Here is a 144,179-nt window from a genome sequence, read left to right as displayed (position 1 = left end):
CGGTAAAGTAGAGGAGCTTGTGCTCCACCTTGTGGTTGTTCTTTGTCAAAGAGTGGACGGTGTGGCCATTCACCTATTTCATGAGGGCCTCCCCCAGATGTGACAATTATGTGGGGTGGCGGGCATACTCTTCAAATCTTCCTCCAGCCAAGCTCTTTATCATGAGGGTGGGGTGGTGGTGGACCTCCAAGGAGGAGTAGGTGCCAATCATGGTGGAGAAAGGGTGTGAGAACGTGAAAGCTCAAGAGAAAAAATTTCAAGAGTTTGGCTATAAGGAGAGATGAAAATGAGGAAATGAGTGGTGGGACCCATATTTATACTTTTCTAGAAGGACACACTCGTGGCATCTGGGATGGTACGAGCGTGGCATCCTCAGGGAACAAGCGTGGCATCTCGGGTTGGATTTGGTACGAGTGTGATAGGTGTTGGAATGGGCGTACCAAGCTGGGGCCGAGAAGGAAACGATTGTGGCATTTTGAACAACATTTGGTGTGGCTGTGGCAAATTTGGAATGCCGTGGTGGCAGGGCACTTTGTGGGTTGGTACAGCCGTTGGCAAATTTGGAAAATGGCCAGGGCAAATCTGAAGAGCTAAAGAGTGTGGCCATGGAAAATGGAAAATTCTAAGGGTACAGTCGTGGCATATTTGGTACGACCGTGGCACTCCATCAAAAAAAAAAATTTTGGGAGAGTACCCTGAATCAAGTTTTGTACACATGGACTATGCTACACCAGCACCCCATTGTGAGTTTTGTACTGACAGCATGCCCAATTCACCAAAGTTAGGAGTTGGTTCCAATTGGGTGATGGTGCGGTGGGGACATCCGCGATTGATGTGGGGATGTAGAGGCTGACGAGGGAGTACCTGAAAACTGAAGAGGTTGACATAAGCTTGAGAGTACACCGGGGATAATGGGTGGAGGAGTTGCTGATGTTAAGGGTATATCATTGGTAATATTTATTGGTGGCGGCGCGGCAGATTGGGGGTTAGAATGTCATTGTAAAGCTTTTACTTTCCTTTGTCTTGGGCAGTCTTTGCGAGACGGAGGCCACCTTGGGTTTCCATTGATGAAAGGTCAGTGACTACTAAGGGACACAAGCTGGGAGTTGGGGTTGGGGTGATTTGGGGATCCAAATATGTCGATTGTCCTTGTAGAAGTGTTGGGCTTACAGTAGAGGTTTGGGAATCCATTTGAAGGTTGGTTGTCTGCATGGCCAAGGGTTTGGTTGAGGATAGGAATGCCGTGTAGAGCGTTTGGATCGGCATCCACCATCTTGCACCCTATAGGCTTGTGGTTGGCGAATTGGTTGCCTGTGAGGGGGTGAGAAGCTTTGTGTGCTAGTGGATGAGGGTGGTATTTGGATCGTGGGGAAATCCCCACTATATATGTTCCCTCATAAAAACCATGTGCAGTTAGGAGCTTCTTAGGCAGCACCGAAGTCGAAGAAGGCATGATAGTATAGTTAGAAGTGTTAATGCAATTAGTTCTCGGTGGGGTGGATCGGCAGTTTGTGTGATTGGGGGGATGTTGGAGTGGGATTCTGCCGAGCGTCATGGTGGGGAGGGTGTGAGAGGTAATCATGTGGTTGAAAGTGTGAGCGGCCTCTTCTTGATTGGGATAGATTTGTGGGGGTGTGAAGGTGGAATGATGGTGGGGGGTGTAAGAGTGTAATGATGGAGAGAGAAAGAAAGAAAGTGCACTCAAGGGAGTACCACAATAGCCACAGAAGCATAGAGCTCCAAGAAAATATGATTTGATTAGTCAAAAGTGATTCCTGCCCCTAGTTACAATATTCACTTATATACTTGTCCACCTTTTCACACTCATTAATGTTGGGCCTCATACTTGCCCGGCCATATCCATGCCTATGAGCCTCTCCTTATGTACAAAACTCAAGCCCCTTTCATTGCAAACCATCCCCACCCAAAGGTTTCGTCCTCAAAACCATGTATGGAGTAATGTATGTGCTATATGAATTCTTCTTGACTTCCCTCATGAATGTGGAAGTACATTTGTTGCAATTCAGCTAAGTGCCGCCATTTATCCCATGAAGATGGGTGTCATAACAATAGTGTCTCAAATAGATTTCGAGCCACTTGTTCACCCTCTTAGTTTGGACATCCGTTTGCGGATGATAGGCTGTACTTGGAGTGAGTGTAGTCCCCATGGAATCAAAGACACACTTCCAAAAATGGCTCATGAACTTGACATGCCTATCACTCACCACTTGCTTTGGCATTCCATGCAACCTAAACACATGCTCCATAAATTGTTGAGCCACCATAGAAGTTGTATATTACACCTTTGTGAGTATGAAATGATCCACCTTTGTTAGTCTATCCACTACCACATAGATGCTATTCCACCCTTGCTTAGTAGTGGGCAGCTCGGTAATGAAATCCGTGGCTATGTGGGTCCACTTTCCTTTGGGAATAGGCAATGGTTGAAACAATCCTCCCCACAATTGATTTGGATCCTTGTTTTGTTAGCAAGGCAAACACTTTTGCACATAGTCATGCACATCCTTCCAAAGTCCTCTCCAAAAGAAACTCTTATGTATCTTATCATAGGTCTTGAACACTCGCAAATGACCCACCATTGGTGAAGAGTGCATCTCTTGTAGGATTTTCAGCTTGAAGGATGAGTGAGGAACCAAATAGACCTTTCCTTTGTCCAAAGCAACCCATTGCGCATCTCAAAATGTAGATATTCATCACATAACCCTTGCTGTAATTTTTGAAACATTGGACCAGCTATGTCATCCACCAAATACTCCTCTTGTATCTCATGAATCCAATCATAATGCACCTCCGAAATAGCATGTATAGTGCAATCCCACATCCTAGAAAGTCATCCGCCTCCACAACATTATCCTTTCCCGCCGTGTAAGAGATCTCGAAATCATAATTTTGCAAGGTAGCAAGCCATCTTTTTTGCTTGGGAGAAAGGTTTTGTTGGGTGAGAAAAAACCAATTCCTCTCACTTGCATCAGCCCGTATAGTAAAAGACTTAGAAAAATCAAGACAAACCAATATTGGAGATGAAATGAGTGCTTGCTTGAGCTCTTGAAAGCTCTTATCAGCCCACTACATCCCAAAAAAAAAATGCTTCCTTCTTAAGCCTATCGGTAAGTGGGGCTGCCATGTGAGCATAATGGCATATGAACCTCTAGTAAAAGGATGATAATCCCAAAAATCCCCTTAATTGAGTAGTGTTGGACGGTGTAGGCCACTCTTTCACATATTGTAACTTCTCGGGATCCATCTTAATACCATCATTGCTCACAATGTGACCCAAGTATTCCACTTCTTGTCACATAAAGGTGCACTTGCGTTGCTTGGCAAACAACTTGTGCTCTCTCAATACCTTCAACACTTGCTCCACATGATCAAGTGCTCTTCCCTTGACTTGATATACACAAGTATGTCATCAAAGAAGACCAAAACTGATTTGTAGAGGAATGGCTTCAAGACTTTATTCATGAGAGCTTGAAATGTGGCCAAGTCATTTGATAATCCAAAAGGCATAACCATGAATTGAAATAACCCTATTCAGTCTAGAATGCCGTCTTAAACTCATCACCATCTTTCATCCTTATTTGATGATACCCGAACTTGAGATCTATCTTGGAGAAGTATTTTGCTTCTTTCAATTCATTAAGTAAATCATCAATCCTTGGAATGGGATATCAATTCTTTATAGTGATCTTGTTGAGATCCTTATAAATCGATGCACATTCTATAAGATCCATCCTTCTTCTTCACCAACAAAACCGGTGAGGTGAAAAGTGATTGGCTTGGTTGTATGAATCCCATTTCCAAAAGCTCTTACACTTGTTTTGCCACCTCTTCCCACTCAACCTTCGAAAGCCTATAAGGAGGATTATTGACTGGTTTTGCATCCTTCTCAAGCTCTATGGCATGATCAACTTATCTAGTAGGTGGCAAACATTTGGGTGCTTCAAACACATCTTTGTACTCTTGCAACAACGCATCCATCTCTTTATCGTATATTTGCAGCCCATTGTCCTCTTCTTGATGATGACGAGTGAGTTGTAGCATGTAAACAAGGCACAAACTCTTCAACTCTCTCTTCATTTGCTTCATGGACACCAAGGTTAAAGCATGGCTGCAAATTCCATCCAAGAATAGATCTTTGCCTTCATGCATAAACCACATTTTCATGCGCTTCAAATCCATTGAGAACCTACCCAAAGTGTGCAACCAATCACATCCAAGCACCACATCAATGGGACCCATATCAAGCACAATCAAATGGGCATCATAGGCATATTCAAAAGATAAAGAAATCCTTCTTGCAACCCAACTCTTGCTCAGCTTATGCTGTCCATTTGCAAACTCCACTTTTAGAGGTTCATCATCTCTATTAGGCATAGTTTGAAAGAATTTATTGATTTAGAGTTCACAAAACTATGTGTGCTCCCCAAATCAACAAGTATATGAATGGATCTGCCCCCAATCTTCCCCACAAGTGTCAAAGTGTTTAAACCTTTGCATCTCACTCTTTAGCTTCTTGTGAAATGGCAGAAAGCATGGCTATCCTTTCTTTTGTTTCAACTTCTACCCAATCCTCTCCACCCAGATCAAAAGGAAACTCTTGAGAAGAGTCAAGAGTAGGCTCTTCTATCACCTCATATACACAAACTTGAAATTCAGCCTCATCCACATAATCCAATGGTGCCTCTTCATCTTCAACCACCTCGAAGGTCATGTTAGCTCTCACCTCCTTTGCCTTGCAAACCTTTTTATGATTGGGACTCCATTTCTCATTGCAAAGGAAGCAAACCCCTTACTTCCTCTTCTCCTCCATCTCCGCTTAACAATTGCTTAATCACTTTGCCTTGAAGGAAAGAAGATTTAGCATCACTCTTTGAGAGGAGGTTTAGCCATAGAACCACTCCATTTCACATTCCTTGGCTGTCCATACACATTAGGATACCGTTGTATGGGAGTAGAAGTTGGAGATGAAGCTTGCACGAGGTACATATAAGGTGTTGAAGAGGTAGAAGTTGGCCATTTTACTGCATTTGGGCTGAAAGTAGATGGCTTAGTTGATCCCACATTCCATCTATTTGTAACATTCCCCTTATACTTAGATTCAAAGACCTCTGCATAATACATGAGTTTGAGGTCTTTGAGCCTTCACATCAACTCCAAGTGAGGATTGCAATCCATGTATGTACTCCATTTTGTTATACTCATTTATTCCTCCTACAACATGGAAAGCTTCCTAAATTGGTTGCTATATTCCTTGGACGGAACTTCCCTTTTGCTCCAAGTCGTACCATTGTCCCACCAATTGAGCCTGTTCCAATGGAGATGTGAAGTTTCGAAACATGGCATCTTTGAATGCCTCCCAAGTGTCAAAATGCAAACCCTCATGTTGAGTAAACCGCCACCATGAATAGGCATAGTCTTCCAAATGCAACACGGCAAATTGTACTTTGTCTTCTTCCTCTCACAGGGATACAATGCAAAGTACATCTCTATCTTGCTAGTCCATTCCTCCAATTCCTCGGTGGTTGTGTTCACCCCTTTGAACTTGGGAAGTGTAATCTTGTCTTTCACATCTTTGGCTCTTAGTGATTCCAATGTAGAATGACCATGGGTATTGTGCGGTATATCCGATCTCCCACTAACATTGTAGACATCTCTTGAAAGAGCCTTCCATGGGATCCAAAACTATGGGCTGCTTTCCAAACCTAGAACCCTGAACATGCCCACTTTGATGGTCTTGAAGGCATATTTGACTTTCCTTTCATACCACCAAGATTCCCATGTGGATTTGGTGTATGATCAAACCTGTCCACACCCCTTTGTACACCTAAAATCCGGTCTTCAGAGTTGCAAACCTTTCATCCAATTTTTCCACCATTTGATGCATCAACTTGGCATTCTCATTGCCTTGATGCACAATCTCACTACTAATGTAGAGCACCTCTTTTTGGACATCCCTTTGAGCATCCTTGATTGCATCAGTGAGAGCAATACTTACCATATCCAAAGTAATGTTCCCCAATGAGATTTGATCATGTCCATTAGTATGCACCGGCATTCCTTCATTCACTATTTGTCCACTAATATCATAAAAAGGTATCTTGTTGTGCATAGCCCTTGAACTTTGCCCATGTTCAACAATGGAATGTGGATTCTCACCCAATGGAGCATCACCCACATGTACCATGTCATCACGAACCACTTCATTGGCATCATCATGAGCTTGGTTGTCTTCACGGGCACTTGTGCTTGAGATCTCGATAGCCTTCCCCGATTTCCCATGCTACCAAGTGGTTAATATAGCAAACGGCAACCAACTTGGGAGTTATTACCTCTCTGTTTTGACTTTTAGCTGAAAGTCAACTATGTGAGGTTGACCATCCAAACGGTAAAACGAAATTGGAAACTTGTTGGCTCATTTGGAAGCTCTTAGGTAGTGCTCTTAGGCTATGTAAACACCTTTAATTCAGTCCACACTGTTTTTGACTGAATTAGGGTTTTCAACCTCACAGAACGCTTTGCACCCTGAGATGGTGTCCAAATCAACCACTTGATTGCTTGTTAGGTTTACCTTAATACGCTCTTTTAAGGCTTGTAAAGACCCTTTATAGATCTTGAACGGATTGGGACTCAATTGCACTTTTGTACCCACTACATATAGTGTAGGAAAATCACAAAAAATTTGCCATAGTCTTCCCACAATTTGGTCCAAATCTCAATCAAAATCCATAAACACTTGCCCAATATCCAATCATGATATAATGCCCCAAGTGAACTATCAAAAGCATATACTTGCTCATAAAACTCTTATGCTTTGACCACTATCAAGTATCCATGGCATGCCTAATCAAAAGTGACAATTGGCTTCCATAGCCTCGGCATGCTTGCAATATAGTCGAGTGTGTGTCGTCGAAGAAGCGCTTTATGCTTGCCGATCTCCCGGCCAAGCCTTCCCACCCTCGTACATAGTCCAATTCTAGGCACAAGTTGGGACCAAGTCTTCACACCCGGGAGGGAGCATGGCAACTCTCCTTGTAGTGAGTGCTTTTGGTAAAGCAGCAAGGAAGACTCGAATTGAAGTGAGAGTACAAGTGAGATGTATGTGGATGTAGCTTCAAAAAGATAAGGTAGGAGCACTTACAGTGTGTTTAGTATGACTCATACTATTTTCATTTCATCATTACAAAGAGCATGTACTCATGCTTTCCCCCAATCATCCAAAGTAGCTCCGTTACACCAATCACCACAAAAACAACAAGGAAGACTCGAATTGAAGTGAGAGTACAAGTGAGGTGTATGTGGATGTAGCTTCAAAAAGATAAGGTAGGAGCACTTACAGTGTGTTTAGCATGACTCATGCTATTTTCATTTCATCATTACAAAGAGCATGTACTCATGCTTTCTCCCAATCATCCAAAGTAGCTCCGTTACACCAATCACCACAAAAACAACATCCACAAAGTATCCAACATCATGTGAATCATAAGGTAAATAATTCAAAATTCAAGAAAATTTCCAGCATTCCATATTTCTTAATCAAGAAATCAATCAAAATCAAGAAAATCAAGAAAATTTAAAAAATTTCAGAAAGTTTGGATCAAAGACAAGGCTCTGATATCACTGTAATGATGGAGAGAGAAAGAAAGAAAGTGCACTCATGATGGAGTACCACATGCACTTATGATGGAGTACCACATGCACTACCACCATAGCCATAGAAGCATAGAGCTCCAAGAAAATATGATTTGATTAGTCAAAAGTGATTCCCACCCCTAGTTACAATATTCACTTATATACTTGTCCACCTTTTCACACTCATTAATGTTGGGCCTCATACTTGCCCGGCCATATCCATGCCCATGAGCCTCTCCTTATGTACAAACTCAAGTCCCGTTCATTACAAAGAGGGACAACTTCGTGGAATGTGGGAGTAGCAGATATGGGCTCTTCATCTATCATGAGGACCGTAACTTGTTGACCGGAGGCCAGCTGTGAGATCGTCGTTTTGTACATCCCAATCGATATTGCACCTGTTATGGCCTATCCGACCCTGTCCAAGCAATATTTTCTCTCGTATCATTCTTGCAAGCATCACATAGAACTTCCCTTTACAAGGGATTATTTTCAATGTGGAATAAAAGTGTGACTATGCCTAAACAGTGAACATGATGTGATGCCACTATGGTGACTATGGCATGGGTATCTTTTAGTGTAGGTTCCCCAAGGAATACTATGTTTCGTGAGACATTAAATTGTAATTAGCCCCTGTGTCTACAAGAGCTAATTTTTGGACAAAGCTTGTCAGGGTGGTCATTCCTAACCAGAACCAAGCCACCTCACATTCCTCTTCTTCGAGGTCGACCACTTGGGCCATGTTGACCATGATTTGTCTCTGCTGAAGCTTGGCTTGGCTTGCCTTGCTTTGGCCTCTTGTTGGGTGTTAGCCCATGTACGTGCACTTCATGTGAACCACCGTCTAGCCACCATAAGCCTTCACCTACCTTGACGGCCACCATCTACCTTGGGCCTTTTTTGTGTATGGGCATTCACACATTGGTGACTATGGATTTTTGAGAGCTACAATGGATACCTTGTCTTTCTCTTTCTCTTTCTCGTTGTTTTGTTCTCCTTTTGCCAAGTAGTAGTCCCCCAACACTTTGGCAACCACGATGTTAGAAACCCCTTTTGGGAGATGAAGCTCGATGCACAAGCTTGAAAGCTTGTACATATCTCCTGCTGGCAAACCTGGTTGCAGCTTGAAAGCTTGTGCCTGCATAGAAGCCATAACCAAGGGCTGCCAGCTACATGCCGACATTGCCAAGAAAGGGTTGGCAAGAGACCTTGCTGTCGGCAGCACCTTGGTCAATATGTATCCTAAATATGGACCGCTTGCAGATGCACATGCGGTGTTTTATAACCTTCCATTTCCAGCCATGGTCTCATGGACTGCATTGACTGAAGGCTACGCTGAGCAGTGGCATGATGAGGAAGCACTACTCTGTCTGAGCAGATGCAATTAGAAGAAGTAGGTCTGGATGCTGTCACAATGATCTATGGCGTAAAAGCATTGGTGCCATAAGGGCCATTGGCCGAGGCTGGGAAATTCATGCTCAGATGACCAAATAAGGTTTGGAAAGTCATCCCTCTGGTAGCAATACACTGCGGTGAACATGTATGGCAGAGGTGGTAGCCCGCAACCTATTCACCACATTCTCATTGCTATACAGGAAGGTATAAACTCAGATAAGCCCACACCTCTGAAGTCTTGCATCAGCCAGGCATCCCTATCTACACGCAAGCAGAGGCATGCCTGCCTTAATGCTGGTAAGCTTGAGTCAGAGGTTGCTAGATCAGCCCTCATAACTATGTATGTTGGCAAGTATGGGAGAGAGCAGACAAGGTGGTTATCGGGTTGTCTCAGTCCCAACCAACCAACGTCATGTCGTGGACAACAATGTTTTCAGCGCATATATTGAGCAAGGTCAGGCAGAGAATGCATTACCAGTGTTGTACAAACTGATGCAAGAGGAGGGCATGAGTCCCAACCAGGTTGTGGTTACGATGGGCCTTCAGGCATGTCGCATGTCTACAGTTTTCCAAGCATGTGCAAACGGAGAACGTAGCTTTGAATAATGTCACCCATTCTGCAACACTGTAGTGAAATAGGGCGCTTGGAATTCTGCAAACAGCTTCACTGTGCTATTGTCTCCACACCATATGCCCCGATTCCCTCAGTAGTCGCCACTTTAATCTATACATATGGGAGTTGTGCTCACATGCTAGATGCAGAGGCAGTGTTTGATGCACTACCCTTGCCTGATGTGGTATCATGGACCGCCTCAGTAGCTGGTTATGCTAGCGAAGGTAACCATTCAGCAAGCCTACGGAAGTTCAAGAAGAAGCTAAACGGAGTCACATTCCTCTCCCTCACGTCGGCATGTAGATCTGGTGGACAAAGGATTCCAACGCTTTGAGCAGACATTACGACACCATAACTCCAGACTTGAAGCATTATGGTAGTTTGGTAGACCTCCTTGGATGCACAAGCAACTTCAACCTGGTAGGAGGCGGGTTAGGGAGGATGTTGATGCTCGTTGATTTGAACCTATGGTTGTACATGATAGGTACCTGCTCTGCTCCATACTCGTGGAGTGTGAACATTTTGATTCAGGCTTGGTTTTATGTTTTCGTGTTGTATGATCATGTTTGGATGGCACTGTATCTGATGGGTTCCCCGCCTTGGCATGTTGTCATCAAATGGTTGCTCTATACTTGCACTAGCTACATTATCTGTGCACGACACTGGCATGACCCCATGATTATGGGTTCAAGTCGTTGGATTGGGGATCCAACCCACAGGGTGTGCCAAGTGTTAGCCTGTGTGCGTGCACTGCATGTGAACCTCCCTCTAGTCGCTATAAACCTGACAGCCACCCTTCAACTACCTTGGACCATCGTCTACCTTGGGACTTTTTTGTGTATGGGCATTCACGCATTGGCGACTATGGATTTCTGAGAGCTACAATGGATATCTTGTCTTTCTCTTTATCTTTCTCGTTGTTTTGTTCTCCTGCAAGTAGTAGTCCCTTGTTGGGGCTAAGGCCCCAACATTGGGCAACTTGTTTCATATTCTCATGGTCCTTTTTATGTTGTTTTTATCGTGGGTGGATGGCTCTTAAGGTGGCCTCGGTGAGAGTTTGCTACCATTGAAAAAAACAGCCATTTCGGCACCATAAAGTGTCTCGATGAGCACGTCACCTTGTGGGGGGAGCATGTGTCCCTTGATGGTACCACTGTAATGGCATGTTCCAGTTCTTGTGGGTGGTGGTAACACTAAGCAGGTATGCTGAGCTAAGAATATATAGAGATGTAATCTCCTGCTCGTCTATCGTAGCAAACCTTGTGCCGATGCATCAAGGTAGAATGTTTAGGGTGCCAAGGATATGCATCCAATTCTCAAAGTCTTCTGGCTCTGGAAGAGGTGCACATTCCTCACTATCCTTTTCATCATCGAGAGTCTTGTGGCACGTTTGACACAAATGGATTATAGTAGATCGGGTTGTTGTGACCGAGTCCTCTCTGTGAATGGTCTGCCACTCATTGGGTGTACCTTCCACATACGGAGATTGATCTTTACAGTTTGATCCCTCTTTTGAATGTAAATGTGGTCAGTATCCCAATTGTGGATCATCTTTGATTCTCTCATAAATGGTCACCCAAGGATGCAATCATAAGAAACAGGATGACGTCCAAAGTTCATTACCACAAAGGTGTGGCAGTAAGTGGTTCCCAGGATCTTTATCTTCAATCCTTCAGTAGACCAATGGGTCTAGCTGTAGCTCCATCAATGAGTTTAACTAGCAATGTGGTGCCATCCATGGCCGGTGCTCCCCATTTTTCTCAACATTGTTTTGTAACAATGCTCACTCCTACTCCCCCATCCAGGATTGTTGTGACCTGGAGGCCATCGAAGGTTATCGACAAAGCTGCATTCAATTCGTCTCCTCTTCGAAGTACTGTCCAAGCTTATTTACTCGGACTATAGGGGTGCCAATTATTTTGTGGGGTATAACGAGTTCATCTTCCTTAGACTCATTAGAGTTGTCTGGCTCCATCAATTCATGCATGTGTGCCCCTAGGCATCCTTCCATCCATGCCTTCATATCTTTCCACCATAAACTTGGGCTACCTTGGAGCAAGGTGCCGATAGGGATCTGGATCTAAGAGGAAAGGAAGGAAGAGAGAACAACAATGTCTCCTAGGGGCGAAGGAAGTTCCGTGAGAAAGGTTGGTTTGGCTTAATCTTAAGCTCTCTTGAGTGTACGGAATGTGGATAGGGATTTCTGTATTCGCTCATTTAAGGTGGTCATCCCCTAAATCTTTGAGATATTCTGCTACCTGGTCTCCCTGGCACGGGGGGTAGCTGTTTACAGTGGGTTTTGTTGCTTCTATTGGCTTCTTTGGGGGTGACATGTTTGGGTGCTCTCTAGAATATACTTTAGCATCTTCCGCATGTCTCATGTTGAAAACCGACGGGCAAGCAGTAGGAGGCTCATCATGTATTTGTGCGTGGAAATCCCTGACCAATGCTTGGGCTACCAGTAATCTTTCCTTCTCCTCGACAGGATTAGGATATTCAGCAAGCTTCTTCGGGAGCTGGGTAGTGTCAGCTCCCGAGCTTGGGTAGCTGCGCGTATTAGATCTTCCTCTTCTGACGAAGACGTTGATGCCTATGTTGTCGTGTCGTCTTCCAAACCACTTTGAATAACTACACGGTAGTCTCCCTTGCCGATTCGTTGTGGTTTTCTTCCTTGAGCGTCTAGTCACTTGTGCAGGTTTAGGGACATTCTTTAAGGATATGATCTAGGCTTGTCCCTAGTCTCATGAGGTAGATGCTTGTCCCTAGTCTCATGAGGCTTATCCCTAGTCTCATGAGGTAGATGCTTCTGCGGCTCATTGTTAGTTTTGTAGTTGGGTCACAGCATTGAGAGGAACTGTGTGGATGAAGCCATCTCTCACACTCAGAAGGTTAATGTTGGTGCTCAGATTAGCTTCACGAGCCTTCCCCATTGCTCTAGGTCTTAGCGAAAAATATTTATACATATGGTCACTTCCACACCCTACACACACAAGAGAGTTAATGTGCGAGAGCACCTACAGAGGTAGTCACCATCCCTTTCTTGTTAGGACACTCAGCCACTCGGTGAGGTCCTGCGCAATTATAGCACAATATAGGTGGTCATTTTGCCATCATATTCAGTACACTGTGTACATTTGATCTCCCTCCATAACGTAGTGACTTAGAATTTGTGAGGGCGGCCTTGTTGGCTCTAGGGTTTCATAGGTAGGAACTTCTGGAATTTCCCCCTCATCCCCTTCTTCGAAGATTTCTATCAGGGTTAGCTGATGAACTGGTGTGATTCTTGGCAATGGGGGTTAAGGTGGGAGATAAGGGCATTTAGGTACCCTGAGGATTCCTCTTTATGCCACTTCTTTGCCTGGTTGAGGTGCACTATGATGAGAAGGTGTTGGAAAATGCAGCGATTGCCTTGGGTTAGCTGGTAAAGGCCTAAGGTAGAGCACGGACTAGAGCAGCTCTCTGATATGATAGTAGTTTGTAACTTCATGATTGCCCCATTTTTGGCAATATGTGTAGGAGAGTAGGACGAGGTCTCAAATGTGGACACTCCATGCTGGTATGGTTAGCTCAACAGATCGGGTACCATACAAGATTCCTCTTTGGATAGAGATGGGGTTGGCCGACCTGATCCCGACCTTGGCCGGTTCTCCAATGTTGGGTCATGCATTAGTATAATGAACCAACTACTCAACCTATTGTCCGCTTGTGGACTCCTTGCTTTTTCCATTAGATTTCATACTGGTGGTCTTGAAAGAGGCTTTAGATGTACCCTCATGAAGTTCTCAGGAACGTGTTCCCTTGAAATTATCTTCAAAGTCCATAGCACTCCTACATCATTTCTCGAATGAGGTATGGGCCATGGCATATAATGAATTGTGCATACACATAGGCACTGAGTAGAGGTAGATCTTTCCGTAGCTCCCTTTCTCTTTGTTCTCTACCTAGCTTATGGAAGCTCCATTTGAGTGACACAAGTGAAGGTGGAGTGAGCCCCTAGCGACCTCACATCGGGGAGGTAACCCTCATTAGGGATGGCTAAGTGCTAGTCTCCAAACAACCAACCCTTGCATAGTGTTGTTTATCTTCTTCTCTCCCTCTCTTGTGCAAGGTAGCATGTTGATTTGGTTAACACTACATCAAGGGAATGTACCTACGAGACCTATACCCAGTAACTCTAGTAAATGGCCCTTTAATCTTAGGACAAGGCATTCTAAGGTACCACTAAGGATCCCCTAAAGTTTACACTAAGGATGGATGTTAGATCACTTAAATTATAACATCCTCCCTTAATCAAGCATCCATACCATGCATAGTGTTCTTGGATCAAGTATACCACAAAGAAAAAATAACGAAGACATCACTAAGATCGAAAAATTCCCCATGGGCTAAAAAATGCCATACATAGAAAATACTAGAATAAGGTTTCACAAAAGTTTGCTTTATGCTTCTCTATCTACTTTGCATTTTCCTTATCTTTCTCTTCTTCATCCTTCTTCCTTTTGTAAAATCCTTGATGATCTGTCCCTTCTTTTTGCAATAGTAGCAAGAACGAGGAGCCTTGAGTCTAGTAGGTAACATATCTATGTATTTCTAGGTAAAGCAATTCTTAAATTCTTTTATAACAGCTCTACCATCTCTCTTTCTTCTTCAAGGGTTACATTAGTAATGAACATTGGCTTGGGCTCCTCCCCAAGTTGAACTAAGCTCACCTCTTTGACTTCAGCGAGTTTGTCATAAGAGATTCCCTCTCTCCCCTCCTTAGAGTCTAAAGAAGACTATCTTCCATTCACCCACTATATCTAATTTATAGTGGTTAGGTCATCCGATATGCATTTTTACCTCTAATGAGATAAGAATGCCATCATGCTAGCTACATCTTGTGGTCCACATACTACTTCTCTATCCCTTACCAGGATAGACCTATTCCATGGTTTCAAACATTCTATCGCCACCACCACAAGAGAGCGGAGATCTACGGGGTGTGAGGGCACCATACGAGGGGGAGGGGAGGTGACGGCGCATGGCACTGCGGGAGGGAGGGGAGTTGCGAGGTGTGAGGGCATCGCACCGAGGATGGTACGGCCCAGAGGGGGTGGGGGGGTTGCAAGGCATGAGGGCATCCCATTTGCCTACCCTAATTTGAACAAAGAACTTTGAACTCTCCCTTTCCTCTATTAACCTATATACTTCATTCTCTAGAGCGTCTTTGTGATAACCGGAGCCCGCACCACCGCCGGCCGGGGGGGGGGGGGGTGCAAGGTGTAAGGGCATCGCACTAGGGCGGAGCCTGCGAGGTATGATAGTACGGCCCAAGGGGACTGGGAGTATGAGTCATTTAGGGAGCTAAGCTCCTACTCATTCTCTTAAATTGGCTCTGGAATGTCGAATTCTGTTTTCTGTCTCACATCCTCTCTAGGTTATATGGTTTCAAGGATTTTATAATTTTTAAGCTTGTGTTCACTTTTTCCCCCTCGAGCCTCTCCCCTGGATATTTTAAGTTTTTCAACTTCTATTTCTACATTAGGATATTCTCCTATTCCTTTTGGGGTTGCTTGTCTTTCTAGGGTCGTTCATTTAGGAACTACCTATATAGGGATACTTCAGGATACATTAGAATATTCTCTTATTTCTTTTGGGGTTACTAGTCTTTCTAGGGCCATTCTAGGGTTACACCACCGAGAGTTCAAAATGCTTAAGACGAGAGACATAATCCTTCATTGACTCATACTCTTGCTGCTTGGTGTTGTAGAGTTGTGCCCACTAGGCTCCATTTGTCACCACTTCTAGCAAAGCTTAGCACAAACACATTCTTAAGCCGAGCGACATTAACTTTATCTTCAGGCTTAAGCGTCCTATACCATTGGTGTCCACCAAATGTTATGGAAAAAGAATGGATCTTTGTAAGCTCGTCGATGTGTCCACATGTCACACGAATAAGAGACATGCAACAAGAATCTCTCTCTCTCTCTCTCTCTCTCTCTCTCTCTCTCTCTCTCTCTCTCTCTCTCTACACAAGATAGAGCAAGTAGACATGCACAGCTCAATTAGCACAAAGGGGGATTGTCTATTCATTATAAGAAAATCACTTATATATGACTGGCCCTTGGGCGGCATGCCTAAACTTAACCCTAATCTAATAAGCTTGGTCATTTACTAGCTTTTCTCATAATATGTAAAACTTTTAGAGTATCTTTTACATGACACTTTATTGGGCTACTCCCATGTGTAGTAGTGAGCGCCTTTGTTAAGCCATAAGAAAAGCTTCTTTTAAACGTTTACGCAAACTATTTCCAAAAATGATAAGAACATTACATTAAAAAGCATGGCCATTGATGGGTTAAGATGGGTCCACTCCATGGGTCGATTCTTGTGCTCAAAAATCATGTAAATCAACAAGGCCTTCGAGTAATTAGATCTTAGACAGTTCATAACCATCACAAGAGGGTTGGGACAACTGGATCGAGACTTTAAATTTAAGAACTCAAGAATGAGTTTAAAAGAAAGACAATGAACCATGCATGCTCTACTATTTTAAGAAAATATGGATAATTAGTCTCCTTAGTTTTTAGATTTCGAGAATTTAATGTTGAGAACAACTTTCTTTCAAATAATACAACATTGAAAAAACCACATTAAAGAAGCTCTTGTCTAGGAAGGATTGAGTTAAATGAAGACTAACCTAGAACGAATGCAAAAAAGAAAACATTTAAAAATGTAAAAATGTATGCTTTGGACTAGAATTAACAACAGACTTTGATCGAGTGCATATGGCTTTATACAAGGACCTATGTAGCATGATAAAAGTGCATATGGATTTATAAGAGGACCTATGAATACCCATGTGGCATCTATAATATCTTCTTACCACCCTCTTGTAATAAGAATTGCTAGAGAGAGAGGATGGCAAGATACAAGCGAATATGGTTATGAATACCCATGTAACATGTATAACATCTTATCATCCTCTGCAATAAGAATTACTAGAGAGAGAGAGAGAGAGAGAGAGAGAGAGTTTTAATGTCAACCAAGTGAGTGAACCACGTATGATCTTTGTGTGCATGTGAGTGTGTGAATGTGTGTGTGTGTGTGTGTGTGTGAGAGAGAGAGAGAGAGAGAGAGAGAGAGAGAGAGAGAGCAAGAGCAAGGGACAAAAAATGCCTATGATCTATGAGACTAAAAAGATGTTACATGTGATCCATAAGTAAACTAGCTACCGAGACAATATGAAAAAAGAAAAAACTAGCTTCCGAAAGAAAAACAAGGCCAATGCCTTGTGTGTATGAAGTAGGCAACAAAGAATCTCATGTCTCTGGACTCATCTTATTATATATCCTTTTTCACATTCACTACAGCAGTCACATTTCAGTATAACTTTCCATGTATTGACTTAAGCGAGCCCAAGTCCAACACACTGCCCTTTTCATTCAGTCATGTTCCCATGGCGGGGATGATAAGAAGGTGACAAGTCCAAATCAAGAAGGGAGCCACCCCAAATCTTGTAAGTAAGCATGGAGTTCGTTGTAAAAGCTGTGGGTGAGGTTGATCAAGGCAAGAGTTTAGTAAAGGAATTTGTGGAGAGAACCAAGAGCTTGCGGGAGGATGACCACTCCACTGACAGTAAAATCTCAACGGCCCTGGGTCAATAATGGACTCAAGAATGAGAGGATCAAAGGGGATGAATTTTTTCCAAAGAGAGGACAGAAGGCATGAACATCCCATAAGAAAAGATCAAGCCCATAAAGATCGGTACTAAGGGCTCGAGAAGCCAGAAGCTCGGAGGGAACACAAAAGGAAAATGCACTGAATCAAGGCAGATAGAAATCCACTTCAGCAGCAACAAATAGAAGTACTGTAGAAAGAAGAAGAAAAGCTTAGAGCAAAAGCTAAGGAAAAGGAAAGAAAGGAACAGGAGGTTCAGGACAGAAAATCCAAGCAGAATGCCCAAGAACTGCAGAAAGAAGAAGAAAAGCTTAAAGCAAAAGCTAAGGAAAAGGCAAAGGAAAGAAAGGAACAGGAGGACCAGGACAGAAAACCCAAGCAGAACGCCCAAGAACTGCAGAAAGAGGAAGAAAAGCTTAAAGAAAAAGCTAAGGAAAAAGAATAAAGGAACAGGAGGACGAGGACAGAAAAGCCAAGCAGCAGGTACATGAACAAACCAAAGAAGACAAGGAAAAGAAGAAACAGGAAGCCGAGAATGCCACCCAAAATAAAAAGGTTGCAAGATGAAGAGCATGAAGAAATCTCAAGAGGAGAAAGCTGGAAAACTAAGAAGCATGTAGAGGAGCAAGGGAAACAAGTACTACAAATGCTAACACAACTGGTGGCAACACAAGAGCTCTAGCAAAAACAACAGTAGAAAAAAGAACAAGAGAAGTCAGTACTTGGTTTCAAAAAAGAACAAGTGAAGTCAATATTTGGTTTGAAAATGCAAGGAATTGTTCTAGCAGGAAACCAGACAACACTGCACAATTCCAATGGTTAGACACCCAACGATAAAGTTAGCATAGCCAAACATGGGAGAACTGTACCAATAGACGCATATATATATATATACCTAGATGAATCCAAGAACATGCCAAATTCACCTTTTAGGAACATAAGTTATATACTCATGGTAGTCAACCCACAATACTGTATAACTATCAACTCCATTAAAGGCTAAAGAAGTGGTCAAAGAAGACCAGGAGCTCATGATGATACTAGAACATAGCAAAAATACAATATATGAAGCCAAAAAGACAGACAGAACAAAGGCAAATCTAAGAGCACTATCAAAGGACCAAACAATAGGCAAAGAGTAGCAAAACAACCTATAAAAGAGATAAAAGCAATAACATATCAACTCAAAGAAGGGAATGATGATCTGGATAAACACGTACAAAGAATGACAAAGCACAATCCAAAGCTGGCAACATGAATGAAGAGCAAGAGAAGTAAGATAAGGATGAAGAGAAAATCAACTGGCAAGAAGCTATCTTCGTGCAAGAAGCAAGTCTTACTTAATACCTTACGAAATACGCTTCAAGATGAACTACAGACCATCGTCCACGAACTAGAGCATATGATCAAGAACAAGCAACAGGAAGAAGCAGCCAATGACTGATGAGCGAATCGAAGAAAAGAAAGCCGAGTGATGTAAAACGTGGGACGATATCTTGTCATATTTCTACAAGCTCAAGTGACTACTACAAGGGGCAATGATAGGTCATAGACCGAAATATCTAGGAGTTGTACTCCTGAGAACTATAAATAGGAGTCTCCATTCTAGGGTGAGAACTTTCTGGTTTTTTGTTGCTGATGTACCTTTGGAAATGAGAGTGCTCCATGATTCATGGAAAACCCTAGACTGTAAACAATCCTTTTTTTAAATTAATCATCGTCTTTTGTTGTTCTCTCGTGTGTGTGTGTGTGTTGCTTTACTTATCAGTAAAGCATTATACTACCATCTACCAATCCCGAACTTGACACGCTGCCCTTTTCACTCAACCATGTGTCCAAGCCTGACGTGATAAAAATTTGACCGATTCGGGATGTGAGCCATCCCGAATCATTAAAGTACGCAAGAAGTCCTAGAGAGACCAGTACTGCTCCTGAGAAACCCAGCAAGCGAACAGCTTGCACTGCTTTTGGGCGAAGAAACCCGCAAAGCATACGGCCCAACTGACCGGACCAACCACAAGGATAGCAGCAGGAAGTGCATGCAACAGCCGAGACAAACACGAAGAAGGGAAAAGAAAAAACAGGTGACAAATGGGCAGAGATGTGAACACAATCAAGTAAGGCAAAACACTGGGAAGTGGGGGTAAAAAGGTTTCCACACCACCTACGCAAATGGATGGGAGAGGTCAAGGCTTGAAATATGGCGAGCAAGAAGGTGGTCCCTCATAAATGTGGTCTAAATCATGGTGAAAGTGGGGGATAAGACAAGGGGGATGGAGAATACCTGGACATGCATGGCATGAGAAACCCCATAAGATAGTCCACTTTACTAGAGCCTCCTACATGTGGGAAGCAAGGCTGTCATACATGGCCAACGAGATATCCCTGTGTGTGTGTGTGTGTGTGAGAGAGAGAGAGAGAGAGAGAGAGAGAGAGTTTAACGTCTTCAAAAGACCCAAAGGGTCTATGAGACCAAAATGATGCGTACATAGTGTCCATGAAATCTCATCATGGATGAATAAGAAAAAACAACAGTAAACTAAAATTAAAAACTGAAGGTTAAGATCTCAGAAAACTAAAAAGAAAAGGCAACAGTTAACTAAAACTAAAAACTAGAAGCTAAGATCTCAGACTCTGAAATTATACAAGATGAAAAATCTTGATGCTACTATGCCAGGCATAGGGTACATTAAGTGATGGAATATGGGAGAGCTGAATAAAAACAGTCAATCAACCTTGTATGCCCGGCAAGGGCCCATCCAGGATGTCCATCATGGGTGATACAAGAAGGCTAGAGATGTCGATAGTCTGCTGTGAAGATGAGGCTGTTGGATGGCGGGCCAGGATCTCCTGAATGCGGGGCTGATGAGCTGGGGGTGGTCCAGGATGAGGACACCTAGCTCTCTGGAGTGTAAATGCCTGATCTGATGCGGCTCCCATGGGCCTGCTGTGAGGGGGCACTGTGGTATAGGCTTCCGTATCCACTATGATGGGCGCTGGTGCCTCCCTATCCGCCCCTCTAGGCTGGAAAACTCTGGTGATGGTAAGCTGAGAGGAGGGTTGTTGGGGATGAGGATCTTTGAGTAGCGACGGTGTGTGTCCCGCTGAGCTCCAGTAGGAAGAGTCCAAGGCACCTCTGATCTGGGCACTCCATGATCCAGGATAAAGCTCCAAAGTTCTCTCTAAATAGAGAGTGAAGTCTCCCTCTCATCTCATAGTAGACTAGGCACTAGCAAACATAATGCTCCTCCAACTCAACCCCCGTCTGACAGAGTCTACATGTCCTGCCCTCTCTGGATATCCGCTCAGCTCTGCCAGTCTCTATCCTTAGCTTATGGGATGATACCCTAAGATGGCCAATGGCTATCCTCATAGCATGGGACATAAGGCATTGAGATAACTTGGTCTCTACATGACACCATCTATTGAATCTCAAGAAATCATCTTTGTAATATTGCATCTTGGTAGGAAATGGGCCAACCAGTGTGACCATGTGTTACGTGTGCATAGCCCCAATAGATCGTATCGAATCACTCGGTTCATGTCCTCATGTCTAAGCCTAATGTATGGGGAATCTGGATGATACTCAAATGGAGGGAGCCGTAATCCATGTGCCTAAACCCAAGTAAGTACTGTGCCATACTAAGATGAATGCTCTCCTCCAACCACTATCGGCTGTGTTGACCATAGTGCAAGACGGGGGAGTCAAGCAGATCCATCTCCCTCACCCTGTGTATATAAGTAACTGTCTAGAATAGGGCCGCCATCAACATAGGAGCCGCGGAGCAAACTCTACCTAGATGATCTGGTGGGGAACAAATGGCTTGTTGTGTATCATCCAAGATAGCATCATGAACTGAGGACACTCTATGCAATGCCAATGTGTCGGGGATAAATCTGGTGCCCAGAAGGGAGCTGCATACATAAGTCCCGGCGTGACTAGGGTGTGTCCTCGGCTCCTGAAAGTGCACCTAGAAACACTGCCTCTCCAATAAGGCTAGAGTTACATATCCTCTAGGAAGTCTATCCTCTTTTGTCTGTCTCATAGAGAAGCGTGGACCATTGGTAGCTTCGAGATAGACATATGCTTGGTTTTTCCAAGGTTGACTCAGAGCCCCCTCTGTGTGCAAAAAACATGTGAAGTATCCATGTGCTTCTATAGCCCCTCCTCAAAATCTACAATGAGTACAATATCATTAGCATGTAAAGAGCATGTAAATAGCATGTAAAGGATGGAAACAAGAATACCACCTAGAAAAGCTCATCCGCCTCCGGTTCTGACAATGAAGTTTGAGATCTCATCTATGTAAAGTCCAAAGAGGGTCGGAGATAGCAGGCATCCTTGTTTCACTCAGATGGTGTTAGAGACCTCCTCAGTTGGTCCTCCTGGGCATCTCACCCGGCCAATAACCGACTCATATAAGGCAATGATAGCTTAGATCATGTCAGATATGGGAGCCCAAGATGCTGTAAGTGCCGTAGGAGACAGACCCGAGGCACTTTATCAAAAGCTTTGCGGAAGTCCACAAAGCAACAGTATAGTCAACAGCCATCTGCCTTGGCCTACTCAATGATAGCCCAAAACGTGAATATGTGATCCAGCGTGGAGAAGTTCCTCCTGAATCCTGCCTGCCCTAATGTCATGTATCCCTTTCTCTCTCTCGGTGCGATGAGCTCAGATTCAAGTATAGGTCCATAAAGCTTTGCCAAGATATAGCCGATCATGATGGTTCTGTAGTTATTAGGATCTATAGGGTCTCCCACCTTACATGGATAGGCGTAATAATGTGTGATGATTAGTTGGGGGGAAAGCCCCCTTTGAGAGGGCCCTATTAAACATATGGACTAGGAGGGGTGCCAACGTGTGGCCTGCATAAGTGTCATGTGCACAGTGTGTATCTACCGTGTGCTACACGCACGCAAGACTAGTTTCGAGGCTTGGGGAAGCTTGGAGCTAGGCAGGCTGATTGACGAGCTGAGTTAGGGATATACTAACGGGCGAGCACCCAAGCATGGACGGGCGAGCACCCAAGCATGGACGTCCGATGGCCGGCCAAGAGCCTATAAAAGGGTGGCCAAGGTTAGTTATTGAGATATAGAGAGTCTCGCGAGTTTGTGAGAGCTCTATGGTCTTGGAGCCTGGATCTAGTGCAGACGTGCACCTGCTTTATGCAGCCGAGGCCGGCAGCAATCTCGCGGCGGTATGGGACGTCGCAAGCAGGAGATTGGTCGGTACGTCAACCTAGTTAGCTCAGCTCGTGGCTCGGTGGGGACAGCCAAGACTGTGGGCTCGCCCACGGCTGTCATGGTTGGGAGGTGAGTCAGGCCTTGTTTGTTTGTTTGTTTGTTTGCAGGATTCGAGTCTCGTACCAGGAACGATCACGAGGAAATTCGTGGGGATTTGACAGTGGTATCAGAGCATACCTCGTGAACAAGCAAGTCGGTAGGTAGAGAAGATGAGGTCGAAGAAAGGTATGTGTTAAAAAAGCTTGCTGTTTTTTCTGTGCATACTGCTGTTTTCAGATTCAGTATGTGTTTTTCTTCATCAAAGAAACCCATGTTGATGGGAGGTGGTAGTCTAAGTAGGGTTGTTTGCTTTGCAAAGAAGAGGCATGATTCGTTATGCAGTCACATGAACGTAGGGAGAGAAAACAGAAAAAAGCAGGTTTGCTTTTCGCGAATGAGACAGAGAGCACGTTTGTGAGAAGGTGGACATGCTAGCGGATTTGCACGCTCGTAGGTGTTGGAGTCGGGCTACCGGCAGCTACAGTCGGGCAGGCGCCTAGGGCTATATAGCCAAGCGGCCAGGCCTGCGTAGCCAGGCAACCAGGCCTACGCAGCCTAGCGCAGGCCAGGCCAGGCCAGGCGGGCGCCCAGGCCCACGTGGCCTTGTGGCCACGCCTACACGGGCTGTCGCAAGCGTAGGATGGCGAGAAGGCACCGGATGTCAACACAGCCGACGACAGGCGAGCAAGCGCCGGCAGGAAAGCTAGAACCGGTAGCTCCTGACGTCAACAGACAGCACGCCGGCGGCTAACCCAGGAGGAAAGAAAAAAAAACAAGAAAAGCACTCGTTTTTTTTTTGGGTTTTCATTTTTTTTAGTTAAATTTTTTTTTAAAGTTTAAAAACCCCTCCTCCAAGGTTTCAAGGTGTTTTTTTTATTTAGAAAATAGCATATATATATATATATATATATATATATATATACCTTTTTTATAAAAAAAACACCAAAGCAAAAGCTAAGGATAGCTTTCGGGGATTTTTAGCTTTTGGGGCTATCTTTATAAACCCCTTAAGTGAGCTTCTTGCCACACATCTCTCAAGTGTTCAAGCTCTCAAGCTCTCAAGCTCACTTGCACTTTCATTGTGCAAAGATCCAATTTTCTCTCCGCTTACCCTCTTCTCACGATGTCAACCCAAGAATTAGAGTTGGAGCCCCTTGTGGAACACGAAGGCTTGCCAGCTACGGAAGGTACCGATGCCGATCTTTTTGACGATTTTGTGTCAAAATCAGATTTCCAAGAGTTCAAAATAGCTCTAGAATCTTCTTCGTCGGAACGTCAGGCACAAACCGCAGCCCAGATGCAAGCTTTGCAGAACTCCATCGCTCTATTGACCACTACCCTCTCTACTCTATCGGGTATGGATACCTTGGCCTCTTCTTTAGGCCCCAATATTACTCCGGAACCGTTCGGGGGCGAGCAAAAGCAGCGCACCAAGGAGATCGTGGACACGTGGCTACATAAGTAGCAAGTTCACTTTCAGTTTCTTCCATATGATGATGGAAAGAAGATCCACTTAGCAGCAGGTTTCCTGTCCGGCAAAGCTTTGCTTTGGTGGAAGGAACTCAACCCTAAGCCAATGACTTGGGCACAATTCGAAGACATCTCCAAGAAAGAATTCCTCAAGAAAGAGGATGATTATGATGTTGTTGCCCAGTTTTCAGCTTTGACCATGACCTCGCAGCACCTCACTTATGAGGTCTACCTCCAGAAGTTTCGGGACTTGCAGATGAAAGCTACAAAGATGGATCCCACTACTCTTTTGGGGTTTTTCGTAGCTAGTTTACCAGCGTTTATAGGTAAAAAATAACAAATGAAAAACATTGGACAAGGCCATTCATTCAGCTCGTATCTATGATGATCCAATGGTCTCTTCCAAGTCGAAACCCGTTACCGAGCAGGGGAACAAGCATAAATGAAAGTTCTCCGCACCTATGGCTAACACGACAGAAGGAAAGTCTTCGGACCAACCTTCGAAGAATTCAAGTTCAACACCAGCGAAGAAGAAACGGCTCCTTAGGGCTTTAAAGCTCAAGAAGGAAGGACGTTGTTTTATCTGCAAAGAAAAAGGACACATGCGTAACGAGTGCCCAAAGCAAAAGGGTACCAAGACGAACGCAGGACCCAAGCCAAAGGCAGCTAATCAGTTGTCTTTGACAGGTACGTCAATTACTGTACTTTCTCGCCCTAGTACTTGTTCTTGATTGTCTGTTCAATTCTAAAGTATTTGGCTTGCATGATCTTCTCCGAGTTTATGGAGAAGTGAATGGCCATAAGATTCACATTCTTCTAGACCCTGGTAGCTCACACAACTTTGTTAACTACAAACTTGTGCAGAAATTGAGTCTTGATACGACACCCAGCGATCATACCTATGAGGTACGCTTACCTGCGCGAAGGCAAGTTTGGGATCGAAAGGTGGAGATGCTTCCAATCCAAATTCAGGACTAGAAAGACACGGTGGAATGCTAGGTAATGCAATGTAGACTTGTTATAAGGGATTGAGTGGTTTAAGACTCTTCAAGTCCAGATAGATTGGTCTAGTCATATTTTTTCTTTTCAGCATAGGGACACCAAGTATAGTATTTTAGGTGATTGTATACATCCCTCTCAGGGACCTCTTGTAAATACAATTGATTTTGGAAATATAATGGATTCTTCTTTGTATACCGCTTTCCATTGTGTATTGATTCCACTTTCTTCCTTTCTCATCCCTTTCTTGGATGTAAATGAATTAAGTGTGTTTAAAAGCAAAGAATTACAGAAGATACTTTGAAAGCAAAGAATTACAGAAGATACTTGATTCGTTTCAAGATGTATTTCCTAAGGAACGGCCATCGGGTTTACTACCTGAATGGGCAGTAGATCATCGTATTGACTTGATCCCTGGTGCTCATCCTGTCAGTATTCCACCTTACAGGATGAGCCAAGCCGAGAAAGATGAGTTGGCTAAACAACTCGAAGATTATTTAAGAATGGGCCAGATCCGTCCAAGTAAATCACCTTGGGGTGCACCTGTGTTACTTAGGAGAAAGAAGGACAATACCTGGAGAATGTGTATAGATTACAAGAGATTGAACAAGCTGACCATTAAGAACCGTTATTCTCTCCCTAGATCAGATGACCTGATTGATCGGTTAGCAGGAGCGAAATATTTCACGAAGATCGATTTACGTACTGGCTATCACCAGATACGTATTCATGAAAGGCATGTCAAAAGAACCGCCTTTCGGACTAGGTATGGCCATTACGAGTTTCAAGTATTACCTTTTGGGTTAACCAATGCTCTAGCCACTTTCCAGCAAATGATGAACGATCTTTTTCGTGAACATTTGGGAAAATTTATCGTGGTGTTCCTGGATGATATTTTGATATATAGTCGTACTCTTGAGGATCATGTTAGACACCTCACGATTGTCTTATCTATTTTAAGACAGAATCGACTATATGCTAAGTTAAGTAAATGTGAGTTCTTTATGACCGAAATCATTTACTTGGGACACAAGATCACTAGAGATGGATTGAGCATTGACTATGACCGAGTTCAGAAGGTTCTGGACTGGCCTATACCGCGAACAGTGAAACAACTTCATTCTTTTCTCGGTTTTGTTTTTTTTCTTCGAAAATCTGTGTGTGCGGGAGTACTCTCAGCTCACACTACCGATGATGGACTTATTGAAAGGTTGTGGACGTAAGTCAAATCAGCCTATCACTTGGAATAACGATTTGGATATGGCCTTCAGACTTTTGAAAGATAAAGTCAAGGAAGCACCTATCTTAGCATTACCTATGTTCTTGAAACTGATGCCAGTGACTATGCTATCGGGGCTGCTTTATTTCAAGATGGTAGACCGGTTGCTTTTGAAAGTAAAAAGCTAGACGACACTCAATCTCGGCCAACCCTTGAAAAGGAGCTTTATGCTATGATTCATGCTCTCAAAATTTGGAGACATTATTCCAAGTTTGTGGTATTGTGACTGATCATCAGTCAATCATGTGTGTGATGCGGATGATTTGAGAGGAAGGAAAGCTCGTTGGGTGGTGGTGGAGTTAATGCAAGATTTGGATTTTGAGATCCGTTATCGGAAAGGGTCCATGAATAGTATTGCAGATGCTTTTAGTCGAATTTGAGAGGTGAATACTTTGTCGTTCACCGAGATTTCTACTGACTTATTTCAGTCATTGAGAGGGCTTTGCAGGACTGATAGTTATTTTGGTGCATTTTGGTAGAAGATCCAGGACGGGAGCTCATTGATTGACCAAGACTCCATGACTGAGCAGTCTACCATTCAGGCTGCAGGAGGCCAGTGGATGATTCGGAATGGTTTACTATTCCATAATGATAAAATTTGTGTATACCACAGATCCCGGACATTAGGTCCAAGATTCTTAAGGAGTGTCACGACGCCCCTTCTGCTACTGGACACCCTGGGGTACACAGGGCGCTATCGTTAGTGAAACTAACTTTTTTCGGCCAAAGATAAAAGGGTATGTAGAAGATTATGTTCTCAAGTGTCAAATTTGTCAGGCAAATAAAGCTGAACGCTTTAGACAGGCTGGGTTGTTGTATCTTTTGCAAATCCCAGGTAATAAATGGGAAAGTATTTCCATGGATTTTATTACCGGATTGCCAAGAACACATCAAGGCCACGATTCTATTTGGGTTGTGGTAGATCGCTTGACAAAAATGGCTAGATTTTTACCGACCTGAAAACGAAGCTCGGGGAGCTTGTTTGAGACCATAAAGTGTTTTCCGAAGCTTGTATACTTTGTTTTCATGACCATGCATCACAAAACCAATGGGCTAATTTACATACACTTCTTCTTACAAATCCCCATTGAGAAAAGCTGATTTTATGTCCAACTGATGCACTTTCCATCCATGATGAGCAGCCAATGCAACAACACATCTAATTGTGGCCATACGAGAAGTAGGTGCAAAAGTCTCATCATAATCAATGCCCTTTTTCTAGGCATACCCTTTGGCCACAAGCTTGGCCTTGTACCTGTTAATTCAAATTTTCTTTTCAAGTCGTACACCCACTTTGTGCCAATTGACTTCTTACTAACGAGAAAGTCTACCAAATCCCATGTGTTGTTTTTGTGGATAGAATCCATCTCATTTTGCATGGCTTTTACCCAATGCTCATCCTCATGAGCCTCTTCAAATGTATTTGGTTCATGTACATCACAAAGTGTACTCATGCAAGCAACAGTTGCATGCTCTCTTGCATTACATGAACCAACCCGTGTCCTGCTACCAAGCGGAGCTGAAAGCTTTCTCTCCTTTAAGGTACGGAGCAACCAACGAGGCAAAACTCTAGCCTCTTCCGTTGCTGTCCGCTCTTCCTTTACATTTAGAGGTGTAATGAGCTCATTTATGGGCTGATTTTGAGCACCCAGAAGCTGTCCATTAGACAAAGTTCATGGCTGATCTAGTGTTCCAGCAAATCCCAATGGGAGAAGTCCTTCAAACATGTTATGTGGGCCTAAAAAGTGGGTGTCATCAAGCTTACCTCACAATTGCTGAGGTACATGTGCATAAGCAATACATCCAAAAACTCTAAAGTGATCAACTTTAGGTTTTCTCTCGTGCCAAGCCTCATATGGCGTTATTGTTTTCAATGCTTTGGTAGGGTATTAATTCAACACATATGTGGCACACATGATTGCCTCCATCCAAAATTTGTGAGGCAAGCCTTTGCCTTTAACCATGCATCTAGCCATGTCCATCAATGACATGTTCTTTCTCTCAGCAACACCATTTTGCTAAGGAGAATACGGCATCATGCATTGACGCTTTATGCCCTTTCTTGCCATAAAAGGTTTGAAAGCAATGGACATGCATTTCCTCAATCGATCAGTACGAAGAGTCTCCACTTTGCAACTTATTTGATTTTCAGCATGTGCCACGAAGTGTTGAAAACATGCAAATACATTAGAATTTGCTTTCAAGGGATACACCCAAGAAAATCTAGAGTAGTCATCATCGATAAAGGTTACAAAGTATACATGCTTTCCAATAGATGGTGTCCACATAGGACCGCACACATCACTTGACTATGAACCTGTCATCCTCAAAGTTCACTGCATATCCTCTTTTAGCAAAAGAGGAGATGGACAACAAGTTCTTCTTAATCCTAGGCACATACAATACATCTCAGTCTGCACCATCTGTTGTTGTGAGGATCACCTCACCAACACCCTGAACTCAATAAGAAGAATTGTTTGCACATGTTACCTATTTGCCTTCAGGGACAACCATATGCTTCTTAAACAAATTCCTCTATGAGGTAACATGTTTAGAAGCACCAATGTCAAAGTACCATGTGTCGTGTCTTTCATTGACACTAAGAGATATATGCTCTAATGATGCATCATTACTACAAGTAAGAAAAGCCCACTCATCATGCACAAGATTTACTGACGCATCATCTTTGACTGCAGGTGATGATGAAGAATCTACAGCCATGCCACTTTCATTTTTCTTCTCCTTTGCAAGCCGCTTGCTGCATTGAATTACATAGTGAGCCGGCTTTTTGCAATAGTGACACTTGCCCTTTCTCGTGGGCTTGCCTGCATCATTTTTAGCCTTTTGTGAAGACTATCGCTTTTCCTTTGCCCTTGCCTTGGGCAACAAATGTCCCATCACTACCATGCATGACGAAAGATTTGTTCTTCCGGTTTTGCTCCTCCTATAGTAACAAACCAACCAGCTCTTCAAACAAGATTGGTTCCGGGTTCCCCCACATAGACAGAGTGAGCGACGTATGGAAGTTCAAGTAAGTTTCTGGCAGTGATGATAGTGTCTTGAAGACCTTTGTTAGGAATGACCTCATCAACGTTAAGCAACTTCTCTCGAAGATCTTAGATCTTTGTAAGATGATCAACCATGTTGTCCCCATCTTCCATGGACACATTTTCCAACTCCCTTTTAAGAAAGACAACTCTTGCCTCATTCTTACCCTGATACATGGTCTCCAATACATCCCAAGCGCGCCACGAGGTCCTGCAAGACCTGATATGCGGTATGATTGATCGCTTTACTGACAAAGCAGTCAAAGCCATCACATGGGCATCACGAGTATTCCATCTGTTCTGCTCCTGTGAGGGAGGCGAAAGTATTGTAGCTTGCTCAGCACTAGGTGTGTTAGGTGCTATATCTATAGGGCATACATCTTCACCTGATACTTAACCCCATAAACCTTTGGCCACAAGAAGGTTTTCGACCATGAAACTCCACACGGAGTAGTTACTCCCATCCAGTTTGTCCTCTTGGGACAAAATCCCGAATATATCGATTGTATTCCCAACCATAATGCTGAAATCTCTTTGCCAAGAGGTATGCAAACACTTGCAACCAAGTATGTTGTAAAAAGCACCCGCAAGCAAAAACCAAATGCACTAGAGCGCTATGCCAGGAAATCACAGGTTCCTGAGTAAACTTTTTGCCTCTAATACAAGGCTGCAATAAATGTTTGGAGGTTCCTAACAACACAAGCAATGCAAATCCCTGCACAATCAATGCATAAACATCCAATCAAGGCCTGTAGAATGCAAAGCCCCAAATTTTGGTGCACCAGTGAGCTGTATGATGTGCCAATTGAACACAGATGCGAAAAGCCCCAAATATGTGTGTTCCCTACAACTTCAATTGTGCAATTAAGCACCAACTTCTAAAAACCCCCAAAGTTTTGCAAAGCTTGCAACTTTTATTTTTAAAATTAAGTAAAATTCTGCACTTGTGTGCATGATATTGTCATGTTTGCCTTGAGTTATGCAATTAAGCATGAATTTCAAATAACCCCCAATTTTCACTCAACCCTACACTTGAAATCTTGCACTGTTCACCTGCCTGCACCTCATAATTCACAAAAACTCCAAAAACAAAAATCCAAAGTACCTATTGGACAGAGAGATAGGTAGCCGACTGTCACAACCACCTAACAAAGGGTGAAGTCCAGCCGTGGAGCAAAATGGCCAACAAGTGAAGACGATGGTTTGCGAACAGTTTGGCAATCAAGGCGACGGACAGTGAACAAGCAAGTGCCCGGACGCAAGCGACGGACGGCGAACAAGCAAGCAACTGAAACAGCATCGACAGGTAGCCGGAACGGTGCCTGAATGGCGACTACGAGCAGAACATGGTCGGACGACCAGTCACGGACGACAAAACGGACAGACATTAGACACCCCAAAAATGCAAAATTCCATCCTATGCCACATCAACCACAAAGTGGACTGAGGTCCGCCGCCCATTGTGGTGCGAGCGCGGGGCGGAGGTGGTCACCCAGGCCCGCACTATGGCCACCGGCTAGGGCAGTCGTATAGGACGCTAGGCGTCAACAAGGGGGGCAGGGCCACTAGGGCGGGCTGCGGAACAGAGTAGGCCGAAAGCGGCGACGGAGCAGAGCCAACGAAAAGTCGCAATGGAAGCCAGAGTTGAGTAGTCACGAACGGACAAAGGCATCAAGCTCGACGGTGGCCTACGTGAGAGCAAGCTGCTCTGACACCACTATTAGACCAGGAGGGGAGTTGCAACAACAGAGCTAGGGTTTGGCATAACAGCACACTCACAAGCAGGTACACACAATACACACAAGATGATGGTGAGAAAAGGATTGCATTGGAATGTGGTGAAATGGATCTAGGTGTAGTTTGAGGGGGACAGTGCCTCTGATGGGGTAGGTGGTGTCCCGATGAGGGTGAAGGAGTAGCTGTGGTCGGTACCAAGTGGGCATGGTGGGATGGTAAAGTCTGATATCAGCGAGGCTAGTTCCAGCAATCCCATAAGATAATCGAACGTGCTGGTGCTTGTACAAAAAAATAGTAAGCCCTCCTTATGCAGGCCACCGTACCATCCCATTATAAGTAGCAATGGCATGAGCCAAGCTGTAGAAGCATCTCCCATAGAAAGTGATGGCTCCATCATCCTTTCTCCATTCCATGACACGAGCCGACCCTTGGAAGGGAGTGGCTCTTGGTTGATGGGAGTGGGAGTGGCTCTTGGTTGATGGTTCAACCATTAGTCCAAGGTTGGGAACATAGCTGCGAGGCATTTCATGAAACGTGTTTCATAAACGTTTCTTTCATTTCCCAGATGTTTCAAAAACGTTTCATACAAAAAGGGGGATACAAGCCCCAAAATTTATATACAAGTTTATAATATGTTAAAAATATATTGCCTTCCCTGCAAAACAATATTAAACATGCATCATTTACACATTAAAACATGTTTACAAGCTAAACTAAAGAATCTAGGTGACCCAATTACAGTGGGCACCCAACTGAGTCACTGACCAATTGGCATAAATAAATTGGCACCATAAAGAATCAAGATCTGGATTCCATCATCAATAATGGCAACTACTTAATAATGGCACTCAGTGATCACAAAAAGTTTGAATCCTGAGCTAATACAAAAAAAGTAAACTCAAGTCTAAAATAAACACAATAAAGCATGCTGATAGATGCAATCATGAATAACAAACAGTAAACTAGAGGAGCTTGATAGCCCCAAAGACTAGAGTGAGTCTCGGCACTCAATCCTCAACATCCTCATCAGTAGTCTCCTTCATAGACTCAACGTCACTCTCAGAAGAGGACGATGCTACCATATTTTCAGCATGATGCATTTCCACTTTTGTGTGCCTGAACCACCATATTTAGATACAAGAGTGACATGGGCCTACATGGCATCCTTAGTGCGGGCATCTTGACAAAGGCAAGGCTGGAATGGCACCCTAGCATGAAAAGCCCCAAATTTCAAAATCTCTCTTTTTGCAAATCGAAGAAAAAAGGCACAAATCAACACAACCAACCTGAGAGATGGTGGGCACAGAACCTGGGAAGTGCGGGCAGAGAGAGCTGGTAGGGGCTGATTTGTGCAAGACAAGAACTCCCTTCAAACTATTTCACAGGCGCATGTAGGCGTCTTTTCGAAAAACAAGCTCTGGATAAGAAAAACGCTGATTTCGTATATCTTCCCAGGTGAAATGAAAGAAACGTGTTTCAAACATATGAAACGTTTCGTTTCATGCAGATGCAATGAAACGCCGGGTTTCATTGCAACTCGCATTTCATTGCAACTATGGTTGGCAAATGAATAAACCCCAAAGGGCGTTAGTTCAACCATTAGTACTGGGTTGGGAAAGGAATATACCAGAGGACGAAGGCAGGATGGCAGAGGCAGAGGTGGCGGAAGTGACAGGCAAGCGAAATGGATGCAGAAGTGACAGGTAGTATAGCAGTAAATCTTATAGCAGAGCTTGAAAAAATCCAGGATATTTGGCTATCATTCAATGTAGAAAATGTAAGGACTGACTGAAATTGAGAGATCACATCGTGGCAATCTTATAACAAAGCTTGAAAAAATCCAGGATATTTGTCCATTACTTAATGTAGAAAATGTAAGGACTGACTGAAATTATATTTTGTTCGATTCCTGTACAGAAAAATGATATTCCTGTTTCATTTACAACCAGAGCAGAAAAACATTAAAAAACACCCTCGATTGTCACTCAAAACCTTCCAATTGGAGCAATGGCTGAAGTTATTCTAAGCATCTGCAGCATCATCTTATGATGTGTTTGACAGACAGAGAGAGCCATCACTTTGCTAAAGAAGGCATTCACAAAACGTAAGAGGGTATCTATAATGCACTTTTAAGGAAAGAGGAATACTAGAATCTAGTAAGCACTAATCAACCAGGAATACTAGAATCTAGTAAGCACTAATCAACCAGGTCATCCAGCTAACGCTACAAGGGATGATTTATATATTGAAGGAGTTGGACTACAAATGTTTTACACCAGAAATCAGTACCGCCTGCCCCCCGCTGTCGAGAGCAGGACTTTTGATGCTTTTTTATTCTTCTTAGTGCTAGACTGGCTGGCTCCACCTGATCCGTTTGTGCCATTTGGTGCCGACTTCAATGGCTGAGATTGTATAATGTCAGCAAATGACATCGTTGATGGCTTGCTAGCTGCTAGACAACCAAGAGCAACAAAAAAGATTTCATCTCCTCACACATTGGCAGCTACGGCAAATGACCGTTAGACATGCTATCATAATGTTGTATGCGTACATCAAACACAAAAACTACTCAACTTACAGGTTCCAGCAGAGCTGCTGGCCCTTTCATTAGGAAAAGCAGATGGCTCAGCATTCTTGGAAGGTGTCAAATCTGGTGCATCATGAGCTGAGGCATACCCCAGTCGTGTTACTTGTGAGAATAGCTTGCGCTGATCAACGGGCTCCGGGATTGGAGATAATGTTCCAAAGCTGCTGTCTGTTACCAAAAACCAAAGACAACACAGAAGGTGCTCAATTAATCAACACAAACTTAGAAATTGGGATGATGCACACAGGCCATCAACCCCTGAAAGAACACCATAGGGAAGTAACTCAACAACAGAGTGCAACCAAGAAATCTTGCAAGTTCGAGCTCGTTACAGAAGACAGCATTCAAAAACATCACAAAACAATGATTTCAAAAACATCACAAAACAATGATTTCAAAAACATCACAATGTAGGCTGCACCTAGGTTTTCTCCTGCTAGACTACAGAGGGTAGAGCTCCATCGTGGAGTGTGCAAAAAGATAGAAAAAAGTGAAAAGAATGCTCAAGTGTTTGCACGGCTCAATGAGCATTGGATTGCTTGATATGATTTGCAGTACACCCAGTACATGCTTTTATAGGTTGCAAACCTTATCTTTAGACTCACATAAATCACACATATGGAAACATGACACATGGCACACACTTAGATTATCCAGATAAGAGGGTGTTCACACTTATAGGTACACTTGAACATACATGAGGTGTTCTCACCTATACAAACACATATGGGACCCCACCCCCCGGCAATGGTTGGGAGTGTTCACTAGGCATGACATACCTTTGGCAGTCCATCGCGCGGATGAGAACTCCGCCTTACTCAGCTACTCTATTAGACTTGAGAGAGCAGACCTCCCTATGGAGGATTTCAGGGGATGCACCTTGCAGAGGGTGAGGGTGATTGGTTTCCGTGCACATGAGTGCCACATAGAACCTCCACCAGCCAAGCTGGCTAGAGGCGTTTGCGGATTTGGGAGGGGTGTCCTCTCACGCACCTCCAATGAGACTGGGCGGGATTGGACATGGCATGATCCAGATGACACGGAGGTGACTCCAGGTACCCCCTTCTTTCACTACACCGCACCGCTGGGCCGTAGGATTCAGATGCCAGAGGTTGAGGGCACTCCAACAATAGCAGGACACTGGCAATCTCAAGGCCTCCCTCCTCCGTTTCTCTCAGATTTTTGTAAGAGGCTATGGATAGTTTTCGGCCGCAAAAGATCACTCTTTCTATGGCAGCGGCACATCGGAGCCTAACAGTTGGCACTTGACGGCCACTGGAGGTAGGCCACTAGTCTATTCGAGGTGTGGGCACTCCCTATGTAATTGCCTTCGGGATTGCCCAAAGGCTCAGCAGGTTTGGCAACGGATTCTCCGCATCTTCACTCTCCCGCACCGTTACGTGGGGCATAGTTGCTTGGGCCACTGAGGCCGAGGCCGTCATGTCATATGAGGGGGAGGGTGAGGGACTAGCCCTTCACGTCTTACCTTCGTTTTTCTACAGTACCAAGCCCAGCTCCATCTACTGGTCACTGGAGTCCAGGTTCTAGCCAGAGATGGGAGATTTGCAGCAGTATCGCTATGTGGCGCATCTAGAGAGCTCGATGCACCGAAGCCATTGAACGCACCCTCACCCCGCCAGCAGAGTCCATCCGGGGCATTTGGCTCCATATCATTCATACCCTCCATGGACAATGGGGAAACTTCCAGGTGGCTCAGACCGATGCAGAAGCATCGAGATGCCTTCCTAAGGATCTGGCATCGGGATGCCTTCCTAAGGATCTAGCGTCACGGTCCCTTTCTCACTAACAGGTGGGTGACCCCACTTGGCAATGGGCACTATAGACCACCTGTGTGGTTGTTTCCCCCTCCCCCCATTGTATGAGATAGCCTTCTCCTCCTAGAGGAGAAGAGCATCCTCCCCCCTTTTTAGCGTTTCTTGACTCTCACTCTCCCCATGTGTAGCCGAGTTGGTACTTAGCCATTATGGCTGTTTTTCTTGGTAACTAATAGAAGGGTCTCTTTCCCGTGTGTGTGTGTGTGTGTGTGTGTGTGTGTGTGGGGGGGGGGGTGGGGGAGGGGGGCGGCAGGGGAGGGGGAGGGGACTTCAAAAGAAATGCACATGCCACTAGGAAGGCAAGAAGATATATAAGTGGAAGTTCAGGTTATTTCGCAAAGTCAACAAAAACCAGTGTAACCTTAGCTCCATGAGAGCCTTACTCTCAAAGCTTTAAATCATCAACTTCATCATGCATAGCATAGAGTACATAGACTACTTGCCTAATTAGGTGCTAAACATCTTTACATACATCAACTCCAAGTGGGTTACAAAACTGCGGAGGGTGCACGCACATCCCCACTTGCGTTATCTTTTGTTAGTGCTATTCTGACAAACACGTGTTTGAAAGAACCTCTCCCCTTATCCCCACAATCCCCAAAAGGAAAACCGCTAGTTTACTAGCATTGCCACAAGAGAATCTGGCTTGCCCTATTATCCCAAAAACATATCGCTTCACACAGCATGTTAGGCCAAATCCAAAAATGAGTAAAGCTTTATATAAAAAAAGCAAACACGCGAAGTTGGGAACATACCTTCAGATGCTAAACCTGATAGTAGCTCCTCTTCAAGACTATCATCCACAGAAGGCATGATCTCAGCCGGAGGAGAATACCTGTTTTGAGCTGCAGATATCCTTTCTCCTCTTGAGCGTTCAGCATGTTCCTGTCAATAAGAAAAGCAACTTCACATGGTCACAAATTCCTGTAAGGGAGTGCCTAAGTTTCCAGCATGCATATCAATGAACAGTGCAGGATTGTAAGAGCACTTTGATAGCTACCACCTGAAATGCCTCTTTTAATACTACACTAGACACTCAGAGACCTAAATAGATGCTTGAAAGCCTCTTCTGTTTTAGCTTGATACTACACTAAACACTCAGAGACCTAAATAGATGCTTGGATGTGAAGCTCAGATTAATTGTATTTTTAGGAACTAGCAACACCACATCTGTGCAGGAAGCAACAGCAGAATGACAGTCACCTGCTTCAGGCGTCTACGCCGACGACTTTCACGGTATCGTAGCTCATCAATGAATAAAGAAAATGCTGAGCTTGGTAAAATTCCTCGGAGGTCCACCTCACAGAGCTGTAAGCCAGCATAAGTAAGAAGCTGTTGGTGATCAGAAACAAACAAACAGACATCTTGCAGTTTTAAACACAAACCTGGCGTTAATGTGGGAGCTCTAGCACTAAGTATCTTCATCTTTTAGCTCAAAAGAAATAAGGCCAAAAAGTCAACAAATTCAACTTTGCCATCAGTTCATAGAAAGGGTGGAATAGCTGGTAGTAAAATTAAACCACAAGCTTCAACTTCAGGTTGGAAAAATAGGCTGACAGCCCATAATCAAACTTCCTATGAAAATAACACGATCTATACTGGCAACATAACAATTAACAAGCTATATCTAGTTCCTTACAGTGAAGTGTTCAAGGTGTTTGTCTAGGACCAGGAGTTCTTGGGTTCAAAACCCCACAAGAGGCTTCATTGGCGGCATTGCCTACGGGCGGAAAAAAGAGTGCCTACTATGGGAGGATCTTGGGCCTAAGGCTAGTTGGAAAAGAGAACAAAAAAGATTGCAATTGGCTATTAGCATCAAAGAAAGCAATTTGTAAGACCTACATCTATCAAAGATGAATTCGAGGCAGCAGCCTCATGCTTTCCCTTTAGTTTTTCCAACTGTATACCCATGGTATCATTGTACTATTCACGGTCTCATAGGCCCTTTGGGTCCTTTGTAGATGTTAATACATCTTTCTTTCTTTCTCTTCTTGACAATATTTAGTGACATAAGGAGGTAAGAGCATTAACAACAATGCACATGTACAGGATAAACAGCATTCATGAGGAAAAATAGGAGTGCACAGGAAGTTCACAGGACAAACTACGATTCCCAGCCAGCTAGAGAGCAGGCTATATAAAAGAAGTCTCTCAACAATGTCAATAGCACATGCAGCAATTTTACTCTGCACTTAAAATAGTAGATATCAGATTGGGTCTCATAAGAACATGTGATGAGATCCACCACATTTCTTTTGGCTGATCAGATCTTCATGAAAACTGCTGAAAAGGACTATCCCAACATGTGATCCCAAGTGGTTTAATACTACACAAAATATGTAGCCTTCTTAATATACCTTGATTCAAGGCTCCAAATGCATTTATGCTTCTTTGGTGATTCTTTTCCAGGTTCAAATAAGGCAAAAATCACCCAAGTGTGTCTTCCGATCTCACTGATGCTCTTTTAAGGAGTGATAAGCATGTTGAGAAAAGACAAACTCAAGATGTTGGTGAGGACAAGATGAGCCCAACGGATCAAACAGCATCGAAATGGGAGCACTCTAGCGTGTTCCACGGGCACGTGTATGAACAATCTTAATTTAGTGTGTGTGAAAGTGGGTTTTTTAGGCTGTAAGCTTTTTCCCACTAGAGTATTTTTTAGCAAAGTGCTTTCGGGTGTTTTTAGAGTTCTTGCTTTTCATAACGTTGTATATCAAGGGCTATTGGCTCTCATAATCGAATTGTTTGAAGCTTCCCCATGTCTAGTTTTTATAACATGGTTTGACAAGTTTTTGCATCAAGGTTTGACGTCGATATGAAGGTTTCCAGCAAAAATAGTTTTGCAGGACCCAGCACTCAAACGGCCAGGGAGGCTAGAGAAAAAGCCACTTAGGGAACGAGCAAACCTGCCCAGCACAGCAGGCCTGACTCAGATGAGTCACGGAACCAGCCAGCACGGAGCGACGAGGCATGCACACAGCAGGCCTGCGCTAGCACAAACAAAGCAGGCAACAAACGCCGACGATGAAAGAGCCCTCTCTGTCCCTAGCTTACGAAGGCAGAAGAGGTCCTTGTGTAACACTTATACTCTTGCACGAAGGTGCAACGCGACGTATGTGGGATAAAAGGACTGCAAACCAACTTGCAGCGCACCCAACCCACATAAACCTAGCAAGGAGAGCTCACAGCAGCCGAAGGTCGACGGGCAGTAAGAAGTCGTCAAAGGTCTGAAGAAACTGCATCATCAAGAGGTGCATAGGCACCTCCCACACAAAGCAGCATACTGTAAAGACAAGCAGTGTACGGCAGAAAATAGCTGCGTTACAGGACAGAAAATTAAAAAGTTAAATAAAACAAACCTTGTATTAAGGTTAATCAAAAAACCTTGTATTAAAGGTTTGCTAAGGTACTGTTCCCACGCCAAGCATAGCAAAAGAAAGAAAGAAGAAAAGGGAGGAGGAGGAGAAGAAAACAACCCCCCCAAAAAAAAAAAATCGAGATCGCTATTTAAACACCAAAACAGAAAGCTCGCACTAGGAGTTCGCCAACACTATTGTTGAAGCTAGATTCTGGTTGACGACATAGAATTATCAACAATGGAGTTCACCATCAACATTGAAGACTTGAAAGACTTGAAATGGAGCTACCTTGAAGAATAGCAATACAAGCTACCTATTTTGAAGATCTTGAGCTTGAGGGGGGGGGTGCTCAGAAAAGATAAGCTCAAGATCTTGCAACTATGAATATGATGAATAAATGTTTTGCACATTTACAGCTCAATTTAGCATCTCCAACCTATTGTTAGGTAAGAAAAGGTGACATTTTTACTCCGCCACCTGTATAAAACTCTTTCAAAAAGGTTTGAAACTTACGCAACACTTTTGAAACCTGTTTTTTGGAATGCCATGGCAACAATGCAACGAGGATATTTCTCTGATCAAGTTTTGTCTTGCTTGATTGTGACCAGTGTAGCCTAGTTTGTGTGAATCTTGATGCATGCACAAGTCCATAGGATCTATTGCATGTATACCTAAGGATGTCTTGCCACATATTAGTAGTTATAGCATTAGCATTAACATGTTTATGATTCAAACAGCCATCTATAGCAACAAGCACGATTAACAAGCAGCAGTCCTAGTATCACAGCTGGTCATTCCCCATTACTAGCTACCATGATTTTGCAAGGGAAGAAGAGAGAAGAGAAGAGTTCTCAGCTAGCAGCAAGTTGACAGGGATCACCTCCCGACGTTGGCACTAGAGTTTTCTATGCACTTACATCAGGCAAAGGAGCAGGAGCCAGTCAGGCTGGTTGGACTACCCTCCTCCTCATCAGCACCATCACCATGGTACTCCAAGATAGTTGAGTGATTTAATGCACAGGGCCTCTAGATAGATCACCTCCCCCCTTTTCAGTATAGTCTACTGGACTGTCCATTCTTGGACCTCTCACGGTAGGAGATCAACCTGATTATCCGGTTGGATCTACTAGGGCTTCACAAACATCAGATATGGGTGTCTCATTCCCGGGACCTTGACACAAAATCCCAGTTTTACAGAGACCCCTTCTTGAGAGTTTCAGGGGATGGATTAATGGAGATCCCGAGATACATACAAATACATGTCACATGCCATGCGTATCATGATTGGCCAGCTCAGGGTATCCTCTCACCGCCTCAAAGTCGAGACTGGCAGAGCTGATCATACCTCACAAGAGGATCGGATATGCAGTGTATGCATCACACGACAGGTGGAAGATGAGGTGCACTACATGCTTAGCTACTCGGCCTACTATGAGATACGAGAGAGATTCCATTGCCTCTTTCGAGAGCGGCTTACTCCACTCGCACAACTGATGCGGTATAATGATCAGAGATGTTTGGGCATGTACTTGTTGGAGCTCAAACGTCATACGGATGTAGTACTGAAACTGCATACTGAGAGGCAGACCCGACATGATACTTCTCAGAGGGCCATTAAAGATTTCTACATGCCTCCACATCAGAGCCCAACACCCACACTAGCAGTCCCACCCCACACCCCAAAGGCAAAGCTCAATATACCCATGGTATCATTGTATCAATGATGGTCTCCATGGATGAAATATAGCTATTTTTATTTTGAACCTCAATTTCGAACTAGATGCAATAGAACCCATTGTAACTTAAACTCTTAAGAGTCTTAAGAGTTCATTTTGAGTTTTTTTTTTTTCAGTTTTATGCCTCTTTGGCATCGATACCCAGAGTGGAATGTAAATGGATGTACCTGATCTGTCCCATAGGTCGGATCCGGCCTCCCGTGGACGTTAATATAACTTACTCTCTCTCTCTCTCTCTCTCTCTCTCTCTCTCTCAGAGCAGCATATCTCACTCCACAGGATCATATGTTGATCACATGTACTGTCAGATGTTTTCATTTTACTTTTTCTTTCGGTTTTCCATGGCTCAGTATATCCATCGTACCATTCTATTACTTTTGGTCCCATACACCCTTGGGGTTTTCCGTAGACGTTAATATAACTAACTCTCTCTCTCTCTCTCTCTCTCTCTCTCTCTCTCTCTTTCCGCAGACCAGCGCAGATTTGGCCAGTTCTTGTTAGAGACACGGCACCACAGAGAGACACTGATACGGACTCATACCACAGGGAGAGGTAGGCGACAGCTCCAGCTCACTGATTTCTTCCAGAGATCTATCCCAGTGCCTACCCTGATTCAGGAGGGGGTTACACTTCAACGCGCTACGGACCTCCGAGCCAGACGGAGACCGAGAGCACCAGGCTACCAGACTCCCAGACTACATCAGAGGGAGATCACAGAGATACGGACTCGACATCAGCACCATATCCAGGAGCGGCTAGCTCACTTACACTCACACCCGGAGATCATGCTCCGAGGTATTTTTGCCTCGCCATCGCCTATGTATCACATATTACACCCCCATTATGGTATTGGTTGGAGCTAGACAGATATGCATTGCATTCTTGTATACCCTACGGATATAGGTTGCATACTGAGCCTCTAGCAGTAGTGCTCCATCCATCACACCCCCCCACTAGCTGAGTACTTTCATACTTTATTTCATGTTCATTTTGTCCTTTTTTTTTCTGGACATCCAGAAGACATTGACAGTTGTACATTGATTCGTCTCATAGGTCGAGTTCGGCCTCTAGTAGACATTAATACAACTCTCTCTCTCTCTCTCTCTCTCTCTCTCTCTCTCTCTCTCTGTGCAAAACCCCGAAGTTTCTAATTGAAATGTGTAGGGCCTCCCCTTAGGGGATTGAAACTTTCCAAACTCCTTTGAAACACATCCCCTTAACGTATTTATGAAGTTTCTAACAACTATGCTACGTACATACCTTGCTAGAAGTTCATCATCCCGCTCTTGGCTCTCTCTGAACTCCATTGGGCTTTGGATGTGGTTCACATGTTACATATCCTGTGTCTCTAGGATGCTATCGGTAGGAAAATGAAAATGCGACACGATTTTTGAGCACTACGTCTTCAAAAGACCCAGAGGGTCTATGAAATCAAAAAGGTAGTACAATGTATCCATGATGGATATTACCAAGGGAAAAGAAAAAAAAAACTCTACGAAACTAGCTACATAAGCTAAAGTATCCATGTGATACTACATTATGACAATGTGCAACCATACACTGATACCATCCTCCTCCAGAACAGAATGCGAAGCAGTCATAACATCCCCCCCATGTGAAGGGAGCTCGCCATTTCATTGAAGGATATCTTGGATCTGCAACTGCAGGGTGAAGGGATGAGGCCTCTTAGGTCTGGGGCGTCTAGATCTCAAAAGGGATCGTGCACACTCACTAGTGACACCTCGTGTGTGTGGGGCCAAAGGGTAAAGTGTCCGTGTAGGCCATCACAGACCTGGCTGGTCCTGCTGCCGTTCTTGTCAAGCCAAGAGTCCCATATGTGCTATAGCCCTCTCCCTCTCTCTACGTCGTGCTACTGCAAGACGTGTCTGTCATAGTTTGTTGATGTGAACCAAAGAAATCTGTCATATAGGTCTTGGAGACACCTTGCTGACTTTGTCTCCCGGAGTGCTGCCTCAACATGACCTCTCCCGGAGTCCTGTGTCTCTAGGATGCTGTAGGTAGGAAAATGAAAATGCAACACGATTTTTGAGCACTACGTCTTCAAAAGACCCAGAGGGTCTATGAGACCAAAAAGGTAGTACAATGTATCCATGATGGATATTACCAGGGAAAAGATATGTAGCTAGTTTCGTAGAGTTTTTTTCTAGCTAAAGTATCCATGTGATGCTACATTGTGACAATGTGCGATCATACACTGATACCATCCTCCTCCAGAACAGAATGCGAAGCAGTCATTACATCTCCCCCATGTGAAGGGAGCTCGCCATTTCATTGAAGTATATCTTGGATCTGCAAGGGATGAGGCCTCTTAGGTCTGGGGCGTCTAGATCTCAAAAGGGATCGTGCACACTCACTAGTGACACCTCGTGTGTATGGTGCCAAAGGGTAAAGTGTCCATGTAGGCCATCACGGACCTGGCTGGTCCTGCTGCCGTTCTTGTCAAGCCACCATAGTTTGTTGATGTGAACCAAAGAAATCTGTCATGTAGGTCTTGGAGACACCTTACTGACTTTGTCTCCCGGAGTTCTGCCTCAACATGACCTCTCTGTGACAGCGAAGCTCCAGTAAATAGACATCTCTAGTCCTCATATTGCGTGACCCGTACGAAGAGCCGAATCCCTCCCCGAAGACAAAATAAATCTCCCTCAGATCTCAATAGGGTGGGCATCCGAACAAATAGTGCTTCTCATCCTCCACCTCTCCAATCGAGCATACTCTGCATATGCGAGCATCTCGTGGGATACCCTCAGCTCTGCAAAAGTCAACCCTACATCATAAACATAGCGCTCATTGCCTGCGCCATTATACCCATTTCCAAGGCAAGAGGCCTCATAAACCCAAAAAACTATCAAACAATTATGGTAGGATATTTGGATCGGTAGTAGAGGCACATCTTAGTGATTGGGAAAAGAGAGAGCAATCTGTGCCATGGGCCAGGCAGGCTTTCCGAGAGATCACTTCACATAAGACCACATTTTTACACTTCATGCCATCATTGAGAAAGCTAAAGATCAAGGACATAAATTATACTGTCATGTCTTTCCACACAATTCAATGCACCAGATTGATTGGACGGTTGAGATAGATAGATTTCCATTAATGTCCATTTCCATTAATATCCACAGGGGCCAAATATTATCAAAACGCAATGCAACGCTTTAAAAATTCAGGCTGGCTAATAAAAAACACTACTGTCAATGCAAGGAACAAAATTACTGAAGAACAATTATGTTCCCAAGATTTATTTTTCGAAGTTAAGCAACAAAACAAGTACAAAGCCTATCTTGCAACCTCTTCAATCATCAGTACTCCATGTCTACCAGAACCTCTGTAAACAGTCTTACTAGTGAACAATCTTACCCAAAAATTTGTTGTCAATGGTAGATGACTAAGGTAACGATATCGCTTTCTTGTAGCTTCCGTTTGTATCTGACCTTCCATTTCAAGAATCCTTACCTGCAACCTAAAAGATTTCAAGGACCCTCAGTATGACCCTACAAGAAGTTCCATATCAATGATTGTGCAACCATGTGCTGCATTTGAAAAGCCACAAGGAAGATATCAAGATACTAAAAATTATTCCCAATGATTTATCGAAAAATTAAGGAGAGTCTCACATGCCCTGTACCAACAAAGAACAAAGTGGAAGGGGTGAAAATATACTATTGGATATGTTGGAGTGGACTGCTGCCGAGTGCAGTGGTGGGGAGGGTGCAAGAGGCAATGGTGTGGTTGGAAGTGTGAGCGGCCTAAGAACCTTTTTAAAGGAAACCGAGAGCCATTCATAATGCAAACCTGTGTTTTAACCCAACAGCTTTATGATTGAGGGGACTTTGTTCAAGATTATGTTCGTCCTTAATTAGTCACACCATCCAAACCAAATTTATTTCATAAATACCCAGCTCTCAAGCCAAGCTAACATTATAGTTAGATGAAGGCTTTATATAGAAATCAATCGTTCAATCCTGACATCTAATTCTGATTTTATCAAAAGATAATATGATCCATCTGCAGCTGACATGATGCACTTAGTTCATATGGAAAAGCAATCAAGAAATACCTATGGTATTTACAATACCTAGAAGGTAACTTTTCATAGCTTCCATAATGCTGAAGAAGGCACTTCATGTTGAGTGGATGCAAGATAAGGGGCTGCCCATCCGCAGACTGATACAGCCAAACAAAGAAGAGCATTAGGAGCATTAAAACATGCATCAACAACAACAAATCCACTTTCAATGATACCATGTCTTATAAGCGTGAGTTTACATTAAGTTCTTGACAATTCTTAATCAAAGGAAGATGCAACAATTAGACTAATGGCCAGATTAAGTACACTCAGGTGCTATTGTCACTGGACCCGTGCTTGTTTGCATAAGTTATTCTAAGTTTGAGTGTGATGCTGTTAATCCCATTTGGATTAACACTATGATTCTCAATTGAGGACATTAATAAGTGTTATGTAAAGGCACTATAAAGGTTGTACATTATGAGACATCGGCCACCCAAGGCCTAATTAGTAAGTTTTGGGCACCCAAGTGTGAATAAGGACCAATTGTATAAAAGGTATTTTCTCATAATGAAAGGACACAATCCCCTTTGTGCTATTGAGAGCTCTTCTTTTATACTTGTGAGAGAGTGAGGAGTGAGATCATTCTAGCATTGTGCCTCTCTCATGCTTGTGTGTTTATGCTTGTATGAGAGAGTGAGAGAGAGTGTGATTGGCCTATGTGATGGTGTGAGCAACTCCACGATGACAGTGAGGAGGTGGAGCTTAGAGTTTGGAGCACATATGCGAGCTTGGAGGCTTCAAGAGACACGAGCTCGAAGCATTGGTAAGTACCCCACGACGGTTGTGTTTCATTGCTCATCCATTAGGTGAATGTGTAGAGTTCCCTCTTGGAGGTGTGGTTCAACGTAACATTTTTGGCGTCGCTACCGGGGAAACACCTTTGTTTCTTCCATACTCTTAGAGTTTCAGCTCCCATTGCATAGTATTCAGTGTTGCCTTTGCATTTTAGTAATGCATTGTGTGGAAAATGGAAGGATAAGGTGTGTGTGGTTGAAAAAAAAAATTATAGTTTTGATGCTGTGAGTATTGTGGAAAGTAGTTTAGGAAAGGATTCATTGGTTATTCTTGATAAGTTGATGTTAGCACTACAAAAAAATTAATTAAAAAAATTGTGTGTTGTTTTCTTCTCTTTTCAAAAATTCAACAAAATAAAAAACATAAGGGACCATTGATTGAGCCAGGAACTTACATTCCATCCCCTAGAATTGGCACAATCTAATTTTCATCAATTGGATAAGTATTATGCACCCAAGACTACAAATTACCGACGTGAAAAACTACACGTGAAAGTGCAGGAAGTGAACCATTTTTCTGTAATTTCACGCCGCGAGTCGCTCACAAAATCAGCGCCGGAATTTTAGCCGAAAATCACGGAATTACATTCCAAAAATAGAAACCCTTATCCTAACACCTTTGACACGATTCAATCCGCCAAAAATTGGATCACATGAAAGTGCAGTAGGCTTTCACGACGTGAACCATTTTCGAAGTACTTCACGGCGTGAAACACTTTTTGTTTCATGACGTTAACTTAATCCTGCTGTTTCATGAGAAGACCAAAACCAACGAATTGACAAAACTAAGGCTGTGAGGTTCGGATAAAGAAGGAATTAATCTTAAAGAGAAAGATTGAATCACGTGAAAGTGTAGTGGACTTTCACGACGTGAACCATTTTCGAAGTAGTTCACGACGTGAAACACTTTCGAAGTAGTTCACGACGTGAAACACTTTTTGTTTCACGACGTGAACCATTTGTTCTACAGTTTCACGACGTGAGCTAAGTCCTGCTATTTCACGGTGTGAATTATTCTCTGTTAATTCACGCCTTCTAAACAGAAAGATAGAACAAGGAATTGAACCAATTGGGTCGGATACTATCTTATCAAATCATACATACATGCACTTAAGATCTGGGAAACTCATCGTAGACGATCTCACGCCTGACGATAGTGCATCAAATCATCCAGGAACTTCCTATCAAAGAAGTGTGGGATCGGGACAGTCTGCAAGCACACACTTAAGTGTCTTGAGAAACCCGACCACCGCAGAAACCAGTAGTGAGGAATCCATGGAAGAAGGACTGAGATACACTGGGTTTGGGGAAGGTGACAAACCACACTCTCCAACTAAGTCCAGTGGGATCATTGATATAGCCCGGGGATTTTTTGGTCTCCAAAGCAGTCATGATGAAGAGGCGCAATCTGCGGCGGGCATGGATCCGTCAACTAGCGCTGGACTCGGTCCAAGACAAGAAGTGCCATTCCAGACGTTGAATTCTAGGCTGTCAAATATTGGCACCCCTCGAATTAGGCGAGATATGGAAAGTGCAGTTAGGACAAGTCAAATATTCTTTCCCACCACTGAGGAACTAGAATTGGACTTCCAACAAAGTGAGATAGAACGACAACTTTGAGAATTGAGCTTAAGAAAACAGGAGCTTGATACTCGCAGGACAAGAGCTGAGAGAAAGGAGACAGATAATGTTAACCATCTCCAACAGGAGGAAAGGAATCTGAAATTACTACAGGTAGAGGCGATGGGGATATTCCGAACCTGGAACCCAACAATGAGGAACCCAGAATAGAGGAAGGGGTTACAACCAGAGAAGAAGAGAGTAACATAGCCAACTTGTAGTCCCCTTTACCCCCGAAGGGAACTGGTGTGGTGCTCCATGTGCGGATTAAACCATACCACCACTGAATGTCCGCAGTTAAGGGCAAGACAATTATTGTATTGTGCACATTGTGTAAAATTGGGCAATCATGACACATCATCGTGTAGATTTTCAAGGTTTCAAAATATAGCACAACTGCAAACAAATAGAGCCCCACTGGCTTTGCCGGCACCACCTATGCAAACCACTGCCACTGCTGTACAACCCAACCTTTCTTACTTACCTAAGGGGATGTTCCGAGTGCAAGACGCTTTGCCCTTGCCACCACCAATTCTACCGCCACAACCACCACAGACCAAGATCAATCAAGTAGTGATTGAAGAGCCATCGGAAGATATTGAACTAGTACGGGAACTAGAATTTAATAGGGAATACTATGAGGATATGGGTGATGGCACGCCAAAGTATTATGTCCTACAGAATAATAAGCCAATACCTGTGTTTCAAACCACGGTTCAATGGAAGGGTAAGGAAATCAACTCAAATCTGAGAAGAGGACCTTTACAATGCTATGTCTGTGGTGTGTCACATCGAGTAGCCGAATGCCCAAATAAGAATATGACTCATACACACCAACCACAACAAGTAGTGACCACACCCAATGACATGCCAGTGCTCACTTGCACTAAGTGTGGAATTGATCATCTGATCAAAGACTGTCCCTACCGAGCAAGCGGTTTAGCTTCTACTGTCACTATTTGGGCATTCTCTGCGCTTCAGGCCTATGGACGAGTTCTGTAGGATGGACTGGCATCTTATGGTTGGGGACTTATGTCTACACCGAGAGCCAGTAGGCTGGATATATGGGTTGGGATTGTGTATCTGCGCCCAAATCCAGAGTGTGGTACCACGGACTACAAGCTAAATGAATAGGGAGACTGTTCAATGCATCCTTGCATAACATGTTTGCAAGTTAAAAATCCTGTCTTTGCATGAACTATTTGATTGCATGCAAGATTTGTTTGTGTAGTTCACATGTAGGGGACGCCCTCTTGTGAACCGTGCGAGTGAAACTGTATTCTGACCTCGTTTGTGGGCTGTAGACAGGTGGTAAGTACACCACTTTACTCTTTTATGAGTTAAAGCAATGTATTCTTTGTTTTGCAGGTCCACACTTTAATAAGTGTGTCCGCCCAAGTTATAAGTGAGATTGGGCGTCCACACTTCATTAAAGCTCGGGCGGACAAACTATAAGTAAGAATAGACTAGAATTCCCTTCCGGTCGGCTAGGCGAGTGTCCAGGCACCCTTCCCACTAAATTTGTGTGGAAAAGGGATGGTTATGGACTGGGTGGCAGTATGAGGACCTGCCACCATGCTATTACTCATTTTGAAAATTACCTCTCTCTACACTCTCTCTCTAGAAATAGGCGCCCCCCTTCAAGAGAGCCTATTTTTGTTATTCTCTCTAATTTTTTGCTTGGTGAGAGTGCTGATTTTCATTCCCTCTTGCTCCCAGCTCCAATGGAAAGCTTGAAGATTCTTCCTTTTACAGTTAAGCCTCCAGTTGCTCACCTTTTCACTCTATCTCTCTCTTCTAAATGAATATGGAGTCTCCTAACCATTCTACCGCCCCCAAATTCTGCTGAAACCCTAATTTTCAGAAACCCTAATTCTGCAGAAACCCTAATTTCAGAAACCCTGATTTTGGAGGAAACCATACCAAGCTGTGCCCCTTACTCATAGGCATCTAAAGAGCCCAAAATGCCCAATTTTGGACTCATATAACCTGCTTAAAACCCTAAAAATCAGAAACCCTAATTTCAGCCGGAAGTGGAAAACGGTCACATTCAAGCTGTAGTTCGTCCGCACGGAGGTGGAGCTCGACATTGATCGTCCAATACTTGGTAAGAGCATTTTGCAAGCAATTTTCAATTTGAGATTCGAATGCTTTGTCAATATGGTCTCCTATGTCTCGGTCCTGGCACACACATGTGTATGTGTATGGATGCCAGTGGAGCATAGCTGCGTTTGACAAGCTTCAAGGAATCAAGGAACGAAGCTACTCTCAAGTGAAGCTATGGATTCCATCGTCTACGACAAATTTGTTTGCAATGCTGTTTTCATGATCATGGATGCACTTGAACAGTTTGGCATGTGAATGCCCGTGAGGCTTGTAACAGTTTTCCTTGATAATAAAATCTATTACAAGGGGGGTCGGCCCTTTCCGGCCCTAGTGCAGTGTGCAAAAAAAATAAAATTCAGCTTCTTACTCTATTGTGTTGCGCCATTTAAAATTGTTTAATTATGTTAATAGCTTAAGTGTTTGCCAAGATTGTGCTCAACCCCGACCGGGGGAATCTCATTGGTATCAGAGCCTAGGATCTTCCTCCTTTCTGTGTGGAAGACGGTCCTAATCTAGCTTACACTAGCTGTTAGCATTCTTAAGCATTATGGCGAGCCAAACAGGTACTTCACGGGATGTAAATCCAAGGAAGAGTACATATGTGAAGCCAAGAGGAGACAATGTGCATGATGATACTCAAATGCATGAACAATACACTGCTGAAAATGTTTTTCTTGGGTCACATGATGGTATTGCACATGCCGGACAGCCATCTTATGTTAGAAGGGAAGGAAATGCAACTCATGTATATATGGGACAGCCATCCCGAGGTAAGGAGAAGGCTATACAGAGTGATGCACATGATGCTATGCAGGCTGAAATTGCAGACCTCAAAAGGCAATTATGTATGATGCAAAAACAACTCAAGGATATGCATGAAGACTCACAGTCAAGGCATGTATCTCGTGTGTCAAAGCATTCTCTTTTTGTGAATGATGCATTGGAAAATGTTGCCATGGAATTGGGGGTTCAACCAAGAGATATGGCTGTCTCTTACCTCATGGGACAAGGTGATGTAGTTACTCGAAAGGAAGGAGGGCTTAGGTTTAAAAAGCCTCCTCTTATGAATCAACATGCAGCTGAAACATCAAAGCTTAAATCTATTGTGCGACAGGAAAGAGAAGAGGCGTCTGCTACCTCTCATCATGCCTCTACCGCACATGTTTCTCCTCCCCACAGGTCATCTATTAAAGCTCATGAAAGTCTTCTCAAGGAACCGACTCATAAATCAGCCCCTCTTCATGATGGAATTGAGCGATATGTTCCTACTAATGAAGCAAATAAGCAACCAATCGAGAGAGATGAAGAGGAAACGCATCAACATAAGAAGAAGAAGACTAAAGAGTTTACTGCAGGTGACAAAACAGTTAAGTTTGAGTATTTTCATGGAGAATATGATTCTACCAAAGCTCTATCTTTTATCTCCCAATTTGAAATTGCTTTTCATGAGGGAGAATTTTCAGAATCATCAAAACTCAGACATGTGGGCATGTACATGAAAGGCACTGCTGCTCATTGGTGGTTGGCCGAGAAGCTTTCCGGCAACACCATTTCTACATGGGCTGAATTCAAACAAAAGTTTTATGATCAATTTTTGCCTCCAAATTTTACTCAGGATATATGCAGGAAGTGGGACAGGTTGGAGCAAAAAGAAGGGCAATCCATTACCTCTTACGTCTCCAAATTTTGGGAGGTATTAATGGAAGTGTTACCCTTCATGACCGTTACTGAAGAAGAAAAGAAGAGAAAATTTGAGTCAGGATTGCAACCCATCTTCCAAAGAGGACTACAAATCTATCCAAACCAAACTCTTCGTCAACTCATAAACTCGGTCTTGGCTTCCGAAGAGCTTAATGTCAAATGGGTGCAATCTAGAATTGACCAAAGCTTGGGCAAGGGTAAGGAGAAAGCTGGTTTTAATGTGCAAAAGGGTGGACAGCCCTTTAGAAGAGATTTCAAAGCCATGCACAAAGCTGAAAATTCAGATTTGAAGGATGTAAAGCCCCCTCAAAGAGCTGAAAATGCAAAAGAAAAGAAACCGTGGCAGAAAAAGGGTGTTTATGGCTTGACTCCTCAACAAAGGGTACAATACATTCGTGAAGGCAAATGCTTTAGATGTGGTAGTAAAGATCACATCTCTCCACAATGCCCTAACAAGAATAAGAAGCCAGAAGAGCCTAAAGTGCATGTCAACATGGTATATGATGTACAGGGCAACACGGGACATGCAAACATGCATAGAATGGTATGCAAAGCATGGGGACAACTAAAAGACCAGCCAGCTTTATTCATGTTTGATGACTGCTCCACTGACAACTTCATCTCCACTGATATGGCTGCTGCCTTGGGGATTGAAGTAGGTGACATGGGACCCGAAATTCATGCATGTTCAGCTTTTCTGGAAAAAGATGTGAAGGTTACACCCCTTATTGGAAAGCTGCGAATGCATATCCAAGGATACCTCGACCACGAGAACTTTCTCGTTGCCCCTCTTAGTGGATGTGATGTATTACTGGGAAAACCTTGGCATGCACGCCTTGAGCCTACCAAGAATTACAAGACCAACAAAATCACTTTTATGTATAAAGGTAGAGAGCATCATTTAGATGCAGGTGTGTCGGGTGATACTATCCCCGTTGTATCTCATATACAAATCAATAAAGCAATGAAAAAGAGTGTTTCTTCGTACTTGGTTTTTGTACGTGATAATGTGGAACACAGTAATGTACATGTGGACACTCTTACTAAAGAGAGGCTGAAATTTTTAAGCGAATTCGGGGATTGTTTTGCTGACTCTTTACCTAATGTAATGCCTCCTTCACGGCCAGAAGATCACCGCATTGAATTAGTTCCAGGGAATTCACCTCCAAATAGGCCAGCATATCGTGTTAGTGCTTGCCAACAAGAAGAGATTATGAAACAAGTAGGTGAACTACTTGAGAAAGGCTTGGTGCGGCCTAGTTCTTCGCCATTTTGTTCACCCGTTCTTCTTGTACAAAAGAAAGACGGTTCATTCCGTATGTGTGTGGATTACAGGGCATTAAATAAGATTACCATCAAGAATCGGTTTCCCATACCGAGGATTGATGATATCTTGGACAAGCTGGATGGATCATCTTGTTTTAGTCGCATTGATCTTAAAAGCGGCTATCATCAAGTGCGAGTGATGCCACAGGATGTACATAAGACAGCATTTCGCACTTCTTTTGGTCTCTATGAGTATTTGGTTATGCCATTCGGTCTTACAAATGCCCCGGCTACTTTCAATCGCATGATGGACCGAATTTTCAGAAATCATAGAACTTTTACAGGTGTGTTCTTTGATGACATTCTTGTATTCTCCAAGAATGAGGAGGATCACAAAAAGCACTTAAGAGTGGTCTTTGAAGAACTAAGGCAGCATAAGCTTATGATCAACGCCAAAAAGAGTGAATTTTTCCTTTCAGAGATTCACTACTTGGGACACATAGTATCAAAGGATGGTGTACGAATGGATCCTGCAAAGATCCAAACCATCAAAGATTGGCCAGAACTTAAATCTATTCATGAAGTCCGAAGCTTTCTTGGTCTATGTTCATATTACAGGAGATTTATCTTTCACTTTGCAATGATTGCTTCGCCATTGCATGAACTCACCAAGAAACGTCCTATGTTTAAATGGACAGAGGTTGAGATTAATGCTTTCAATAAGCTCAAAAAATGCCATTATCACAGGGCCAGTCTTAATCATTCCAGACTTGCAAAAGCCATTTGTGGTAGAATGTGATGCTTGTGGCAATTGCATTGGAGCCGTCTTAAATCAAGAAGGACATGCCATTGCATTTGAAAGCAGGAGATTGCAAAATGCTGAACTTACTCTTGATGTTTATCAGAAGGAATTATTGGCCGTCATTCATGCTCTCACAGTATGGAAACATTACTTATTGGGAGCTGAATTTGTTGTCAAAACTGATCACCAAAGTTTGCGGTACTTTCTTACGCAAACTAAACTCTCTGAGAAACAAATGAGAATGGCCAATTTTCTCTCAATGTTTCATTTTCAGATTTTGCATACTCCTGGGAAGAAAAATGTGGTAGCAGATGCATTGTCCAGAAAACCATATGTGGCTGCAATTTCGGTTGCTTCTCATCAAGACTTGTCTACTATGCGAGAAATGTACCATTTGGATGCTGATTTTTCAGATTTATGGGCTGATTTAATGACTGGTCATACACATGCTTCTTATGTGGTCAAAGATGGTTATATCATGAAGGATAACTGCTTATGTGTGGTTTCAAACATGAGACAAAAAGTTTTGGATGAATGTCATGCACCACCTTATGCAGGGCATAGAGGGATACTCCCTACTACTCAAATGATTGAGAGATACTTCTTTTGGCCAGGTATGAGGAAAGATATAGAAGCCTATGTACGTGCATGTGTCACCTGCCAAAAGGTAAAATTTGATAGGCAAAAGACTCCTGGTTTGCTTCAGCCTTTGCCTATTCCGGACCAGCCATGGGAAAGCATTGCAATGGATTTTATTATGGATTTGCCCCGCACCCCAAATGGCAATGATGCAATATGGACAATTGTGGACAGGTTTAGTAAACAAGCACATTTTCTACCTGTCAAAAAGACCATAAAACCAGAACATATGGTCAAAATTTTTGTCTCACACGTATTTAAACACCATGGTATGCCCAAATCAATTGTGGGAGACAGGGATCCCCGAACAACAAGCCTCTTTTGGAGAGCTCTTTTTGATAACATGGGCACAAAGCTGAATTTTTCTTCAGCTTATCATCCTCAAACGGATGGACAAAGTGAAGCTGCAAATTCAGCTGTGTTGGATTTGCTTAAATGCTATGTGACAGATCAGAAATCTTCTTGGGAAAAGTATCTACCGCTTGTAGAATTTGCATACAATAATACGGTACATGCTTCTACAGGCAAGGCCCCATTTGAGATCATTTATGGCAAAGTGGTATTGCCACCTATCTTACGCACAAAAGATGAGATATTTGCTGCTGATGACTTTGTCAGGGACCTTGATATTGCCTTTTCACAAGTTCGGACAGCCATTGCACGCTCTCAAGCAAAGCATAAGAAAGCTGCCGACAAGCATAGAAGGCAATTGGACATTAAAGAGAATGACTTGGTATTGCTAAAATTTGAGAAAGCTAGACTCAGGAAGAGGTCTGGCAAGGAGAGAGCATGCCCAAAACTCTCTACCAGGTATTATGGACCCTTCAAGGTGATCAAGAAGATCAATGATGTGGCTTTTCGACTTGCTTTACCGGATCATTGGAAGATTCATAATGCATTCCATGTGAGCCTCTTGCGCAAATATGTGGGACCGGAACCTTTGGAACCGGTTATGGAAGATCCACCAGAGGTGGAAGAGCTGGAAGAGGTATTGCAGCCAGAGCAAATTGTGTTTCATAAGGAGCGAAAGTTTGCAGGTGGCAAACTCCAGAGGCGCTACCTTGTGAAATTCAAGAACTATTCTCCTATGGATGCAAAATGGATGGATGAAACATACTTCCAGGAGTATCCGCAGCTCCTCCAAGCATATTTGGAAGCATTTCAGTTGCGGTCAACTGTTTAGAAGCAGGGGAGGATGTCACTATTTGGGCATTCTCTGCGCTTCAGGCCTATGGACGAGTTCTGTAGGATGGACTGGCATCTTATGGTTGGGGACTTATGTCTACACCGAGAGCCAGTAGGCTGGATATATGGGTTGGGATTGTGTATCTGCGCCCAAATCCAGAGTGTGGTACCACGGACTACAAGCTAAATGAATAGGGAGACTGTTCAATGCATCCTTGCATAACATGTTTGCAAGTTAAAAATCCTGTCTTTGCATGAACTATTTGATTGCATGCAAGATTTGTTTGTGTAGTTCACATGTAGGGGACGCCCTCTTGTGAACCGTGCGAGTGAAACTGTATTCTGACCTCGTTTGTGGGCTGTAGACAGGTGGTAAGTACACCACTTTACTCTTTTATGAGTTAAAGCAATGTATTCTTTGTTTTGCAGGTCCACACTTTAATAAGTGTGTCCGCCCAAGTTATAAGTGAGATTGGGCGTCCACACTTCATTAAAGCTCGGGCGGACAAACTATAAGTAAGAATAGACTAGAATTCCCTTCCGGTCGGCTAGGCGAGTGTCCAGGCACCCTTCCCACTAAATTTGTGTGGAAAAGGGATGGTTATGGACTGGGTGGCAGTATGAGGACCTGCCACCATGCTATTACTCATTTTGAAAATTACCTCTCTCTACACTCTCTCTCTAGAAATAGGCGCCCCCCTTCAAGAGAGCCTATTTTTGTTATTCTCTCTAATTTTTTGCTTGGTGAGAGTGCTGATTTTCATTCCCTCTTGCTCCCAGCTCCAATGGAAAGCTTGAAGATTCTTCCTTTTACAGTTAAGCCTCCAGTTGCTCACCTTTTCACTCTATCTCTCTCTTCTAAATGAATATGGAGTCTCCTAACCATTCTACCGCCCCCAAATTCTGCTGAAACCCTAATTTTCAGAAACCCTAATTCTGCAGAAACCCTAATTTCAGAAACCCTGATTTTGGAGGAAACCATACCAAGCTGTGCCCCTTACTCATAGGCATCTAAAGAGCCCAAAATGCCCAATTTTGGACTCATATAACCTGCTTAAAACCCTAAAAATCAAAAACCCTAATTTCAGCCGGAAGTGGAAAACGGTCACATTCAAGCTGTAGTTCGTCCGCACGGAGGTGGAGCTCGACATTGATCGTCCAATACTTGGTAAGAGCATTTTGCAAGCAATTTTCAATTTGAGATTCGAATGCTTTGTCAATATGGTCTCCTATGTCTCGGTCCTGGCACACACATGTGTATGTGTATGGATGCCAGTGGAGCATAGCTGCGTTTGACAAGCTTCAAGGAATCAAGGAACGAAGCTACTCTCAAGTGAAGCTATGGATTCCATCGTCTACGACAAATTTGTTTGCAATGCTGTTTTCATGATCATGGATGCACTTGAACAGTTTGGCATGTGAATGCCCGTGAGGCTTGTAACAGTTTTCCTTGATAATAAAATCTATTACAAGGGGGGTCGGCCCTTTCCGGCCCTAGTGCAGTGTGCAAAAAAATAAAATTCAGCTTCTTACTCTATTGTGTTGCGCCATTTAAAATTGTTTAATTATGTTAATAGCTTAAGTGTTTGCCAAGATTGTGCTCAACCCCGACCGGGGGAATCTCATCTACTGCTAATCAGGCCACCATTCGTACCATTAGTGTACAGTCTGGGAAGATCACACCGCTCAATGTCCTAACACGAGCTCAAGCTCAGTCAGGTGACAAAGGGAGGAACCGGACGGATGCTACTATTTCCAAATCTGGTCGCAGGAGAAGAGTGAAGAAATTAGGAAAGGGGGACACACGGGTTATAATCCAAGATGGATCCGAAGAAGACACAATTGATACCGGATCCACACAATCAAAGGAAGAGGGGAGTCGAGGGATCAATCTGGAAGGGTTACACCGGGGAAAACAAGGAGAACAACCAACAACCCCAAGGGGGGTTGGTGAATATCCTAATGCTGACGAAGAAATAAGGAAGTTAGAAGATGCCAAGACCCTAGTTGAAAAATACCAACGAATTTATGAAGCCGAGCCTAAGGCCAGCCGAGTAAGGGATACCATCTATCCACTGGATGTACCACCCCGCAAGAGAGCCTTGAACCTACCCACCCCGATTCCGGAAGAAACTGAAGCAGACTCCCAAACAAACACAATGACTAGACTGTTCGAGGAAAATGAGTTGGGAGGATCCATTCATTCCTTCCCTGTGGAAGAATACGAGACACCTCCATGGGAAGAACACTCTATATCTAAGGAACCCAAGGATATAGAAAGCCTAGCAGCGGTGTTATCCACACCTGTCCAGATGCCCTTGGGTCAGTTATTACGCAATTCACCCACCCTATGGACAGATGTAAAAGAATGGGTCGAAGGAGGTCTAAGGCCAGCGGAGAATATGGATGAGGCTCTGCCACCCTTGGTAGAAAGACCTTTGAGGCATGCAAAGGAAACGCGAGTGGTCAAGATACCAGTTAGCCAACTGAGACGCTACTATGAGAGTGACGACACGAATGCTACCATTCCGATTCATCATAATGGATACAAGGCATTAGCCATCCTGGATGGTGGAGCAGGTGTCAGCATCATTACCAAACATTGCTGGGAAAATTGGGGTAAGGGGAATCTAAAAAGAGCAGATCTAATCGTTAAGATGGCTGATGGAACATCTTCAAGACTCATTGGGCTCTTGGAAAATGTGAAGTTCAAGGCTCTTTACGTTTCAATATCGACATACATTTGTGGTCATGGACTTCTTCCGCCAACCTGATACATATAACATAATATTGGAACGACCTTTCACGAGGGAATCCAAATTGGTGCATGATTGGGTCTTAGATCATGTATATGTACGCAGGGACTCACAAACATTAAAGATTGATCTAAGAGCATGAAAGGACAATTGTTCGGTAACGACTCGGTCACAATGGAGCAAACCATATCCCTACAGATATGCCAGCTCATAGAAGGGGAAACCAAGGATGAAGAGGATACGGAGATGTATGCATCATTACCTCCCCCGGATTTCTCTGAGAATTGGATGCATGTGTTGGCCACAATTGATGTGATGCAACCTAAGGAAACCGAGTATTTGGATTCCGAAAACATCCCTACGACTTCTATCTGCATGGTTGATTGGCAAACCATGGATGGGGAGTCAATAGAGAAGACATCAAGTACAGAAGGCACCATGGCACGAATTCGAACCAGTAGTCAACGCATCAGGCGATGGTGGAAACAAAAACGGTACCTAGCCCGACGAAACGCATTGCTGCGAAGCAAACCAACGGATGCCCAATGGTTGAAATACCTTGAGGCTACAAGGGTACATGATGAATTCTCTAAGGATTGGGACGAAGAGTTGAGTGAAATATCGTTGGAAGGGAAGAATCTAGAGCAGAACGCCCTTAAGAAAACCGATACACCTAAACTTACAAAAACAGGACGTAGGAAACACAACAAAGCTCTGGCAGAGGCAGAACGTGAGACCAAGAAAATCATGGAAGAAACAAAAAAAGACAATGAGGACAAAATGGATGTACTCTCAGTGCTTAACCATTTCAAGAACTATACAATTGATGATAGAAGAGTGGCCCTGTTAACAGCCACTAGATTAAGAGAGGAAGGGCTGTCGACATCATACGATGGCCCGGCAAAAGTCAAGGAGGTTGATATTGCAGAATCAAGGGAAGAAGCAAGATCCGTATATATTGCCAAGGATTTGACCTTTGCAGAAGAAGCAAAGCTTATTGCTCTTCTCAAGAAACACAAGGATTATTTCGCCTGGAACTATAAGGAAATGAAAGGGGTACTGCCCGAGGTGGTACAACATACGATTCCAATCATGGAAGGATCACAGCTTACCAGGCAAAGACCATACCAAATGAATCCAAAGTATGCAACAATTGTAAAGGAGGAAATTGATAAGCTCATTGTTGCTGACTTTATCTATGAGATCGAACATACGGATTGGTTATCACCCATTGTGATAGTGCCTAAAAAGAATGACAAATTAAGAGTATGCGTCAATCTTAAGAAAGTAAATGCAACCACTCGAAGGGACTATTACCCATTGCCATATACCGAACATGTCCTGGAAAGAGTGGCTGGAAAGGAAGCATACAGCTTCTTGGATGGGTTTTCAGGGTACAACAAGGTGTCCATAGCACCAAAAGACCAATATAAGACTCCCTTCAATACCATGTGGGTAACATTCGCTTACAAGGTTATGCCGTTCGGTCTTCCAAATGCCCCGACAACCTTTCAAAGATTGATGTGCACCGCTTTTAAGGACTACTTGCAAAAGTGGTTGTAAGTGTTTATTGATGATCTATGTGCACATTCTCAATGGGAAGATCATTTGAACTGTTTGAGGAAGGTGTTTGAACGTTACCGATTATATCGGATATCACTAAACCCTTTTAAGTGCCAGTTCTGTGTCAAGCATGGTGTGATACTAGGACACACCTCCTCAAAAAATGGCATATCCATTGATGATAGCAAGGTCAAGTTGATCTTGGAACTACCACCGCTCACCAACTCCAAAGGTGTGCAAAGGTTTATGGGTCATGTAGGTTATTATCGATGCTTCATCATATTTTATGCGAAGATAGCAAGGCCCTTGTATAAACTGCTCATTGTCTTTGAGTGGACCAAGGAGTGTCAAGAGGCTTATGATCGTCTGAAGCAAGCCTTGGCAAGCGCACCCATTTTGCGACCCCCCAATTGGGATCTTATATTCCACGTACACATCGATGCGTCAAATTTTGCCATTGGTTGCGTGCTAGCCCAACCTGGTGAATTCAAGTTGGACAATCCAGTTTGCTTTGCTAGCCGTCAATTGAATGATGCAGAGGTGAACTACACCACTACCAAAAGAGAAGGATTGGCCATGGTCTACGCAGTCAAGAAATACCAACATTATCTCTTGGCTAACAAATTCATATTTTTTGTGGATCATCAAGCCTTGCTATATTTGGTGAATAAACCTTGCACCACGGGAAGAATCACACATTGACTACTATTGTTGTTGGAATTTGACTTTACTGTCACGATAAGGAAGGGAAAACAACATGTGTTGACCGACCACCTATCCAAAGTTCCAAATGGAGAACCAGCTATTGGTGTAGACGATGACCTCCTTGATGCTTATCTATTCAAATTGGATATGATACCGGAGTGGAACGAAGAGATTTCAGAGTATCTGGCTTATGGCTTCCCTCAGAACGTAGCCTTGAATAAGGATAAGATGCGAAGGCTTATCAAGCTTGCAGCACCATATCAATTGATTGTCGGTGAGTTGTATAGACTGGTCAAGACCATGTTCCAATCCCGTAATGAAGCACAAGTCATGTACCTGATGCGAGAGCTAGACAACTTGACCATGAACAAAGGTGAGTGATTCCATCGCAGATAATCTTATGAAGGTAACACACCTCAAAGAAAAACTGCTAAATATAGATGAGGTAGTTGACAACAAAAAGCTAGTCACCACCATTCTTAACTCCTTACCTGTGTCCTATCAGTGTTTCCATATGAAACCGATCCCGTCAAGTGGGAATAGACTCCGATGGACACCCACACGCGTAATAGCACAACTTAAATTTCACAATATAAATGAACAACTCAATAACAACTGAAAACTGAAATGAAATGAAATGTTGATCAATGGACACCAGCATTGGGGCCGGAACGGGCCGACCCCCCCTCCTCAATATATGATATATTATTGGGAGTATTTAAGTGATACAATGCTCCGTAATGACAATGAACCAAATGATGTCCATGTACAATTGGGATGAATACAGTTACCAAACAAGAGACTCGAAGTAGACGTTCGAAGGAGAGCGATCCACTTGAGAAGTCTAGTCTCTACGGTCCTGTGCCTTCACTGGAATCCGCAGAGAGCGCCACACTGGTGTTCCAGGACCACGCACAAACAAGCGCTCCCGTACTAACCCCTGGCTCTCCCGATCTCGGCACCCATGGACCGTGGTTCTCCAGAAGCTTGGACTACCTGGCACCGAACGGGTGTTAGCAATAGAGAGTATCAGATTTACATCAAAGTTCTTTGCTTAAATCTCAATCCACTTACCTGTAGCTCGCTAGTGGAAGACAAAGTGGAGAGATGTCTGGGCGCAGCCACCTGCAAAGTGGAGGGGTGTCCGGGCGCAGCCGCCTGTGTATGGGCACAGCCGCCTGTGTCTGGGCGCAGCCGCATGAAAAGGGGAGGGGTGTCTGGGCGCAACCGCCTATGTCTCGGCGCAGCCGCCTGTTGGCCAAAGAAAGGTGAGGTCTTGCACAGAGTCGAATGCCCACCCAGCCAATGAAGTGGTCGCCTATATGTAAGTGTTGGAGAGGGCACACGTCCAACAGCTGGCCGGCCCCCCCTAGCTTGCATGGAGGCGGCCAGTTCCAAGGTGGGCGGTGGGTAGGTGGCCATGCACCCACCCCCACACACGAGGGGTTCCCTTTACCCTCCATGACCCTAACGTGGGTGCCCAAAATGGGTGCCCACCCTACCAAGGACACCAAGTAATGTTTGGGGAGGGTGTCCACTCATTAATGAGTGTGAACCTGCAACCTTATAAAAACAAAGGTTAAAAAGAATGCTATAAAATAAACAAGTGCAATACACTTACCACCTATTCACACGCAACAAAACTCGTCAAAAGATAGAGCAAACTTCACGACTCACTGGCAGGAGTCCCCGCTCAGTAAGTGGCACGTCAAACAGGCAAACACAAGAATACAAGTCATGCGAAAATAGTTCCAAACATGCAAAACATGAATGCATGTGCAAAAAGTATCATGGACATATCTCCCGTTCATGGAACAAGTACTAAACATTTCTGTCGGGCACAATGATGACACGACAGAAAACAAAAATCCTAGTCTTCCTATGGAGTGACAGTCCCATAGGTAAGACACAGATCCAGGCACGAGCCTCCCTATGGAGTGACAATCCCATAGGCAAGACACGGCACAAATACTGGCTCTCCCATGGCGTGACAATCCCATGGATAGAACATAGTCCACGTCATACACGGGTGGCACCAGTCTGGCTCCCGTCCATGTTATGCAAAAATACTGGCCCCTTCACATGAGACACCGGCCTGGCCTCAAGTGAACGAGACACAAATCTGGAGATGGACCAAATGGTCGGCCAATTGGTGACATCTCCCCGGGCTTCTAAAGAGTTGTCCTCAACTGAAAAGCCTCAAGATATGCCTGCAATAGCTGTGGGTAATCAACAAAATAATCCTCGTTTACCCACTTTGCATCAATGGGCAAATAATTCTTGAACTTCACAAGGTATCTCCTGGAAAGCTTTCCTTCAGGTAGCCTCCTCTCCTTGTGAAAGACAATCTGTTTTGGCTGGAGAATCTCCTCAAGCTCATCAATCTCTGGCGGATCTTCTGTGATGACAGGCTCTTCAAGATCTGGCCCAACATACTTCCGCAAAAGACTCACATGAAATGCATTGTGAATCTTCCAATGACTAGGTAAAGCAAGCCTGTATGACACTTCATTGATCTTTTGAATCACCTTGAAGGGTCCATAATAGCGAGGAGAAAGCTTAGGATATGATCCTTCTCGTCCTGGCCTCTTCCGAAGCCTAGCTTTCTCAAATTTCAGCAAAACCCAATCACCTTCTTTGACTTGCATGTCCCTTCTATGCTTGTCAGCAGCCATTTTATGCTTATCTTGTGACCTTGCAATGGCTGTCCGTACCTGAGCAAAGACTACATCCAAGTCACGAACATACTCATCAGCTGCAAAAATCTCATCCTTTGTACGAAGGATGGGTGGCAAGACCACTCTGCCATAAATAATCTCAAATGGGACCTTTCCCGTGATGCATGGATCGTATTGTTGTAGGCAAACTCAACAAGTGGAAGATACTTCTCCCATGCAGTCTTTTGATCTGCCACATAACACTTCAACAAATCCAACACGGCTGAATTTGCAGCTTCACTTTGGCCATCCATTTGGGGATGATAAGCTGATGAAACTCAAGTTTAGTGCCCATGTTATCAAATAAAGCCCTCCAGAAGAGGCTCGTAGTCCTGGGATCTCTATCCCCAACAATGGAGTTAGGCATACCATGATGTTTGAAAATATTAGCAAGAAAAAGCTTTACCATATGATCAACTTTAAAGGTTTTCTTGATGGGCAAGAAATGAGCTTGCTTGCTAAACCTGTCCACAATGGTCCAAATAGCATCATTCCCAAGCTGGGATCTAGGCAAGTCCATAATAAAATCCATAGTAATACTTTCCCAAGGTCTCGAGGGAATAGGCAATGGCTAAAGCAAACCTGGAGATTTTTGCCTGTCAAATTTCACCTTTTGGCAAGTAATACATGCACGTACATATGCCTCAATGTCTTTACGGCGTACGCATGCTTGGCCAAAAGAAATCTCTCTCAATCATGCGTGTAGTGGGCATGATACCTCTATGACCAGCATAAGGTGGAGCGTGACATTCCTCCATAACCTTTGGACGCAAATCCTTCACCACACATAGGCAGTTATCCTTCATAAGATAACCCTCGTTGATAACATAAGAGGCATGTGAGTGACCAGCCATCAAATCAATCCATATATGGCAAAAATCAGCATCCAAATGATACAAATCTCGCATAGCAGATAAGTCCCCATGAGAGGCCACTGAAACTGCAACCACATAAGGCCTCCTGGATAATGCATCTGCCACCACATTTTTCTTTCTCGGAGTATGCAAAATCTGAAAATGAAACATGGAAAGAAAGTTTGCCATTCTCATCTGCTTCTCCGAAAGCTTTGTTTGAGATAGAAAGTATCTCAAGGTTTGATGATCTGTCTTGACTACAAATTCAGCCCCAAGAAGATAATGTTTCCGTATCTATAAGGCATGAATTACAGCCAAGAGCTCTTTCTCATAGATATCCATATGAAGCTCAGCATCATGCAAACACCGGCTCTCATATGCAACTGCATGCCCTTCTTGATATAGGACAGCCCCTATACAATCGCCACAAGCATCACATTCCACTACGAATGACCTTTGTAAGTCAGGAACAATCAATACGGGTCCACATATGATAGCATGCTTGAGCTGCAAAAAGTCATCCTGTTCTTTTGGGGTCCATTTGAAAGTGGTTTTCTTCTTTGTGAGATCATGTAGAGGGGTGGCTATCATAGCAAAATGCCTTATGAAACGCCTATAATAAGAACATAATCCCACAGAACTACGTACATAATGTGACCCAAATAATGTATTTCTGAAAGAAAGAACTCACTTTTCTTGGCATTAATGAAAAGTTATGCTTCCGCAACTCTTCGAACACTGTGACCAAATGAGTTCTATGTTCCTACTCATTCTTGGAGAAAACCAAGATGTCATCAAAGAATACACTTGTGAATTTGCGATGGGGTCAGAATATCCTATCCATCATAGGATTAAATGTGGCCGGGGCATTGATGAGACCAAAAGGCATCACCAAAAATTCATACAATCCAAAAGCTGTCCTGAATGCAGTTTTGTGGACATTTTGTGGCACCACTAGTATTTGGTGATAACCACTCTTCAAATCAAGACGGCTGAAACAAGCCGAGCCATCAAGCTTATCGAAAATGTCATCAATACGCGGGATTGGGAATCTATTCTTGATGGTAAGCTTATTTAAAGCTCTATAGTCCACACACATGCGGAATGACCCGTCTTTCTTTTGAACAAGAAGCACGGGAGAGCAATAAGGTGAGGAACTTGGCTGAACCAAACCTTTCTCTAAAAGCTCATTTACCTGCTTCATGATCTCTTCTTGTTGTGCGGCACTCACACGGTATGCGGGTTTGTTAGGTGGAGAACTGCCTGGCACAAGATCTATGCAATGATCCTCGGGCCTTTGGGGAGGTAATTCACCTGGCAATGCATCAGCAAAACAATTGTTGAATGCATGAAGGAAATTGAATCTATCGTAAGTCATAGCATCCACATTTTGATGACTTGGTACAATGCTATCACGAACAAAAACCAAGTACACAAAAAGACTCTTTTTCATTGCTTTATTAATCTGGATGTGAGATACAAGTGCGATGGAATCCCCTTCCTTGCCGGCATCAATGAAATGCATGCGGCCTCTATGCATAAAAGAAATCATGTTTGTCTTGTACTCTTTGCGGGGCTCAAGCCTATGATGCCATGGCTTGCCCAGCAATACATCACATCCATTAAGTGGTGCAACTAAGAAATGCTCATTATCAAGGTAACCCTGGATATGTATGCGCAACTTTCCTATTAGTGGGGTAACCTACACCTCTTTACCAACAAAGGCAGCTTCTGCTTCATTCTGAGACCCCATGTTCTCAACCTCAATACGCAAGGCAGCTGCCATTTGAATAGAGATGAAGTTATCGGTTGCACAATCATCAAACATGAATAAGGCGGGCTGATCCTTGATTTGACCCCATGCTTTGCATACCATCCGTTCTTTTGCATCATGTTTTGTGTTTCCCTGCACATCGGGAACTGCATGCACGTTAGCCTTGGTTTGCTTGTCCTCATGCTTTGGTTTGCGGTCAGGGCATTGTCGAAACATGTGCTCTTTGCTGCCACAAGAAAAACATTTCCCCTCCTTGGCATATTGCTCCCTTTGCTCGGGGGTCAAGCCAAATTTGTTCTTCTTTGGGCCATGATCTTTAGATGAGGTAATTTTCAGCTTTTCCTCCCTTTTGGATCTCCCGGAAGCTCTTTTTGGGTGGTTGTCCACCTTTCTGCAGATTTGGAACAACCTTATCTTTGCCCTTTGAACCGCCTTGATCTTGCTTAATTTTGAGCACCAATTGCTCCGTAGCAAGAGCAGAGGCTATAAGCTGTTGCAAAGTGTGTTTCGGGTGCAATTCAATGCCCGAATGATAAGCTGGTTGCAATCCGGAGCGAAACTTCCTCTTTCTTTCATCCTCAGTGATTTGCATAAAAGGAGTTACCTCAAGCAACACTTTCCAAAACTTATTGGCATATTGTTGCACACTTTCATTATCTCTTTGCTCAAGTGTATCCCACTTTTGGGTGAGAGTTTGCTCCGCATTAGGTGGCAAGAACTGAGCATAAAATGTGTCCTTAAACTCTTTCCAGGTGCAAATGGAGTCTTTGGTGATCTTTTCAATGATCCACCAATGAGCAACGGTCCCCTTCAAGAACATGCTAGCATGGCGTACTTTAGACTTCTCAGTGAAGTCCTCATCGCTAAAAGCAATGTCAAACTGTGCCACAAATGCTAACACTTTGGAAGCATCATGCTCTCCATGAAAAACATCAAACTTAACGGACTTGTCACCTGCTTTAAATTCCTTGAGCTTTCTGGCATGAGACTCATGGTTCTCTCTTTTTCTTTTCCCCTTTTCCAACGGGGCAGTCCTATCTGCATGGGCTCCATGGGCCATCATTGAAGTTTCATGAAGCACGGTGGCATGTGCTCCACGAACCTGAGAATCAGATACATGTGACCTTCCTGCATAAGGCAATGTCTCTCCATAAGACAACTCAGTAGGCAAGACTCTTCTAGTGGCAGACCTGTCACCCCCTCCATGGGATACATGCCTAGAATGCATGTGACCATCATGCCCTCCATGAGCACTAGCATACATATACCTGTCAGCCTTCGTGCCTTGTGGAGAAGATGCATGACGAGAGGTGACTATCACCTCTTCCCTTTGCATAAAAGACCTCAACCTTTGAGATGCGAGATCTCCATGCTTCAAGCGAGGTGGATTTCTGAATTTCAGCTCTCCATCTTCCTCCTCTTTGATGTCATCTTTGCGGAGGAGGTAGGAAAGTGCCAACTCCCTTGGCTTCTTGCCCACTTCTCGTGCCATGGACTCAAAAGTCATGTCTACATTGCATCAGCTTTCCTTGCTTCAATGGCACTTTGCACATGGGGATCTTCATGCAAAAATTTCAGCTCTTGCTCTTGTGCCTGCAAAAGCTTTCTCATATGCTCCAATTCAGCCCTCATTGCATCAGGCTCTTCTTCTTGCATAACTGTCTTTCCTCGAGACAGTTGTCCCCTTGAATCACTATCATTCACCCTCTCAAGGGGCTTGTGCCTTCCCTGTAAAGCATCAGAACCACACGAGGCACTTGATGGGCCCCTCGAATTAGGCACTTCCAAAGGGTTGCCTTGGCTGTCCAGTGTGTTAAGTGTGCTAGAAGCAAGGTGTCCAATACACAGGTTTGTTTCCCCACTAAAAAGAGGGAAATAATCGTGCTCTAATACTAATGAAACCGATCCCGTCAAGTGGAAATAGACTCCGTTCGACACCCACGCGTAATAGCACAACTTAAATTTCACAATATAAATGAACAACTCAATAACAACTGAAAACTGAAATGAAATGAAATGTTGATCAATGGACACCAGCACTGGGGCCAGAACGCGCCGACCCCCCCCCCTCAATATATGATATATTATTGGGAGCATTTAAGTGATACAATGCTCCATGGGTTCAATGAACCAGATAATGTCCATGTACAACTGGGATGAATACAGTTACCAAACAAGAGACTCGAAGTAGACGTTCGAAGGAGAGAGATCCACTTGAGAAGTCTAGTCTCTACGGTCCTGTGCCTTCACTGGAATCCGCAGAGAGCGCCACACTGGTGTTCCAGGACCACACACAAACAGGCGCTCCCGTACTAATGCCTGGCTCTCCCGATCTCGGCACACATGGACCGTGGTTCTCCAGAAGCTTGGACTACCCGGCACCGAACGGGTGTAAGCAGCAGAGAGTATTCCTTATCAGATTTACATCAAAGTCCTTTGCTTAAATCTCAATCCACTTACCTGTAGCTCGCTAGTGGAAGACAAATACCAGAGGCGCCTAAGTGCAGCTGCATAAAGGCTAGAGAAGGACACCACTGCGCAGTCGCCTGCTGGCAAGAGAGAAGAGTTCTGTGCGCAGCCGCTTGCTAGGTGGAGAGGAGAGCGTCTGAGCGCAGCCGTCAGCAAAGTGGAGAGGTGTCCGGCGTAGCCACCTGCAAAGTGGAGAGGTGCAAAGTTTGTGCGCAGCCGCCAGCAAAGTGGAGAGATGTCTGGGCGCAGCCACCTGTGTCTGGGCGTAGCCGCATGCAAAGTGGAGGGGTGTCTGGACACAACCGCCTATGTCTTGGCGCAGCCGCCTGTTGGCCAGAGAAAGGTGAGGTCCTGCACAGTCGAATGCCCCCCAGCTGATGAAGTGGTCGCCTATATGTAAGTGTTGGAGAGGGCACACGTCCAACAGCTGGCCGGCCCCCCCTAGCTTGCATGGAGGCGGCCAGTTCCAAGGTGGGGGGTGGGTAGGTGGCCATGCATCCACCCCCATACACGAGAGGTTCCCTTTACCCTGGGTGCCCACCCTACCAAGGACACCAAGTAATGTTTGGGGAGGGTGTCCACTCATTAATGAGTGTGAACCTGCAACCTTATAAAAACAAAGGTTAAAAAGAATGCTATAAAATAAACAAGTGCAATACACTTACCACCTGTTCACACGCAACAAAACTCGTCAGACCAGAGCAAACTTCACGACTCACTGGCAGGCGTCCCCGCTCAGTAAGTGGCACGTCAAACAGGCAAACACAAGAATACAAGTCATGAGAAAACAATTCCAAACATGCAAAACATGAATGCATGTGCAAACAGTATCATGGACATATCTCCCGTTCATGAAACAAGTACTAAACATTTCTGTCGGGCACAATGATGGCACGACAGAAAACATGAATCCCAGTCTTCCTATGGAGTGATAGTCCCATAGGTAAGACACAGATCCAGGCACGAGCCTCCCTATGTAGTGACAATCCCATAGGCAAGACACGGCACAAATACTGGCTCTTCCATGGCATGACAATCCCATGGATAGAACACAGTCCAGGTCATACACGGGTGGCACCAGTCTGGCTCCCGTCCATACGACACCATCCTACTAACACACGGGTGACACCAGTATGACTCCCATCCATGTTATGCAAAAATACTGGCCCCTTCACATGAGACACCGGCCTGGCCTCAAGTGAACGAGACACAAATCTGTAGATGGACCAAATGGTCGGCCAATTGGTGACACCATACTTCTCTGAATCTCTCTTATGAGAGGAGGAGGCAATCCTATATCCTTTGAGGAGCTGGTTGGATTACTTCTCCATGAGGAGCAAACAAGGAAGAACGGATCCAAGGGTGACACAAGCAAAGGAGACCAAGTCTACTTCTCTAGGGATAAAGGCGAAGTGGATTCGTCACAAGGTGACACCAAGAAGAAAAAAGGAAAGTGTCATTACTGCCACAAGCTAGGGCATTTACATCAAAGAGTGTCGGAAGAGGCTTGCAAAGTTGAAAGCTAATGAAGACTCTGCAAACTCCGCTTCTTCTACCTCCGACGACAAGGAGCAGCACTGTCATGGCCCTGTGAAAATGGAGCAGGACAAGTGTGGGCATGGTGGTTGCAGAGTCAGAATATTTTATGATTCACATGGGGGATGCCCGGACAGTGTTTAAGATGTGTGGACAACCCTAGGTGTGAAGGGGGAACATTAAAACATTAAGTTTGAATGTTTATTGAAGTTTGCCCCTAGGCCTTAGTGGTCCTAGGAACTTATTAAGTTGGGGCCCTAGGGATTAAATTGGAAAGGAGTTTTCTCTCTCTTCACTCTCTCTCTTCCCTTTTTGGGGAGTCGTGTAGCAAAAGTGGAGCTCCCTTCATGCGCTTGTGTACAATCGTGGAAAAGCTCAAGAGAAAGGAGAAGGCGGCTGTTTTGCTGTGGCTGTAGCTGTTTTTCTAAGTGGAACCAGCCGTACAGCACTGTACGGCCAGAACTGGGCACTCTCTCTCTCTCTCTCTTTCTCCTCTGTTGCTGGCGGCGCACAGGACAGCTGCTGGTGGCTGCGCAGGAGATCTGTACAGGCTGTACAGACTGTTTTCCAGCTCATACCCTACTGTACGACTGCCGTACAGTGTACGGGCAGTCAGATACAGCACGTACAGGTGCAGGCGGCGTTTTTCTGAGTGCTGGACAGACCTGTGTATGCTGATTCAGGCAGGTACAGAAGTGGACAGCAGGCTGTTTATGCAAGTACAACGCTTGGCACGTATCCCGAGGCGGTACAGACGGGTACTGTGCTGATTTTCAGATCTGTACTTTTCAAGGACAGCATAAGAGTGAGCATCAAGAGGAGGATACAGGCAAGTGCAAGCACACGTGTGAAGCAGGGTTGTGGATTCAAGTGCCTGCAGGCACAGATTAGTGCTGTTGCTTCCTCCAGTGTTGTTTCACGAGCTGAACTTGGTAAGCCTTGACTCTGTTCATTTATCTCTCTTTCTATTGCTTGATGTCTGCTACAGGTATGTATTATCTAGCTCCTTGTGAGAGGAGGAGTATGGCAGATTGACAAGGGATTAAGACAGGGATTGAACAGCATATGTGTGTTTGAGCTGAGAAGATGTATCATGCTCTTGAGTTATGCCAGATGTATGCCCATGGCTGGCCTGCTTTGTGAACTTGGCTGATCAGAGGGAGGCACAGTGTGTTGCTTGAGGACACAGATCTGTGTGCATAGATCCTCTGTGCTGAGAAGGATTTGTGGGCAGTCAGATTGGACTTACAGGTGTAAACTCTTGGCTGGTTTTTGTGTTGTACTCAGCCATACATATTATTTTAATGGAATAAAGAAATACCGCAAGGGGCGCCAAGTTTTGGGGCCAACAGGTGTCGTTGTGTTTTCAGATTTGGGCACTCTAGCTCCAATCTGTGTTTTATTTCTCATCTAGACTACAAGTGGACGGGTGGTTGCTCCTACCGCACTCTGGTTTTCTATCAGAGGCCGGTTTCAAGGTTCCGTCCCCGGGACCAATCATCAACTTTCTGAAGGGGGTGAGCTCGTGGTTGCTTTAGAGAAAGCCATCGCTGAAAATTCAGCAATCATGTCTGATACAGAGGAAGAGTACTTCTATCAAGAAGAAGAAGAGCAAGAGTCTTCTCCTGAAAGAGATGTATCTGAGGATATTTTTGCAGGAGAACAGGCTGCAGATGTTGAGCCTTATGAGGATGTAACACAGCCAGAAGATGTGCATGGTAAAGAGGATGATGATGCTCGGTTCAAAGATCGCTTGGCTAGTGTTATGGATACTTTTATGCAGCTCACACAGAGTGAGAGATTTGCTGAATTTTTGAGATCTCGCACAGAGCCCCGCACAGAGCCCCAGAAAAAGAAGAAGAAGGTTCGTTCAAAGAATCTTTCTCATGGTCATAGTGGTACCACTCCACAGGATCCATCTCCTGCCCAGTTTCCGAACATGCAGCATGCTTTTGGTGCTAACCCACAGAGTTCCTTCTATGGACAGCCACCTATTCCTCAGCAGAACATGCATCCAGGTTATTTTGGTGGTGGCTCGGTGTTCCAATCCATGACTGGGGGTTATCCTCAGGGAGGCATGGGTATGTATGGGCCTTTTGGAACCAATTTTCAGCCTGGCATGCAAGGGAATATGTATGGTGGTATGCAGTCCGGTATGCAAGGAAATGTGTTTGGAAGCATGCAACCTGGGATGCAAGGCAATATGTTTGGTGGCATGCAGCCAGGTATGCATAGTGGAATGTATGGAAACATGGCTGGGATGTATGGTATGCCTGGTGTTGGAATGGGAAATGTTGACCCAATGATGGGTATGAATGTTGGGGGCAGCAATCTCACGAAACCACTTCCATATGATAATCTAACGCCTATGGGAAAGGCGAAGGATTACAAGGAAGGGGGAGCTGCAGTGAAGTTTGACACTTTCAGTGGGGCCAAGGATAAATTGAAGGCACTTACCTTTTTACAGCAGTTTGATGCTGCTTTTTCTGGTGGGAATTACACAGAGTCCTCAAAGGTGAGGAAAGCTGCCACTTTTCTCAAGGGCAATGCTTTGCAGTGGTGGTCTACTCTTCTTTTGCAGGGCATAGCACCCACCACATGGGTTCAATTCAAGCAGGTTTTCTCTTCCGTATGGCTCACATCTACATTTGAGGTGGATGTTATGACCGCATGGCACAAGCTGAATGCTTCAAAGTGTGATAGTTTGGAGGATTATAACAAGAAATTTTGGGAAGCTCTACTCCCAGTGACTTCTTATCGTGCCGTACCATTATCTGAGCAGGTAGAGAAGTATTGTTGTGGGCTGCCCAAGGAGGTACGAGATTACTGTATAAAGACAAGAGTAACGAACATGTCACAGATGATTGAAAATGCTATGACAGCTAATGCGTTACTCACAGGTGGTTCATCTGGGTTTAAAGGCAGTAAGAGATTGGGCAAGAAAGCTGAAAAATTTGGGCATGCTTCTCGTGATACTAAAGGGTCTTCAGAGACAAAGTATAAGAAGTTGCCAATGCCCAAAAGGACTTCTGAGGAAAGACAGGCTTTGAGAGATGCTCAAAAGTGTTTTTACTGTACTGAAGAGGGGCATATGTCATTCAATTGTCCCAAGAGAACGTCCAAGAAGGACCCTGACAATAAAGGAGAGCCCAAGCCAAAGAAACCAAAGCCTTCTGCAGGCTTAGTTCCTGATCTTGTGGGGGAGCAGCTAAGTGGTGAAGCTACAGAGTTGTGCAGGGCATGGGGCAAAGTGAGAGATCAGAATGCTTTGATCTTCTTTGACACAGGTGCTAGAGCCAACTTCATTTCACCAGATTTGGCTGGCCGATTGGGGATTCGCGCAGAGGAGATGGGGCCGTTACATGAGGCAAATATGGCTTGTCCAGGGTATGCAGAACCTGTTACTCCTATTATTGGGAAGCTTCGGCTTCATTTGCAGGGTTATGTGGACAGCGAGGAGTTCTTCATCATGCCTTTGGATGGCTGTGATGTTTTGTTGGGGATGCCATGGTGCCACAGGGTACATGCGGTGGTGGATACTTACAATAGGAAAATTACTTTGACTCATAGAGGGAAAGAGCATGTATTGGATGTAAAACTCAAAGGGGAATCTGTTCCTATTGTATCCGCTTCGGCGATTTCATCAGTAATGAAAAAGCATCTTTCCGCGTACTTGATTTATGTAAAGGATGCACAGGATGATGAGTCTAAGTCTAATTTGTCAATGTTAGATAAGGACAGGGCTGATTTCTTAAGTGGGTTTCAAGATTGCTTTTCCGAGTCATTGCCAGGAGAATTACCTCCTGAGAGGCCAGAAGATCATGCTATAGATTTGATTCCTGGTAGTACTCCACCGAATAGACCGCCGTACCGTGTTAGTGCAGCCCAACAGGAAGAGATTATGAGTCAGGTGCAGGAGCTATTGAATAAGGGGTTGATTCAGCCTAGCTCATCACCCTTTTGCTCACCTGTGCTCTTAGTGCAGAAGAAGGATGGTTCTTGGCGCATGTGTATTGATTACAGGGCGCTGAATAAGAATACCATCAAGAATCGATTCCCCATACCGAGGATCGATGACATATTGGACCGCTTACAGGGCTCCACAGTTTTTAGTCGTATTGACTTGAAAAGCGGGTATCATCAGATACGCATTAGACCCGAGGATGTGCATAAGACAGCATTCCGAACCACGTTTGGGTTGTATGAGTTCTTGGTTATGCCCTTTGGTTTGACAAATGCGCCTGCCACATTTAACAGAATGATGGACAGGATTTTCAGGCCTCATAGAGAGTTTGTGGGCACATTCTTTGATGATATGATTGTGCATTCACAAAATGAGGAAGAGCATAGAAGGCATTTGGCCATTGTGTTTGCAGAACTCAGAAACCATAGATTGGTGGTTAATGGCAAGAAGAGTGAGTTCTTTTTGCAGGAGATACATTTCTTGGGGCATATTGTGTCTGGTCATGGAGTCCGTATGGATCCAGCAAAGGTGGAAGCAATACTAAATTGGCCACCTTTGAGGACCGTGCATGATGTACGCAGCTTTCTAGGATTGTGTTCCTATTACAGGCGTTACATACGGCACTTTGCTGAAATTGCTTCACCTCTTCATGCTTTGACGAAGAAAGCAACTCCGTTTAGATGGGCTGATCGGGAAATTACAGCATTCAAAAAGCTCAAAGAAAAGCTTATTTCGGACCCAGTATTGGTGTTACCGGACCTCCGAAAGGCTTTTGTTGTCCAGTGTGATGCATGTGGAAGTAGCATTGGTGCAGTTCTCATGCAAGAGGGACATGTGATAGCCTATGAGAGTAGAGTTTTGCAAGATGCCGAGAAGCATTTACAGGTGTATGAGAAAGAGATGTTGGCTGTAATTCACGCTCTTTCTACATGGAAACACTACTTGCTTGGGGCTGATTTTACTGTGCAGACAGATCATCAGACCTTGCGTTATTTCCTCACGCAGACTAAGCTTTCAGAGAAGCATATGCGTTGGGCAAACTTTTTGTCAATGTTTCACTTCCAGATTGTGCATGTGGAAGGCAAAAAGAATGTAGTGGCAGATGCTTTGTCACGCAAGCCACAGGTCTCTGCAGTTTCACTTGCTTATCACCATGAGCTTGATGAAATGAAAGAGCAGTATGCCCATGATGAGGATTTTGAAAGGTTGTATGATCAGATGTCTGAGGGTCAGCGGCATGAGCATTACACTCTCAGAGATGGGTTTCTATTGATGCATGGCAGACTGTGTGTTACCAGGCCATTGCGACTCAAGGTTATGATTGAAAGTCATGCTCCACCGTATGCAGGTCATAGAGGTATTGACGCCACAGTCAAAGCAGTGGAGACTTTCTTTTATTGGCCAACCTTGAGAAGAGATGTTGATGCCTTTGTGAGGCAATGCATCGTATGTCAGAAGGTAAAGTTTGACCGTCAGAAGACACCTGGGTTATTACAGCCTTTACCTATTCCGGATAGACCTTGGGAGAGCATTGCTATGGATTTTGTATTTGATCTTCCACGGACACAAACGGGAAATGATGGCATCTGGACTATCATATGCAGGTTCAGTAAGCAGGCACATTTCATTCCCGTGCGGAAGACAATTAAAGTGGATCATATGGTGAAGTTGTTCATGGCGAACATCTTCAAGTATCATGGCTTGCCTACGTCTATCATTAGTGACCGTGATCCACGGATGACGAGTTTGTTTTGGAGAGGGTTGTTTGACAACATGGGTACAACTCTCAAGTTTTCATCGTCATTTCATCCACAGACAGATGGTCAGTCAGAAGAGGCTAACTCTACAGTGTTGGATCTTCTCAAGTGTTATGTGTCAGAGCACAAGCAACAATGGGAAAAGTATCTTCCTTTGGTGGAGTTTGCATATAACAACACTGTACATAGCTCGACAGGCAAGGCGCCTTTTGAGATTGTAGAAGGAGGGAAGAAGGTACCACCCATTTTGCATACAAAGGATAAGATCTTTGAGGCTGATCAGTATGTGGAGAGCTTGGATGAAGCTTATCGGAGAGTTAAGTTGGCCCTCCAGAAAACTCAGCAGAAGCAAAAGAAAGCCGCAGACCGTCACAGACGTGATTTACAGTTTGCATTGGGTGATTGGGTTCTTTTGCGTTTTGAAAAGGCTAGACTCAAGAAGATGAAGGGTAAAGAGCGCTTATTCCCTAAGTTGAGCATGCGATATTATGGGCCTTTTCAGGTTTTGGAAAAGATTGGTGAGGTAACCTATCGTTTGAAGTTACCAGATCACTGGAGGATTCACAATGCTTTTCACGTGAGTCTTCTTAGACCTTTCCGTGGGGATGTGCCTGAGGATGTATCAGATGAGGCTCAGCCGGAAGTTGAGGAACTTGATGAGGTTCTGATTCCAGAGCAGACACTGGCACATAAAGAAAGGAAGGTACGAGGTAAAGTTTCCCGTCGCTATCTTGTGAAGTTCAAGAACTATTCACCGATGGATGCGAAGTGGATGGAGGAAGGTGACTTAACAGATTCACCTCAGGTTTTGCAGCTTTATCTCGATGCCTTTGAGTTAGAGCCGACTCTTATTGTGGCTCATTCAGGTTCAGCAGAGCATGGGTCTGGAGCATTACCTGATGCTCAAGAGGGGGGTAGCACCTCCACTCCCTTGATACAGACAGGCTCAGATGACATCTAGAGGTTGCTTGGTGCAGATTTTATCTCATCCGAAGGTACTGAGGCTGACAGTACATCTGTTTATGGGACTTCTATGATATATGTGTACTAGTCACATGGAGATTTTTCTGGATATGTATGGTTCACAGTGGTATACAACTTGGACTACTACTATGCCATTGGTTTGCAGTGAATGTTGATACATGTGTATGGCTCAGAGAGATTGGGACGCTGATCTTGCCATATTGTATATTTCACTTTGGATATTTTGATGCATCACCAGAATGCAATCGAGGACGCTTGCCATCTTTCAAGAGGGGGGTATGTCATGGCCCTGTGAAAATGGAGCAGGACAAGTGTGGGCATGGTGGTTGCAGAGTCAGAATATTTTATGATTCACATGGGGGATGCCCGGACAGTGTTTAAGATGTGTGGACAACCCTAGGTGTGAAGGGGGAACATTAAAACATTAAGTTTGAATGTTTATTGAAGTTTGCCCCTAGGCCTTAGTGGTCCTAGGAACTTATTAAGTTGGGGCCCTAGGGATTAAATTGGAAAGGAGTTTTCTCTCTCTTCACTCTCTCTCTTCCCTTTTTGGGGAGTCGTGTAGCAAAAGTGGAGCTCCCTTCATGCGCTTGTGTACAATCGTGGAAAAGCTCAAGAGAAAGGAGAAGGCAGCTGTTTTGCTGTGGCTGTAGCTGTTTTTCTGAGTGGAACCAGCCGTACAGCACTGTACGGCCAGAACTGGGCACTCTCTCTCTCTCTCTCTTTCTCCTCTGTTGCTGGCGGCGCACAGGACAGCTGCTGGTGGCTGCGCAGGAGATCTGTACAGGCTGTACAGACTGTTTTCCAGCTCATACCCTACTGTACGACTGCCGTACAGTGTACGGGCAGTCAGATACAGCACGTACAGGTGCAGGCGGCGTTTTTCTGAGTGCTGGACAGACCTGTGTATGCTGATTCAGGCAGGTACAGAAGTGGACAGCAGGCTGTTTATGCAAGTACAACGCTTGGCACGTATCCCGAGGCGGTACAGACGGGTACTGTGCTGATTTTCAGATCTGTACTTTTCAAGGACAGCATAAGAGTGAGCATCAGGAGGAGGATACAGGCAAGTGCAAGCACACGTGTGAAGCAGGGTTGTGGATTCAAGTGCCTGCAGGCACAGATTAGTGCTGTTGCTTCCTCCAGTGTTGTTTCACGAGCTGAACTTGGTAAGCCTTGACTCTGTTCATTTATCTCTCTTTCTATTGCTTGATGTCTGCTACAGGTATGTATTATCTGGCTCCTTGTGAGAGGAGGAGTATGGCAGATTGACAAGGGATTAAGACAGGGATTGAACAGCATATGTGTGTTTGAGCTGAGAAGATGTATCATGCTCTTGAGTTATGCCAGATGTATGCCCATGGCTGGCCTGCTTTGTGAACTTGGCTGATCAGAGGGAGGCACAGTGTGTTGCTTGAGGACACAGATCTGTGTGCATAGATCCTCTGTGCTGAGAAGGATTTGTGGGCAGTCAGATTGGACTTACAGGTGTAAACTCTTGGCTGGTTTTTGTGTTGTACTCAGCCATACATATTATTTTAATGGAATAAAGAAATACCGCAAGGGGCGCCAAGTTTTGGGGCCAACAGGTGTCGTTGTGTTTTCAGATTTGGGCACTCTAGCTCCAATCTGTGTTTTATTTCTCATCTAGACTACAAGTGGACGGGTGGTTGCTCCTACCGCACTCTGGTTTTCTATCAGAGACCGGTTTCAAGCACCCAAAAGAAAAAGTAAACCACTAGCCACATTACCACTATGGGGAGGTGGTAGTGTAAACTAGCATTGTATGTAGGCTTTAAATAAAGTGGTTCCAATGTGTGTGAATAACCGCTAGTATGTATAAGTCTTCTGTGTGGGAACAACCTCTTAGAAGGCATATGTGGTAGCATCATATTCGGCATAAGGCATATGTGGTGATAGCATATGCTTTAGAATATGTAAAAGGGTATCTCCTATAAAAAGGACCTATGTCTATAATCAATTTATGCTTTCCACTACTTTTGTACTCCCTCAATCCCTTTGCCCTTGTGTTGATTATGTTGTTGGTCGGTCATTCTCTCTCTCTCTCTCTCTCTCTCTCTCTCTCTCTCTCTCTCCCTGTCACATGCACCCCGCACTGGAGTGCTATGTGACACACTAGCTCTACATCATTGCACCATTCATCAATAGGATTTACCTTTTTAGAAGTATTTTGTCGTATGTCGTGACCCCATTGTCAGCCCTAGTTCGGGACATGTCAAGCACGCGCTACGTAGGTCAGTCTCCACAGCCATAGAGAGTCTGCATGTGTCAGTCCTCTTAACCCACTTAGAGAATTTATCAGATAGTGCATGTAGTATCAGCCTTAGTATTAGGTATGCATCAATAAAGCATCTCATTGCCTATGGGCTAGCCAATGGGCCAGCCCATGGCCTCAAGAGCCTGTACAAGGGCTATTCGTTGCCCTAGACAGCATAGAAGGCCAGCCAACAGCATTAGGGGGCCTATGCTCCAGTCGGCCAGCCTTGAAAGGCCCTGAGCATCAGTCAACCAGCACCATTGCTCACAAACAGTGATCGGTTAGCATGGCTGTGCTCAGCATAAAGTCGGGTTGCAATGATGCAGTCGGGCAAAAAAAAACAGCACTTTATCATGCACAAGCATTTTATTTAGCATTTAATGCTAATAAATGTCCAAAAGCAACTGGCCAACCAGCAGCTTGGAAGCATATAAATGCAAGGGCTTCATTTCCCAATAATGCATTCAGGTATTCTATAAAATTCAGCAAAGTCACGATCAGTTCCAAGCATTCCCAAGTCTCCACGAAGGGCATCTTCAGCATTCAGCCAGCATATGTGCATCCCTCGGTTTTGGGATTGCATAGTGTTCATTGAAGAGCCATTCAAGGGAGCTTGGACAGCATCTGGATCAGCCTACATTTGGTCTACATCGTCCTTGCATCTGGTCATCATTCATACTCATTGTAAGTTCTCCAAAAACTAATATGAGCAAATACTACTCCTTGCAAGGGGGGCCTTCAGTGGGTAAATTGAGACCCAATATTGTGTCGAGTCCTATTTGTTTTCTCTCTCTTCTACTCTCTCTCTCTCTCTAAGTGGAATTGCACACTCACAGGTATAAAGAAGGCTTTGTTGCGTGTTATGAGTCATGACGGTCAACCTCTTGCATGCTACATCCCCACTAGCATTGTGTTTGCACTTGTCAGAATACGCAACGGAGATGGTGACCAGATCTGGGAACACGAGCAAAAAAAACGCAGGCAGAAAAACAGCACAAGAGAAAGATAGATGTAGGCGTGTAACTCTGCTCTGATATACACAAGAAGATCCCGGTATGATACAAATGTGGTATGGGGGCTGGGGGCTTATTTATATGCCCCCAGATAGGTCCACGACTGTGGCATCAGTCGGCCAGCACTGAATGAAGCCCACGACTGTATATGCCCAGTCGGCCAGCAGCACAGGGGTCCACGACTGCTGTTGGGTCAGTCGGCCAGCTACTCAGTGCTCCTGCCAACTCAGAACTGCCTCCCAAGCCACAGAAAAAATAGGGGAAAAATGCAGGGAGTGAGGAAAAATGATAAAACACCTCATACGGGCGGGCACACCCACAACAAAGGCCCTGGTGTATAAATCTAGAGAGGAGATGACTTCTAACACCCCCTCTCAGCTCTTGGCTGTGTAACCAACCACTGGGAGCTGGGGTGCCGCCTGAGCAAATCCTGAGATAGCGACTTCGTGAAGAGGTCCACCGTACTGTCCTCCGTCGAACAGAACTCCAGCAAGATGTCATCAGCAACGATCTGTTCACGAACAAAGTGCCTTTGGATGACCATGGGTTCCGCCAGTGGAAGCCCAAACCTGCCATGCAACCTCTACATCTTCACCACCTCACAAACAGCATCACAAACAGCCCGGTACTCTGCCTCTGTTCTCGACAAGGCAAAAGATGACTGTCTCCAACTGCTCCGTAAAACTGCTCCTGGGCCTGAAGTAGATCCCCTCGTGTCTGGATCTCCTCCCCAAACTGAGTCACTCCAACCGTGGAGTCAGACTCCATCCAAATCCCCCTCCTGTGTACAAGAGTCCATGATCCTTCGTATGCCGCAGAAACCATAGGAAATGCAATCCTGCCTCCCAAAGAGACATCCGCAACCATGAGCTCAACTGCCTCATCAGGAAGCTCTCGTCCAATCTGGTGTCCATCAACCAGATCAATGAACCATACAGCTTCTGAGTCAAAGAGGCATCACACTGCTCACAAGGATCAACACCTGTTACGGTGCACAAACAAGTCCTGGAAACCTGATGAAACCTGTCAACCACCCCCTCTGAATCCGGAACCACAAAGCCTGGAGAAACCACCTCCTTCTGCAAGTAAGCACCTGCCACCTGCCTAGCTTTCCGAAAGGTCCCCGTGGAAAGAACATCCTCATCTACTGGAGGTTCTATGTCCCGAACACTACGAGACATCAGAGCATAAGTGACTTGTTCAGCTTCCTCTGACTGACGAACACAAGAACTACCAACATCAGTACTGGAAAGTTCCTGCCAACTGCTGCCATCTACTGGTAAGCTATCCACCATCTGGTCCCGGAAAGCCTGTACCTGCAGCGTATCCACACTTAAGTGGCCATTACCAAACTGCCACTCATCACAAACCTGAGGACCTGGGAGAGAGAGTGCTGAAAGCCTGTAAACTCCATTCTCCACTCCACCTTCCCAAACCACTTGGCCTGTTGCTTTGTCTCGGAGAGCAACAAAATGCTCATCAAACTCCACCCATACGCCAGTCTTGCAAACTTGATGCACTGACAACAGATGAAAACCAAGTGCCGGAACATACAACACCTCGGAGGAATGCTGCCCCCCTCTGCCATCGGGAACTATCTCCGTCTTGCCCTCACTGTGAACTGGGATAGTGGATGTATCACCAGTAAGAATATGACCAGAAAGCCTACAAAGATCCTGTAAACCGGAACGGGAAGGAGTCATGTGCCTGGAAGCACCACTATCGAGAATCCATTCCCAAGTATCTGTTGCGGAGTCCTCCAATCTCCTCCCTGCTTGAAGAAAAGGAAACATCGGTGTCCATCACCTCCAGGTGCACAAAAGCCGGAGTCTTCATGATTGCTGCTGAGGAATCTTCCCCTTCTCGGTCTTCCGCTTGGGACACTGCCTCCAGTAGTGGCCTTTCTCGCTACAATCATTACAGGTCCTCTCTGCCTTCAGTTTCTCGCGGTCAGCGTCGGACTTCTTCTTAGAAGACTTCTCCGATGAAGCCTTCCCTTTGCCCGAGTTACGGCCTTTCGACCGTTGGCGAGTTAAGGCCTCCGAACCTCCACCCTGAGGAGGGTTCGTGAATCTTTCCTCCTGGTCCAGGACCATGGTGTGACATGTGGGAGGTTAAGACCGTAGTAATCACAACCTTAGTCTAACTAAACTGCACTTAATGATGTTTAAGAGATAGACAAATATGTGTCAATGCAATGCAGCTATATTAGATGATGAATGCGGTTACAATGAGATCCAAATGGATCTATACTGCTGAATATGCTGCCTATATGCTGAATATACTGATATGCTAAATATACTGCTGTCCACTATCTTTCCCTTGTCTCCTGGGAAGGAAACGCTGAAGGGATGCTTTGGAACAGATGCTATGCTGACCTGATGATGAAACGCAGATGTACTCCTGTTACCTGGGCAGGAAACGCTGAGAAGAATAGATGCGTTTGCTGAAGATGATGTACTGAATGCTGATGATGATGCGTTGCTGAATATGCTGCTCCCAAGGCTTCTTGGAGGAGAAACGCTGGAGAACACCTTGCTGAATGCTGCTGAACTGATATGCGCTGATCTATATGCTGAGATAAGAGGCTGAAAACGCTGTAGTCAGGTGATATATCCACTAGATACTGATGCGCCTCTATTTATATCGGCCAGCCTGGCTGCAGTCGGCCAGATGTAAAAAGCCCACGACTGAGATAAAAGTGTACAAACGCTGGTCGGCTGATGTAAGCATACTGTCGGCTGATGTAAACAGGCTGTCGGCTGCCTCCACAAGCCCTAAATGCTGGTCTATATGGCTAATGTGATGCAACCATGCTGAATCCAACTCATACCATGTGGTACATGCTGAAAACATTCATTTAAATGCCTGAATAATGCCTAATAAATCCTGATGATGTTTATGATGCTATAATGATGCCATGTCACTGTACACCTGAATGGTGTGCACGTGACACATGGGCACAAGCTCCTCCCACGTGATGGTGCTAAGCCTGCCACTGGTAATCAACGACGAGTAAAATGCTGAGTACGAAGAGGGCAAGTGCGACAGCAACGTTATGGCCATGTCCTCTGACGATATCTCCTTCCCAGCCTGAAGAACTTCCTGCTGAAGAGCCTACAGCTTGTTAATATGCTCCCGCATCGTCGACGACTTTGCAGGGCTCATAACCCGCATCTGTAGTTCCAAGGAAATCCTCTTCATGGGCGATACCCTATTGTAAAGAGAAGCCAAATGCTGCCATATACCTTTGGCCAGCGTCATGTGCTTTACATGATTGATTACCTGTGGTGTGCAGTTGAGGAAAATAAACGAACGGACCCTGGCGTTGACACGATCCCACATCTGTGTCTGGGCCTCCCGGTCCTTTCGGATCGACGGTAACTCCCCTTCCTTTACTTCCGGCCCTGGAACACCAACAAGGACGAAATCGGCGAGGTCGTAGGACTCCATAACAGATTCCATCATCACCTTCCATATGCCGTAGTTGCTCCCGTCCAACCGACGGTCCACCGGGAACGTGGGGAGTGTCGGGATCTTCACATGTCTCTCGGCCATCTCAAACAGATCTGCCATAGCGGGGATGTACTCTGAAAAGGGTGGGTGGGTGGGAACTAAAACCTGCAAGTGGCTGTCCAACAAATCAGCCCGCCTTCCTCTTGCACCTTCTCTTCCCGATCAGCCCAAAACAGTCCACCAATCAGCCACAAAACAGTCCCCCTCTTGCTCACACAAATCCCAAGACCTATCTAGAGCCTAGGGCTCTGATACCATGTTAGAATACGCAGCGGAGATGATGACCAGATCTGGGAACACAAGAGCAAAAAAAACGCAGGCAGAAAAACAGCACAAGAGAGAGATAGATGTAGGCGTGTAACTCTGCTCTGATATACGCAAGAAGATCCCGGTATGATACAAATGTGGTATGGGGACTGGGGGCCTATTTATATGCCCCCAGATAGGCAGTCGGCTTGCTGAAAAGGCCTCCACGACTATGGCATCAGTCGGCCAGCACTGAATGAAGCCCACGATTGTATATGCCCAGTCGGCCAGCAACACAGGGGTCCACGACTGCTGTTGGGTCAGTCGGCCAGCTACTCAGTGCTCCTGCCAACTCAGAACTACCTCCCAAGCCACAGAAAAAATAGGAAAAAATAGGGGAAAAATGCGGGGAGTGAGGAAAAATGATAAAACACCTCATACGGGCGGGCACACCCACAACAAAGGCCCTGGTGTATAAATCTAGACAGGAGATGACTTCTAACAGCACTCTAGGCTAGAGTATTCTTGTCTCGCACTTTGCCCCAAGAGAGGCATAACTCTCTTGCCTCATGTGCAATAGTGTTTCCCAATACATCAATTTCCCACCAACCATTGACTTAGACTTTTCCTTGGACTTCTCTTGCTGTTTAGGTCCCTTTAGAATGATCCGAATGTTGAGCCAACATGTGCCCCTCTTTGCCACATCTAAAGCATTTCCCTTCCTTGTGGTAGACCTCTATTTGCTCATTGGTCAAGTTGTGCTTTCTTTTATAGGAGTTTGGAATATCCTCGGCTTCATAAGCTGAAACCTATTCTTAGAGTTCTCACGCTTCTCAAGAACCGAAGACTTTTGATCTCCAATACTTGTCTTTTTCTTTGGTTCGTCTACCATGTAGACCTTGGCAACAAGGGAAGCTGAATGCATTTGAATGGTATCATTCGGGCATACATTCACAAAATCTCAAATATTGTCATGCAAACTGGCCCGATACTTTCTTAGCTTAGACTTCTCAGAAATCTCCTTAAAAGAAGTAATCTTGAGATATGCATCCCAAAATTTCTTGTCGTAGTAATGAACTGTCTCATCGGTTTTCGAAGGCGAAATTTCCCATGCAAGGAACCAAAAGCAATTTCAAATTGACAGATAAAAGTGAGGGATTTGTCTATGTAACCATAAGCTCTATCATATGGTGTAAACCTGTAAAAGTCATGCAGCAATAGCACACACACCACCCTAGGACACTGAGCAACATCGGCGGCTGGGCTCCCATCTCCCAACCGTTACTCCTCCCAAAAACCCGACCAGAGGAGATATCTATGACAAGGTGCCACCACACCCTATACATGGCTCTTCGACTTCCCATGCTCTTGCATATGGGATAATCCACCACAACTTCAAGTCATGCAATAACCCGAGAGTAGCTACGAGAATTGCCCCTCCAACACCCTCCTTCAATTCGAGCACCTTCATCAAACAGAGGTTAGGACCGCCCAGGACCACAAAGGCCAAGCTCTGATACCATGCCGAAGTCATGCAACAACAGCACACACACACCACCCCAGGGCACTGAGCAACGTCGACGGCTGGGCTCCCCTCTCCCAACCGTTACTCCCCCCAAGAACCCGACCCGAGGAGATATCTATGACAAGGTGCCACCACACCCTATATATGGCTCTTCGACTTCCCATGCTCTTGCATATGGAATAATCCACCACAACATCTAGTCATGCAATAACCTGAGAGTAGCTACGAGAATTGCCACCTCCAACAAAACCGCACTATACTTTCTCCTTCTTTGAGCTCCTTAGCTTGGCGCTTACCTTTCTTCCCTTCCTTTCCATGTTGTGGAGAGGGTGACCTAGAAGGGGAAGAAGAAGAAGAAGATGATGATGATGATGATGATGAGAGAGATGAAAGGCTTGATGACGCAAATAAGCTCTTGGACCTTTTCCAACTATGTCGACTTTTCCCATGATGAGTGGGCTGATTTGGAATGGCTCCTCTTCCTTCCACGAGAAGGTGGAGGACTAGGTGATCTCTTTGAGGGAGATCTCTTTGATAAAGACTTTTGATTTTCAGCCGCATCCTCCTTTGTTGGTTGCTCATCCCTTTCTTCATTTGCTCGATCTTCTTAGATAGTGGCTCATCGAGTTGGAATCTTGGAGAATAGTGTCCAAATTGGTCATAGTTTCTTTGACAATGTGGGTTCTTGGGTCTTCTTGGATTTGCTTTCCACTTTTGGTGGCTTTGGTGGTAAGTGCTTCCAATTGCTTGTAGAAAAAGCAAAAAGCACCACATGTAAAGATCATTATCCCTCGTAGGAGAGAGATATAACAGTTGCTCTGATACCATTGTAACAAGCCTTTGTAAGAGTTGTGGCATGGATACTTAGCTTATCTTCAAGAAAACAACAAATTCATGCGTAAAACCTTGAGAAAATCTGAAATAAACAAAAGAGAAAGAGTAGAGAGAGAAGACACCACACTAGGGGTCAGAATAGCCTTGCCTCACCCCCCCCCCTTTCCAAATATATTAGATAAAACCCCTTGGAGGAGTCTTGAGTACAAGTTCTTAGAGCTGGAGCGCTCTCTTGTCTTTTTAAATGTCTCAACAATGAGAGAATAGCTAAATTTATAGTTCTTGCCCAAAAGCACTTAAGACGAGCGCTTTAAAACTCTCTTATAGGCCCAAAAAGCATCTTTTTATTAATAAAAGCTCCTCTTATTTAAAAAGCTTTTAATATTTTGCTTTCCAAAATCTCGTCAAATCATTCCAAGCCTGTAAGGTGACCCTACGCTGTTATCCTACCATGTGGAAGTGCCACGTCAGCATTGCCACGTGCCCTTTTTTTCAAAAACTCTTTTTTTTTAATCTTTTTTCATTTTTCTTTCCATTGCATTGCGTTACATTTTTGCATATCAGCAACCTATATTTTGAGGCTTTGGTAACACCGCGTGCTCTCTTTTCGTGCAATCGATATCAACATACAACATCCCGACACCCATCACTGGGGTCTTTTTTGGTCGTCAAGCCTCTATTCAAAAAACTTTTCTATCCCTACACTCTTTCATTTCGATACACTTGCACATCTTTGTCATCAATGGGTCATTGGACATCTCACAAGGTTGCCTTTCAGTGGACATTGAGTGTCTGCAGTACATTGTGCAGTGATATTTGCTTGGGACAAATGGTTAGTTTACTTTGAGTCATGAATAGTAATAACGTATCCACGATGTTGTCTACCAAGGACAAGCTTGACGGAACTAGTCACTAATTACCCATTGTGGGTCTATATGATGAGGCATCTACTGGTAGCCAAAGGGCTTTGGGGTATTGTCACAGGCAATGATGCTCATCGAGTAGCTACTCCATAGCAGCCTGCTCCTGGAGCATCTACTGACGAAGTTCCAGTCACTTCAGTGATACATGCACCAGCATTTTCTACTACAAATCAAGGACGATGGGATACTAGAGATGCACAAGCACATGCCCTCATTGCTCTCTCCATGAAAAGGAGTACCATACCCCACATCCGTTCATGTGTTACTCCTAAGTTAGCATGGGATGCCCTTGCAACACTATATTAGGTGCGCAATGAGGCTCGTGTTGCCTACTTGAAAAAGCAGCTAGACCTTTTGCATATGAATGAGGGTGACTTTATGGATGAGTATCTCACGAAGGTTAAACACCTTCGAGAATAACTTGCAAACATTGATGAGCTTATTCCAGACAGTTCTCTTGTCACTACCATACTCTTGACACCTATCAGGGCTTTGTTAATACACTTCAGCTGCTCATGAAAGGCAACGCAAATGTCTCTTCTTTTGATGAGCTAGTGTCTTTGCTTCTTCAAGAGGAGCAATCCCGTACAAACAGGTCGGAAATGAGGATTGGTGATCACGCTTTTGCCGCTCAAGGCAAAGATAAAGGCAACGCATCCAGTGCCAGTTGGCTATAGAGCTAAAGGTGGGACAGCTCCCTCTTCCGGCAAGGATGTAGACAAGGATAATAGTGAGAAGCCCAAGAAGAAGGGTAAATGTAATTATAGTCGAACTACAGATACCGGATGTTCTTCATCTTTCCAAAGCCTTTTGACAACAGGTAAGTATCTCATTATATAAGCCCACAATGGATAATTTGTCCCGTCAAGCCGCAAGCATCCCAAACACATCATTAAAGCCATGTTGCCTCCATGTGTACTCTATGTACCCACCGAATGCAAGTGATGCAAAATTCTCAAAATAATACATGTATGCAATTGATCACAATGTGAAACACTGCAAGTAGCTCTCTTAAGACCTACAAAAGTATTGAAAGACGTAGGGATAGAGATTACCTTTTGTAATTTCTGCAAGCTCTGTTAACATATTTCGATGCAGATACCACCAATGAGTAGCTCGAAGGCTCCCGCATGCACCTCTATGCTCAGTTCAGCTCTATTTTGGGACAAGCTCAGCTCTATTTTGGGACAAGCTGAAAATTTGCATAAGTGTTTAGGAGGCCCAACAACTTCCAATTTTGACGATCTTTGGCTTGGGAGACTCGAGTGACGGGGAACACAATGGTGAAAAAAAAATGAAAAATATATTTTTTCAAAATGGGACACTAAGCGGAAATAAATAAATCGAAAATTTGATGATTAATTCGACTACCACTAAGTTCGTGTGTGTACGCGGCTTCCTGGAGCGGGCTATGGAAGATAGTCGGGCTGACTTGTAGAGTGGCGGCTGTTTTTCATGCTTCTCCTAGCTCCAATGGAGCTTTGCCTCCTTGCAATTGAAGGCCTATAAGGCCTTCGGCACCCGAAGGGGTCTTCTAAAGAGACTAAGGTAGGGAGAGGAGGTGGTGGAAGCTGCAAACTACCATCACATTAAAAAACGGGCTGCTCCACGTGAGTTGTTATGCTAATTTGAGTCCCCAGAATCATAGAGTATAAGGCTCTGATACCAAATATTGGAGAGATTCTGCAGCCAAGAAAATTATGAGTAGAGCAGAGTTCGCACCTGATGGCTACCTTTAAATCCCTCAGCTCATAGAAGATCATGCGGACCAAAGGCAGACAAACAAATTTGACTCCCCTAGCAACTACTACTATCCTGATGATGAATTTCAACAAAAGACATCAAATAGTTACCTTGTAGTTATATACTATGTACCGAGGTCTTACCCCCCAAAGACTTATTCTTTGACCAATCCCTGTGGTGATGGCCGGGCTGGTTGCACTCATAGCACAAGTTGTCCTTCCACCTCTGTATACGACGCAAACTTTATCTTGCCTCCAGAGCAATTCTTGGAATTGCGTTGCGACGACTGACCCTCCTAGGATGTTCTCGCTTTTTGTCTTTAGAGGGTTTTGGCTCTTGCGTGAGGTATTACCTACACACTCGCCACCTCTTTTAACAAGAAGGATATCATCAAAATTTTTGGCATAACGGCAGATGTCCTCGATAGAATGAATATGGTTATGAAGGACCTCATTCTAATAATCCAATGGAAGCCCGAATAAGCATGTATACCAACACATGTCGTTCCTCACGAGCCTTACAATGATGCACGAGGTCTTTCAACTCCTCGGCGTAGTTGTCAAGACTCTTCTTTCCCATCTCCAGCTTGAACAACCGTCGAAAGTTATCAATCTTGTTTATGGAGACAAACGCAGCCTTAAACACCTTCTGAAAATCAGCCCATTTGTAGGCTTTACAAGGACTCCACTAGGATTCATGCCACTACACCTATAGACAACACCCTTCATACCACATGCTATACCTATTGTACCAATTGCTCTAGCAACAACTACACTATCAACCAATCTAATAGCATTTGCACAAGAATTGGGGAGAGCAATAGCCAAGAGTATAGCACTTGTCATGAGAGATAACGAACGGAGTAGCTCTAGAAAGGCTGCACAGATTACGAAGTTCACGCATGAGTTTAACGGAGGAGAGATCCTAGAAGACATCTCAAAAATTTTGATCAAGTTTGTGAAGCCCTAGAGGCGAGAGGAATGAGCTTGCAAAGACCAACACCTACTAGCATGGTTTTGCTGTCACCAGGAGGTGAAACTTTTTGCAGTTGTTTTCCTTATTTACATTTCTTTATAAATATATATTTTTCTTTTCTTTCTCTTTGGTTGCTGTTGTTTTCCCCCGGGATCTCTTGGAAGGGCTTGGGCCATTGCAAGTCAGAATGGGTCAACCAGTGGGACTTTGGACCAGTGGTTGGCTAAGCCTGAGAACTGCATTGAAAGATGAATGACAGTGTCCAGGACATGGGCACTGAATGAGGGCATAGGCCGGTTTACACTAGTAAGTGGCCGCCACCGAAATGTGAATGTATCTTGAATTCTAAGCAAATTTTGAAGTGACCGTAGTGGTCAAAGATGGTCAGGAGACTAGAAGGAATGCAGATGACATCATCCCTAAAATCTAGGGAACTGCTATTTTCGACAGTGTCGGAATTGAAAAGTGTTCGCGTCAGTTTGTGCAGAATGTCAAAGGGACCAAAAGCTGGCAAAAGACTGTTGTGAGAGTGTGAACCAGTCAGGAGATTTTTAGCTTGGAAGATTGCATGTGGAAAAAGGCTTAAAAATGTGCCAAGTGTCAAATTTATGTGCATTTTCCACATTGGGAAGGGGGAAGTGTGGGATTTTGGGTTGAATGAGGCTCATTTGCAGCCATGATGGTGGATTGTTGCAGGTTAAGAGCTATTGTGGTGCACTCCCTTGCCCTGCAACTCATGTATTGAGGGTTGAGCTTGCTCCCCACAGTCTCTCTCTCTCTCTCTCTCTTGCAGACTATGGTAATGCTCTCATCAGCTAAAATCAGGTACAGTTGTGTGAATTTCATGCTTATATGCAGAGGCTAGTTGCCTCCTTGAACAGGAACCGGTGTAGTTAGTTCCTACACCAAAGCAGGGACGGAAGAGGGTAATAACCTCTTCAATACAACGCTGTTTCAGCACTGTTTAGGTGCTGATTTTGGGCTGTTATGTTACCCGGTTGATGCCAGAATGCAGTAGGACTTTGCTAAAGTCTTCCAGGACAGTACAAGGGTTAATTTGGGCTGAAAACAGAGCTGAAAACAGGTCTGTGCAGAAAATTACAGCAAGCTGAATTGTGATGTTTTGGACTCCATTGGATAGTCTGATGCCTATGGAAGTGAGCCTGTCAGTTGGGACTCATTCTGAGATGTTATGGAACAGTTTTAGTGCAGTTATGCTGGCAAATTTCTCCCAGAATTTGTAAAACTCAGCTGGTGCAAGTAGAGTGCTCTGTTGCACTTGTGCGTTGTATTTTCCAACTTTTTAACAATAAAGAAATACCGCAAGGGGCGCCGGACTTCGGGGCCAATGTGTTGTTGAGCGAGGGAGCGAGGATTCTGTGATTGTGTGTCTGAGTAAGTCCAGGTTATTTGTGAATGAATTACCGCTTTATGTGTCCATAGACCGGTTTTATGGTTCCATTGCCGGGATAGGGTCCTCTTTTCTGCAAGAGCCTGGACACGGATTGGATTGGGTGAACAGGAGACACACATAGTGAGGTACAACTGATTACAAGTGAGAAAGAGTACGGTCTCTTTCTTTGGATACAGGTTCCCTTAAACTTTCAGTTGACAGTATGTCAGACAAAGGGAAAGGCAAGCTCCCTGCCGAAGAGAGTTCCTCTTCTACTCGCAGACAGCGTATAGAGGTGACAGGTGCCCAGGTAACAGCCTCTGCTCGGACGGAGCCAGAGGAAGAACAGGAACAGGAGGATTTGTTTCAAGCACAGCTTCTTAGCATGCTTGGAACTTTTCAGCAGCTAGTTAAGAATCCCAGAATGAAGAAATTTTTGCAGTCACGTACAGGGGATTCCCAGGTTGAAGCATCCCAACATGCAGTAGAGAGGACACAAGAACAGTTGCAAATGAGGGTAGAGCATGTTGAGCAAGCACCTGTGATACTAGCTGATCCAGTGCAACATGTTACCCAGGCACAGGTACAGGTACAGGCATTTAATGGCCAGGGCAGTAATGTGCAAAGGGTCATGCTGACCATTCCTCCATTCCTTGCTTCCCAGTCTGGCTATTTTGGTGGTGGGTCTGTTTTCCAGGCCATGGCTAGGCCGCCCACAGTTTTGCCAGGATTGATGTCAAGAGGGTCACCAGGAATGATGCCTATGGAAGCTGTGAACCCTCTTTATGCCAATATAGGTGTGCAGCCCGGATTTCAAACTTATTTTAGTCCAGCTTTGGGGCCCGCAGCACCTGTCAGTGTGGCTGAATTTTCTCAACCTAGTGGACAAAGAGCAGTAGGGACTGATGCAGAAAAGGTGCAAAAGGATTACAAAGAAGGAGGTCAAGCAGTAAAGTTTGAGACTTTCAGTGGGATGCAGGACAAATTGAAAGCGCTGACTTTTATTCAGCAGTTTGATGCAGCATACACTGGGGGTAACTTTACAGAGTCTTCTAAGGTGCGGAAGGCTACTACTTTCTTGAAAGGTAATGCATTGCAGTGGTGGACCTCACTGTTGATGCAAGGACAAGCACCTGCTACATGGGTTCAGTTTAAGCAGCAGTTCTCTTTTACCTGGCTTACAAATACTTTTGAAGTGGATGTTATGACACCATGGCACAAACTTGATGCAGCCAACTGTGTAAATTTGGAAGAGTATAATAAGAAGTTTTGGGATGCACTCTTGCCAGTAACTTCCTACAGGACAGTGCCATTGTCAGAGAAAATAGAGAAGCATTGCTGTGGTTTGCCCAAAGAAATCAGGGATTATTGCATTAAGACCAATGTTTCTAATATGACTCAGCTCATTGAGAATGCAAACATGGCTAATGCATTGCTACAGGGAGGTTCACGTGGCTTTAAGAACACAGTGAACAAGGAACCTCACGGCAAACAGGAACCAGTTGTGAAGAGGGATTTCCCACCTAGACCATTCTATGGAAAGAAGCCATTTGAGAAGAAGACTTGGTAGTCACAGCCTCAGAAAAGTATTGGTCAAGGCAAAGGACAGAAGAGGCCACTGTATGGCAAGTCATTTGAAGAGAGAAAGGCATTGATGCAAGCTGGAAAATGTTTCATCTGTGAACAGAAAGGGCATATGGCTACAAAATGTCCACAATAGCCAGCAAAAGATGCAAAGGATAAAGAAGGGCCACCCAAGAAGAAGACAATGCCGAGTGCAGGATTGGTACCTGACATGGTTGGTGACCAGCCATGTGATAATGCTACATAAATTGTGCAGAGCATGGGTAAAATCAGAGATGCTACAGTGCTGATTTTCTTTGACCCTGGTGCTCGAGCCAACTTTATTTCACCGGCATTGGCAGCCAAGTTGGGAATTCATGCTGAAGAGATGGGACCAGTTGGACAGGCTGATTTGGCATGCCCTGGGCATTCAGTTCCTGTCACTCCTATACTTGGCAAACTTCGCATGCATATACAGAGTTATGTGGACACAGAGGAGTTTCTTATCATGCCCTTGCAAGGATGTGATGTCCTGTTGGGAATTCCATGGTGTCATAGGAAACATGCAGTGTTGGATGCTTTCAACAGGAAAATCACAATTGTACATAGGGACAAGACTCATGTTCTGGATGTGAAGCTGAAAGGAGAGTCTGTCCCAGTTATTTCTGCTTCTGCCATAACTTCAGTAATGAAAAATCATCTTTCTGCGTACTTGGTTTTTGCAAAGCAAGTGAATGAAGTTGAAACTGATTTGTCTACACTAGACGAAGGTAGAAAAGCTTTCTTGGATAGGTTCAGAGACTGTTTTTCAAAGTCTTTACCAGGAGAGTTACCCCCTGAGAGGCCAGAGGATCATGCCATAGATCTTATTCCAGGGTCTAGTCCGCCCAATAGGCCACCGTACAGGGTTAGCGCAGCCCAACAGAAAGAAATTATGACACAGGTTAATGAGCTGCTAGAGAAAGGACTAATTCAACCTAGTAGTTCTCCGTTTTGTTCACCTGTGTTATTGGTACAGAAGAAAGACGGTTCATGGCGAATGTGCATTGATTACAGGGCCTTGAACAAGAACACGATCAAGAATAGGTTTCCGATTCCGCGCATTGATGACATTCTTGACCGTTTGCAAGGAGCAAAAATGTTCAGCAAGATAGATTTGAAGAGTGGATACCATCAGATTAGAATTAGACCCGAGGATGTGCATAAGACTGCGTTTCGTACTACATTTGGTCTCTATGAATTTCTAGTGATGCCGTTCGGTTTGACTAATGCTCCTGCACTTTTAACAGAATGATGGATAGGATTTTCCGTCCTTATAGAAGCTTTGTTGGCACATTCTTTGATGACATGATAGTCTTTTCAAAGAGTGAAGAGGAGCATAAAGACCATTTGACAGCAGTCTTTTATGAACTGAAGCGGAACAAATTACTGATCAATGGCAAGAAAAGTGAGTTCTTCTTGAAAGAAATTCACTTCCTCGGGCATAGTGTCAAAGGATGGTGTCACAATGGATCCTGCTAAAATTGAAGCAATCGTTTCATGGCCAGATTTACAGACTGTGCATGATGTTCGCAGTTTTCTTGGCCTATGCTCTTACTACCGCAGATTTGTAAGGCATTTTGCAGAGATTGCTTCACCGTTACATGCGCTTGAAAAGAAGGCCATTAAATGGCAATGGACAGATAAAGAGAAATTATAATTTAGATGCCTGAAACAGAAAATGACTACAGATCCTGTGTTGATATTGCCAGATCTGTCTAAGTCATTTGTTGTGCAGTGTGATGCATGTGGGAACAGCATTGGTGCTGTCTTGATGCAGAATGGCCGAGTCGTGGCATATGAGAGTAGAATACTCTCTGACACTGAGAAGAACTATCAGATTTATGAGAAGGAATTGTTAGCTGTGATTCATGCACTTTCCAGTTGGAAGCATTATTTGCTTGGTGCTGATTTCGTTGTACAAACGGATCACCAGACACTTCGTTACTTTCACTTAGGCAAAGTTGTCAAAGAAACACATGCGCTGGGCAAATTTCTTGTCTATGTTTCATTTCCAGATAGTGCATGTGGAAGGCAAGAAGAATGTGGTTGCAGATGCTTTGTCTCGCAAACCACAAGTGTCAGCTGTTGCTATTTCTTATCACCAAGAGTTGGATGATATGAAAGAACAGTATGCCAATGATGAAGATTTTTCCAGAATCTATGAGCAGCTGATGGATAATCAACACCATGATCATTATGTTTTAAAAGACAGCTTTCTCATGATGCATGGAAAGCGCTGTGTGACTAAGCAGCTAAGGCCGAAAGTGATGTTAGAAAGTCATGCTCCACCATATGCTGGACATCGAGGCATTGATGCTACAGTTAAAGCGGTTGAGACTTTCTTTTACTGGCCAGCTTTGAGACGTGATCTTGATGCTTATGTCAGATCTTGCCTAGTATGCCAGAAGGTCAAGTTTGACAGACAGAAGGCACCTGGGTTATTGCAACCACTGCCTATTCCAGAGAGGCCATGGGAAAGTATTGCCATGGACTTCATTTTTGATCTTCCAAGAACAACGACAGGGAATGATGGAATCTGGACTGTTATATGCAGATTCAGCAAGCAGGCACACTTCATTCCTGTTAGAAAGAAGATTAAACCAGAGCACATGGTTAAGATTTTCATGCAGAATATCTTTAAATACCATGGTATGCCACAGTCTATTGTCAGTGACAGAGACCCAAGGATGACTAGCTTGTTTTGGAAAGCATTGTTTGAGAATATGGGCACGACCTTGAAATTCTCATCTTCTTTTCATCCTCAAACTGATGGGCAGTCTGAAGAAACTAACTCTACTGTCTTGGATCTGCTGAAATGTTGTGTGTCAGAACATAAGGCAACTTGGGAGCATTATTTGCCATTAGTAGAGTATGCTTACAACAATACAGTCCATTCCTCTACTGGCAAGGCGTCTTTTGAAATTGTTGAAGGTGGCAAGAAAGTACCTCCCATTCTGCAGACAAAGGATAAGATATTTGGAGCAGATCGGTATGTTGAGGGATGGCAAGAAGCGTATAAGAAGGTCAAATATGCCTTGGAAAAGTCACAAGCTAAGCAAAAAAGAGCTGTTGACATGCATCGTCGAGAGCTCTTGTTTAAAGAGAATGACTGGGTCTTATTGCGCTTTGAAAAGGCACGACTCAGAAAAAGAAAGGGCAAGGAACGTCTGTTTCCTAAGCTGAGCATGCGATATTATGGTCCTTTCCAAGTCTAAGAGAGGATCAGTGATGTGGCATACAGGCTAAAATTGCCAGACACTTGGAAGATCCACAATGCATTCCATGTGAGCCTCTTGAGACCTTTTATTGGCAATGTGCCAGAAGATATAGTGCCAGAGCAACAGCCTGAAGTGGAGAAATTGGATGAAATTCTGGTTCCTGAGCAAATTCTGGCCCATAAAGACAGAAAAGTGAAAGGACAAGTTGCAAGAAGATACTTGGTGAAATTCAAAAATTATTCACCAATGGATGCTAAATGGATGGATGAGGTTGAACTGGCTGATTCACCTCAGTTGATGCAACTTTACAAGGAAGCCTTCCTGTTAGAACCTGCAGTGATTTAATATGCTTTTTGAAGCTGAATTCTAAATGACATGTACATTTGTATTATATATTTGGCACTGTACAGTTTTGACATTTGTTGTCAATGACTTAATCAATGAATGAACTTTCAGTGCTTTGAAGTTGTATCTGTTACGCTTCAAATGAATGATTTACATGTTGTGACACTAATAGTACCAGGAGGTGAAACCTTTTGCATTTGTTTTCCTTATTTACATTTCTTTATAAATATATATTTTTCTTTTCTTTCTCTTTGGTTGCTGTTGTTTTCCCCCGGGATCTCTTGGAAGGGCTTGGGCCATTGCAAGTCAGAATGGGTCAACCAGTGGGACTTTGGACCAGTGGTTGGCTAAGCCTGAGAACTGAACTGAAAGATGAATGACAGTGTCCAGGACATGGGCACTGAATGAGGGCATAGGCCGGTTTACACTAGTAAGTGGCCACCACCGAAATGTGAATGTATCTTGAATTCTAAGCAAATTCTGAAGTGACCGTAGTGGTCAAAGATGGTCAGGAGACCAGAAGGAATGCAGATGACATCATCCCTAAAATCTAGGGAACTGCTATTTTGGGCGGTGTCGGAATTGAAAAGTGTGCGCGTCAGTTTGTGCAGAATGTCAAAGGGACCAAAAGCTGGCAAAAGACTGTTGTGAGAGTGTGAACCAGTCAGGAGATTTTTAGCTTGGAAGATTGCATGTGGAAAAAGGCTTAAAAATGTGCCAAGTGTCAAATTTATGTGCATTTTCCACATTGGGAAGGGGGAAGCGTGGGATTCTGGGCTGAATGAGGCTCATTTGCAGCCATGATGGTGGATTGTTGCAGGTTAAGAGCTATTGTGGTGCACTCCCTTGCCCTGCAACTCATGTATTGAGGGTTGAGCTTGCTCCCCACAGTCTCTCTCTCTCTCTCTCTTGCAGACTATGGTAATGCTCTCATCAGATAAAATCAGGTACAGTTGTGTGAATTTCATGCTTATATGCAGAGGCTAGTTGCCTCCTTGAACTAGCCTCCTTGAACAGGAACCGGTGTAGTTAGTTCCTACACCAAAGCAGGGACAGAAGAGGGTAATAACCTCTTCAATACAACGCTGTTTCAGCACTGTTTAGGTGCTGTTTTTGGGCTGTTATGTTGCCCGGTTGATGCCAGAATGCAGTAGGACTTTGCTAAAGTCTTCCAGGACAGTACAAGGGTTAATTTGGGCTGAAAACAGAGCTGAAAACAGGTCTGTGCAAAAAATTACAGCAAGCTGAATTGTGATGTTTTGGACTCCATTGGGTAGTCTGATGCCTATGGAAGTGAGCCTGTCAGTTGGGACTCATTCTGAGATGTTATGGAACAGTTTTAGTGCAGTTATGCTGGCAAATTTCTCCCAGAATTTGTAAAACTCAGCTGGTGCAAGTAGAGTGCTCTGTTGCACTTGTGCTTTGTATTTTCCAACTTTTTAACAATAAAGAAATACCGCAAGGAGCGCCGGACTTCGGGGCAAATGTGTTGTTGAGCGAGGGAGCGAGGACTCTGTGATTGTGTGTCTGAGTAAGTCCAGGTTATTTGTGAATGAATTACCGCTTTATGTGTCCATAGACCGGTTTTATTTGCCATGATTTTTCTTCTTGCAAGCACACTACAACCAATTCATCAAACATAAGATAATAGGGGTTACCCTCATGAGTTAAAGTGTGGATGTAAAACCCTTTTATGAATCTAGTAAAGCTGTGAGAATAGTAGACACTAATAAAGTATTGAGATAGGCCTCATCAATACATACAAGCTACTCGCTAAGATCTTTAATCCTTGTGAGGAACTTATCCGTTAAATCTCCCTCATTCATATGCTCAAACTCTAATTGTTTGTGCAAAGAGACCACTTGTGTCTTGTTACGCACCTAGAAAAGCATAGCAAGCGCATCCTAAGACTACTTGGCTGTTTTACATAAGTAATTGAGGAATACTACCTCCTCTTCACAGAGAGTGCCACCAATGCATATGCATGTGCATCCCTGTCATCCCACCTAGCTTATTCTGTTATGGGAGATATGGAGGCAGATACCACAATTACATCTAAACTAGTGCCATCATCCAAAGTACTTGTACTATCTTGTGTTGGTGAGATAAAGCATGGAATGTTTACCTTTGGAAGAATCTTGAGAGTTTTCTTCCGAAATAAAAGGTTCCTTGTTGGAATTTTCGCGATTATTAGGTCACTTGGGACACTCAAGCCATTGATGAATGCCTGAATAGATGATACACAATCCACATTTTTGTTGTCCTTGCAAGACGAGGTTTGGGAAACAAACCTATGGTTGGGTGATTGTTCATGACCAGAGTCATATCCCATGTGGCAATCACAGATTAACTCATCCTGTTGGCCAAGTTTTTGGATATTCTACTGCTGATTGGGTCGAGTCTAGGGACCATCGAAAGAAGAGGATTTGAATCCATCACCTGCCGAACGATCACCGTTACCACATTTTGAGACCTTGGAATAAAGCTCCCCATAAACCAAAAGAAATATTAGCTACTCACTCGACATAGCAAAAAGCAACACATAGGTCGACTGGATTGTACTTGAGAACGTCCACACATATCGTGGGATTTAGTGCCTCAATGATGGCATGCAACCCTCTTCTAAGGACAATGTGGAAATCTCCCCTACCAAACTAGCGAACTGGGACGTGTGTGATGTCAATGATTCAATTTGGGTCAAGTGGCGTACACGAAATCGGACTTGAAAATCCTCATTAGGAAGAATGAGCTACTTACAAATTACCCACTCGAACTTTGAACTTTTTCTATGTGGTGATGGTATATAGTCATCGTTGTCATCATGTACGGCTTTCTTGGCGTGGGTGAGCTTCAATGTATCAAAATACAAGCATAGTTTTTGATCCCAAATACGTCTATTCCACTAGCCAAAGTAGGATTCCTAAGATATGACGTCCAATTTTTTAATGTTACTTTCTTAAAAGACAAATAATTTAGTTTTTTTTTTTAAGACGATAAATGACTCAATCATCAAGATCTAAATTTTGAAATATGTTGTCTGAGCCTCGTGCTATGTGCCAACTGCAACCACGGAACTCGACATCTACAGTTGCTAGATCTAAGAGGTGAGCGCGTCCAAAGATTGCTAGATCTACATTTGGGTAATCTGTGTCTAGATCAAGGTCACCACGAAACGTTTCCCTACTGAAACAATTCATTTTGGAATGAAACGTTTCAACACCTGGAGGTGGCCAGTGAAATGATGGACCGAAACGCTTATATACATAAAAACTGAAGGTCGGGGGACCAATTTCAGATTTGGGCTTTCAATTGGAGAGAGAGAGTGCAATTTCCCCCTCCAATGTGGGAGCCCAAATCTGAAATTTCAGATTTGGGCCTTCAAACTTGATTACTATAATAGCGTACAATCAAGAAAACAAAAGTACCAAAATCATATAATTACTATAATAACGTACAATCAAGAAAACAAAAGTACCAAACAGCATTTAAAACTACAAGTCTACTGTCTACAATACATTATTGATTGCATCCATGGACAATGATTTCCTCATACTTAGTCATACATGTAACATTGAAAAAAGCATGCCTCATGACTCATGAGGTCATGTCACATGACCATAATCCATTGAATCATTGACAAGTCACAAGATCAAGATTTCTAAGAACTTAAAGTTTTAACATGATTTAGTGGCAGTGGACATGTACCATTAAATAAGAAATGTAATAATTAACTCGGCATTACAGGAGTCCAAAAAAGAAAGTGCAATACATATTACATCAAAAAAGACCATGACACAAATAAAGTCCTAGGCTCTCCTAGCCTAGTCACTATCATCACTCACACTCACAGAGAGTGGGAGTAAGTCTGGAGGGTAAAGGATCCATCTCTCTAGTCCATCTAGATGAACTGTCTACATCTCCACAGCCTTCTCGACGGACTCCTGCTGCAGATGTCTCTTCAATGGATGCCTCCTCATGAGCATGGGCTGCACGGCGTATGGAGGAGCATGTCTGACGTGTAAATCTCATCATGTCCTCTTGGATGAAGTCGTAGACATCATCCTCGGCTATCCTGGGCTGTAGTTGTGACACATCAACAAGTCTCACATCAATCTTTCTATAATCCACCTGCTTCACTGTCCAACTCACTGCTCCCGTAGTGTCCAAACCTCCAGCTCTCTCCAACACTCGAAGGTTCGCATTGACATAAGCCAACTTATCAAGTTGACTTGTGTTCAATCTGAAATTATGTTTAAAACACGTTAGGAGTTAGAACATTCAACATAGACGTAATGTTGTCTATATTATAAATTTATATAATATGCATATTAGAAATTACAAATAAACTACACCTGTTGCGGTCCTTTGTGTGGATATCACTCATAATGCTCCACAGTCTCTCAGCGCCTGATGAGCTCACGTCTTGCAAAAGACCTTTTAAGGCTAATGTCTGCAATGTGGTGTTCAATCCACCAAACTTTTCCCACCAAGAGACAGGCAACGCCTGATTCTCCGGATCACGTGCAGTCTGGCAGGAGAAGTTACCCCTATTGCCTTTGTACTCTAAGAGGTCTTCCTCAAACTGATTTTGCATGGCCCCATCAAGATAAACCTTCTCAATATACTCATTCCATGCAATCAAAAGAACACGATCAGACCTTTGGCTATCACTTCTCCATGCAAGATGGAGAATGTGTGCAACACAATGGATTGGCCGACGGAACCAAGACCATCTCCTCTCAAAGATGCTCAGCATGAGAGGAATCCTACACATGCGACATGTGATGTCATAAACAAGCATTTCAAATTTTAATCATTATGATTTATTTATGAAACATGATTAAATTATAAATATTGATTCTTGAATCGTCCAAATATATTTAAGTAATACCTATCAGGGCTAATAGTCGTGGACCTTGTGATAGCTCGTCGAAGCCTCTCCATGAACTCGTACAAGAGTCCCATGGTGGCTCCCTCACCATCAGAGAGTCGTAGCATAGACACCACAGGCAATAATGCACACTGTAATCCATCAGCATCTGTCTAGAACTCATTGTCGAAGATAGTGTTTTGGATGCTTATGGTAGCATGCATGGTAGACTCGGGCTACTCGATCCACGCCTGGTCAACTACCTTACGCCGCAGACTTCATAGTTGATTTCGTACGTCGTACGGCTGAAACCGTACATGCCTGCCGTATGGTACGGTACCGTACGGATTCGTATGATACCGTACGAAAAGTTTTTTTTTTTTGGTTGTTGTTGTTGTTGTTGTTGTTGCGTGGAGCAATTTCAGTCTTCTAGAGAGCCATTCATCGCCGTTTGCAGCCTATAGGGAGCTGTTTGTCAGGAGCGTATGCACTTGCCATTGCCATATTAGGGGATCCTTGAGCTCCAATCCCTGCCTTCATGATGATATTCCATTGCCCCCTCATGATGATACCCCACTACCTAGAGAGCCCTTGTTTGATGATGATGGCAACCTACTTAGCGAGAATGATCCCCAGAGTGTCTCGTCCACCTTCGAAGAGTCCTCTTCAGAGAACTCTCTTGATGGACACTCTAGTAGTGATCATGTTGATGATCATGCAGATGTTGGTGATGATGTAGACTTTTGATATGTTATAGCTCTCTAGGCATTGGGCATCTATCTCCTTCTAGCCCATCGATGATGTATTGTAGTATGTAGTATCATGTATGTACGCATGTTGGCGGTCGCCCATGCCATGAGTTTTTGGCCTATCCTTTTGTAGCAATTTTGTACTCTAATGGCATGATGACATTATGTTCATGGTTCTACTATTTTGTAACTTCTTGTCTACAATTTTTAAGTTCAGGAAGTATTTTTTTTTTTAAACGTACTAATATCGTACCGTACCTCAAAAAATTTTAAGGTACCAATTAGTACCGTATTTTATCGTACCGTACCGTATCGTACCTTTCGTACTAACTAACCATGGGGCTCGCAGTGCATCCTTACACTTCACTAGCCTGCACTTTGCGGTATACAAAAGACTTGATTAAGATCATACTTAACTCTAAGCCCTAAGAAAATCAAGGAATTGATATTCAAATAGACTTACCGGCACAAGACAAGGAAGATGTAGCAAAATCTGATTTTCGCTGGCTTTACCAACTCCCATTCGCAGTGGGATCGGAATAAGCCAAGCGCAAATGACTTCCGAGTCACAAAGCTTATTATCTCCTTGGCTTTGTCTACCAAGGAAGCAACCCAACGGATGCGGCCGATGTCCTCCATCATCAAATCCAAGGAGTGTGCAACACATGGTGTTGGACTCTAATATGACACCCATAGACTTGCAATTGCTTGCATTATCTGTGACCACTTGCATGACATTCTGTGGCACAACCTCCTCGATGGCCTCATGTATGTGTCTCCATATTGTTTCTTCTATAGTTGAAAAAAAAACATTATTAGTATTATCCCAGTTACATGAATCTCGAGTCTCGAGAGTTGAAAGTGATTGTTGCGACTTTCATAAAAGAAGCAACTTGTTACTCGTTGCTAGTACTTACAAGTTACAACTTACAACGTACCTGCGATCCGAACTCCGCGGCCAGAGACATCAATCGACCTCAAGAAGGTCATTCCAGTGCAACGAGAGACCAAGATGTTCAACAAATGCCGCTTACGGACATCTTTCCAGCCATCAAAAATTATAGTACATCCATACACGACCCAAGAAGACCTAAGTCCCTCTAATTGATCATGCACCATATCAATCTGTCTAGTCAACCTTGTGGTACAAAGTGCCTCTGCACCTGCCGGAGTAATGGACGCTCCTGCAACTGTTGCAACGAACACGACATTCACAAAGCGTTTGTATGCTCCTGTACGAGCAATGTTGAATGCCAAGTTGCATTGATAGAACAAACGCTCCTCAACAATCTCAACTTGCTTTTTCAAACTTGAAGCCCAACTATCATGCAATGTGTTGGGACGTGATTCTGCATGTGACCTCTTCCGTGGTGCTAGACCCTCTTGTGTGGCAGAAGCCTCTCCCCGAGAAGGCCCACTATGCATAGATGAAACATGAGCATCAATATGAGTGGTGCTAGCACATGGTGTACTCGTGCCTGCACCACCAGTCTCTCTTGTACCTCCCAAACGGAGCAACACTCTGGCTGGCCTCCTCCTCTCGCTGCTCTCCTGGTGCTCCAACATTATGGTCAACCTCCTGTGAAGCACGGTCTAGAAGTCTTGTCTTCTCTCTAAACAATTGCATCAAGCACAGCCTGTGCAATGGGGAACTGAAGACGACCTATAATCGCCATATATCGATTGTGATCCCCGGGACTCCAACACATGCCTTGATGCCTTTGCTGCCATCTCCCCATGCAAGGTCACATCACCAAACATCACTTGCCCACAATAAATGCAGACCGCCTTCCTAGAACTCGAACGGTTGTATTTGTTGATGACAACCATATCGAGCCATGGGTCCCTTGCAGTTGAAGATCTCCCTCTCGCTGAGCCCGAGGCTGCTCCACTCCGAACCATGGTGCAAAAAGAGCTGAAAGTATACACACCAACAGTTCAATAATCAATCAATCAAAATCTGATTTGGGCCTTTTCCAATTTGGACTCAAATCTGAAATTTCAAGATTTTGCCTAAAATTTAGGCATCAATTTGGGGGTCCAAATTGAGATTGCTCAAATTGGACAAAACCCCTAGATTTGGGCATTGAATTGAATGCCCATTTCTGGAATTTCAAAAATGGGCATTCAATTCGATGCCCAAATTTGGGGGTTCTTACAGAAATTGATAAAAATGAGAAAAACACCCAAATTTGGGCATGAATTGAATGCCCAATTCAGAAATTTCAGAAATTTGGGCATTCAATTCAATGCCCAAATTTGGGGGTTCTTGCAAAAATTGATAAAAATGCGGAATACCCCCAAATTTGGGCATGAATTGAATGCCCATTTCTGAAATTTCAGAAATTTGGGCATTCAATTCGATGCCCAAATTTGGGGGTTCTTGCAAAAATTAAAATTTCCCAAATTTGGAAAAATCTCCCCCAAATTTGGGCATCGAATTGAATGCCCATTTCTGAAATTTCAGAAATGGGTATAGAATTTCAATTTTTGCAAAATAGGAAAAGGGTAGAGGGATTAGTTTTTTTTTTTCAATTTTTGAAAAAAAAATAAGAGAGTCAATTCATACACACACACACACACACAGTGTGTCGAATATATATATATATATATATATATATATATATATATATATATATATATAGAGAGAGAGAGAGAGAGAGAGAGAGAGAGAGTGTCAAAGAGAGAGAAGAGAGTCGGAGAGAGAAAGAGCATTGTCGAAGAGAGAGAGAGAGAGAGAGAGAGAGAGAGAGAGAGAGGGGGGGAGGGAGAGACTCGAAGAGAGAGAGAGAGAGAGAGAGAGAGAGAGAGAGAGAGCTACGGTGCTACCTTGCTAGCAGCTGGTAAAAACGCCGAGGAGAGAAGACAAGCAAAGTTGCAAACGTACGGTCAAGCAACGCCCTCAAAAAAGATGCCAAACCTTAATTTTTTCCAATTTTTTTTTCTATGCTACACGTAATGAAACGTTGAACATTTCACGGCACGGATGAAGCGTTTCGCGTTTGAGGCAAAGTGAAACGCGTTTCGCGGTGACCCTGGTCTGGATCTCTTGTTGCCACGCTGGCGAAGGAGGACCATTGTCAAGGTTGGAATCTGAGGCCATGTTTGCAGCGGCAAGAACCAAATTGGAGTGTTGTTGGTGTTGTTGCCGTCCTTGCTGGACAGATCAGGAGAGGTCAATTGGGGTGGAGCTACAATAGACAAACCTCTGGAAAGTATGCCAACATGGGTAAAGAGTTGGGGCTCAGATGGTGGGCTATGGTCAAGTGAGTCCAAGTAAAGGGGCGCTCTATGCCAACGAGCAATGGTCAAGTGATTCTAGGTAATGGAGCCATTCACTTTGTACCCATAAAATGTGATATTACTACTTGCGGTGTGATGTGCCCGAAAAATAAGGGAGCCACAATTGATGCAAGGATCAATGAGCAGAGAAACGACAGCTTGAAGCTAGCATTGAAAGCCCATGCAAACCCACCATAGAGAAAGAACATGACTAAAACTGTGCATAGAGGCGGGTGCAAGCTGTGTGGAAGAGGGGGCAGCTGCTTTTGATGTAGGCTATCTATTTTGCTTCTACACTGATCGTTTTGCCTCTTTTTTTTAATTAGTCAAAGGCAGTGATGTCAGAATGCGCAACGGAAGACTAACGCACGTAGGAGACACATCACCATCGAGCACCACGAACACCCCCAACGGGCACTGCAGCATCCCTCCACCGGGCTCTTCAACTTCCCATGCTTCATGGGATAATCCAAGGCACCTTCTAGCCATAGATCACACGCTCAAAATCGCCAACCTTCCAACACCCTCCCTCGATTCGAGCTCCGCAAGCCACCGAGGCGCGAGGGGGTCACCCAGGACCACACACGCCTAAGCTGCCCAGGACCCCACACGCCCACGCTCTAATACCATGTCAGAATGTGCAACGGAAGACTAACGCACGTAGGAGACGCATCACCATCGAGCACCACGAACACCCCCAACAGGCACTGCAGCATCCCTCCACCGGGCTCCCATCTCCCAGTGAGCTGCCTCCCAAAACACCGACCGAAGGAGATGACTATGACAAGGTGCCACTCTAGCCTATATATGGCTCTTCAACTTCCCATGCTTCCACTTATGGGATAATCCGAGGCACCTTCTAGCCATAGATCACAAGCTCGAAATCGCCAACCTTCCAACACCCTCCCTCAATTCGAGCTCCGCAAGCCACCGAGGCCAAGGGGGTCGCCTAGGACCACACACGCTCGGGCTTTGATACCATGTCAGAATGCGCAGTGGAAGACTAACGCACGTAGGAGACGCATCACCACCGAGCACCACGAACACCCCCAACGGGCACTGCAGCATCCCTCCACCGGGCTTCCATCTCCCGGTGAGCTGCCTCCCAAAACACCGGCCGGAGAAGATGACTATGACAAGGTGCCACTCTAGCCTATATATGGCTCTTCAACTTCCCATGCTTCCACTTATGGGATAATCCAAGGCACCTTCTAGCCATAGATCACAAGCTCAAAATCGCCAACCTTCCAACAAGTGAGGCTATGACCTCTGGGAAAAAAAACACATCCACACACACACACACACACATTGATTTAATGGGCTCGCCATGTTTTTGAAGTGAACACCCGATTTGATGGGGCTGATCGAGGCTGGACACCCTTAGCATGAGATCGCCCACATGTGAGCTGAATATGGAAACCTAATTGAAACCAATTAGGGGCTCATTGGAAGTGCGCTTTAAAAGTTTTGCGTATGTAAAGAGTCATATCGCTTCTTTGTGTGTTATTTGTCACCATTTGGTCCCTTCACCAAATGTCTTGACCAATGTTTCACACATTGAGCGGAACCAAGGTGTGAACAAGGATTTTCAACAGAAGAAAACAAGAGCATTTTTACTAGCATGTTTTGGCCTGAAAAGATAGCCATACAGCAAAAACAGCATGGGATTTTATTCATGAAAGTGACTTACAATATTTATAAGCCGGTGTGTTCACATATCATTAAAGACGGGCTGGACATATTATTATTTTGGACATGGAAAGGTGGACAGAAGGAGGCGCCTAGATGAAACTTGGGCATCAAGCCAGGAAAAGCATAAAAGCTGATATTTTTGGGCTAAAACTTGGAGTACAAGCCAAGGAAAGCATAAAGTTGATATTTTTGGGCTAAGACTTGGAGTACAAGCCAAGAAAAGCATAAAATTGATATTTTTGGCCAAGTTCACCTATTCTGGGCAAAAAGGTAAAAGTGCTGCAAATATAGCTTGTCAATTTCATCAAAGAGGTGGGTGTTTCTCCTTTTTGATCATGTGCATCCCACTAGACAGCTCTCTCTCTCTCTCTCCCCTCTGCTAGCCGATTGCAGATTTTCTCCCTCTTCTCTCCTACGCTGGCCGTACAGCAGATTCTGGACTGTTTTCAGCTAGCCGACTTGCTCCAAATATGCTACAAGGCTGGTCGACTGCCTCCATAGAAGCTGACAGGGCTGGCCGATGGCAGTCTTCTCTCTCCTCTCTTGCGCTGGCCGTACAAAGGCAGTTCTCAGCCGTTGTTTTTGCTCTCAAATCTTGCCGTACAGTGGGCTGAGATTGAGGACTTTTCGTGGACTGTTTTGGATGAATTTGGAACAGGTTTGAAGCTCTCTTCTGGGTCTGATTTGGGGCCCAGTTTTCGGGCTGATTTGGCACGGAGTTCAAGGCAGCTTTTGGCTCTGTGCTAGGCTGATTTAGGGATGGATTATGAGCTGATTTTTTTGGGGACTGTTTTGGGACAGTTTTGGACAGCTCCTAGAGATGTTTGTATCTTGGCACTGGATAGTTTATCTAGGCAAGGATGCTTTGTGGGAAAATCCGGTGATGTATGCACCTGCACCTTGGTATCTTGTAAAAGCTTCTGTGTGAATAAAGTTGTTCCTACAAGGGGCCAGCCGTTCCGGCTCAGTGCGGTGTATTTATGTTGTATATTGTTCTTCCGCTGTGTCTTCATGCTGTGTTCGGTACCTAAAGTGTTGGTCGATTGTTATTTTTCATACGAGGTCTTCTACTTGTGACATTATTTCTACCACTCCAAAAGGTGTCGCTTGTAGAGAAGGGTGGCGATTTAGGCACAAAACACGTCGTTTCATACCAAGCACGAAGAAAAATCAGCCTATAGAACTATCTTGAGTAGCCCGAGCTAAACAATTGCTTGCACAAGTACTGTTCAGGTCTTTTTGCTTTCCTCTTCTTCTTTTTTTGGCTCAAGTCTACTTCATAAGGGCTTTATTCGGTAAAATTAGAGTCTTCCATCTCCATACATATAGTACAAATTTGAATTTTATATGCCTTCATGTGACATCTCACCAATAGGTACACCCTAACAACAACCAAGGTGCATGGCAAACAGGTAAAATGCGCAAGACAGGCGGGCACACGCCACGTGGTAGTAGGCATGCTGACATGGCAAGTCGTGAACAAGCGGACGTGTTTATGATGGCTGGCCAACAGTAACCATGTGAATGTATACATGAGTAGCAAAATCAGCATAATCATATGCATTCCTCAACAATCAGCCTATAGCGTGTCTCTTTGCAATGCAGGCTAGTAAAGGATATATAGGCAATGTGTGGGCTGAGAACTGATGTCTTCATTCTCAATTATCTTTTGTACTTAAAGTACAGTAGTAGCAAAACTTACTTGCACATAATACAGATCATAGTTTAGGATTCTTGTGTGTGCTATATGTGTGATTCCACCGCACTCATTTCTATCTGTAAAAACTCTAGCCACATAGGCACAAGTGTTCTTCAGTTAGTATCAAAACCTAATGCACCTACAATTTTTTTATTTTCTAGCATCCATGTGCGTTGACTGCTTGGATAGAGTAGAGCCCCTACGTTCCAAGAGTGCACAAGTCCGAGTTTGGGAAAGGCATTATTTGGGTTCTTTCCGGTGTACTAGAGTGCTCCTTATCCTAGCCACCCTTTCTCAGAGTGAAGGGTTGCAACCCTCACCATCCTTCTCTTGTTTGTCATTGTTTCTAGCTACTTTTGTATGGTACCCCAACCATTTGTTGCTCCAAATTTGGTGTCTACCCAAGCTCGTGCTTCTCTGCAAGGCCACAAGGATTTGGAGGACGAAGTGGAGAAACTTTACAGAGGAGAGTTAATCACTCCTTTAGATGCAAGCAAGGATGTAGGTCACGAGCTTCACTCTTGGTCCGACCATCATCATTTAACATATGCGTAGTCAACATGAGAGACGTTGTTGGCGTCTGCGACGACTATCTCCTTCGCAAAGTCCCACCGGATTCTCCGGACAAGTGCTACTCACCTTCACCGGCTCGACACCGGAGGACATGGTTTGTCAAGTTCTTCCTCCATGCCACGTGAGGAACGAACTCGGTTATTGAAGCTTTAGAAGCCTCCAAGTTCAATAGGAAGATGAACAAAGAAGTCGTCGTTGAGATATCGAGCTCGTCTAGTGAGGCGGTGGCCACTCATGACCCGCCTGGGGGATAGGCCCCACACTTACACCACTGGCATGGTTGGTGAGATCATGGGAGATATGCGGCCAGTGGGATGACAGGCTGTGTGACAGCCATTCTAGAGACTGGCATAGTTATAGCGCCAGCTCATTTAGTAGGGTTCACACTATAGAGAACCCGTGTATGTATTTGGTTGAGTACCTTTCATATTGTGTGTACTCTTATTCTTGTATATGGTGTGTTGTGTGTTGAGTAGAGAAGAATAAGATTTCAGCCTCTCACCTTGTGTGTTCTCTATTAGGGTTTTGTGAGTGTGTGTGTGCTTGCAAGAGCTCAAGCTCTCTTCCCCCCTGCATCTTTTCATGGTATCAGAGCCTGGTTCGTGCTAAGGGCTGAGCTGCAAGCAAGAGAACCACAAGAAGCGGTACGAGGGTAAGAGCTTCAACTACTCTTCCCTATTGTGTTGGTGACTACACAAAAACGCGTTTCGGGCGCGTCTGGACCTCCGTTTTTCAGAAAGCAGGTGATTTCGAGCACTGCGGGTAAGTCATCGATTCTCTGCAGAACTCTGTTTTAAGAACTGCATGAAGACAGATTGACTGTGCAGACACTGTGGGTGCTGCAAAGAGGTCTACAGTTGCCATTGGGTGTATGTATGCACATTGAAGTCACTGGTTGTGACATTTGAGAGTACTACAATACCGCTGCAGAAAATACAGCATTTGTGCAGGAAAAACCAGAGTGCAGTTTCTGGTAAAATTGTGTGTTTGGCAAGATGTCTAATGATGGCATAACACAGATTGTGGCTGAGAAGCTGGATAAGAATAACTTCCATGCTTGGAGGTTCAGGTTGACGAATTTCCTGATGGGAAAAGGCTTATTGGGACTACATAGAAGGTGAGCATGAAGAGACACCGGAGATACCGGATATAAATCCAACTGCTGCAGATGTGAAAGAGTTTAAAGACTGGAACCAAGGAGCCAGGAAGGTTATGTATTAGCTCTCCATTAGTATACAGGACACCATGATTGGGCACATTCAGGATGCCAAGTCCCCCAAGGAGGCGTGGGACACCTTGGTAAAGCTCTATGAAACAAATACCAAGGCACGTAAGATACAGTTGAAGAATGAACTTCATACTGTGGAGAAAAAGAGCATGTCTGTGAATGACTATGCATTGAAGATAAAGGGTATTGTGGAATCCCTTGCATCTATTGGTGTGTCAGTAGATAATGATGATAAGGTGGAAGTCTGTCTACGTGGTCTCGGGCCACAATACAAGGCGTTCAAGACGTCCATTCAGACTCGAAAAAACATTTCCAACTTTACAGATTTGGTGTCTATGCTGATTATCGAAGAGAAGAGCTTGGGTGAAGACCAACAATCTTCGCAAAGCAAAAACAGTTCAGAGCAACAGGCCTTCTACACGAGTTCAGGAAGAGGACGAGGTAGAGGAGGCCGTGGACGCGATCAAGGAGGTGGCCGAACAGGTAATCAGAATTATGGTCAGCAGCAGCAGCAGCAACAACAACAGTCCCAGAATCAACAACAACAACAACAACAACAACACACAGGTGGAAGAGGCAAATTCAGAGGCAGGGGGAGTCAAAGAGGCCGTGGAAATTGGCAAAGGCAATATAATGATGCAAGTGAATGCTATTATTGTGGTAAGCCTGGACATGTGCAGGCAGAATGTTATAAGAAGCAGGCTGACATGCAAAATGGAAAAGTGCAGCAAAACAACTATGCATCCTCAAGCAGAAATAATGAGGATAATGAAAGGTTGTTTGTTATGCAGCATGTCGTGAATGCCATGTCTGAAAATGTTGATGCAGCACAAAAAGATAATGTATGGTATGTGGATTCAGGCGCTTCGAACCACATGACGAGTCATGAGGAGTGGTTCAAGGAGATGAAAAACCCGGAAAGACCAGGTTTTGTGGAAACAGGGAATGAAACTGCTCATCCAATTGCCCATGTTGGAGATGTGCCATTGTCTATGCAGGATGGCAAAGTGAAGTACCTTGCAGATGTACTTCACGTTCCGAACATAACCAAGAATCTGGTTTCAGTTGGCCAGATGATTGAGCAGGGTTTGCAGGTTCGGTTTAACCCTGATGGGTGTTATGTTGAAGATTTCAAAGACAAGTGCAGGTTGGTTACAAAAGACAACAGAGTGGGCAGAATGTTTACGTTGAATGTAGACATGCCTGAAATGAGTGCTGCGATGGCTGCATTGGTTGGCTTTGCCAGCCTCGACCATGGTGGCATCTCCTTTGCCTCAACTGCAGTGACTTGGCAAGTGCTGGGTCCTTCACAGACATATAGCATAAAAGAATTGGACATGTAAATGTGCAGAGATTGAAGTCTATGCAGACAAAAGGAATTGTGACAGGGCTACCAAAATTTAGAGTGGAAGGTATGCAGAAAATATGTGAAGCATGCCAATTTGGGAAGCAAACAAAGCATGTGTTTCCACGTAACAGATATGTGAGCAGAAATGCACTAGATGTTGTGCATTCAGATGTATGGGGTCCTACGAAGACCATATCTATGGGAGGCTGCAGGTATTATGTGACTTTCATTGATGACCACATAAGGAAAGTGTGGGTATATTTCATGAAGGAGAAGAGTGAGGTGTTCACTCACTTTCAGAATTTCAGAGTTTTGGTTGAAAAGCAAACAGGGAAATATGTAAAGTGCCTAAGGTCAGATGGAGGAGGAGAGTACTTCTCCAATGAGTTCTCTGAATTTTTGAAGAAGAATGGTATTCAGAGACAGTTTACATGCAGATACACTCCGCAGCAAAATGGAGTTGCTGAGCGGAAAAACAGGCACATTCCTGAGATTGCGCGAGCATTGATGGAAGAGAAGAATATGCCGCATTGCTATTGGACTGAGGCTGTTTCTACAGCAATATACATCATGAACAGGACTCCAACTGCAGCCATACATGATGTAACTCCAGAGGAGAGGTTTACTGGCAGAAAACCAGATTTGTCTCATCTGAAAGTCTTTGGATGCATTGCATATGTGCATGTGCCAGATGAGCTGAGAACTAAGCTGGATCCAAAAGCTGAAAAATGTGTGTTTATTGGATACTCCCTTGAGCAAAAAGGGGTACAGGTGTTATAACCCTGCTACACGTGAGTTGAGGGTAAGCAGGGATGTTGTCTTTGATGAGATGAGCAACTGGTATGCTGCTGAAAAAGAAGCTGTTGGGACTGATGTGAGTGGAAGTGTGGTTGCACAGAATGCAGGTCAGCAATCACAGTCTTTGAGTGGACCAGGAGAGTCCTCATCTAGTGGGTCTGTTGATAGACCATGGAGTGGCAGGCTGCGTCATAATACCAGCCCTGCAAATGTGATTACTACATCACGTAAAGGAAAAGAAAAAGTGGTTGAGCCCCTTGGTATGCCTGACATTTCTGCAGGGCATTCTCACGTTGATGGAGAGTCTAGTGGTTCAGATATGAGCCTTGATGAGGAGCTTGGGATCCCAACTATGAGAACACCTGGTGTAAAGAAGGCTATGGAAGCCATGAATGAAAAGCTGCGAAGATCAGGGAGAGTGAAGAACCCTGTGCAGAGATTTACATATGATGGTTATGTGGCACATCACTATGCATATATGGCAAAGGTTGTGCAGGTTGTTGAGCCCACATGCATTGATGAGGCTGTTGGAAATGTGTATTGGGAGAAAGCCATGGATGAGGAGATGGATGCACTATATGGAAATGAAACTTGGGATTTAGTGCAATTGCCTGAAGGCAAGAAAGCCATTGGATGCAAGTGGGTGTACAAAGTTAAACATAACAGTGATGGGAGCATAAACAGGTAATGTGAGACATGGTGATAGAGGGGTTGTGCTTGTTGTCATCTATGTAGATGACTTGATCATTATGGGGGACCATGATGCAAAGATCTTTGATGTAAAGATCTTGCTTAGACAGAAGTTCAAGATGAAGGATCTGGGGGAGCTCAGATATTTCTTGGACATTGAGGTGATTAGGTCACCACATGGTATTGGATTACTGCAGAGACAGTATGGCTTGGACATGTTGTCCAAGTATGGTATGACAAGCTGTAAGCCTATTTCTGTGCCATTGGATCAGAATGGCGAGTTGAGTGTGGATTCAGGAGAGATCTTGGAGGATCCTACTATGTACAGACGCATAGTAGAAAGTTTGATCTACATGACGATCACCAGACCAGATTTGAGCTATGCTGATGGGTTGGTGAGTCAGTTTATGCAGGTTCCACGAAAACCGCATTTGGATGCAATGAGACGCATACTGAGGTATGTGAAGTCTACTTTGCATTGTGGACTATTCTATGAGACTGGGACAGAGATATGTGTACATGGGTACACAGATGCTGATTGGGCTGGTAGTATCTCAGATAGGAGATCTACTAGTGGATTCATGTTTTCTTTGGGGAGTGCTGCTGTGACTTGGAGCAGCAAGAAGCAGCCTACAGTTGCTCTACCGAGTACAGAGGCCGAGTACAGAGGAGCTGCTATGGCAGCATGTGAGGTAGCTTGGTTGAGGAAGCTACTTGCAGATTTGGGTCTATCAGTGGATAGACAAGTTGTCATTTTCTGTGACAACATTAGCAGTATACAGTTGGCCAGGAACCCAGTCTTTCATGCTCGTACGAAGCACATAGAGGTTCACTACCATTTCGTCAGAGAGAAGGTCTTGGCAGGAGACCTTGACCTTGTTTATGTCAGCACAGAGGATCAGGTAGCTGACATCTTCACCAAAGCATTGGGTACAGAGAAGCTCCGCAGATTCAGGGCTTCGCTTGGTGTACATGAGATGGAGTTGAGCTCGAGGGGGAGTGTTGAGATATCGAGCTCATCTAGTGAGGCGATGGCCACTGATGACCCGCCTGGGGGATAGGCCCCACACTTACACCACTGGCATGGTTGGTGAGATCATGGGAGATATGCGGCCAGTGGGATGACAGGCTGTGTGACAGCCATTCTAGAGACTGGCATAGTTATAGCGCCAGCTCATTTAGTCGGGTTCACACTATAGAGAACCCGTGTATGTATTTGGTTGAGTACCTTTCATATTGTGTGTACTCTTATTCTTGTATATGGTGTGTTGAGTGTTGAGTAGAGAAGAATAAGATTTCAGCCTCTCACCTTGTGTGTTCTCTATTAGGGTTTTGTGAGTGTGTGTGTGCTTGCAAGAGCTCAAGCTCTCTTCCCCCCTGCATCTTTTCAGTTGTCACCAATTGGACCCACGAGATGCCTGCCACATTGTTTAGATGTTTTTCACCTCCATTTGGTGCATACGGTTCTGGCATATGCTACCCTCTTGTGGTGGGAAGACCACCTTAGGCACCACTCTGTTTCTTGCTGTGATGATTACCGCCAATCGGTCTTGAATCAATTTGTTTCGTGAACTATTATCGTGAGCTAAAATGGGAGCGCCTTGCCCAGAAGCCATGTAAGCATGTAGCCGACTACCTTGCACATTTCTCAAAGCTTTTGATCATGCCCCCCTACACCATTTGACAATCAGAGCAGGTTGAGCGTTTAGTGGATGATTTGAAACCCTCCTTGCATGTTTTTTGAGCTCTTACATGGCTATAAAGTCAAGGTAGAGAAATGGTCTCTAATACCACATGAAAAAGAGGATACGAGAATTGGCATGCTGACATGGCAAGTCGTGTATTGACCGACCAACAATAAGAGGTGTATTTAAACATACACGTCAACAATAAGAGGTGTATTTAAACATACACGTGTAGCAAAATCGTCATAATCACCTGAATGACGTCTTCATTCTCAATCATCTTTTGTGCTTGAAGTTCAGTTGTAACACTTCTTTCTTGTACATAATACAAATCACTAGATTAGGACTCATGTGTGTTGTATGTATGATTCCGCCGCACTCTTTTCTCTCTTAAAACCCTAGCATATAGGCACAAGTGTTCTACACTTCCTCTCGCTAGGGACTATGAATTTAAGGTTTCACACGTGGAAATTAACTTTGCTCCAATTACCACTGTAAAGACAATGCCTAGTCTATTAAACTAATCAAGCATGATTGTAGACATAAAGCAAAAATTATACACGTACGACAAAAAGCTATGTGTGTTTGTATTAATGCCAAGGCCTTTCTTAAATAGAGACCAAAAAGGAACAAACTAAAAGACATGTCTCCTGCGTGTGCACATGACCATGAGATTGAATAGTTATGTCTCTTTGAATAGTTGTCTTTTAGAAAAGACCTATCCTTGTGACCAGGTATGACTCTTCAATAGTGTCCATTCACTAATAATGGTGATTACGGATTAAGGGGATTAGAAGAGATTGCTCACACTCTCTTTGTGTGAGCTCACAAACAAAGCCACTAACACACTTTTATTTACCTAAGTAGAAGTATGTGAGTGAGCTGTGAGCAAGGTGGAAAAGTACGGTAAGGTACGCATTCAAGTACGGGTTCAGATTTTGAGATACGTTAAATACGTAGGGCTCGTAAAAACATAAAAAATATACTATGTAGTGTATATATGTATATACAAAAAAATGAATGAAAAAACAATTCATTTCTAAACATTCAACAACAACACAATTACCAAAATGAGAGCTCTATCTATCAACATGTTTCCTTCGCTATCATACTCTCAGCTCTGGCTCTGCAATGGCGGTGACCGCAACAGCTGGCACCGCATCATCGTCATCTCTCGCTGCAATGTCTATATCAATGAGAGGAATGGCTATGTTCACACTTTGCATAAGTCGACTAAAATCGGCAACCATGACTGGCCTAGGGTTTTTTTTGGCCCAAAATGTTATTAAAAACTGCCACGTACTTGCCAATGAGGTGATAGCTCAAGTGGTGAAGGTGTTTGCCTAGGACCAAGAGGTCTTGGGTTCAAAACCCCCCTTGGTGCTTCCTCGGCAACATCGCCTATAGGTGGATAAATAAGCGGCTACAGGCAGGCGCCTATGGGCGGTGAAAAATCGATAACTACGAGAGGATCTTCGGCCAAAGGTCAGTAGGCGCGCGGGGGGGGGGGGTTTGCCACGTACAGATCCATACAGTACCGTACTGTACACTAAAACGTACCTTATAATAAGGTACGTCGTACTTATGCAACCTTGGCTGTGAGTGAGCATCTCTATTCTCTAATGTCCCCCTCCATATAGTGGTGACATGACAAAAAAAACCTTTGCCTGGTAACATTAACCGGGGTGCCTACAACTTGTTTTATGGTTCCATAACAAAGAAATTGGGTGAACATCTTCCTCCACCACTTGTGCCAGCTGCAAGAGGCGTAACACACTACTACAATCTGCAATATTGCTGGTGCAACAGATTTGTTTACTACACATCCGGATCAATGATTGAGAACAATGCGTACATGGATAAAACTCTTACTGATAACTGGTGCCTTGCTCAGTCCCAGTTGGAAATGAGCTTGGATCAGCAAAACTGTTGTACGTGTGACTAATAAGGTAGGGTATTCAAATGCAAACTAGCTCTACTCCACACTAGCAGATGTTCTACATGCTACTTCTGAATGCACTCAATCAACCCTATCCTGGTGTTTAGCTGCATCCTCAATGCTCTCAATCAATTCCTCTACCTTCTTGACATGCACCCACTAAAGCAAACTTTATAAGTTCTAGAAGTCTTGATAAAGGATAAAGACCTTGATAACCTTACCTTTTTCTAACCATGCACACATGATCAGGCACATAACCTTGAGAAGAAATACACAGCGTAAGCTCATGGATACACACAGGACTGAATTGACCATTTATTAATCAAGTAATACATGGATACAAATTCAATGATCCTGAAGTTAAGAACGTAGATACACAATTTTTCAAACAATACTGTTCTGTACAGTATAGTAAAAGGAAACAGCCGTCTCCTGGCCAAAAATGCAAAAGTGTTGTATTTCTCAAGTCGTCATTTCCATTTCCATTTCCCATTTCCTAATCTCGTCTCAAGGTTTGCCCTGTAATTTTTTCCGTTTCAGTATTATTTTCTCATAATTTTCTCGCCATGTCCTCCAAATTAAACATTTCTCCTCTATTTCTATCAACTTTTTAACTCGTTTCTATTTAATTTTATAATATTACTATATACTGCCAAAGACTTGCCACCTTTGTATCCTAGTTTCACACAATTTACGTTGCATAGACATCGGCTGTTACCGTTTCCATTTCATGCAACTATATGTAAAAAGGGTTAAGTATGCGTACTGCAAGCAAATAAATTTATAGCACTAGGCTTTGGTGGTAAATCCAAGCATCAAAACATTAGCAATCTTCTCAAGGCAGTCAATTCACTGTGTCATGACTCATAGTGAAACTAGAAAGCCAACTTTCAGTCAAAAAATCGAGGAGAAACGGGCAATTTGCCTAAGAAGAAGGTGAAGTGATCATCTGGAGCCTGCATATCTGCAGGATTCACTGATTGCAGCTACTTTTTCAGTTGATGCAACTATGGCATGCACTTAATGTCTAGCATGAGTTTCAAACACAAAAGCAAAGTCAAAGGCTAAGTTAGCATGTTGATTCACAGAATGCTGCTCTCTAAAACTTTCAGATGCAAAGAATCAGAACAAGACCGTTATATTCTTCTACCCCACATTTTCAGATAAGTAACATGCCTGATAGAATGCATAAGATTCGAAGTCTTCAGTATCTTTCTTTATATCCGGCTGTAGATCTTTGTCCAGATCAGACACACCTTCTGCCTTTTCAAGGCCGTGAACTTTCTCAAGTAAGTTTTCTTCCCAGCTAGACGGAATATCCTTGTATTTAACAGGTTGAGAAGTCTCTGTGACACCAGTCTTCAACCTAATAGGCCTGGTCTTTGAAAATCCATCCCCTTCTTCATCATCTGAAAAAGCATTTTCATAGACCCAACCTGCTTTACCTTTCAAATCTGCCATTGCAGCTTCGGTTTCAGCAGCTATGTCTACCTTCTCAACTCTCTGCTTTCCTTGAAGGGTCGATTTTGCACCCTCTGTAGCTTCAATATCTGCAGCTGACAGTCTCAACCCTTGGCTCAAAAAATTTGTTGGACCCTCTTTAGTCTGAGCCATTATCCTCTGTCTAACTGGAGGGCTGCTAGAGAGGAATTCCAAGACACGATGCTCATTCCATGCAGATTTCCTTTGCTGTAGCTGGTCAATAGCTGAAAACACAAAAGGAAGCACATCCATATCCTCACCGGCCTCATTCTGTGCCCTTTCTGCCCAGCTTGAGAGTTCTGTGATAGCTTTGTTTGTTGTCTGTCCAGCATCTGAAGTTAGAGTGAACTTTGAGAAAGAGTGGCATTGCCCATCCTTGCTGAAGGGTAAGGCCCCAATAGCCGGCTCACTTTTCTCGAAGGGAATAATCGATCCTTTTGCTCGATTAAGAAGAGTAAGTTCAAGATATTCGCCAGTTTGATAATTGTGTACATCATCTACAAAAACCGTTCGCAGGGCCTTGCTAGATGTCATTGCAAAACAGAGAGGGCATTTTTTGAAGTAATCACTCCTCTGTTCTTCCTCCCCCAAAGCTAAGTAGCGAAGAATGCAAGGGAAACAAAAAATGTGGCCACAAGAAGTGATCTGGGGACAAACTGGGGGGGTTTCCAAGCAAATGGGGCACTGTACAGGTACAGGGGCAGAGACATTAACTGCTGCAATATCTTCCCACTGCAACATTTTATCTGGATCTGAAGAGTTCAGCGAGTAATCCCCAAAGTCTGATACAAGAAACCTGAAGTTGGCTTGCAAAAACAGCTCTTTGTTGAAAGGTTGAACCTTGTGGGGCTTGCGAGTGGATGGGATTCTGGGCGCTGAGGGAGGTCGTACAATGGGATCGTACTGAAAGTTCAACAGATGATTAGCATTTGTAAACTGCCCCCTCTTTCCAAGTCCTGCTGAGCCAGTGACTGTTTGACTCGACACACCATCTGCACCTCCCTGACCACCTCTAGAAACTGCTAATGTCCTGCTTTGGCCTGCATGTCCTCGCTTAAGAGCTGTGGACAAGCCCCCTGACCTTTGTAAGCGATTCCCTTTAGAAGGGTCCAACCCTTCCCTTTGATTTCCCTCCAACAAGGCCCCATTTACCCTCTCAATCCCAACTTCAGGTGGCAAAGAACTGATGGGAGTTGAGGGCTGCCAAAACAATCAAATGCATAAAAAGTGTCTTACCTATTTCTAAGGAAGATAACACGACTGAAGTGATAAAGAGAACTTACATCAAAGACAGCCCGTTCTGTGGAGTCGGCTCTGGCCATGAACCCTTCATCTGTGTCAAAACACCACATCAGAACAAACTTGGGAAAACATTTCCTAGTCCAGACTTTGAAGTTTGTTCTACAAAAATGGTGAACATTTCAACATAGATATGATAGAGCACAAGCCATGCACTGTTCCCCAGAAATATAGAAGCACCTCCTATATTGAGAACAACACATTTCCAGTATGATAAAAAGCATTATTTTTTTGTTTGTCTATATGTACATTTAAATTTTTGCTTGTGCCTAGATGAAAATAATGCCAGGAAGACAAACATGTGCCATGTTCTGTTATGCTAAGGATTTGCCTGATTTAAATTCAATAATTTGTTCTCCCATGATGAAGCCCACAATGAACCACGAGGTTCATTCAAAGAATGCAAGTCCTGGTTTTTGCTATTCCAGACTCCAGAGAAATATAGAAATTTATTACTTAACATAAGAACCCATTCTAATGTTTAGTGCATGAAAAAAGAGATGTGATACACACAGGACAAGAATTAATGTATAAAAACAAGGCTGTTGATTTTGCAAGACGAGGAAGATACTTCATTCTATGGCAGCCTTCTCTGGTCCAAAAAGAATGTTCTTGTAGGCAATAGGTTGATCATAGTAAAGCACAATAAAGCCTTCTTTATACCTTTATGTGGTGAGATCTTTAGCATCCATTCACAAAATAGAGAGAGAGAGAGAGAGAGAGAGAAAGAGAGAGAGAGAGAGAGAGAAGTAGACAACAGAGTATTGGGTCCCAATTACGCACTAGAGGGCCCCCCTACAAGCAAACAGGAGTATTTGCTTATATTAATTCTTTGGAGAACTATTGTACAATGCTTGAGAACAAGCGATATGACTGCCCAGCGCAAGGACGAGGAAGACCCTATGTCGGCCGAGTATCCACCAATCCAAGGGCTCTGCAGAAGACTCTTCATGCCACTTATGCAAGTCCAAAATAGTTGTAGGACTACACATATGCTGGCTGAGAATGGAAGAGGAGCTTCAAGCAATTCATCATCTGGATAAAACTAGTTGACAAGGATGTCAGGTTAGTGAGTCTACCGCATGATGTCCTCCAATTGAGGGATCTATAAGCGGCCATCGGGTTCGGATCGTGTTTGACAACGGCTCTACTCACAATTTTATTTCTTTGGTTTGGTGCAAACACTCCGGCTAACCACGATGGACAGTGATCACTGTTATGTGATCAATCTTGCCGAGGGTGCAAAGTCTAGACGAGGAAGTGTGGGACCAAACAATGCATAGACTAGAGCTTCATATCAAGACTACTGGGAGGCTTTAGACTTCCATATCATGAACCTTGATAGGGTAGACATGATATGACCTTGGGAATATCTTGGTTTTTTTCTAAGAGCAAGACGATGTTGTGTCACCGCCTTGGCCATCTCAAGAATTCATGTGTGTGAATGGGCTCAAGACAACATCACAATGCCCGCAAGTGAAGCCAGAGTCTGCATATGACTCGGTGACAAGCTTTGGGAATGGGAGATTATCCAATACAGGGGACCATGTGCTCTGAGCATAGTCCAGTGAAACTGGCCTTCAATAAAACTGATGGGCGATAGACAAAAACTTCACCACACAAGCACTTGAAGACAGCTTCGAGGTTTGGGGAAGCTTGGAGCTAGGCAGGCTGATTGGCGAGCTGAGTTAGGGATAGACTAACGGGCGAGCGCCCAAGTGTGGACTATAGTTGTCACGGTACGAAAATACGATAGCGTACGGTACGATACCGTACGGGAATATTCGGTACGATATGAAATTTTGGGATACGGTACGATAAAATACGGTTTTTATTTTTTACACTTACAAGCTATGGAGCTTCAAGCTTGAATGTGAGGGAAGGTTGGGAGGGGAGGAGTCTACAGTGCTTGAGAAACCAGTACATGGATATGTGTCTCTCCCAGTTGGATCTCCCGATTGTCTCCAAAAAAGAACCTGGATAGGTAATGCAATACCAAAGGTCTCCCAGTGTAGCGTTTATGACTAAGGGACCGTCCTTGCACAAATACGAGGAGTGCATCTAGGGTGATAAGTTTAGGGACTCCTCTCTAGATCAAAATGGCCATGTCCAAATGTTCTCCCTCGTGCATAACTTGAGAAATGTCTAGCCTACCTATACCAGGGATCCCCAAGTGATGTAGCAAGATTCTCTCATCCTACCAATCAAGTGTACACTACCAGTCTACCTCGCCAGATTTTTTAGGTCTCTCCACAACCCCATATGGAATACTGAGTGGACACGAAAGTTGCTAAGTATTGCGAGCATTTGGGATCTTCGTAAAGCAGGGTTTCTATTTTTTTTTAGCATTTGGAATTTTTTTTTCAAGGAAAAAAAATCTTTTGGGGAGGGGGGGGGGAAAAAACTAACTCGTACCGTACGATATCGTACGAATTCGTACGGTATCGTACCGTACGACTCGTACGTACGAACAGGTTCGTACGCGTACGAGAAACAACTATGGTGTGGACGCCCGATGACCGCCCAAGAGCCTATAAAAGGGTGGCCAAGGTTAGTCATTAGTCATATAGTCTCGCGAGATTTGTGAGAGCTCTATGGTCTGGAGCTTGGATCTAGTGCAGACGTGTGCACCTGCTTTACACAGCCAAGGCCGACGGCAATCTCGAGGCCCGCGAGGGTAGCTTCGTGGCGGCATGGAACGTCGCAAGGAGGAGATTGGTCGGTACGTCAACCTAGTTAGCTCAGCTCGTGGCTCGATGGGGACAGCCAAGACTGTGGGCTTGCCCACGGCTGTCATGGTTGGGAGGTGAGTCAGGCCTGCACCCCCTTCTTGTTGTTCGTTTGTTTGCAGGTTTCGAGTCTCGAACCACGAGCGTTCTACGAGGAGATCCGGTGGGGATTTGACAGTGGTATAAGAGCATGCCTCGTGAACGAGTAAGTCGGTAGGTAGAGAAGATGAGGTCAAAGAAAAGGTATGAGTTCAAGAAGCTTGCTGTTTTTTCTATGCATGCTACTGTTTTTTCAGTTAGTATGTGCTTTTTCATCAAAGAAACCCGTGATGAGGGTGTAGGTAGATGGTAGGGTTGTTTGCTTTGCAAGAAGGCTGAAGATGCTTGTGCAGTCGCATGAACGAATCGTGTGAGAAAACAGAAAAAAAAAAGCACGTTTGCTTTTTGTTGAACGAGAGAGAGAGAAAGCGTGAGATGTGGTCACGTGCTGGTCAAGTGCTGTTGGAGGTCGGTCGCGTGCTGGTCATATGCTGTTGTAGGCGCAAGCGAAGAGACGGCCGACTATGCAAGTGCCCATGCCTACGCAGGCCGGCGCCCAGGCCTACGCAGGCAGCCGACCAGGCCTATGTAAGCGGCTAGGCCTACGTTGGCTGGCGGCCAAGCCTAGGCGAAGGCTAGCGCACATAGCCAAGGACACCCAGGCGTAGGCGGCGCCGGCAGCACGGTAGGCAACGGCAGCAAGATCGGCGACGCCAGCAATGCAGGCGCCGGCAGCGTTAAATCCAAGAGGGAAAAAAAACAGTAAAAGCATTCGTCGATTTGGGATTGCTTTTGTTTTTTTTTCAGATTAAACTTTTTTTTTAGTTTAAAGGTCTCCTCTAAGGTTTAAAGGTGTTTTTTTTTTAAGAAAGCAGAATATATATATATATATATATAACACAAAAGCAAAAGCTCAAGTAGCTTTTGGGGACAGTTATATAAACCCCTTCAGTGGGCTTCTTGCCACACATCTCTCAAGTTTTCAAGCTCTCAAGCTCTCAAGTTCCCTCGCACTTTTATTGTGCAAAGATCGAATTTTCTCTCCACTTGCCCTCTTCACGATGTCGACCCAAGAATCGGAGTTGGAGCCCCTTGTCGAACGCGAAGGCTTGCCGGCTACGGAAGATAGAATTACAGAAGATACTTGATTCGTTTCAAGATGTATTTCCTAAGGAACTGCCATCGGGTTTACCACCTGAAAGGGCACTAGATCAACGTATTGATTTGATCCCTGGTGCCCATCCTGTCGGTATTCCGCCTTACAGGATGCGCCAAGTTAAGGAAGATGAGTTGGCTAAACAACTCGAAGATTATTTGAGGATGGGCCAGATCCGTCCAAGTAAATCACCTTGGGGTGCACCTGTGTTGCTTAGGAGAAAGAAGGACAACACCTGGAGAATGTGTATAGATTACAAGAGATTGAACAAGCTCACAATTAAGAACCGTTATCCTCTCCCTAGATCAGATGACCTGATTGACCGGTTAGCAAGAGCGAAATATTTCACGAAGATAGATTTACGTACTGGCTATCACCAGATACGTAATCATGAAAAGCATGTAGAAAGAACCACCTTTCAAACTAGGTATGGCCATTACGAGTTTCTCGTATTACCTTTTGGGTTAACCAATGCTCCAGCCACTTTCCACAGCAAATGATGAACGATCTTTTTCGAGAATATTTGGGAAAATCTGTGGTGGTGTTCCTGGATGATATTTTGATATATAGTCGTACTCTTGAGAATCATGTTAGACACCTCACGCTTGTCTTATCTATTTTAAGACAGAATCGATTATATGCTAAGTTAAGTAAATGTGAGTTTTTTATGACAAACATCATTTACTTGGGACACAAGATCACTAAAGATGGATTGAGCATTGACTATGACCGAGTTCAGAAGGTTCTGGACTGGCCTATACCGCGAACAGTGAAACAACTTTGTTCTTTTCTCGATTTTGTTATTTTTCTTCGGAAATCTGTGCGGGAGTACACTCAGCTCACACTACCGATGACCGACTTATTGAAAGGTCGTGGACGTAAGTCAAATCAGCCTATCACTTGGAATAACGATTTGGATATGGCCTTCAGACTTTTGAAAGATAAAGTCAAGAAAGCACCTATCTTAGCATTACCCGATCCTAGTCAGCCTTATGTTCTTGAAACTGATGCCAGTGACTATGCAATCGGAGCTGCTCTATTTCAAGATGGTAGACCAGTTGCTTTTGGAAGTAAAAAGCTAGACGACACTCAATCCCGTTGGCCAACCCTTGAGAAGGAGCTTTATGCTATGATTCATGCTCTCAAGGTTTGGAGACATTATTTATATGGCTCCAAGTTTGTGGTATTGACTGACCATCAGTCAATCAAGTATGCGTGTGATAGGGATGATTTGAGAGGAAGGAAAGCTCGCTGGGCTGAGTTAATGCAAGATTTTGATTTTGAGATCCATTGTCGGAAAGGGTCCATGAATAGTGTTACAGATACGCTTAGTCAAATTAGAGAGGTGAATACTTTGTCGTTCACCGAGATTTCTACTGACTTATTTCAGTCATTGAGAGAGCTTTGCAAGACTGATAGTTATTTTGGTCCATTTTGGCAGAAGATCCAAGACAGGAGCTCATGATTGACCAAGACTCAATGACTGAGCAGTCTACCATTCAGGCTGCAGGAGGCCAGTGGGGATGATTCGGAATGGTTTACTATTCCGTAATGACAAAATTTGTGTACCACAGATCCCAGACATTAGGTCCAGAATCTTAAGGAGTGTCACGACGCCCCTTCTGCTGGACACCCTCGGGTACACAAGGCGCTATCGTTAGTGAAACACACTTTTTTTTGGCCAAAGATGAAAGGGTATGTAGAAGATTATGTTCTCAAGTGTCAAATTTGTCAGGCAAATAAAGCTGCACGCTTTAGACAAGCTGGGTTGTTGCATCCTTTGTAAATCCCAGGTAATAAATGGGAAAGTACTTCCATGGATTTTATTACCGGATTGCCAAGAACACATCAAGGCCACGATTCTATTTGGGTTGTGGTAGATCGCTTGACAAAAATGGCTAGATTTTTACGGACCAGGAAGACTATTACAACTACGCAATTAGCACGGCAGTTTATCGAGCAATTGTTAGACTGTACGGGTTACCGCAGGACATAGTCACTGATAGGGACTCTAAGTTTACGAGTGATTTTTGGAAACTTGTTTTTGAGAAGTTGGAAACAACTTTGAATTTGAGTTCCTCAGATCATCCTCAATCTGATGGCCAAACTGAAAGAGTGAATCAGATTTTGGAGGATATGCTTCAAGCATATGTGTTTGGGGAAGCTTGGAGCTAGGTAGGCTGATTGGCGAGCTGAGTTAGGGATAGACTAACAGGCGGGCGCCCAAGTGTGGATGCCCGATGACCGCCCAAGAGCCTATAAAAGGGTGGCCAAGGTTAGTCATTAGTCATATAGAGTCTCGCGAGATTTGTGAGAGCGGAGCCTGGATCTAGTGCAGACATGCACCTGCTTAACGCAACCGAGGCCGGCAACAATCTTGAGGCCCGCGAGGGTAGCTTCGTGGCGGTATGGGACGTCGCGAGGAGGAGATTGGTCAGTACGTCAACCTAGTTAGCTCAGCTCCTGGCTCGGTGGGGACAGCCAAGACTGTGGGCTTGCCCACGGCTGTTATGGTTGGGAGGTGAGTCAGGCCTGCACCCCCTTCTTGTTGTTTGATTGTTTGCAGGTTTCGAGTCTCGAACCAAGAGCGTTCTTCCGGTGGGGTTTTGACACATGGGGAGCTAGATTGTTCCTACACGAGAAGTGGTGGCCCCAAACCGCTCTCCCACCCCTACAAGTATTTCTTTACTCTTCATGGAGTTGGGATACAACTTCACAGGTCTCGCTCCAAGTATCCTCGACTAGGAGTGCTCCCACACACGCACTAGCGTCAAAGGCCCAAGAGTGAAGGCTTCTTTGGCCGCCTTCTCAAACCCACACAGTGGTTATGACTAGAGCCTCCCCTGTGCCTCACTTATATAGAGCCGGCTTAGGCCTGCTTTAAAGCAAGTTTTGCTTTCAAAAAGCAACCGAAAAGCAGCTTTATTGACTTTTTATGCAAAAAGTCATCCTAAAAATCTCTCAAACCACTTTGAATTTGAAGATGATGTAAGAGACAAAGTTGCTCCTCTCAACGAGCTCTTCGCGATGACGCAAACAAATCTTCATTCTGACAATCTTGAAAGTTAGGATTAAGGTTTCCGCCAAGGAAAAACATGCACTGTGGTGACATCCAAACACTCAAGACGGTTTCTTGGACACAAAAACGGGCATTGGAGCTCAAGCGTCAAGTGGAAAGCATGCATGGCGAACTCCTAAGGATTCGGGAGAGATCTAGCACCAAAACAGGTTACTAAATGGTGCTCCATACATTTCTTAAAAGGTGAAATACAAAGGAACAAACTCCTAAAATCTAGGAGGGTTACTATTTTTCGACAACTCCTAATGGAAGTTCCTTCACATCATTACATCCGTGAGCTAAGCACATGGGGAGATTTGCCAAAGCACCTTTGACAAAAGGTTTACCAATTGAGATACTTGATGTGCCAACCCTTGTACTTGATGTGCCATCTAAATTGAAGATTGTACCACCATTCGTATGGTTCTATTATGGCAGAGACAGAGAGATATTTATGGTAAATATTTACAGTTTTTCTCTAAGAGTTGGAAGGCCTGGTCATTGGGGAAGATCAATACCCTTGACAAGTATATTGGCTTCTACATACATACTTTATATGTTCATGGATTCTTGGGCATGAGATGGACAGCCCTAGTGTACATTTGTTTATGGTTACGTACATGGATAATCAACGACGAACCCCTGCTATGGGTGAGCCCCCAAAGCTTGAACAAATTTCAAATACTCATTGGTAAAAAAATTATCCAAGGGGAGGATCAGCCCTAGTGCAGCGTCATATGTGCATGCGTCTAGACATTTTCAGCTTTCAATCGATGTTTTCAGTTTCTATGTTTTATGCAAAGTGATTATGGAAATATGTCAAGTTTGTGGCCATGTTTAATAAGCATTGATGGTATCTAAAAGTGTGTAAAAGGCCCTAGTCCCCTAGGCACAATTCCATGTAGAACATGTTTCAATGCTAGATCTCTTCCAAATCCTCAAGAGCTCATGAGACCTTTAGGAGCATCAAAACAATGGTCAAGGAAGATTTCAAAAAATGCATCTGATCTAAGTTCGCGGCCGAAGTCGACGAAAGTAAACCAACGCAATCAAAGGTCTTTTATATCCGTTTTGATGAAGTTTCACAACAAGGTATTCGTGCAACAGTCACTTATTGTACCAAATTAATATTAGGGTTTTAAAAAAGTCAACAGACTTAAAGGCACGAAGATATAAATCACATAGGATTTAACCCCTATGCAACGCAAGCAAAAGAATGTAAAACTAGCCAACGTCAATACAGTTTGGAAAGAAGTCAATCTATCACGAAGGCACAACTCTCATTGAAGATTTTCAAAAGTCCAATCTAAAACCCAAAGACCTAGATGAATCAATTTATAGTGATGACGATTGTATTTGATGCAAGCTTGGTGTCCCACATCTTCTGGTTGTTTCGTAGAATGTTTGCTTGAACGTTTTCTATTGCTAGACCACAGATTTGGCTCAAGACCGGCATGGACTTTATGTTATGTGTCTTGGATTTGTTCATTCTCTCTCTCTCTCTCTCTCTCTCTCTCTCTCTCTCTCTCTCTCAATGTTTTCTATTGCTAGACCACAGATTTGGCTCAAGACCGGCATGGACTTACTGTTATGTCTTGGATTTGTTCATTCTCTCTCTCTCTCTCTCTCTCTCTCTCTCTCTCTCACAGAGCATTTCGAAAATTCACATTGATATTGAATTGAAAGAAATCTACAATGCATACAGCTAGCTGTTCTGCAAGACATTTCTTGTTCAAGTCAGACTGGAATTGTGCGACCTGCAACGCAGTGCACAGGCAAGAGGGGTAGCCGCTGCTAAGGATTTGGTGGATGCTCCATAACAGTTTTTTCAAAAACATTCGTGGTTGCAGGTTTTGGTTTCATTTCTTGGCTTGAAAGATACAATTTTTTGGCAGCCATTAGAGCCACTAGGAGAGCTATATAGAGAGGAGAACTTCCCGCATCTAATGCCAATGGCCATGTGAATCCGTTAAGGTACCAGGCATCTTGTAGTGTACATGTGTTTTAAGAGACTGTTCTGAGCTTAACAGCGCCTTTAGAAAAGGCTTGCGGGCTTGCAGGACAACCTATCCTACGGCCAGGCCACAGAAAGATGCCATATGCAGTTGCCACACAGAGAAATGCCATACATACAAAATTGCTTAAACACAGAGAGAAGCAAGCGGGACTTACTGGTAGGAGAAACGGCAGAGCCAGGGACGAACTCTCTGGCAAGAGGATTGAGAGAGGCTCCTGGTGTGGGAGGCCCTTGTCCTGCAGAAGCAACAGAAACCCTATCGGTTGTCGATTCGCCAGTTCGCAAGTCGTGGAATCGCCCTCCCGAAGGCAGGCGATGGGAAACCCTAGCTGCGAGAGATCCATGGCTGGAGGGCGGGGAGGAAGAACAACGAGAGTCACAGGTGGCAAGGGACGGTACAAGAGGTGGGGGCGAGCTGGACATGAAAGAGGAAGGGGGTCTGTGGGGATCCCGGGATCGGCCCGAGGCTGAGCAGAAAGAAAGAGCAGAAAAATAATGTTTAGGATGAACGCTAGGAGCGAAGGAACATCGCTGTGAAAAGCCTGCTTTTCCCAAATGCGTGCCGACGTGTATATATATGAGTCCATGCACGCACGGAGACGCTTCATTACCTGGCCGGTTTCACACCTTGTCCACCGACGTAGGACCTAATCTAAACACAATTTAATATTAGCTAATTATTTTTTAATTTTAGAAATTACTTTTTCATTAAGTTGTGTTTTGGTTGAAAGGGAAATAAAGAAGTGGTGTAACTTTATTGAAATGGAGATGAAGAAAAGACTATTTAATAGAATTCCAAAAAGTTGATTAGTCAACGAAAAGTTTAGGTGACGTCTATAAGACTATATGAATTTGATTGGAGGAGCTTCTATACTTTGCAATTTTACATGATAGAATTGATGTGTCCAAGGAATGCTCCTATCGTCGCCTATGTTTCCTTACTTCAACCCATGAATTCAATTTTGCAAACATCTAATTCAAATTGATGAAAGAAGAGGAATGCCTCTTTAGAAATAGTTAATGATTCAATGCATATATAAAGAAGGAAAGATACCTCTTTAGAAATAATTAATGATTCGATGCATATATAAAGTATATACCTCTTTAGAAATAGTTAATGATTCGATGCATATATAAAGTATATTCTTGTTCAAAATCATCACTTCCTCTTCAACCCATGGTGAGAAGGATTCATGTAAGCTTCACTAGAGGAAGTTTCCTAAACCATGATGTACTTCCTCTGCCTCAATGATCTTGTTTATCTTTCAAAAGGAAATACAAAAGAAGAATACGCTAATGTGTTAGCATATTTCTTCTCTTTAAACCGAAGTGATTCTTAAAGGTGTTCATTTTTCTCTCCCTATGAAGAAAAGGATCTCCTTAAGGATGATTAGTATCTCTCGTACCTAACACACACACCACTCAAGTGGTGCATGATACAAGAGGAGTGACATGCCTATTTCTTAAGAAGAATGAGAGGGAGATGATGAGCATGAGCTCCTTGCAAGCAAATGCACACACACAAAGAGTAGACAAGCACACACGAGAGAGATAGATGGCTGAATTTTCTTCTATTCTCTTCTCTGCTCTACAACAATAAACTAAAGAGATAAGAGTACAAACACACACAAGAGAGATGGATGGGCTAAATTTTATTCTATTCTCTTCTCTTCTCTACAACTATAAACTAAAGAGACACACTATTGGGTCCCTCATGCATGCAGCTCCCACTTTCACGACATGAATATTTTGAGAATTGTATTCAAAATATAGCCCAAGGAGCTAAAAATAGTTGTGCGTACAAAATTGGGCTTACTTTTTCACTTTTACAAAAATAACTCAAGCACTAGAGCTTGTTCACAGCTTGTTACACTTCAATGAGAGTATCATTATACACATCATCTACACTTCAATGAGCATATCACTATACACATCATCTAGCATGGCATGCCATTTGCATAAACCACTTATTAGGCTTCGACTGCGTGCAGTTGTCTAACATAGTCCACTTGTTTCACTTCAACCATACACTTAGATGCGATAAGGTGGCTTGGTTCGTATGGATACAATTTGTCAAGCTGGGCTTGAGATTTGATACACATTGCCCACCTGAGAATTTGGCATTTGTACATGCATTGATGTCAAAGGGAGAATATCCATATACACCATTGTTTTTGCAAAGTCTTCCCAATAGAGGGATGTTCTTCTATTGGGTGATTTTGATGCACAAAGAATAGGGGAATAGGGTAGGATGTGTGATGTCCTAGATGATGTCATGGTGTTGTTAGAGATTGATTTGGATGAGATGGGTTTGCAATGGCGGGCCTCTTAGGATGTACGACAAGGATGTCATGTTGTGTGGTGTGTGACTAATGCCTTACTTGCTTCCCACATTCAGGAGGCATAATGAGTCGACTATCTTATGGGTTCTCCTACTCTCATGCCACACGTCTTAAACTTCACCACCCCCCTAATTCATCTCATGCCTTGCCTTACCCTCCACACTAGTCCCCCCGATTTCTATCTTCACCCATATTAACTTTCACCATAATCTAGATCACATCTATGAGGACCATCTCTCCCACCAGTCCCCCCCCCTTCGGATTTTTATCTTCACCTATATCCAATTTCACCATAGTCTAGACCACACAGCCAATCTACCTCCTCAAAACGGGTAGTGTGATGAGGAATGCAAATCCACAAGGCTTTGCCTCCTACACGAGCTAGAGCATGGATTATTCTCAACACATAAGATGTAAAAATCTCCCATCGACTCACCGCCACTAGAAGAAGCATGTGTTTCCTTAGACGAGAACACGAGCTATATAAGCTCTTCTTGAGCCAAGATAACTTGGATGCTTGGCACATTCTAAGGAAAAAAGAACCCCCACACCCACCATAGATCTTGGTCTTTGGAAGGTCTATGCAAGAAAATTTATGATGTGTTAGGTTAGCCCTTATCCCGACTGTCACACATTTTGTGATGCCACCTTGGGCTCCCAAAAACAAGAGAGTAAAAGATCACAAAGATCTATGTGCAAAACAAGTTTTCCCATGGGCACCATGTGCTTGCTCCCATCCTCCCTTTATGAAGGCTTCCCTCCCTCCTTGGCCATAAACACCATTGTCTCCATCCATAAAGTAAAAGAGCCCATGGATCCTATTAGCCCCTTTTTGTATCCCATATCTTACCTACCCTCTCCACATGATGATGCACACACATATGTATATGCATATCACTTTGGTGCACATATCCTATATTTTGTCATAGGATATTTGGGTAACATTGAGCTTCATTATATATCTTTTGTAGACTCACCTATGGTCTCCATGTGGCACTTGTGCATATGGAATGGCCCTATATTTTACGATATGTAGAGAACATGGGCAAGGCAAATCTTAATTCCCCTCTAGCCCAAGTTATGGATTCCATCCTTGTGTTCCTCCTTAGATTAGTGAGTTGAGTGAGTTTCTCTCTTTTAGGGCTGAGCTTAATATGTGGTGTGTTTGGGCATGGGCTCACTCATGAGCATTCCCCATGTGTGAGAGGCTTGTGTGTTGAGAGCTTGTGCGTTGGTTGCCATCTTCTCCTTGCCATATTTGCTTGAGCTTAGGCTTGTGAGTGAGAGGTGAGTGTGGATTGAGAGTGTATAGTGATCAATATGTTACTTTTATTTTTTCTTATATTAGGTTGCCATCTTCTCCTTGCCATATTTGCTTGAGCTTAGGCTTGTGAGTGAGAGGTGAGTGTGGATTGAGAGTGTATAGTGATCAATATGTTACTTTTATTTTTTCTTATATTAGGTTCATTACCCTCTTCCTCTCTCTTCCCATTTCCCTTGGATTAGCTTATTCGTTATCCATTCATCTAGATTACAAATAAAGGTTAGCACTATTCTTTTAGAGGTGAGTGTGGATTGAGAGTGTATAGTGATCAATATGTTACTTTTATTTTTTCTTATATTAGGTTCATTACCCTCTTCCTCTCTCTTCCCATTTCCCTTAGATTAGCTTATTCGTTATCCATTCATCTAGATTACAAATAGAGGTTAGCACTATTCTTTCTTTCATTATTCTTTGCCCGAGGGCTTGGGTGAGAGACAAGCTCATAGGTACACCCAAATTAGAGAGCACCTTGTCTCCGTGGCTTAACAATGGTTCTATTACTGGGACGAGCTTTCAAGGAGGCATCTTCATCAAAGATGGAATCATCATCAACATGCTTCTTGTTTGGGCATGGGCTCACTCATGAGCACTCCCCATGTGTGAGAGGTTTGTTGGTTGAGAGCTTGTTAATCCCATTTTAGATTAACAAAAATGCTTCTCCATTTGAGGACATTAATAAGTGTTATGTAAAGGCACTATAAAGATTGTACATTATGAGATACTAGCCAGCCAAGGCTTTATTGGGCACCCATGTATGAAAAAGGGCCAATTGTATAAAAGGCATTTTCTCATAATGGAAACACACAATCCTCCTTTGTGCTATGAGAACTCTTGCTTTGTCGAGAGAGAGAGAGAGAGAGAGAGAGAGAGAGAGAGAGAGTACTCTAGTGCATGTTCCTCTTCTATGCATGTGTGTCGAAGAGTGAGGGTGTGAGTGACTTCGTGGTGATAGCATGGAGGTGGAGATTGGAGGAGTGGTGACAGCATGGAGGTGGAGATTGGAGGAGTGGAGCTTCCAAAAGTGAGCTTGGAGAGCCTCAAGGGACGTGAGCTTGAAGCATTAGTAAGTACCCAACGATAGTCGTCGTCTATTGCATCTTCCAATTGTGGATGTGTGGAGTTCCCTCTTGGGAGGTGCGGTAGCCCATAATATTTTTGGCGTTGTTGTGCTGGGGAAACAACCATTGTTTCTTCCATCCTCTTAGAGCTTGATCTCCCATTATGCAAGATTCACTATTGCCTTTGCATTTTGAAGGAGCATTGCAAAAAATTAGGTAGATAAGGTTTGTGTGGAAGAGAAGAAATTAGAGTAGTTGAGGAAAATTGTGTGTTTGGAAGTGTGTATGAGTACTTGGTATTGCCTAGAGGAAAGCTACACTGGGATTTCCTTTCAATTTTGTTGTTTTCATCACCAATATTGCTACCGTGAGCTAGCAGTAGTGACAGACTTTATTCTGTTTTTTCTAAAAAATCATGAAAATTATAAAAACAAGGAGCCATTAGTTGTGTTGGTGACTTGCATTGCATTCCAATTGCTAGGCACAATCTTTTTGGATCTTTTGGGCAAGAAAATCACACTCTAATTCAATCAAAATGTCATTCTGTTGTTGATAACATGGAAAAGTGTAGGAATGCGGTTCACGGCGTGAAACACAGTTCACATCGTGAAACACTATTCGTCCCATTAGTGCCAAAAATTTCGGGATTACCTTACTAAAGTTAGGGTGCCTTATCTCATGACACATCTGACACAAAGAGAAACGGAAAATCTTATCTCGTGAAAGAGTAAGGAAATAGTTCACGGCGTGAATCATATTCTAGTTCACAAAGTGAAACACAAACTACTACTACTTGAATTGTAGTATGCTATTTCACGGAGACCTGCTAGTTCATGGATTAAGGATTGTCAGACCAGAGTTAAGACCAGAGTTAAGAGAGGACCATATTTGCACTATAGGAGTGTTACATTCCCGTAACGCCGCTACGGGCGTTACCACAGGAGGGGACGGCCTCTGGCTCACCACCCAGCCATAGAGGAAGAATGAGGATTGCCCCTCATCCCCTAGGCTATATAGTGTGTGGCCTGCCGTCCACACTAGCCTGGCCGCCCATGACTCCGCATGGGCGTCCTCTCCCACTGAACCCCGGACATGGCCATCCGGTCTGCCGTCGGTCACCACCACAGGCATTACAGCCTACGTGACATTACCCCCCCTTAAGAAGAGTTTTCGTCCTCGAAAACAAACTGGGGAAACCTTTTGGAAATTGCACTACGGCGTTCCCAGGTTGCCATCTCCTCATCCCTATCTATCCATTTAACAAGTACCTCCTGGTACACTTTATGTCGGGTTTGTCTGTCACGATATCCTAGAATCCTTTCAGGTTCATGTGGTATCTTTGGTGGCTCTATCAAGTCCACCAAAATCTCTAGAGAAACTGCGTTCTCTAACCCGTGAACTGATTTCTTCAGTTTACTGACATGGAAGACAGGATGGACTTGAGAACTCTCCGGTAACTCAAGTTTATATGCTACGTCCCCAATCTTCTTAAGGATTTTAAAAGGACCACAATATCTCGGAGAAAGTTTATCACACTTTCCTGTTTTCATGGTTTCTGACTGCGCAGGAACTTTGAGAAATACAAAGTCACCTTCTGCAAATTTTTTTTTTACTAGTGCATAGATCTTCTGAATCCCAGGATGACCCGCACTTTACTATCATGACTTTCTTTAAGAATTTGGGTTCGAAAGTCACCAATAGTTGGTACACATACTCTACCCTTGTAAAGTAAGTACCCATTCGTCTCAATGGAGTAATTAGCATATTTCTCTCACGTGTCCGATCGAGCTCGACCGCCGCTATGGGCAATCCGACGTGCCATTAACTGGGGAAGTCATTGGTAAGCAAATGTCTAGTAGTACTCACGCAAGCCGTGATTTGGTATTTCAACCAAAACCCCAAGGCAAATTTCATGCCTTGATTTTGCATCATGTCATTAGCACAGAAGCTAATGTATTGGAGAGCATTCTAGTAGCGTAAGTTCTTAGACTATGCTACTAGATATTTGTAGACTACGCTACCATGTTGCATCACCAACTTGTTAAAACTTCTCCTTGGAAAGCTCTACGGCCATAGGAGAAATAAACTAGAGCCAATCTAATCATGCATCACAAGGATTAGTTCCAAAGCTGAGAGATACTTTCTCTCTTAGAGTAACATCTTTGCACAAGCATATGCTCTAGAATCTTGTTGAGTTTCTAACTACCATCAATCTACGGATGGTTAAACTCCACTCTAACTCAGAGTAAATGTAACTTTTTGAAGATTTCCCTTCAAATATAACAATCAAACTTCCTATCTCTTATGCCATACTATATTTGCGGGTAGACCATATAGTATGTGGAGATGTTTGATAAAGATTCTTGCACCACTACGGGTGTCTGGAGTTACATCCAATCACTTACAACTCTTTGTTGCTATTACCAGACACATCCCTTCAAGTATTGTATGGACTCACACAACTATTCGAGTTTATGTGATATTTGAGGATATCCCTCCTTTCCCTCAAGAAAGGTTTTTGTCCTCAAAAACTCTACGCTCAAGCGGACTACGCACTAGTGTCATAGGTCCAAGAACAAATCTAGACCGTGTTTAATATCATATGTTACATTCTTGAGTCCTTCCAAGAAACTTTTAAACATCTTGCAACGAAGATGTGGTATAGTGTCTACGCACATATGGTGGTACTATTGATAAACTGCTTTGCAACAGATCAGTGGTTTCACACTTGTAACAAAGTGCTTCATTGTTGCATATTATTACCCTTCATAAGCGGTTACACACTTATGAATTATTTGGGTGGGTTGTACCATCTATCAAGAAAAATTCCAAACTACTAATAACCACATTATCAATCCACAGATAATGACTGAGCTTGCTGCGAAGCCATAGGTTGCTAGATAATTGATGGTAATTACACAAGCCCAATGTCTCATTACATCATACATTCAATATAAATGCAAACATCACAGTACTTCGTGATGATGAACTTAGGAATTTTATCCTATCCCTGTTTGGTGTTGGTATGAAGTATAACTATGAGAACATTATTTGCTGCCTCCTCATTATAGCGGCAAAGCTACCTACCCATCACAGGTGGCAATCTCTACCAAGCTATAACCAATGACAAGCAAATAAATGAATACTCTTGTAAGAACTTCATAACCATATGTCACACCAAACTCATAATCACTACGGATTAAATGCCAGGGCTTGCAAAATTGAATGTTGTCTGATAGGTAGAGGGGATCATCAAACTACGGATGACCTTGACAACTCAGTAGGACTAGTGATGTGTAACTTTTAAGTTACTCCACTCTCCTTGCTTATCCCATACCATCAAATTACCACCAAACCAATTGATGTGAGGTCCCTCGATTTGAGCAACGTCAACATATTTATGAGTACCTCGATACTCATGGATTGTGGTTCGGTAATTTAAAATGTTGATCTAGAGTATCTTTCACTCGAGGATCTTAATTTTATTAGCAGCTATGTATTAGTAGTGAGTAACTACGTACCCTCTATCATCACACTAGTAGCTCCATACTAGTCTGTGAGTAACTCCGTACCCAATGGCGTACCTCCCCAGAGTGGGAGTACCATATACAACCATCTATAACAAGATGCTTAAGTCACTTGTTGCTAAGAAGTGACTACACAAATTGACCCCTCCATTGCTCATTGCAGTACAATCTCTGGTATTACAACACGAATTTTTGGACGTCCTTAATAGAGGTCAACTTAAAAACTAGTGCATAGGTCTTGTGGAGTCTCGGGGCTGACCTAATTACACCACTGGTGACTTCCTACAAAAAATGTGGCGCCGAAGTCACCACCTATGTACTTTAACTCCGTAAAGTACATGGTCTTCATTTATCATCTATGGAAAGTTGTAAAACATTCCTGCGATGGATTTTTATCACCCTAAAATTATTGTGCACTATTTTAGTGTGAAGAGCTTTTTTTCCTGGGTACCATGGTTCACCCCAAGCTCATCTGTTGCTAAATTCTCCGATTTAACAAAAGATATGTCTACCTCCGAACACTCCAGTTCAGCCCCTGACTTTGAGTTTACTTATTAACACTCCAGTTAAGTCAAAACTCACCAGATACACTAGGATTTACCGCTAAGCTCTCCGGCTTAGCCTCCTATCCTAGCTCAACCCGATTTTATGTACACTACATATGTCGGATCCGATACTAACAACAACCAGGTTCGTCTGGAGTGAGATACTACTCACTATTGCCATGTAAAACCTTATTAAATCCTAGAAATGCTCCACTCATTCCCCAGGAGTCATACGACTCATAGGGTTTACACGCACATGAACTTTGTAAGAAAAATAGCCTGTCATGCAATATTACAATTGCTTATGTAGGAAAGTAATATATTTCCCAAATTCATATGGTAGCAACTAAAATGTTCTCACAATCGCACACTTATGTTGAACATAGGCAAGACTATGCTTGCAAAATGCTATAGGGCGTCCCCCATGCATGAAACTGTCCAACCAAACTAGTCTTACTGCTAACCTCTAGATTTAGATCACTCCGGAACTAAATCACTCTGTTAGCACTAGTACACCATCATGGTCTTGCTACCTAGAGCTTCTCCGAACTCTGTAACTGGGTTTTATCCCAACTTATGGCTATATTTGGTAATTTTCAAAGTTCAAATTTTATCTTGCACACTTTATCACTACAGACAAGTGTACATACAGACCTGCCAAAGAGTCAAGTTACATGCACAAGCCTTGGCGTCCCATTCCACCAAGACTACAATCGATTCCGTGACAATTTGATGTCCCATACCATCAAATTACCACCAAACCAATTGATGTGACATATAAAAAGGCTCTTTCTCCCCTCGAAAGATCACCACAAACTCTCGAGCAGTGGGATGTCGATGCATGGCAAATAAAAAGAAGAGAAAACCATGCTAGTAAGTTTAAAAACAGTTCTCTTGGATCAATTTCTATAAGGGCATTGAGCATTACATCTCAAGACTATACCCCTTCAGATTTACCTTTGATTTCTACAAATCAATCCTAAATCTGCTATTATTATCTAGGCATATGCTAATCCCTCAGATTAGTACTCCTAGATAAACCATTCAATTGAGTACTGCTAGCAGCACTGCTAGCCCCGTTATCCCAAGTAATACACACCTTAGGGATTACTTTTACCAGGCAATCACGTGACTAAATCAAACTAGTCACTAATCTCTAGGCCCAAGTAGTGACACTATTTTGTTACTACCAACAAGGGCCAGCTTGCCTCTACGGGCCAAGGCTCTCTTGTTGCTACAAATAGTAAGCAACTTGTTTGGACACAAGGCATAACCACATCAAGACTACGCTTGTACATGGTTCTCATTTACCAAGTTTATCACAATCTTGTAGCACTGTTAAAAGATTGTGAAGGGTTATGAGCACTACGGCTCAATTAGGCTTACCTTGATTTCTCGTGATAAGCACTTCGTCTAATTTGAGCACAACTGATGCCATTGCCGGTCCTCTTAGCCCAAGTAAAACACACCGCAGTTTTAGATTTACACTATAGCCAAACTACGTGACTTTGATGGTCAACACTAAGTCTATGCTCAGCTTAAATTTAGTCTCTGTGAACCAAATGTGTGATCACCACATGTGCTACCCTCACGGCGCTACGGCCATAGACGTGTTCACTAGGCACAACGGCCATAGAACGGCTCTCTCTCGAAGGACTCGGCACTACGGCCGTGGAATTTGTTTCTCTCTTAGCACGCGGCACTACGGCCGTGTGTGGTTGGTCTCTTTTGTGGAAAACGAGCACTACGGTTACACGGTGCGACGGCCGTGTTGGGTTTGTTTCGTGGGGTGTACCGTTGTTTTGTGTGTTTTGTTTTTTTTTGTTTTAAAAAAAAATAAAAAAATAACGGGCCGGCCGCTTCGAGCGTGGCCGCTCGCCCGTGGTGGGGAGTGTCCTTAGGGCCGAGTCTGGCCGCCGCCCCGCTGGCTGGCCGCCCGCTTCATTTTTAATAAAAAAATGAACAATTAAAATATATGTTTTTTTTTTGGGCTGTCGCTGGTGCCTGCAGCGCTGGTGGTTGGCCGTTTGTCGCCGGCTGTCCGGTGGCCGCCGCTGCCGCCGCCTGGCCGGCCGCCACTGGCCTGGCTGGCCTGGCCGCCTAGGCTGGCCGCCGCCTGGCTCGGGCAAAACAGCTCCACATAACGCATTTGCCCCCTTCAAATGTGGTCTTCGCCTTCAGCAGCAGCTCCACATAACGCATTTTCCCCCTTCAAATGTGGTCTTCGCCTTCAGCAGCAGCGCCACACAACGCATTTGCCCCCTCAGACGGCGCTTAGGGTGCTCTTGCCCCACATCAAACAGCGTACATCGTAATGCTTGTGCTGCTTATACAGGTCGTGGGGCTGGTGTCGCCCCCCCACACACAAGTTGTCTTCGAAACCACTTCGTTCCAGACAAGCTCTACGATTTAAGCTTCAACGATTTCCAAACGAAAATTTATTCGCAGATAAGCTTCAACGTAGGAAAACAAATGAGAAGCTTACCTCCAATATGCTTGCTGTGTGTGACGGAGAGACGGAGAGAGAGAGAGAGAGAGAGAGAGAGAGAGAGAGAGAGAGAATTCTTCCCTTCCATTCTTCCTTGGCCGCCTCCCTCCACCCACTCCATTGGAGATAAGGATAAGGAGATGAATGGTTGAAAACCATCGAGTGGGCTCCGATCCCTCGGTCACGCGCGGACTCTGACGATCCCATCGAACCATGCTCTGATACCAATGTTACATTCCCATAACGCCGCTCTACGGGCGTTACCACCACAGGAGGGGACGGCCTCTGGCGGGCTCACCACCCAGCCATAGAGGAAGAATGAGGATTGCCCCTCATCCCCCAGGCTATATAGTGTGTGACCTGCCGTCCACACTAGCCTGGCCGCCCATGACTCCGCATGGGCGTCCTCTCCCACTGAACCCCGGACATGGCCATCCGGTCTGCTGTCGGACAGGCATTACAGCCTACATGACAAGGAGTCTCCATGACCTGGATTAATACAATTCTAAAATTGAAAATTTAAAGCATGAAACAAAAACAATTCACAACGTGAAACACAGACTGCTAGTTCACGACGTGAACTATGGTGTGCTATTTTATGGAGATCTGCTAATTTACGATGAGAAGAGTCAATTTTATAAAAAACCAAGCGTAATGATTGGTGTAGCGATTTAGCCTGTTGAAACACATTCTCGTGCACCTTAATGTCAGGGAAACTCATTGGGGACAGCCTTGTCCCCGACACAATAGTGCATCAAATCACCTAGGTTCTTCCTACCAAAGAAGTGTTGGTTAAGGCTGCAACTAAGCACTCAATTAAGTGTTGCAGCTTGGAGAAATATTACCACCATAGAAACCAGTAATGAAGAATCCATTGAAGAAGGGCTAAGATTCTATGGTTTTGGAGAAGAAAAACCAGTTTCTCCTGTGAAGTCTAACAGAATCTTTGATATGGCCATGGGATTTTTGGTCTCCAACATGGCATAGAAGATGAAGGGAAATCTGTAGTAGGTACGAGCCCGTAACAAGCACGAGACACGGTCTAAGACTGGACTTACCAACCCAAACAGCCCTAACTTCTCGCCCCAAGAATGTAGCACAGTGAGGATTAGTTGAATGACTCCTAGGGTTAGGAGGGACAAGGAAAATGCTGCCCAGACGGGTCAAATCTTCTTTCCCACATCGGAGGAAGTGCACATTGACATGAAACTGGCTGAAGTTGAGCACACTAAATGTGACTACTGGGCTTAAAAAGGCAAGAGCTCGATACGTGAAGAAACGATGGCAGAACAAAGAGAAATTGATAATTTGAATATGTTTTGACCATGTGGCAAAGAACTAGAAACATCTAGAAATTGATAATTTGAATATGTTTCGACCATGTGGCAAATAACTAGAAACATCTAGAAATGCCATTGATAACATGTGGATGGGAATGACAGAAGGAGGAATACGAGCCTTAGAACCCATAAATGAGGAACCTAAGGCTGAGGAAGTCCTTGAAACATGAGAAGAAGTGGACAATATACATAGGGCATCTGCAAGAGGAGAGGATCGGCTCTACACGAGGGAGAATATACATGAAATGATCAATGATCCCACATTCTTGCAGAGCATGAAACTTCTAATTCAATAAAGGTGGGCTGAGGCCGCTAATGATGATGAGCCAGGTGATGAGGATGTGCTTGGACCTAGCCATAGACTCGAATTGAATAGAAGAACCTATACAGGAAGAGGACAAGGTCTAGGTGGGGGGTAGCTCCTCGAAGGCCAATGGTGGATCCCAACGCAGATCTAAATGCGGTCACAAGAGTGGATCTGTTGAATATGGTTGCAAAAATGGGCAGAGGCATGGTTAGGGAACTAGGCACTACCCTTGAATCTAGACCATCTCAGATGAAGCCACACATCATTTCAAAGCTTGTGCAAAAGTTCTCAAGAGATGGGGGCCCCGACCGATCCAACACATAGGGATTTTTAAGTCAACCTGTGAAACATGTGGGCCGGTAAGTGATGTAACAATGATACATGTCTTTTCTCTGACCCTAGAAGGGAAGGCCCACCAATGATATCGAACCCTAAAGCCTGAGGACAAAATCAATTTCACTCGGCTTAAGAATGTGTTCATACTGAACTTTGCTCGAAGTGGTGATAGATGGAGTCATGTGGCATAGCTCCACAACATCAAGTAAAAAGAAAACAAGTCCATGCAAGATTATGTTTCTTAGCTCAAACACTTTAACTAAAGATGCAAATTGAGGGAAAGGCTAACCGATGATCAGTTAGTGCCCTGTTTCTGGAGAGGAGTCCGAGATCATAAGATACATGATTATTTGGTGTTAGCCCGCCGACCGACTACTCTAGATACGTGCTATAAGTTGAATATGAGGATAACATGCTTGAGTTATTGTAACCGAAAGATGTGAAGGCAACTTCGGTGGTAGCAGCATCACGAGTGTCTAGTCACATCAAGACACAAGATCCAAGAACAAGCAAGTTGGCAACATGACAGTTGAGGAACTTAGCACTGCCATTTTGGAAAAGTTGAAAGTTAGGGATGAGAGGGAAGCATCAGGAAATGCCCATCTCTATCCCCATAGAGAATTGATTTGGTGCTCAATCTGTAGACAAAATCATAGGAGCACCAAATGCCCTCACCTAAGGCCAAGGCAGTTACTTTATTGTGTTCATTGTCAAAGACTAGGGAACAATGACACTGCCATGTGCAGATATCTTAGGATCCAACCTTTAGCATAATTATTAGTGCCCAGAGTGCCTCTAGCCTTACCAGCACCATCGATGCAAACCAATGTGGTGGTAGGGCAGCCGAACACGTTCTACTTACCAAGAGGAACGTTTAGAATGTAGGACATGTCACCATTTTTGCCGCCTGTTTTATCGAACCACAACAACCACAGGCCAAGGTCAACCAGGTGCTGATTAAGGAACCCTTGGAAGAGGGAGAAGTCATATGCGAAGTAGAAGTTAATAGAGGAACCAATGGAGATCACACCGGAGTATTATGTCTTACAAAGCAGCACGCCAGTACCAGTGTTTCAAACGACGATATAGTGGAAGGGAAAAGACATAAACTTGACTATGAGAAGGGGACTCATATAGTGTTTTCATTGTAATGAACCTCATCGAGTAGCGGAGTGTCCTCTTAAAAATGTGCCGATAGCAGCGCAGACCAACGCCATGCCAACTCTTTTATGTGTTAAGTGTAGTGTTGATCATTTGATCAAGGACTGCCCATATCGCGCCAATGGCTTTGCTTCTACTTCTAACCATGCCACCATCAGGACTAAGTATGCAGCCTGGAAATATCACGCCACTAAATGTCCTGACACACACACAAACGAAATAAGTGGACAAAGGGAAGAACCCTGGAGGTAGTACAACCTCTAAGACTGGGAAGGGTGATACCATGGTCATAATTCAGGATGGATCCGAGGTAGATACCATTGACACTGGATCCACCCAATCAAAGAAAGGAGATGACCAAGTGTCAAAACCGGATGAGTAGGCAAAGGAGAGACCAGCAACCCCCAAGGGTGTTGGAGAATATCCAAATAGTGAAGAGGAAATAAGGAAGCTTGAGGAGGCTAAGGCCCTTGTTGAGGAGTGTCAACGCAACCATGAAGCCAAATTGAGGGCTAACAAGGCCATGGATATAGTGTACCCATGAAATGAGCTGTTAAAAGAAAGGAAGTTGGATGTGCCTACTCTAATTCTAGAGGGGTCCGAAGAAGGAACTCATAGTGACGTGATGGCAAGAATGTTTGAAGAGGCATATCAAGAATTTTCGATCCATTCATTCCCTAGGATTGAATATGAGACAAACACGAGGAAGGATCCCTCACTTGCTAGAGAACCTAGAGACATAGGCAGTCGCTCAACAATATTGTATACAACTGTCAAAATGCCAATGGGACCATTGCTATGCAACACACCAGCATTGTGGGCAGATGTCAAGGACTGGATAGAAGGAAGAATGAACCCAATGACCATTATAGAGGAGAACCAATCACCTCTAGCAAAGAAAAATCTAGTGCTTGAGGAAGGGGGAACACCCAGATTAATTAAAATACTTGTGAGCTAATTGGGGAGGTATTATGAGAGTGATGATACAAACGTTACAATTCCAGTCCACCACAATGGGTACTAACCACTTGCTATCCTAGATGGGGGGTAGGTGTGAGCATTATCACCAAGCGATGCTAGGAGAATTGGGGAAAACCAGAGTTAGAAAGAGCGGACCTAATCGTCAAGATGGCATATGGAAAATCCTCAAGACCAATGTGGGACTATTGAGAAATGTTAGGCTTGAGTTCTTTTCGTTCAGTTACCACCATACATTTGTTGTAATGGACTTTCTACGCCGCTAACTAGATTCATATGACATTATCTTGGGCAGACCCTTCATGAGGAAAGCCAATGTGGTGCATGATTGTTAGACCAAGTGTATATTTGAAAGGATTCATAAATTCTGAAAATCAATCTCCATACATGGAAGGCACATCCCATGGAAGAGCAATTGTTTGGGAATGATTTGGTCTGAAAACGAACCACATCCTTACATGTTTACCAACCAGCTAACAAATACTTATGGGAAGAGGAAGAGAACCAGATGTACGCATCACTTCCACCTCCGGACTTTAGTGAAAACTACTTGCCACCATAGATGTGTTGCCACAACCTCAAGCACAAAATTGTCTAGACCACATGATCGGGAACAATTCCCACAACCTCAGTGTGCATGGTAGATGTGCTACCTAGAGAAGAGGAAACAGAGGATGAAGCCTCAAGCATAGAAGTGTCTGGACCACATGATCGCATTAGCACCCAATGCCTTAGGAAATGAAGCATTGCAAAAGCAAACCCACAGATGCCCAGTGGCTAGGATATCTTGAGGTCACTAAGGTGCATGATGAGTTTTCCAAGGAGTTGAGTAAGATAACCTTGGAAGGAAAACAGGAGGAGAAAACTACAATTCAAGAGCATGATACGC

General features: G+C 44.0%; 2 protein-coding genes across 6 annotated transcripts; both read right to left on the bottom strand.

Moving 5' to 3' along the window:
• Positions 1–32,965: 32,965 nt before the first annotated feature.
• Positions 32,966–128,521, bottom strand: LOC147611794 (RING/U-box superfamily protein). 5 transcript variants are annotated; one of them, XM_086783626.1, is made up of 9 exons: positions 128,040–128,521; positions 118,870–118,919; positions 117,281–118,786; positions 44,734–44,840; positions 44,034–44,136; positions 36,761–36,865; positions 36,313–36,442; positions 33,714–33,890; positions 32,966–33,587 (listed from the first exon to the last, which is right to left on the bottom strand). In XM_086783626.1, exons 1-9 carry the CDS (start codon positions 128,305–128,307, stop codon positions 33,418–33,420), a joined length of 2,616 nt encoding a protein of 871 aa, XP_086639752.1. In that variant the 5' UTR covers positions 128,308–128,521; the 3' UTR covers positions 32,966–33,417. The 5 variants fall into 5 exon arrangements, with proteins under 5 accessions (XP_086639752.1, XP_086639753.1, XP_086639754.1 ...); XM_086783627.1 differs by having other exon boundaries at positions 32,966–33,584; XM_086783628.1 differs by having other exon boundaries at positions 44,752–44,840.
• Positions 99,289–100,489, bottom strand: LOC147611795 (uncharacterized). Its single transcript, XM_086783631.1, has 2 exons — positions 99,904–100,489; positions 99,289–99,791 (listed from the first exon to the last, which is right to left on the bottom strand). Exons 1-2 carry the CDS (start codon positions 100,350–100,352, stop codon positions 99,386–99,388), a joined length of 855 nt encoding a protein of 284 aa, XP_086639757.1. The 5' UTR covers positions 100,353–100,489; the 3' UTR covers positions 99,289–99,385.
• Positions 128,522–144,179: the final 15,658 nt, after the last annotated feature.

Source organism: Cibotium barometz, chromosome 46 (assembly GCF_041138505.1).
Source record: "Cibotium barometz isolate CiBa-2024 chromosome 46, ASM4113850v1, whole genome shotgun sequence".
Lineage (NCBI taxonomy): Eukaryota > Viridiplantae > Streptophyta > Polypodiopsida > Cyatheales > Cibotiaceae > Cibotium > Cibotium barometz.
The sequence above is the reverse complement of the archived record's forward strand: the minus strand, read 5'-3'. Positions and strand labels throughout refer to the sequence as shown.

Coding starts and splice junctions, on each gene's coding strand:
- LOC147611795 (XM_086783631.1), bottom strand. CDS start 100,352: ATGCTTGTTTATGACATCACATGTCGCATGTGTAGGATTCCTCTCATG. Junction 99,792..99,903: donor CACACAAAGGACCGCAACAG/GTGTAGTTTATT, acceptor ACATAATTTCAG/ATTGAACACAAGTCAACTTG.
- LOC147611794 (XM_086783626.1), bottom strand. CDS start 128,307: ATGTCCAGCTCGCCCCCACCTCTTGTACCGTCCCTTGCCACCTGTGAC. Junction 44,137..44,733: donor AGGTATTGTAAATACCATAG/GTATTTCTTGAT, acceptor GAAATCTTTTAG/GTTGCAGGTAAGGATTCTTG. Junction 36,443..36,760: donor GGCGTAGACGCCTGAAGCAG/GTGACTGTCATT, acceptor TCTTATTGACAG/GAACATGCTGAACGCTCAAG.